Consider the following 144179-nt stretch of genomic DNA (forward strand, 5'->3'; position numbering starts at 1 on the left):
GAGGAAGTGCTGAAGGAGATCATGAAAAGGGGGTGAGAACTGCCCCCTGCAGGAGAAACTGGGAAAGGCTTGGAAGTGAGAACAAATACAGCGTCTTGGAGAAAAATGAGGCACATTAAGGTCCACTTGGGAGGGTTTTAAATATCATGTCAATGAGTTCAGTGTTTTTTCCTGTCGACAATAGGGAGTCACTGAACACTTCTGAGCCAAGGAGAAAGGGATGTCATGCCGAGTGGTGTTTTTGAAGATTAACCGGACAGGGGTTTGTAGGGCGGTTAGAGAGGTTGAGGAAGGAAGCCCAGCAGTCCGGTCACCGAGCAGGGTGGCCCTATCAAGAAAGGAGGAGAGGGACTTCCCTGGTGGTCCAGTGGGTAAGACTCCGTGCTCCCAGTGCAGGGGGCCTGGGTTCGATCCCTGGTCAGGGAGCTCGATCACGTATGCATGCCGCCACTAAGACCTGGCGCAGCCAAAATAAATAAATACATATTTTTTTAAAAAAAGAAAGAAAGGAGGAGACAGTGAGACACAGGTGGGAGGGGAAGTTGCCGAGCACCGCGCAAATGTTCTGCGTGTGCCGGCTCAGGTGACCTTCACACCCACCTGCGAAGGCATTGTTCTTATCTTACACGTGGTGCAAAAGCAGTCCCGGTGCAGTTAGGCAACTTGCTGTGGTCAAACAGCCAGGAAGTGGCGGGGGAGGCGGGGCGTGGCCCCTGAGGATCTATGCGAGAGCGCCTCTACTCTTCACCTTCAGGCAGATCTGCGGGGGGAACACCTGATGTGCCTTTAAAACGTAGTCATTAGCTGAATAAGTGCTTTTTCAGCAAGCGATAATAATTATTTCAATAATCAGGTTCATCATGTGTATTGGGTGCTACACTTATAAGCACTACCAGAGCAGAACTGGTCTCTACCCTTTTCCCACGCACCAGGTAGTTTGACCCAGTCCTCCAGCCTCACTGGATATTCGTAAGTACTCATTGACCGAAAGTCCTGGGGCCACTTGGAAAGTCACTGGAGCGAAGTTATCAGAGTCCACGTGTTTTCACGCATCATTTCAAGAGGTCTCCATCTGGAGGCAGCATGACGCTGGCGTCACCCACAGGCTACAGGCAGTTTTTAATGGACATGTTTGACACCAAACCGGTAGGTGGGGTCTGAGTGGCCATTTTTTAAAATGGTTCAGCTCTGAACTGGTTAATTTTTGCTCGTGCTCAATCACTTTTTTTTTTTTTTTTTTTGCGGTACGCTGGCATCTCACTGTCGTGGCCTCTCCCGTTGCGGAGCACAGGCTCCGGACGCGCAGGCGCAGCGGCCATGGCTCACGGGCCCAGCCGCTCCGCGGCACGTGGGATCCTCCCGGACCGGGGCACGAACCCGCGTCCCCTGCATCGGCAGGCGGACTCTCAACCACTGCGCCACCGGGGAAGCCCGCTCAATAACTTTTAAAAACTAGAATGTGCTCAGGGTTGAAAGACTTTCTCAATATCCCTGCCTCACAACTAAGAAGGCGCAAAGTATTAGAATCCACTGCGTGTCATAACCTTAAGGTGACATTCCGGCCCGACTTCGGAATAAACAGACTTAAAACAGTATTTCACATGAAGAAACAATTCTAGCATGTCCTAAATTTTAAGAGCTTTTAACTTTGCCTTTTTTATCCTCTTGTATTAATGTAGATGGAGCGTGGAAATCATCTTGCGGGAAGAATCCTTTGTGAAACCTTTGTGAAGAATCCTTTGTGGGCTAATGTTTTCTCCTTTTACTCACTATTGTGAAGTGCAATTCTTTACTAGATGATGCTTAATGTTCTGTGTTCGCCTCTCTTAAGGCTCCGTTGAGCATGACAAATGAGTGCGTGATTACTGTTTGGTTTGCACTGAGAAGATAAAACATTAATATATTAAATGTGTATTTTAAGCAAGTTCTTCTGCATGAGGCCTTCAATTGTTTAGCCTTGTTGCCGACACATGTGAGGAGTTGCCCAGTTTCCAACCGATGCTGCCCTTTCCCTACAAGGTGCCGGGTGCCGTCCGGCTTCTCCACAGCCAGATTCTCCATCTGGCTTTCCCAGGAGGTAGAGCCGGTGTCCAGAGCAATCCCATCGTGTGCTCACTTCTCACTCTGAGAACTCCAGAGCGGCGGGGGGTCCCTCACAATTCGGGAGAGTAAGGGGTGCTGCTTTTGAATGGCACACTTCTCTCTAGCATGAGCTCGATCCAACACGTGAAGGACTGCAGAGTCACTTCCTGTCTCATCAACTTGTCATGGCAAGTTTCGAGCTGCAAAACAGCCTGTCCTTTTACCTTCAAAGCTTGAAAGCTCTTGGACCTAAGAAGGAAATAGCTTATTGGGGTTGAAAAAAAGACAATTTGATTTTAGGATGGTTAAACACAGGGTTACTGAAACATTAAAACCAAACCACTTTTAGCCTAATAAGAGATTTGGGCGGTTATCGATCTGCTGGTAACTAACTCATTCATGCCACCCCAAGCCAGGCACCCTTCCACTGGAGGCGTGCAGTGCTGAGGGGTTTACTGGGTGAGGGGAGAGGAAGCTGCCTTAGAGGTTCTGATGAGGCGGGTTAGGAGAGCATGGTTTGGAACAGGCCTGTGAGCCGTGAGACAACCACCACGGGGTCCAAAGCTGTGCACAGATGCACGTGTGCGCGTGAACAGACGCCCCCTCCCCTCCACTCGCACACAGCCTACAAGGCTGTCGGAGTCTGCAAAAGTCACTTGCCTGCAAAGCCAACAGGACTCTCACTAACCACGTGGTCTGGCAGGACTCCGACAGATTAGGTTCGACCATAGTGATTTAAAACCTTATTATTACCGGGTTATTAAATTACTCACTGTGTGACCTTAGACAAAGTACCCAACCTTTCTGAGCCTCAGTTTCTTAATCTATGAAATTGATTAAATAATTCCTTTTAGGCAGGGTTGCTGGTGAGGATTAGCAATAACAGCTGGAACATCCAGCACAGTAAGTGGAACATAGCCAGTGCCCAATACACAGTACTAATTGCTATGACTTTTTTTTTTTTTTTTTTTTTTCAGTACGCGGGCCTCTCACTGTTGTGGCCTCTCCCATTGCGGAGCACAGGCTCCGGACGCGCAGGCGCAGCGGCCATGGCTCACGGGCCCAGCCGCTCCGCGGCACGTGGGATCCTCCCGGACCGGGGCTCGAACCCGCGTCCCCTGCATCGGCAGGCGGACTCTCAACCACTGCGCCACCGGGGAAGCCCTGCTATGACTTTTATTCTTATTTTTAATAGGGGGATGAAGATCAGGGATTTGAGGGAAATGAATGTCAATTGTCCTTTTAAAAGAAATGTTGCAGGGCTAAAGTAGTTGTTCTATAACATGTTGCCCACAGTATCCTTACCAGATCTTTAAGATTGTGACCGTGTGTGTGTGTGTGTGTGTGTGAGAGAGAGAGAGAGAGAGAGAGAGAGAGAGAGATAAAACCTGCTTTAACAGCTATTTTTAAAATTAATTATTTAATTAATTTATTTTTGGCTGCACTGGGTCTTTGTTGCTGCACACGGGCTTTCTCTAGTTGCGGCGAGCGGGGGCTACTCTTTGTTGCGGTGCACGGGCTTCTCACTGCGGTGGCTTCTCTTGTTGTGGAGCACGGGCTCTAGGCGCGTGGGCTCAGTAGTAGCGGCTCGCAGGATCTAGAGTAGAGGCTCAGTAGTTGCAGCACACGGGCTTAGTTGCTCTGCAGTATGTGGGATCTTCCCAGACCAGGGATCGAACCTGTGTCCCCTGAATTGGCAGGCGATTCTTAACCACTGTGCCTCCAGGGAAGTCCAACAGCTATTTTTAAATCTTTTAAAAATGTGTTGAAATTACATGTTTACAGGAAAGCATGGGACTTCTGTTTCTGGTTCTGCAGGTAAGAAGCTTGCAAGTTGCCCCTCTGTCCTAACAAGTAAAAGTTGAACAGACTGAAAACCAACCCTAGGATCCAGTAAGAGAGGGAGGGGACACAGGACAAACCTTGGCCCCCAAGATTTGAAGAGACATCCAGGCAAGTACAGGGAGGGGCAGCTGCCCAGAGCAGACTCAGCGGGAACCAGTGCCGGGAGGAAAACCTCAGCTATGACGGACAAACCCCTAGAGGCTCCGAGAAGACAAGTCTGAGAGCTAAAAACTCCAGGGGGACCCAGTCATAGGGGGCCCACAATCCTATGAGATTTACCTCCAGGAGCTCGGCCAGTTTCCCACAGTAAATATCAGAGAAAAGGCCCCTGCTGCTCCCAGTGGTGGGAGGGGAAAAGGAACTGTGTTGAAATACACCAGACATGTTTCTCTTGGGACTGACACATACACACTATTATACATAAAATAGATAACTAATAAAGACCTATTGTATAGCACAGGGAACTCTACTCAATATTCTGTAATGGCCTATATGGGAAAAGAATGTAAGAAAGGGTGAATATATGTATAGGTATAACTGATTCACTGTGCTGTACACCTGAAACTAACACAACATTATAAATTAACGCTACTCCAGTAAAAATAAAATAAGATAAAAGGAAATACACCGGAGCCCTCTATTCTTCTTAACAAGGCCTGCCATCAGGGGAAACTAGGTAACAAGACCTGCTGGGCTGTGCTCAGAGCCAGACTGACTGGGGAAGGGACACAGTCACCTCCAGCCCACCCTAGCCACCCTGTCCCACCTAAAAGAGGAGAAATAAAAACTGAGAAACACTTGTGACGCTCACAGGCCAGAGGCACAGACTCACCAAAGCACTGTCACCTAATCATAGAATTAGAACACTTCCCCGCCCTTCACACCTCACCGCCACATCCCTGAAGGCCTATTGACGGCAGTTCCTTTTATCCAGCACATCATGTCTAGCTATTAAGAAAAATTACAAGGTCTACCAAAAGGCAAAAATCACAGACAGAGCAAGCATCAGAACCAGACATGGAAAGCACGTTGGAATTATCAGACCAGGAATTTAAAACAACTCTGATTAATATGCTAAGGACTCTAATGGAGAAAGAAGACAGCACACAAGGACAGATGGGCAATGAAAGCAGCGAGACTAAAATCCTAAGAAGGAACCAGAAAGAAAGGCTAGAGATCAAAAGCGCTGTAACAGAAATGAAGAATGTCTTTGATGGGCTTACAGGCAGACCTTATTTTACTGCACTTTGCTTTATTTTGAGTCACAGATACTGCATTTTTTTTTACCAGTTGAAGCAACCCTGCATAGAACAAGTCTATCTGCACTATTTTCCCAACAGCATTTGCTCACTTTTATGTGTCTGTGTCACGTTTTGGTAACTCTCACAATATTTCAAACTTTTTCATTATTATTATATTAGTTAGAGTGCTATGTGATCAGTGATCTTTGATGTTCCTATTGTAACTGTTTTGGGATGCCTCATACCACACCCACAGAAGATGGAGAACTTAATAAATGTGCGCTCTTTCCACCCCCCCCTTTTTTTGGCTGTGCCACATGGCTTGCGGGATCTTAGTTCCCCAAACAGGGATTGAACCCGCACCCTTGGTAGTGAAATCACGGAGTCCTAACCACTGGACCGCCAGGGAATTCCCAATAAATGGGTGTTCTGACTGCTCACCAGGGCCATTACCCTGTCTTTCTCCCTCCCTATTCCTTGAGACACAATATTGAAATTAGGCCAATTAATAACCCTACAATGGCCTTTAAGTGTTCAAGTGAAAGAAAGCATTGAACATCTCTCACTTTAAATCAAAAGCTATAAATGATTAAGCTTAGTGAGGAAGGCATATTGAAAGACTAGATAGGCTGAAAGCTAGGCTTCTTGAGCCAGTTAGCCAAGTTGTGAATAAAAAGGAAAAGTTCTTAAAGGAAAATGAGCATTGGCTTCAATTTAAAGTCACCAGCTACATTAGTCTTTTAACGAGAGTGTCAGCCTGTCCTTTGAAGCTTTGAAGCCAGGCATTGACTTTTCCTCTCCAGCTATGAAAGTCCTAGAAGGCTGTTTAGTGCACGTTGAAAATCTGGATGATAGCACATCTGTTTACAACATGGTTTACTGAATATTTTAAACCCACAGTTGAGACCTACTCCACAGAAGAAGAAGAAAAGAGATTCCTTTCAAAATATTACTGCTCACTGGTGACTGTTGAGAAAAAAACCCACCCATCTGAAATTCTGTACCCTACAAAATTATCCTTCAAAAGTGAAGGAGAAATAAAGACTTTTTCAAACAAACATTCAGGAAATTTATTGTCAGTAGACCTGCAATATATGTCAAAAGAAGTTCTTTCAAGAGAATGAAAAAATATAGGTCAGAAACTCAGATCTATGTAAAGAAAGAAAGAATATCAAAGAAAGAATAAGTGGGGACTTCCTTGGTGGCACAGTGGTTAAGAATCCGCCTGCCGATGCAGGGGACATGGGTTCGAGCCCTGGTCCGAGAAGATCCCACATGCCATGGAGCAACTAAGCCCGTGCAGCACAACTGCTGAGCCTGTGCTCTAGAGCCCACGTGCTACAACCACTGAAGCCCATGTGCCACAACTACTGAAGCCTGCATGCCTAGAGCCTGTGCTCCGCAACAGGAGAAGCCACCGCAATGAGAAGCCCGCGCACCGCCACAAAGAATAGCCCCCGCTTGCCGCTACTAGAGAAAACCCACACGCAGCAACAAAGACCCAACGCAGCCAAAAATAAATAAATAAAAGAATAAGTAAAGGTAAAAAAACAAAAACTTTTCTTTTTCTTATTTTCAATGATATTAGCAAAAACATATTTGATTATGTATACTTATGTATTTGGTAACCTAGGTGAAATAAACCAATATCTTCATAGGTGAAATAGACCAATACCTTCAAAGACACAATTTGTCAAAAAAAAAATGGAAGATATGAATAGGCCTGTATCTATTAAAGAAATTGAATCCGGAATTAAAACCTTCCAACCCAGAAATCACATGCCCAGATGGGTGCACTGGTGAATTCAACTGAACATTTAAGAAAGAAATTATACCAATTTCCTACTATCTATTTCAGAGGATAGAAACGAAGGAAATACCTCTAGCTCATTCTATGAGGCCACTATTATCCTGATACCAAAATCGTACAAAGACACTACAAAGAAAAAAAATTAAAGATCAGTATCTTTCATGAATATAGAAGCAAAAATCCTCAACAAAATATTAGCAAACTGAATCCAAAAAAATGTAAAAAGAGTTATACACCATGACCAAGTGGGATTTATTCCAAGTATGCAAAGCTGGTTCAACATTCAAAAATCCATTAATATAACCCATCACATCAACAGACTGAAAAAGGAGCATGAGAATGTTCTGGAAGAGTTTAAGGCTGGCTCTCACCATTCCCCACCACACTGTCTTGGGATTATTGAAGCCCACCTGTTCCCACAGAAATAGGCAGCAACAGCCCAGTTCTTGGTCGTATCAGCTCCCCCCAACCCAGCTGAGCTGAGGGGCTGATGACCCCAGGACTGGAGCCTGGCAACCGGGGGGCCCTGAGGGTTTACAGGTACAGCTCTGGGCAGTGCCATCGGTGATGGGTGGCTGCGGTGTTTCTGTGGCTCCTGGGGCTTTACTCGGGAGCTTCCCTCCGCTCCCCTTAAGCTCACCGCGGGAGACACACAAGGGCCTCCATCGTGGCTTCTTGGTAACACACGTTAGCAGAGAGGGAAGCGGACACGGTCAGGGAAACAGAGCTCCTAGGCCAAACCACACCTCTGCAGAGAACCACCACTAGATGAAAGACATCAAGCCAACAGCATGCATCCCTGAAGCAGAACTGTTGGGATAAATGGACCAAGGGGTAAGTTAACACAATAAATAAGCTCAAAGAGGTAAGCGAGCATAAAAGTAACGTGAACCGGGAAAAGAAGTTACCGAATAGGAAGCAAGTGCCTGATATACTCAAAGTGGGGCAGGAGGTCATTCCGAGATCCAGCGGAATTCTCGGCACAGCAGATGGAACTCCAGCTCCCTTGTCTACCCCCTGCAGTGAGAGTGAGAGAGGTCACCGGGATACCATTAGCTGCAGCCTTCCTCAGATGTTCAGGGTATCCTCTGCAGACCTTAATCAGTCCCTCACCGCACACCAGCGAGTTGCAGCGCAGACGTGGAGAACAGTGCACTGCACTGTGTAGAGAGCTTATTTCTAAACCACGGGTCTGACTGGGTTATTCTCCAGCTTAAACACGTTTAGTGGCTTTCTGTCATCAGCAGAAAGAGCTCAGAGTGACACATGAAGCTCTTTACATCCTGGCCCCAAGCTACCTCCTGCCATTCTCCTCTAAGCACCTTACGATCTAACAACACCAAGTCTGCATCCCAGATGGCAAAGCGAAGAGGTTCCTTCCAAGCACTGATTCTGCAGATCTGTGATCGCTGCCTGGAACCTCTGGGGAGGAGGAGTGGGAGAGACGGCCGTGGTCCATCGGCGCGTCTGCCAGGGGCTCACGAGGCGGAGAAAGCTTGCCATGCTGCGAATTAAGGAGCCTCTGCCAGAGGTCCTCACACATACCGTGGTTTCTCATAGCTTCACGCCTTACAAAATGCTGTTGCACTCGCCTAGAAGGTTCTTTTGCACGCTATCCACCAATTAAACTCCTACTCATCCTTCTAGACCCCAGCCCCTTGCCAGGAGCCTTAGCAATTTGCTTTCCGTGAGGCCGCAGCTATGATAACGGGCACACGTCACACAGCTGGGAGGTTGTCTCTGGATTCATCTCTCCCAACTGTGAACGCCTGGAGGGCAGGGACCACGTTTCACTCTCCTCTTCGTTCCCTGTGGGATGTGCAGGGCCTGTCACATAGAGACCATTTAATAAATGCTTGACTTACTAATTAAATATGAATGTCTAGCTAGCTAATTAATCATAATGGATAATTGTACATTACTAGAGGGTCTGTCCAGGATGATTCCTTGGAATTCCTGCCTTTTGAGGGAAAGTAAAATTAGTCTAGCCTGGCTGCTCCTAGAGGCAGCTCAGCATCATTTAATTACAGGTCTTGTTAGGCCTCCTCTGAGCACCTGCCTGTCCTCTAGACCGAGGCAGGGGACCCTCAAGGGTCCCCTGGTTTCCACCGCAGAGGCTGCCGGCCTAGCAGTGCCAGCCAGTGTCAAGCAGGGAATGTGTCCGAGATTCAAGGTTTGGTTTTCAAATCTCCTAGACCCCCAAAGAGGACCCTGTTCTGTGGAGGGAGACTTCGCGTTCTTTAACAGGCAAAAGACCCGGGGCTGTCCGACCAGCCACGATGAATGATTTTCAGTATCAAGCTGAGCTTCCTTGAGGGTCGGGGCTCCCTCCAGAGTGAGCACAGAGGTCCTGAGCACCCCTTACTGTCTCGTCACTCACTGCACCCTCCCCCACGCACATCCCCCGGGCTGCTTCGCCCCTGGGGCAGGTGTGTCCTCAACCTGGAATTCTCATCCCAGTCCCGCCCAGCCCACCGTCTACTGGTAAACACCTACTCCCTGGTCTTCTAAAACTCAGGTCACTAGGTTCATTTGTACCATTTTTTTTAGATTCCATATATAAGCGATGTCATATGATATTTGTCTTTCTCTGTCTCACTCACTGCAAGCAGTAGGTCAAATGAACCTACTTACAAAGCAGAAATAGACTCACAGGTGTAGAAGACAAACTTACGGGTACCGGGGAGGGAAGGGAGGGAGGCATAAATTGGGAGGTTGGGACTGACATATACACACTAGTATGTATAAAATAGATACGAGAGATAGAGAAGGACCTCCTGCAGAGCATGAGGAACTCTACGCCATACTCTGTAATGACCTATATGGGAAAAGAATCTAAAAAAGAGTGGATACATGTGTATGTATAACTGATTCGTTTTGCTGGGCAGCGGAAACTAACACAACATCGTAAATCAACTGTTCTCCAGTAAAAGTTAATTTTAAAAAATAACTTAAAAAAAAAACTCAGGTCAGGCATCACCTCGCTGAGGAAGCCTCTCTGATCCCCCGGCCCCCGGCCCCAGGCCCCAGGAAGCACGGACACTCCTTCTTTCAGGCCCTTCTAGCCAAGCCCCTCCCACTCAATAGTGTTATTTGTGGGACTGAGTCTGCAGAGATCCCTGCTGGGAGGCCAGGACAGTTAGGGACAAAGGGACAGGTTCTCCCACCATCACAGGAAACAGTCCCAGGCCAAAGCCTGAGACAGCTACCCCAGCAGCAGGGCAGGCAGGCGGGAGCAGCCGACACAGCCATGGCGGGCTGTGCGGTCCTGCTGGGGCTTAGACCATCAAAGGCGGGCAGGGCCGGGCTTTGGTGTAAGCAGGGAGGGCTGGCACCACTGCGGCTTCAGGCCTCCCCTGGGAATCTGTTTGCCCTCAACGCCGACATGCATCTTTGAAGCGCTTCTTCCTTCCTGCCTCTGCTAGAGAAAGGAAACGAACTTGGAGCACAAGAATATATCGCCAAGTAGGGATTCCCTGGCCGTCCAGTGATTAGGCGTCTGCGCCTTCACTGCTGAGGGCGCGGGTTCAATGGGGACCGAAGATCCCGCAAGCTTGTGCGGCGGGCGTGGCCAAATTAAAAAGACTATATTGCCAAATCAATTAGGAATGCCAAATATACTGCATTCCTTCATTGCAAGGAATGCAAACCTCCTTGGCGGGCTGTAGAGGCCACCTGGGATTGAGGCGAGCTCAACCTGCCTCGCTGAGGGATGGGAGCCCCGCGGGGTGACAACAGCCAGAGGCAGCAGAGAACACGCCCCCCCGCACCCCATCAGAAGAGCTTCGGAGCTGAGATCCTGAGTCAGTTGACATAGGAGGATAAGAATTAAGAGAAAATGGTACCAACTTTTTGTAGGCATTTCTTCCGTGGTGGTTTTTCAAGAACTATCTGCTTCAGGAGTTAATACTGAGCTCAACTTTTTTAGGGGAGAGAACACTTTCCGAAAATTACAGACAGAAAAGCATCTGGAATTCCCCGCCCCTCCCCTAAACCTGGTTTTGATTGTAGCCTGCCCATCCAGGCTGGGCGGCCAGGCACCGTAGGCCCGATGCAAGAGCGCGGCTCCTAGTGTTTTACAGCTGGCTTAGCTTTTAAAGATTAACTTAGAAAAACGGTAAATGCATAGCACTTATTATGTGCTGGCCCCTGTTCTAAAGCCTTCATGTGAGTTATTTATTTAATCTTCTCAACAAGCTTCTCGGGGAGCTATCGTTATGATCTCCGTTTAACACACAAGGAACCTGGGGCTGAAAAGTGCCAGCGGGGCTTCCCTGGTGGCGCAGTGGTTGAGAATCCGCCTGCCGATGCAGGGGACACGGGTTCGTGCCCCGGTCCGGGAAGATCCCACATGCCGCGGACCGGCTGGGCCCGTGAGCCATGGCCGCTGAGCCTGCGCGTCCGGAGCCTGTGCTCCGCAACGGGAGAGGCCACAACAGTGAGAGGCCCGCATATCACAAAAAAAAAAAAAAAAAAGTGCCAGCGACTTGCCCCAGGTCTCCCAGCCAGAGGGAGAGACAGCTGGGCTGAGCAGCCAGGCAGCAGCCGGCCTCCAGGGCGCCCACTTTTAACCACCACACCGCCCCACCTTCAGCATGAAAGCCAGGGTGAGGTGTGCGGGACCCAGACGATGGTCACCGCGTCACGGTGCGGTGACGGAAAGGCTCAACTGGATTTGGGGGCGGCTCTTCCAGGGCGCTGGACGGTCGAGGGAAAGGAACGAGAAGCTGGGGCGTCCGTGGGGCTCTGGTCAACGATGCAATCGCCTGGAATGACTAAGAGCAGCCAGGGGGCCCGTGTGGACGCGTCGGAGGGACAGTCAAGGGTCAGAACTAGAGAGACCCAGAAGACAAGCGAAAGCCAAGATGCATCCGAAAGTGGAGGATAAGAGCGGGAGCCCCCGAGGGCCGAATCCAACACGGACAAGGAAGCAGGAGGTGGGAACCCGTGTGCAGAGGCGGTGAGGGCCCAGCTGGAGCCTCCTGCTGTGCCCGGAGGTCAGCCACCCGAAGGCCACGGGGTCGGGCTGGGCACAAGGAGGAGGTCAGCGTCAGGGGTGTCACATGGTAAGATGACCACAGGTGTTTGGAGTCTGACCGCCGGCGGTGAAAACCGCACCCTAGAGAGATGAACCAGGAGGGACTCGTTGGGAGCACGTGGTCAGGAAACACCTGGCCTGGCCTCTGAAGCCCTCTGGGCGGGGAGGCCACGATTTCGGGCTTCTCCCTAAAAGGCCCCGGGGAAAATCTCCCTTCTGCGGCCACCGACTCACCTGCCGTGGCCTCACTCACGGAGGGTGCTGGTGACGGGCAAACGTGCCACCGTGTCACGTCCTATAAACTTTGGGCAGTAAGCAAATATTAAGCTATAAAACAGGAGCATGGAAATCATTCGCGATGTACCAGTGATCTCATAATGTCACTGTGGAGATTTCCCAAGGAAATAATTTCCTTTCCGAACACCAAGTATCATAATGATACAACCAAGATGGGTTTCTCTTTATTCCTGGCCAGTCTCTCTCAGATTTATGTGCCAGTCCTGAGATGGGACCTCTCACTGCATTTCGGCGCATTACTTAATCGAATGGTACACTGGTTGACCCCAGCACGTCTTAAGGTTGCGGTTATTTATGGATATGGTTTCGCTTGTGAGGTCACTGTGAGGCCTGATCTGCATATGTCTGTCAGGAGAGCTGGGGTGCTATTTGCATAAGAAGCCCTAGATCTCTTGGGAGGGCCCACAAAGAGGACCCCGGCGCTGCTGAAGGGCAGATTCTGCACATTTAGGGACCAGCTACCCAAGGGAAGACTCCAGTCAAGCCCCAAAGGAGAACACTTTGGGAAAGCGGGGTCCCCACCCGACCTCAAGTCCAAAGCGAGCCAGCGGACGCGTGCTCTGCTACCGAGGGCGTCTCAGTGGGCACCGTGCATCATGGCACCGCGAGCGGCCACAGTCTCCCCAGCTCCTCCCAGGTCCTTCCTGGAAAAGGGGGCGTCCTTAGGAGCCACACTGCACTGCAATGGACTTTCACTAAATTTTATGAAAACCGTTTCTTAAGCACCTCCTGGGGCAGGTGGGGCGAGAGGGCAAGACCAGGAGGTGTGATTCCTGCCCTCGAAGTCCCTTAACGGTCCTCTGAGGAAGAGAGACTTGTGCCGTGGAAGCCAGAGCAATGGTTTATCTTATTGCTTTATGTCTTCCTGGCGCCCTGAGCCTTCTGTCATATGTAATGCCCCTCTTTGTCTCTAGTAATTGTCTTTGCTGTGAAGTCTACTTTACCAAATGTCAATATAGCCACTCCTGCTTTTTTTTTTTTTTTTTTTTGCGGTACGCGGGCGTCTCACTGTTGTGGCCTCTCCCGTTGCGGAGCACAGGCTCCGGACGCGCAGGCTCAGCGGCCATGGCTCACGGGCCCAGCCGCTCCGCGGCATGTGGGATCTTCCCGGACCGGGGCACGAACCCGCGTTCCCTGCATCGGCAGGCGGACTCTCAACCACTGCGCCACCAGGGAAGCCCCCTGCTTTTTATTATTATTTGCACGGTATATCTTTTTCTATATTTTTACTTTCAACCTACCCATGTTGTTGTATTTGGAGTTTCTTGTAAACAACATATGTTGGATTTTTTTTTATCCATTCAATGTCTGTCTTTTAATTGGTGCGCTTAGACCATTCACATTTAAGGTAATTGTTGATGTTTCAGGGCTTAAATCTGCTGCTTTATTATTTGTTTTCTGTTTGTTTCTTCTAATTCCACCATTTCTCTTTTTTTACCTTCCTCTGGTTACTTGAGCAGTTTTTAGGGTTCCGTCTTGATATGCTTATAACGTCTTTGAGTATTTTGTTTGGCAGAGTTTTCTCAGTAGTTGCTGTAGACATTACAATATACATATATAATTTATCACAGTCTACTGGTATCAGTGGTACTGGTGCCACTTGGAGTGAAGTATAGAAACCTTATTAGTCCTCTTACCTTCCCCATTTTTAAAAGTTCATTTCCTTAAGTATTTCCTCCTCCACATGAGAAGTAGGATAGTCTACTTACCCCTATTCTTACCCATTCTGAGGTTCTTGTTAAAGCTCCGAGGCTTCTTCTGTTACGTCCTTTATGTCTAGAGAACGTTCTAAAAGGACAGGTTTACTAGCAACAAAATCTCTTCGCTTTTGTCTGAGAATGTCTTTATTTCCCCTTCATTCTTGAAAGATATTTTCAATAGACACAGAATTTGTGGTTGACGGTTCTTTGCTTTCAATACTTGAAAAATGTCGTGCCACTTCCTCCTGGCCACCATGTTTTCAGATGAGAAATCTGCTGTCATTTGATTATTTTCTCCATATAAGTAAAGCCTTGTTTCTCTCTGGCTGCTGTCAAGAATTTTCTTTTTTTTGGTCTTTAGCTTTTAAAAGTTTATTACACGTCTTGCCATAGGTTTCACACCATTTGGGTTCATCCCATTTGCATTTCACTCAGCATCTTGCATCAACAGATTCTTGGCTCAGTCCCACTGGTAACCCTCCCCGCAAAAGTAGGGCACCTACTCCCACTGATCTCCCAGGATCAGTGTGAGCTCAGCTTCCCTCCAGGGTCCCACTGACACCTGGCAGTGGGGAGGTGAAGGGCTGACTCATGCTGTTTTGCTACTGCAGGGGTGGGGCAGAAGCTCAGCTCCTTGCCGGGCCCTGTGGACACAGGGAAGTGGAAGAGGTGAATCAGCCTGCCGCCTAGCCCCATTCTGCTTCCCACACCCCATTCTGTCTCTGATAGCAGAGACAGGAGTGTGAGGCTCAGCTAGCGACTGGACTCCACCGCCACTACCCTGGCAGGGGAATTGGAGCTCTGCCCGCTTCCACTGAGCAGGGCACAGAAGATCAAGTACCCACTTGGTCCCTAGACATCACCCAGACAGAGGATTAGAGCATCACTGCTTCTACCAAGTCAGAGATGGAGGATGAGCCCTCTGCTTAGCTGTACTGAGCAGGGGTAATCAGAGCGCCACCGCCTGCTTCCACAGGGCAGCGGGGTTGTGGCAGAAGACCAGCTCCCTGCTTGGCCCTGCTGAAACTCGAGGGTGGAGGTGTAGTTTTTCCACTGGTGTTTGGCTAGAGCAAGGCGAGTATTGCCAAAAAGGGTTTCTGGTGTTAGGTCACCCCTTTCTCAGTCTTTGGGCTATGGGGAACAGGTTTCTTGAAGATATTTTTGGGGCTTCCCTGGTGGCGCAGTGGTTGAGAGTCCGCCTGCCGATGCAGGGGACGTGGGTTCGTGCCCTGGTCCGGGAAGATCCCACATGCCGCGGAGCGGCTGGCCCCGTGAGCCATGGCCGCTGAGCCTGTGCGTCCGGAGCCTGTGCTCCGCAGCGGGGGGGGGGCCACAGCAGTGAGAGGCCCGCATACCGCAAAAAAAAAAAAAAAAAAAAAAAAAAAAAAAAAAAAAGATATTTTTGGTCTGGGTGGGCCTGTGGGCAATTCCAGGTTGGACGTTTATGTAGAACCCTGTCTGGAATACACTGGAGGCAATAAAGAAACCCCGGGGACCCACCACCGTGATGGTCCTCGAGTCCTGAGGACCCTGGGAAGTCTGCTTGCTTCTTTCTGCCTTTCAGAGCCTTCTTATGCTTTCCTGTTGTGTTATGTCCACAGCCTTTTAGTTGTGAGAGGGAGATGCTGGGAGGAATGCAGCTACTTCATCTTGGCTGGAACTGAAGTCTGACCGTATCTGGCATATGCAGGAGAGATCAGATATGTTCCGAGAGACCCATAGTTTCCCTTGGGGTTCCAGGCAATCTCAGAGTTCCCTCCTGACCAAGTGGAGTGGAGAAGTAGCTGAGAGAAAGAGCCAGTGAGCTTGCCAAAAGGTTACCATGACACGATAGGAAGGTTTTATTGCTTTGAACATGCCTTTCCCACAAATTAACCCTAAGTCATGATCCAGGAACCCCGCACACTGAGCCAGTTTCAAAACATAAACTACAAACTTTATAGAGCACAGCTCACTTTCCTGTGTTGGTCGGATACATTTGGTTGTTATTAATTACTCCGTAGGTGACCCAAGGCACTTAAAACACCACCATGAACACCATAAGTGAGTCAACGTTTCTGGAACCTAAATTCTACCATTTCGTAACTGTGGCTCTTTCAGCCTTGATCTTCAATGGTATTTTATGAAGCCTAACATACACAAGGCACCACGGTTGCATCCAAGCACGAGGGAGTAGCACGTGAGGTTAATGGATATGGGCTTTTACTGGGAACTTGGAGTCAATAAGATGCCCATTGAAAAGGAGGACTTTGATATGCTGCAAGAAATAGTGACTTTTGTCCTCAATTTCTGACATCTCTTTCAACATGACGTTTCTAAACATCTGTTTCTGAAGCAGAGCAGGAAATCTCTAAGCAGCCAGAACTCTTTGGTTGTGTCACATGGCAACTACGGGCTGTATTTTTTTTTAATCCAACCAGGAAATCTTTCTGCTTCCTTTTAGACTAGTTCAAAGCAGAGCATTTAACGGGCATTTATGCGTAGGGAGAGTGTGAGAGGCCACTTTTACAAATGGTGTCATGAGATGAGTCATGGTAAAGGATGTGATTCTGCTTTTGGCAGGTTTATGAATGGAGCTGCTTTATTAGCAAGCTGGGGGCGAGGGGGTGCCGCCTGATATCCTGAGTCAGTCCCACAGAAAAGGAAGGCAAATCGCAAGTGTACTTGTCAGGTACCTCGCTTCTGGGCACCTCTTTGAAGCAAGAGTAACTGTTCTGGCCTTTTGTTTGATTGAATGGCTTTCAGAACTGTGTTTCCAATCTCTATGACAGAAGCTTCTATGGCTTCAGTGGCCGTGGATTACACAGAGACGGGGGTGTGTGTGTGTGCGTGTGTGTGCCTGCACAGTAGGGGGAGGTCAAGGTAGTATTTTTTTCTCGGAGAAATATATGAGGTGCCATATGGTGGAACAACCTGAGAATACCAGGTGTGCCTGCATCGGAATCTAATGTGCTGTTACCATGGAGACCAGAGCTCCCTCAGCTATGCAGGGCCTCTACTTCCCCCATCGGAGGCGCTTACTTGTCTAACAGAAACAGGGGCTCTGACATACAAAAGAAGTAAACCTTGAAGGCAAGCCTTTAGCAATTTCTAATTTTGTTTTTCCTTGATTCTTTCTAAAGAGTTTTCTCCTTCTCTACTCATGGCTGATTTGAGCAAAGGCTTTGTTGAACTAGCAATAATAATAGCGGCATTTATTAAGATGGTGCTTTGTGTTACACATACTCTATCTACCCTCTGGAGTGACTGTTTTATCTATATTTTTACAGAGGAGAAAACCAAGGCTTCAAGAAAATAGGATATTTCCCCAAGTCATAAATCTCATAAACAGCTGTCCGAGTTGGAACTTGAACCCAGATCCATCTGACTTCGGCCTGAGCACTTAACTCCCTGCCAAAGGGCATTGAATTCATTACATCTGGAGCATGTCTTTTCAAAGGATCTCAAGCTTTTTAGTCCTATGAACTAAGAGCTGAGAAGTAAAAGAAAAAGGATGTGAAGTTCCTGAAAGCTTTAGAATAGCCAAGTAATGACCTATTAACGGGAAAAGCCACAACCACATTGAGAACAAATGGCTAAGATTTACTGAGCATGTGTATGTGTCACTCATTCTTTCAGCGAATACATATTGAGACCTACTTTATGCCAAGCATTGTTCTAAGTCCCGTGGATGCAACAGTGAACAAAACTAACGAATCAGACAAAAATCCCTGCCTGTGGGGACTTCGCAGACTCCCCAGTTTGTGTCTGCGTCAGACACTCGGCCATGGGAACTCAGAAGTGGTAAAACATGGTCCTTACCCTGGAGTTTATGATTAAGAAGCCAAGACAGACACACAGATAACCTAACTGTAATGCACTGCGGTAAGTGCTAGACTCCAGAGGGGTATGAAGTTCTGGGAATGGTGGCTACTGGGTGGGCACGGGGCCTTCCAAGGTTCTTCTTGCTAGAGTTAGATGACTAGAGCCCTCAAGAGATCCCAGATCCAGTGACCTGCCTGGAGGTCCTCTGGGACCCTCATGGCCAACTCTTGAGAAACGGGAACCCCTCAGGTGGCACATTCTCATGCAGGCCTTTGTCCTGTAGTGACTTTCCTACCAGGTCTCCCTCACTTGTGTAACAGGCAATTGATAAGTAGAGGATTTTACATCTGTTCCTAACTCACTGCATTTCTTTATATTTCATTTTGCTCATTCTAGCTCTTCCTTCCACCTGAGCTCTTTTTAAACATTGTTTCAATAACCTTGAATATAATCTGTTCTCCCCAGCTTTGGGTCATCTGGAAATTTGATATCTTCACCTTCTCTTAAAACACTTGGAGAACAGGGTCAAGGACAGGCCTAAAGCAAGGTATTAAAGCCTTCTTTGCAGGCCAGCAGAAATCCACTAAATAATACCCTTTGGTGTAGCCGTTTGACCAGCCAAGTACCCACGTAACTATCACTGAGGTTACATCTCTCTACAGTGTCCATAAGGACATCATTGGCGACGTTACCAAATGCCTGGGCAAAGTTCCTCCTTCCATTCCCACAGACACACCACACACACACACACACACACACAGTTGCTTTAAAATTCAAAATGTAAGACGAGAATACCGAATTATCTGGCTCTAGCCATGACAGCAAGTTCAGGCCCGTTGTTTACACTTGGCTTTTGCTGAAATGGTGCCAGACTGTCAAACATAAATGAAAAGTTACCAAACAACTGTCCCACTTTGTTTTATTAATTTTTGAGTAGACAAGCAGTATCGGAGCCACACATAAATGAAGTTCATTGTTAGCATTAAATAAAACAACAAAGTAAATCTAATATATTTTAATGAAATGCACGGCCATGATTGTGCTGTATGGTAATTAAATAGAATTATAAGACATTAACAGCAACTGACATAACTTTCTTACACAGTAGAAAATCCTGGGGGGTGAGAACTGGGTAAAGAAAGATCCTTTAAAAAAAGAAAAAAAATGGGTAGGGGGAAGAAATTAGGGCCATCTAATAAGATCAGGGTTAGGGGTGGGTTTTGCCCTTATTTCAGCCAAGCAATTCCAAAGACTGTGGAGTTTCCAATCCCTGCCCCTGACTAAATTTATAAGCTGGGAATTTGGGCAGGGAGAATAGAGTCTAAGAATATTTGTTCAGTTCTTCTAAGAGAAAAGAAACTAAAGAGTTCTAAAATTCAAAAATCAACTAGAGCTGCTTCTAGGAGTATTGTTAAGATGCTAAAAGGTGAAAGGCAGTGCCTTCCCTCTAGTACAGCAACAAGAGGAAAGCGGGCCTTCCTGTCCAAGAACTTGGTGAGTCAGTTCAAATTATCTAGGAACCCATTAAAAATTCAGGCACCTTGGGGCTTCCCTGGTGGCGCAGTGGTTGAGAATCCGCCTGCCGATGCAGGAGACACGGGTTCGTGCCCGGGTCTGGGAAGATCCCACATGCCGCGGAGCGGCTGGGCCCGTGAGCCATGGCCTCTGAGCCTGTGCGTCGGGAGCCTGTGCTCCGCAACGGGAGAGGCCACAACAGTGAGAGGCCCGCGTACCACAAAAAAAAAAAAAAAAAAAAAAAAAAATTCAGGCACCTAGATCACTCCAAAGCCTACTGATCAAGACCTCAAGGAAGGGGGTTTAGGCATGTGTATTTTTAAAAGTTCCCTAAGTGGTCCTGACAATTTACCCAAGTTGATTATCTAGAACCTTTATGCAGCTAAATTCTGCACCTAAGGGTCATTAGAAATCACAGCCAAAGAGAGAAGACAGACTGGGGAAAGCAAGCTGAAGAAGTAGAAAACCCCAAGGGCTACAATGCCAATGTGTGTCAGAAAATTTAACCAGGTTGCTTCCCTAAGCACGCCTACCACCACTCGGGAAAGGTACTCTGACGGAGACGGTCGAGGGGGAGCTCGTTTTGATGCAGCATCGAGCAGGCCATGTGGGATGTTAAAACATGAGGCTTGAGAAAACCTAAGTGAGGGAACTGAGCACTTGATTTGCGGAGAGAAGATGTTTTAGGAGGTGAGAGGAAGTGGTGAAACAGAAAGAGGCCTTTTCAAAATTTAGTCAGACTGATCTTGCCCCTAGTCTGCAGAAGCCACAGCTTTGGCCGAAGCCGAATTTTCAGTTAACTCCTTCCTCCTCTTTTCCCTTTCACTGCCACAGGCTAAGGGTGGAAACTCTGTGTCCAGGGAGGGGCGCTCTTTCTAGCCCAGAGCACAGCCCACATGAGCCGCTTAACCTCAACTACGCTGGCAGCTCTACAAGAAACTCCGTACTCCTGCGACCTACTTCGTCCAACACACTCACAAATGCAAACAAATATTTAAATTGTGCTGCTCACAGATCTCAGAGATTCTAGAACGTGAAGAGCGATTGTCAACCAAGCTTTGTGCATCGGTAGGTGCTTGCCTGTGAGCTGCCCCTCAGAGGAAGGGACTGCACTGTACACTGAATGAAGGCTTACGGGGGCACATGGGCAGTCAGTCACCCCATTCGCTTTCCTTCTGAATCCTATTTGTGAGCCTCTCATGCCATAGGCACTGTGTCCCTCCGGTAACCAGCCCCTCCCCAAAGTAGAGGCAGCTCCTACTTTGCCTCTTTCTGCTGTGTTCCAATCAGAGGCCTCCCGCACGAGGCTCTTCCAGTAACTTCCGTCTACTCGATCACTTTTTCGTTGGTCCCTGACCTCGGAACTTGAAACCTCTGAAGAGCAGAAGTGGGGTGCTAGGAAAAGCCAGTGGCTAAATAAAGGTTATCCACATTTCCCACAGTCGGCGCCGGGTCTTGCTATGTTTTATCAGCTGAACCCCACGAGAACATTAGGAGCCCATGGGATCCCCAGCGAACGGCTCTCACACAGTCTAACGTCTCCAGTACTGACAGCCATCCACCTACTGTCCCCCCCGCAAAGGCTAAACGTGCTGCATATACAGGTTTTATTTCAAATCAAATCAGCTCAGGGTGCAGACTATTTACAAAACAGAGATGCAGTCTGCCTTGGCAGGAACTGACTTACTACTGTGCTAAACAACTCCTGGTGGTCTGTTGATGATGCCACGTGGTAAACTTAAATCTGTTGCCTCTAATATGAATATGTGGCTGGGGAAAAAATTGATAGAAAATCGCACCAGTTTTCATCCCAAGACCGACCGCTCAGGTTCTGTGCTACCTCTGTCTCCAGAAGGGGTATGATTTCAGCAATGGTAAAAGCATTTTCTTATCCGGTTAGCAAAGCACTGCTTCCCTGAGATTTTTCACAAGTTGATGTTATGAAGAGAGTACTGTTGTGAGGTCTTGCTGTGTGACCTTGGGCAAACCACCTCCCTAGGCCTCAGTTCCTCCACCAGAAAAATAAGAGCATGAGATCTCTAAATGTGGACATTTAGCCCTACAGCCCTACAGCTTTCTGGCCTTCTAATTCTAAACCTTCCAAAAATGGAAATTGAAAACAGAAAGCCAGTTGAACAGCCTGGTCAGCCAGGACGACAAGTGGCTGTGAAGGCAGTTACGCGGGTGGGCACCACCCGTGCGGAGGGCTTTCCTGTTCCCAATCACTGACCCCCTCCCTGGAGGAGGACTGTACATGTCTAGCATCCGCCGTGTGACGCCTCTTGGAGAGAATATTTCCCAGTTCCACTGACAAAACGTTTGGCCATATGACTTGTTTTGACCAGTGGAACGTAACAGACACGATGTATGAGACATCTCGAGAGGAGTTCGAAGAGCCTCTGAGGGCTTCTGAGACCTCCTGCTCTCCTCCCTGTGCCACGAGGACAGGGGCCCCTGGAGGTTTTCGGGATCTCAAGAAGACACCGTGCAGGGAGCAGAATCAGAGCAAAAGCAGAGCTGCGGATGACATGAGGACAGGAAGCCTACCTTTGCTATTGCAGCCACTGAAACGTGGAGGTCATTTCACTCCCTCAGTCTCACCTAGAGAAAGCTGAGCGACCCGCCACGCCACGGGGCACATATGATAAACACCCAAAGGAGGACAAGGATGACCTGGCTAAGGTGTGCTCTTTGCATGAGCGCTCCTGGCGGCGGCCGCCTTGTAACTCGGCACCACGGACACCGGAAATACGCAACCCTCCGACTTCGCAGCACCGGCTGCCTCAGACAGGAACTTGGGGCCGGCCAGACGCCACCGTTACGGTGAGGCCCTCGATTCACTATGCATCTAACTGGGGCTCAATGGGGTAAAGAGGGACCCTGGACTTATCAGCCAGAGGCGCCAGGCCACTCCCTGATGACTGAATTCCCACGTGTCGGCAGCAAACCTTGATCCTATCCCTGAAGCCAAGTCATGCCACCTTTGAAACCTCACAGCGGCTCTCAGTTCAGAGAGGTCATCTCCAGGGGCCAGTCAGTGCTTCTATTGTTTTGTGGTTGTTCATCTGAATGAAAACGCAGTATTTAAAGATTTCGCAAAGAACAAATGGCTTCTCTCGCTCAGTATGAGGGACGCCAGATTCAAGGATCTGCAAGGTCCCGTCCCTTTCAGCTCGGAGACAGATCAGGCTGAAACCATTCCCTAATCTGGACATCACCGTCCCCACCATGTGACAGGCGGATATCGTATCTATTAGTGGCACACATCAACTTTATGCAGCAAATTAGGGCAGAAAAACATAAACTTTCCAAGTGGATTGACATCACAGTCTAGGTGAGATGAACATGGTTATAAGGCAAACCTGCACCTACTTATCAGTCTTTGTTCAGACAGTAATGTGTATGTGACTTTAAGAGAAAAAAAGAGAAAGAGAACTAATTAGATTTACATGTGAACACAGTCAAGATAAAGAACTCAAATCTATTTTTTTTTTTCATTCTTATACAGCGTGAGGGCCATAGCCAAAAGAAATTACTATTAAGTGTGAGTAATGCAAAAGAGATTGTGTGAATTTCAGTTTGAAATGTGTGAAGTTAATATACAACTTTAAATTAAGAAGTGCCTTTTGATTTATAAAGTAGGCTTGATCCACACATGGCAAAAATTCTGTCCCATAAACTACTCCAAGATGGGCTCCCAGGCTGCACGCGGACCTGGAGAAACGGAGGGGAATCTCGTAGCACCGAGAAGACCCTGTGACGGCGGAGCAGTGCCGTCATCCACGGCAGTCACAACCAGAGCACCCGAGGCGCGCTGCTGCGGGGCCGGTACACGCGGGGACTATGGCCGGGCCACCAGCCCTCCTGAGAAGACCGGCAAGTCTCGCGACAACTCCACAACCAGTGCTCAAGATAAGGGACCTTTAAGCTACATAAAAATGAACGGAAATGAAGTTTTGCGTTAACTAAGGCCAGGTCCACAGACTAACATCCAACTTTGCCATTGTCGCACAGTGAATGTTTCTTCGCGTCAGTGTTCTTCACGAGGGCTTTGCTTAACAGGGGTCACGGTGAAGAAAGAGCCTTCTTGCAGGATCCTCATGCCCACTGGGGACGGAGCCCCTCCTGTGTGCGGAGTCCTGCGGGGGAGACGGCGATGACCCCCGCTCCCCGCCCTCCCAGAGCTCACCGCCGAGCGTGTAACAGAACCTGCTCTGGTAAAAGGCAACTAATAACTGTAACACAAGTCAGCAGGAAGACGGCGACCGTCACCGCTACTGGACTAGTATCCCCGCTCTCGCCACGTGGTAAACCCCTCCTCCTGGTTCAGGACGTCAGCGCCTCGGTGCTTCTCCTCCTCCACACGCTCGCCGTGGCTGACGCATCTAGGATTCGGTGATGGTTTGTTTCAGGGCTTTCTCTACCGGGACGAGTTCCTTAAGGCCATGGCTGTGCCTCAAATCTACTGGGCATTCAGTAAGTTAATAAAGTGACTTAAAATGGGTCTAAATAATAGACCTACGTAAATCAATTAATATCTGTATGAGATTCAAATTAGAAAACCTGGAGGAATAAGTCCTGGCGAGACTTTTCCAGGCGCCCTTTGTGCACAATCCCCCAGGGATTACACAGAAAACTTCCTTACCCAGAAAACCTTGGAAAACTCCCCTTTATGGAAACTGAAACCCTCGGACATCATGTAATGCTTTTTCTTTCTGTGAAAAGCAAATGGCACTAACAAACTGCACCTCTGGTCTGTGATTCTTAAGTGAAGTACACGAAGCTCTACCTGTGTGACCTTCTCTAGGACATGTGCACGTTATCAGCAGTAAGGAAAGACAGTGAGACAGTGTGTAGCTTGTAAATTCCATATTTAAAGTGCCTCTTTTTGAGGAATTATGCTTGCTTTTTTTGTTCCTACGGTAAAGAGGGAGAAATTTGAGCCTCAGTCTGCGAATTGAGGCAAGAGTGTTCGAGCTCAGTGCTACTACAACCCGCGTTTGGGTTCACGAAAGGTACTAAAAGCGGTGAGGACAGGACCCTCTCTTCATCCTGCCTCTCTTACCTTTGCAGGAAAAATAGCCTAAGAGCTCTCACAGGCATTTGACGAAACACTTCTGTGTACACGGGTCTACCATGACCACTAGGGAAGCCACGCCAATGCGGGGGTGATTGCAGAATCTCGCCTTTGGTGAAAAGCTGAAAGCAGTGTGGGTACCGCCTAGACACAGCTCAGGCTGTGTGTGTCAGGGAATGAAAGGATAGTGGGACACTTTGGTCTATTTCTGGTGTCCTAAGATTTCTGCTACATCACAATAAAAGTATCGGAGCAAACTCTAGCTCAGGGAAGAGAGCGGTCCCTGACTGTGGCAAATCCAAAGCAGCCATTGCCCCCTTGAGTACAAATGGCGCACTGCCAAGCAAACAGACCCCATGCGCTCTGAGCACAGGGTCAGGAGTCTTCCTCACCACGGCATCTACGTATCTGAGAGGGACTGACAAAGAGCCAGGCTAGGCATCCAGAGCTGCTTTATTTGCAGGAACAAACAAAACCCATATTAAATAAACAGAGCTAACCAGTGATGCGCTGTGAACTGGCTCCGCAGGGGGGCGTGTGGGGGAGGAAAATCCTCACTTGCGCTGTCTGCCGATTTCCACGGTGTAAATACTCTCACCATAGCCAATTTCAAGCTAGCAAGGTTGAAAGACTTGCAACATTTTAAAATATTCAACAATTGGCTCCGAGGGACATCCATGGTGGCGCAGTGGTTAAGAATCCACCTGCCAATGCAGGGATCCCGGGTTCGATCCCTGGTCCGGGAAGATCCCACACGCTGCAGAGCAACAAAGCCCGTGCGCCACAACTACTGAGCCTGCGCTGTAGAGCCCGTGCTCTGCAGCAAGAGAAGCCACGGCAATCAGAAGCCCGCGCACCGCAGCAAAGAGTAGCCGCTGTTCTCCGCAACTAGAGAAAGCCGCGCAGCAACGAAGACCCAACGCAGCCAAAGAAAAAAAAAAAAAAACTTAAAAAAAAAATTGGCTCTGAGAAAGCCTGTGAGGAGCCACCAGACATTTGCAGTTCATGCCAACCTCCCTCACCCAGTCACAGAACACACGGAGACCCCTTCCCTTTGAACACTCAACCTCCTCCCTTCTTGATTCTTCCTTCCAGCCTCTCACCCCTTTGCACTTCCCTGTCAGGAACGAGAGCCTCTGTCCTGCTCTTCGTCCCCCAACAAGCCCACTCACATTTAGCTGACCAGCTCTATCCCTCCGTGAATGAGGACAGGTCGGCAAGCAGCGCCCTCCTTGGGAGCGACAGCTACCTGCACGTCCCCCCAACCAGGACAGGAACCAACGTTCCCAGTGCAGGAAGCAGCGAGCACACCGCCCGGGGCGTGCTTTCCCCACGCAGTGGAGGAACCGTAGTGGACGCGGCCCAGGGATCACTGATACACGAAGAGGAAGAAATGGACGGTGATATATTCATATCATATCCAGAAGTCAGGCATTATTCCAAGTCTGAGGAGAAATGAAAACTCAGGACGGGAATTAAACTTGTCCTAAGTCATTTAAGGACCATCACCTCCAGACCAAGCAGAATCAGGAAAACAATCAGTGGGACTGACAGAGAACTGGAATTCATGGGCAGATGAGGGTCAGGGCGGCAGGCGGGGGAGAGACTCCCGGGCCCTGATCTCGAGGATTTGTTTCCATTGTTCCGTGATTTTGTTGCCGAAAACAGTGAGTTTCTTACTAGAAACTCTAACGTGTGCAATTTAAACTTGAAACCATTTTCCTATTTAAATATCTTCCACACTGCAATTATTCCAAAAATATTGATCAAATGAATGGAGGAAGGAATATATTTATATAAAGAAAATAGGTGGAATTTTGTGTTTTCAGGCTATGTTATTCACAATGCAAATTATGAAACACATATATGCCTGTGTAATACATTATGAAGCGAATTCACAAAGATATAGATTTTAGAGATCTTGGGCAAATTCATCTTGAGAGGAACCCATTTTGTGTTCCAGCTATTACCACGTTTAGGTTAGATTCTCCTCAGCAGTGAACTGTAGTCATTCACATTATAATGTGCACGCAAGTGTTCTTTAGAATAAAATAAAATGTAAACTAATGGTGATTAAAAAAATAATAAAAATCTCCCAAATGAAGAGGTTCAGCGGGTTTTGAAACTATTCATACAAAATGCAACCTTCCAATTAATTTGCAAGAACTGACTGACACCAGGGAGATGCAAATTTAACAGCCAAAGTTAAATGGAAAGTTCTGCATAATTAGTGGCTGTGATTAAAAAGTGAAGCTCATGATTTATAACTGCAGCCAATGATTTATTTCTTCCACTTGCATCTACACACTTTTGTGAGGTAACTTTTTCATCTACAAAAGTCATTAAAACGAAGCCCTAAAATTAACTAAATCGCTGTACCTAGTTAGTCTAGCCCAAGGTATTTTTTAAAAAATGAACCATATTTAATCTCATGGCTCTCGATAAAAATATTATTCATGATTTTTGGAGGGCATTTTGTGCCAATAAGATTATTTCTCATGTTTTCATATTTACAGTCCTTAAATTTTCTGATTTTGTGCATATTTTTATAAATTACATATATTCTGTAGATTATTATCAATAGAGTAAATATAGTGTAATATAGTGTAAACTATCGCATAAAACTCACAAACATCTTACTGATGGGGAGGCATCGTCACAGGAGTTTGTAGAGCACTGTCGCAGGTCACACGAAATGACCAGCACAATCTCGCCCTACACGGCACACGCAGTGAGGTCAAGGGCCGCGACCGACTTTCAGGCCGAGGGCTGTTAGGAGGCGGAAGGGCAGGTAAGCACTGACCGGATTTCTAGAAATACTGCTCTTTAAAAACCACCTTAATAAATGTGTAAGCATATTTCCTTTGTAAAATAAAATAATTATCATATAAAAAGCAAAAGGTAAAAGTCTCCCTTCCTGCAAGAGGTTTTTCATTTTAGTTTGAATAAAGAAAAATTCATGGGCTAAATTTCAAAAGGAATTCATCTATCATAAAAGATTTTTCTAAAATATTAAAAGTTCATGTATAGTGCAAACTAATAAAATACATAAGAAACTGGTATACTTTGAAAAGCACAGAAAAGATGTTTTCATTGTTTAATAATCCCACACTAAAAAAAAAATCAGGGGAAAAATGAGAGTTTTCATTAAGAATAGGAACTAAAGAGGCTGTTTCTTATGATAAGCAAATATGTATTTCATACCATTCCCTAATGAGAACCTAGGAAAATGTGCTTTTCTTTTACCATGAATATTTCTGGATGCAGTTTCTAGCTGCCTTGAGCAAAGTCCATTCTTATGTTGCTATGTTTCTGCAAATCTCTTCCAGAGCCGCTGTGCTGGATGACATTTTGTCCAATTAGTTGTCAGCATATTTCCTTTTACCTTCACTGCAATAACCTTACTTTTTCCAAGAAGATTTCACACCATCAATCCGTTCATTTAAAACTATACAAAAAGCTGTTCTCAAAGACCCACTGCTAGGCAACAGAAACCTGTGAACTAAGTCTCAGGAGAAAAACAGTTCTCTTCGAAGAGAGATGAGAACAGTTACGGTCATTTCACAGTAAATTATTAATTTAATCCAGAATACAATATCATCTTGTTAGAATTTCTAAATAGATGTCAAAACAAAAAAGACAACCTACAAGGACTTAAGCATTTTTATGAGTGTGTACATGTATATCTGAATACGTACAAACATGTATACACATTCAGCACACGACAGATCCCTGATGAACAGCTAATTCTGTTTGCTGTGTTTGATCAACGCATGTCTGTCCCCTGTGCTACAACTCCGGGAGACGGCATGGAACGTTGGTGCACTGGGTTTTCAAGAGAGCACTGTTATTACCAGCTCTTTACAGAGACGTGCTTTGAAAAGACACAAACGAAGCCAGCTCTTACAGTAAAGGCAGAATAACTTGTACTAAATTCAGAACTAGCTTTGATTTTGAAACATGGGCTCTGCATTGTAAACCAAACTAAAACATTTCACACACATTTATCTCTGAGGAAAAAAAGTTTGATTGGGGAAAAGGCTTTTAAAGGCTTACAGATTTCAGGAGAAGGGTTTCCTAAGGCCTTAGAAACCAAGTTGTTCTTAAAAAATAATTTCTATGAGTTAAGCACAAATGAATCATAAACTTATGGACTGAATTCACCTTGAAATACACAAGGGTTTAAAAATTAAAGGAAATACGTTTGGTAAAGTATGTTTGAGAAATGTTATAAAATATATTTCAGAATGTTTGAAAAATAGCTGGAGGTATTTTACAAATCCCAAATGGAGCCTGATTCACCCATCTCTAATTACAACACTAATTACTAACACTATAGTTTAGGATTTATGTTATGGAATACAGCAGTCATACCATGATTAGTCGTTTGTTGAAAGAAGTTATTTAAGATGTGCTGATTGAAAGCATTTTGAACGTTCAGAGCTAAACTCAGCTCTGGGGTAGTTCTTCAAATACGGACACTGAAGCCAGGGCAAGCACACGGGGCTGCTCTCCTGGTAGCTGATGGCGACCATACATACAGCTGAGGACTTTGGAGCTGCCGCCCTCCGTGCAGAACACGGTCAGGAATCTTATTAGTAAAAAATAAACGACTGAGCTCTATATCACTTAAGTTGGTGATTTAAATATGATTCATGGAAACTCTTAGAATGATCAGTTCATTTCATAAAACCGGCCGTGAAAAAGAAATAGCTGTATATCTACACTCTGATATAACATAGGGCAACAATATTCCCAAAGTCATGTTAATCCTACGACACAAGCCATTATTTTTTCCTATTATTATAAACATAAATACTGTAACAGAATATATCACTGTAGTCTACCCAAAAGTCTCCTGGTAAAAAAAAGCGTTACATGAAAGGGATGGTAAAACGGTGATTAATAACCTCAGAAAAATGGGTGAATGTTAACATATTTATTTCAAGACTTGAATACTTTTGCATTTAACGTTGCTGAAAGTAACCTTGGAATATAGCAAAGGACTGGGCTCTGGAACTAGACCGACTTAGGTTTCATTCCTTCTTCTACTTCTGAGGAGCCAAATGACTAGAGCAAATCACTCTATAAGCCTCAGTTTCTTCTTCTACAACAAGAGAATAATAGTAAATGCATCTTAGAACTAATGTGTGGATTAAAGCAATAAAAGTACAGTATCTTGCATACAGTGAACATTATAAATGTTAGCGCCAGTCCTATGATGTTCATTTATCTGATACTTCTTATTCTCAACTATCATCAACTTAGGTGCACCGTCTGTATTGGCACCATGCCGCAGAGGCTTTAAGGTCCTTAATAAATGTTCCCCTGTCTGGCTTGCTTTCTTTATACCTTACCTGCAGCCTCTGTTAAGAACAGAAATGGCTATCAGTCCTCTTTCCCAGTTCAGAGTGTGATCTTGAACACAGATCTTAGAATCTCCCTGGGCACCTTTCCTGCACCTGTGACACGAGGGGACTGGACCAGGTCATCTGCTCCCAGGTTCGGGTCTGCTGGGCCAGGAGCAGCTGACCGTGGAGATACCCAGGCAGGCAGGGAGGAGAGCACGGTGCACCAGTCTCCAGAATCTGAGCCTGGGTTGATGCAATCCGCCAGGTGAGACATGAGCCCACCCTGCCTTTCCACCCATCCATTTGCAAGGCAGCAGCTGCCGCTGGCCAGGCGACGCTTCTGTCCTCCCTCGCCATTTCCACCCGAACTCGTGGCCCCGAGCAGGCCCCCTAACACTCCCGGGTGCTCTGCCGTGAGCCGTCTCAAGGCGGCACTGGCCACACACCTGGCGAAAGTAGGAAGGCCTGAAGGGACGGCCCTAGCCACACATGTGTCCCACCTTTGTCCTTAATCAGTTCTGCACCTCATTCTTTTTCTTCATATCCTTTAAGAGATCAAAACCTCAATGGTGACAGCAAGGAAAAAAGTGGAGCCACGGAATTAAATTGTTGCTAGGTGCGTTCCAGCTATAAATATTATACAACTACACGACAAAATAATGATGCATAAATGTCTACTTCACACTTGGTCTACCTGGAACACTCTGGAACTAAAGATAAAGCTAGAAAGGGCACTGATGCCCTAGATAAATGACACGAACACCAGACCTCCCTATCACTCCTCATCCCCAAATGGCTGTACTCCTAATCTACCCTCAGTTCTAACACGCCTAACAACTGTTTCTTTTCCTTACGTTCACTGAAGACTGCGGGCTGGAAGTTGGAAGAGAAATAAAGGTTGACAGCCTTATAACAGAAGAGTGAAAATGCTACAGAAGCAAACACCAAAACTCAGAGACCACTGAGTGACAAGCAGAAAAGCCCTGCTGTCCCTCCACTAGCTGCTGAGGGTAGCACATCACACGGAGGACTCTGAATCACAAAGCAAAGGTTACGTTCAAATTCTCGACTTCACAAAGTCAGAGAACAAGTGGGATATTGTTTAGAAGGGTTTCAATAAAAACCAATTAAAAATAGATGAGCATATGAAAAGATGTTCACCATCACGTCGTGAGAGAACTGAAAAGTAACACAGCGGTAAGAACCCCCGACCCGCCTATCAGCACGGCACCATCGGAACCGTGGCCAACACCACGTGCCGGAGAGGATGCGCAGCAACGGGGGCCTCGCTCGCCACTGGCGGGAACGCACATGGCGCAGCCGCTCTGAAAGGCGGTCCGGCAGCTTCTCACAAAGCTAAACATACTCTGACCATACATTCCACCAACAGTCCTCTTAGGGATTTACTCAAATGAGTTGAAAACTTACGTCCAAACAAAACCCCGCACAGGCATGTTTACGGCGGTTTTATTCATAAATGCTAAAACCTGGAAGCAACCGGGACGCCCTTCAGAGTAGGTGATGGATAAACAAACTGGCACATCCATGCAATGGAGTATTATTCCACGATGAAAAGCAATGAACTATCAAGGAGATATGGGGAAATATGTATGTGTATAGCTGATTCACTTTGTTATACAGCAGAAACTAACACACCGTTGTAAAGCAACTATACTCCAATAGAGATGTTAAAAAAAAAAAATGGAAACGGGAAAGAAAAAAAAAAAGACACAGTCATGTGGCAAATTCACCTCATGGAACATCCACTTTGCAATGGTGCTACACAAATACGTGTCTTTGTTAAACCAGTTGGAATTAATTGAAAAGCCATTCTTATCTTACCCACATCAACCTTGAAATTACTAGCATAATGCACGGCAAACACAAAACGTCCGGTTCGCAATATGTGATTTTGTAAGAACTGAAACTCCGGAAAAAGTCATCCCTTACGAGTGAGGGATTTGTTACTCCCACTGGCGGCAATAAGTGGACCAGTGACTGCAGATCAAATATGAACCACAAAGAAAACACCGACAAGCCACACTCTAGAAATTTATTACCAAACCACAACCTATGCACAGACACAGCTAAGCTCATGAAGCTAGTGATGTAGCCGCACAAAATGTAAGGAAACGCACATTTAATACATACAATTTGGAAACGTCTTTTTCTTTAAATTAGGTTCAGAATACTGGGAGACAGACACTGAGACAAAAGTCTTAACAGAACACTTACAGCACACAGTGATCTCGCTGGACACTGGCTCCGCACAATGTTAACCGAAGGCGACGCCTGCCGCCCTGCTGCCGTGTGAACAGACATGTCATGTCTCCACCTCTGTGTGTTTCCATGAAGTACTTAGGTCCTTGGACAGGAACAGTTAGGTCCCGAGACTTTTAATGCTGTCACATGAGTTTGTATTTATGAAGCTATGAGAAAACGGGAGGAGGTGTGTTGTGTTTGAAACAGGAGGCCCATCGAGTGAGGAAGCTGTCCCAACAAGGAGGGGAAGACTCACCGAGACGTTCTGTAGAGGCTTCACTTGGAATATATGGCTTTCCCAGAGGAAGAACAACAAATATTTTCAAGTGAAGTTTCAGCGTTAAAAAAAGTGAGTGAGAGAGGAGAGAGAAGGAAGCGCTTAGACGAACACACAGGTATAGCAGATGACGAAATGAATTTCCATATGGTTTCAATTCATTCGCACCTAAAACTACGCCTGTTTGACTGAGGTAGACTCTGGAAGTAACACGTGCAAAGACTCAGGTTTTCCAAAGGGCAATATTTAGTCATTGCAGAGGTTGTAAAACAAAAGTGCATTTTATAATTTTGAACACAAAATCAAATGGGAGTCCTTTCATAGGAGGAAAACCTCCACGTTAATTCCCTACCAAATTTCCATATGTACAGAAACCTACACACTGCTGGTGACAAAGCAGAATCTAGGTTATTTCTATACATATAAAATAAAATCAATCAACAAAGGAGAAAGGTAAAATAAAAAGAATAAATTTGATGACGTTACCTTAATATTTTTCCTGTTTTTATTAACAAGTCATCTGGAAATTGAGATATATTCCCAAAGTTAAAGAGTTGTCTGGAGCCAAAAAACCTAATAAAAATTCAAAGAATTATTGTTAATTTGTGAATGTTTAAAAACATATGTGTTATCTTAGGGACTTTATTTTTAAATATTCATACAGCTTTCACAAGAGAAAACAATATTAAAAGCAAATGTCCTAAAAAATCAAATAAATAAGTACGAAAAGGCTAATTTAAAAGTATAAATAAGTAAACATAGTAATTATTACAGTTTTTAGCTTTTTCTGCAAAAAAAAAAATAATTAGCGGAGATAAGAATAAAAAATTGGGGGCTTAAATATTTGTACTCCCCTAACGCGCCCTCCAACTATAATTCCTACCCTGTTCTATTGTGACAGATTCTCCGATTCACATAAATATTATGTACATCACAAATTAACTGGTATGTAAAAACTACTACACAATCAAAACCATTATGGAACAGAAGATACAAAACAAATGTGCAAAGAAGGATTACTATTGTTTCTTCACATGGTTAAAGTGGCCCTTTCTTGGAAAAGGCCAGCAATTATCCTTAACATTTTATGCCTATCACACAGGAAATGCCCTGAGGTAACTTATCATTCACAAGAGAAAAGGAGGAGTGGGAATCTGCTATTATGCCTAAAGATTCAGTAATCAAGACAACACAGAAGGAGCCAAAGCCCACATAACAAGCAATACCTGCCTCATCCTGCACTCTACCTCAAGGTTGGTAGGGGGTAAGGAAAGTGAAACAGAACTGCATCACCTGGCCCACGATTCTCATCAGGGATACGGCAGTGTATACAGAAACTTCCAAGGAGGGAATTCAGACAAACTCAAGCTGTTCAAAATCTACAGTATCAATACTTTCTGTTTCAAAAGAGTCAGGCTACACGTAGCGAAGTGAAAGAGTGACACTTATATTGAAAAATCTGGGCTGTATACACACATTTTTTTCCTGATGTAGGTGTATGTTTTTTTACGGTAGATTCACCAGACACTTGCTTGCTCACTTTTTGAGTAATTAGTGATTTCAGCCTATTTTTGGACAGTCAAATAAATATCACATCATAAAAACTGCAGTCTCTGGAGCCCAAACGAAACCCCCAGCTGGGCAGCTGGACCACAACAGGTTACCTCTTCCAAGCTGTCTTGGCGTTTGGGGTGCTAGAGGTCCAAGCCCAAAGTGTGTTTGGTCATTCTGGAATGCCCACACTGCTGCTGACTGAAGGTAAAGTCTGTGATGCCATCGTCTATTTTCTACGTGGATTCCTGGAAGGTTTCAGCCTACATGAGAGAGCCATTTGTCTGGCACGTTCCATTAATATTAATTTCCTTGTAAAGATGAAGGAATCGTGCAAGCAAAATGTTTGCAACAAACATGTAACATGTTTACATGTTTGCCATAATTGCATCTGTATGTGTTTACAATAAACATGTAGCTTGGGAAAGGACAAAAATTGTTCATGAAAATGGCCAGGATCTATAATAATAGGTCTGTTGTTCAAGCAAATGGATACCACTTCCAGTTTTAAAGCAAATTTAAAGAGAGAAAAACGTTTATATGTTATCTTTCCAAAGCAGCAGGCAGGTTACTGTGCCTTCCACTTATAAACGGAAGTCGTTTCATCAGTTGGAGCCAGAAGCTAGACGGTGTGAGTACAGGAAGTGCCCAGTCGGTACTGCACTGCCCGGTCCAACTCTGTGGCCACGGGGCGCCCACCCGAGGGACAGGTGCACAGTAAGCAACCAACATGAGCCTACTGACCTGGAGGACTATCTGATCAGACACGTGACATCGGACACAAGTGTAGAAAACTTAGTCCCCACACCACTGTGTTGAGGAACCCCAAACACTCGGGTTTTCAGATGAATTAAAGGAGCCACATCTTTCTAATTCGCTAATACAACAGAAAAAAATAAAATAAAACACAAAAATTCTCTCATTCTGGGTAAGGCAACACAGCCTTGCAATAAAGACATGTACATACCATGTGCGGGAAAGGTTGGACAGAACGCCCTGGGGAATCTCCTCAGGGTCCTTTAAGGGGTTAATACATAGAAAGCATTCACCACCCACTAACAGAGCAAAATGAGAAACAAGGGAAACAAAAAAGCACACCGGACTGACTTAACACAATAAAGATAAGCTCCTAGGAGGCTTGGGTCTCCAAATACTGCTCAACTGCTAGCTTTTAAAAAATCAAAATTACCATGTTATTATTATGCATGAAGAATTCAGAAAAAAATTGAAATGTAAGCCAAGACAAATAACACGAAATCTAGAAAAATTGTCTGACTAATCAACTAGACTATGCAAACAAGTTCTGGCAATCGAAACACTAAGGTTTTAATGACTGCCCCTAGGACTTCAGGAAAAAAATAACTTACTGGACGGTAATAGTCTGCAAGATTACCTTACTGGAATTATTTATTTCTTTATTTTAAAAGTTCATGAGTAAAAGGAAAGTTCTCTCATTTCAACTTTTAAGATGAACTAAATCGATTAAAATAAAATCATGATATCTCATGATTTTAACTCTTGTAAATCTATGCCTCAGAGGAAAAGGGGGGTAATTTAAAGCATTAGATGAATACTGTGGTATATAGCTCTAAGTAGGGGGAAGAAATCTCGTAAGGAAGCTGCTAAGAGTTTATCTTTAACTGTCAAAAAAGCTGTATGTTATTTTTGGTTTTAAACTAGTAGTTGCTGTCCAAAATTGAAAATTCAGGATATCATCAAACACAAATTTTTTAAAGCTTGACTATTAAAGCAGAGGTTGCCCAATCAAAATAGGATAAATGTAATTTTTAGAAACTAACACTAGGCTACTCTACTTCTGACTAGATACATGGCCTCTCCTTTTCTGGCCTCCTCCTACAGTCTAATTCCTGCTGAAAAGAATGGTCATGCCGTATTTCTAACCTAATCTTAGCGTGCATACAAGCACTCAACCTAGACAAGGAGTGATTCTGAAATGTTCATTGTTCATTATGCACGATGTTATTTTGTTAATAAACAAGCTGTCTCGAAAATCATAAATATTTTGCTTTGTTTGTTTTGCATTAGCCACAAGAGAGTGGACTTGTTTAGAATACCAAAGCATTTATTTAGAATATGAAAGGCAAATTCAGCAAAAAACAATGTTTGAGCTGAGAAAAGTCAAGGGTTTATCTGTTGAACATATTGAAAGAAAAGTGAAAACAAACTCAGAAGTCTAGAATGAAAAAGAGCATCTTAGGCAAACATGATGTTCTTTCCACCCTTCCAATATGAAATACTGCCAGCAAAAAAAATACTGAAGACCGGAGAAGCCACTTGGCAAACGGATTCAAAAACCACAAAGCATGAGGCTATTCCCCCATAAAGCTCGATAAGTGATTAAATAGCTAGTAGAGGGAATGGTGAGGGAAGGGAAGGGAAAATTCAAACTATATAATAGACTCTCACAGTAGTAGGTGAATTCTAAAGGTTTAACTAGCGGATTCATTATTTAGTCCAAAACCATAATTCTTAACAACAAATAATAGATCTGACACAAACCCAGTTTTGATGTTAAAAGCCAACAGATATAGGTCCCTCATGTTCAGAGCAAAGAATAGAAAAAACTAAAAAACAATGAACGCTAGTGAGAAACAGAGCTCCTTCTACATTTTCTGTAAACAAGTTTCTGTGACAGCACACTGGTCGCTTTCTTCAGTTCCCGATACTCTGGTCAGGGTGTGCAACTATAATGCATGGATATGTGGATATCAGGTTCTCTAGGTAAGCTTTTCTTACTTCTCAAGTACATGTATGTTCTTTGTGTTTTAAATTTTTTCTTTAAGAGAAAATCTCTCCAATGTAAAGTTCCAAACCTGTTTAAATTGCTGGAAATTTCTTCACATTTTATAAACAAAAATACCAGAAATGAAAGAGCTGACAGAAATTCAAGCAGATCCAAATTCAACCATCCACTTTTCATATTTCTCCAAGTCTGCAGCAGAGACAGACTTAGCGATTTTCTTCAGAGCCAATTCAAAGTCTCCTTTGGTAACAGGCATCTGAAGTTCCTCTTTAGAAAGTGCACGGATCTCTTCTGGACTTAGGCCATTGATTCGCCGTCTCATTGCCATTAAAGAGGCATCCCTAAAAATATACCAAAATCAGTGAATACTTATTGTTGCAAATGTTTTAAACATATTCCGTTGTGATAATGTTAAAGGAAAACATTCAAAAGATCATTGTATATGTTTTTACCATGCTGCTCAGAAGTTTCTACTTCAGAGACATCCTGAGGGCTCAGGAAAGGTTAAAACAGGATGCAAAGGACTTAAACATAAAAAGGACTGTAATGCATCCTAAAAGTCTAGGTTGGGCTCAGATGGTACTGAATTTTCTTTTCCCCACTTGCTCCTCAAAGACAGCCCAGAAGTCTAGGAAACTGAAGGAGAATCATGAAATACTGCATTGCATGCTTGGAAATAAACATACGCCTAATGTGAAGATAACTCAAATCTTATACCAGTTTGTCTACAACCTGATCAGAGGAGGTAAAGCCAGGAACCTCTCTCTCTCTGGAGCATGAATATATCTAAATATAGTGGATGTGGAATTCCCTACATGGAATATCTGTGGGCAAGTGAAGAGAGAAAATCTGGCTTCTCTGGATCCTATTTTCAGCTTATTCTGATCACTTGTAAATAATCACGCAGGTTAGGGAGAAGCGTACAACTACCGCTCACGAGAAAGCTGTTAGGCAGCCAAGCCAACCCAAACTTCACATTTCTATACATTTTACGGTGGTAATAGTAGAAGCTATTGTGAGCTTACTGAGCGCTACTAAACTGACACGCGTACAGGACAAATACTCGTAGAAAAACTGAGTAACACAGATGTTATGGTTTTAAAGAAAGGCTACTGATGTCAATTGAAGTATTGTTAGGGAAGTTAAGTACTAAAAACAAATCCTCTTCACTGAGTGATGTGAATTGTCTAAAAGTTATGATGTCACGAAATTGAAAGGGAAATTTATTTATGTGTATATATATATATACACACATACATATACATAAAATTGATCACCTTTGTTCATCTGCGTGTAGTAAAATAATGCCAACCAGAGCAAAATGATGTTATTTTATGTTGATGCAGCTAGTCTCCAATTTAGGGCTAAATTAAACCTTAGGTTGTCAAAATCATTTATTACCAAGTTAGGCAAAACAATTTCTTAAAAAGCAAAGGCTATAAAAGGTGAACTACAGTTGACCCTTGAAAAACACGGGGCTCAGGGGTGCAGACCCTTGGCACAGTTGAAAAGCCGGGAATAACTTATAGTCAGCCCTCTGAACGAGCGATTCCTCCTTATCCACAATTCCAGATTCAACCAACCGCAGATCCTGTAGTACTACGGTATATATTTAAGTGAAAAAAATCCACACGGTTCAAACCTTCATCGTTCAAGGGTCAACTGCACACTGACTTTAAGACAAGTCCTCCTGATGAAAAAAAAAAAAAAAAAATACCTGCAAACATTAGTTATATCAGCACCAGAATAGCCCTCAATCTTCTCTGCTATATCTTCCAGCTGAATATCAGGATCCAGTTCAACCTCACGAAGATTGATTTTCAGAAGCTCAGTTCTTCCTTTTGCTGTTAGAAGATTTTTTGTTGTTGTTATTATGAGATGTTTTACTTTACAAATCATTTTGACAAGAAATCACCTATTTAACATTCAGGAAAAGAAAGAGTCTAATGCAAAGAAAAGTCAACAACTGTGAGTCCACTAATATTACTAATTCACTGCATGACTAGTGGAATCATTTAACTTCCTGGGTGCCTTGGCTGTAATAACTAATAATTGAAACAAAACTCAGAGCTTTCCTAACAGATTGTGAAGATGCTTGCTATGAGAACAAAGGGTCTGAGATCCTTTATGGAAAATAAAAACATTAGTATTCAAGCACCAGCAATGCTTTTGTAAAAAAAAATATTTAGCCTAGCTTTAGGAAACTAGATTGCATGGAGTGTAACTCCTATGAGTGACTTTGCTCACCTTTTAGGATGACATAGGAAAAGATTTCCAGAACTCTAATCAGTATTTTATAAAAATCCAGTTTTCTTTTCCTAGCCATCAGCAACTGGCACAAAATGCTTATTAATACATTTTTTACTTGGAGAGCTGGCCCACAGACATTTGCTGTTCCAATATGATTGAAATGTGTATCGAGTAAGCTGAAACAAACAGAATTTTTTAATAACCAATCTTGCTTGCTGTTTCACCATCAGTTTTTGTGACAAATCTGCTTAATATAGCACACTAAGATGATGCAAAATTAGCTTGGATCCGGCTCTCTACGATTTCCTGATATACAAAATGAAATTTAATTTTCCCAATTTTTATCTTGAAAATTTTTAAATCTTCAGGTAAAAAAAAAATAGTGAACAATTCATTTACCTCTTCTCTAGATTCACCAATTGTCAACATTTTGCCGTTATCACTGCCTTGCCCTCTCCTCTCCTCCCCACCCTCGTTTATGAACTGAGGGCTAGCTACAGGCAACACAGCACTCTACCTTGAATTCTTCAGCATGTATCTCCTAAGAACAAAGGTATCCATACAATCATCACACTTAACAGGAAATTTAACATCGGTACATTCGTATCATCTAATACACAATCCAGATTAAAATGTCCGCATTTGTCCCAGGCCTTTATTACTTTCTTAAAAACCATTACACATTACATTAAAGTTATTGTCTCTCTTTAGTCTTCTTCAAACAGTTCCCCAGTGTTACTTTGTTTTGTCTTTCATGACATTGACAATTCCCCCCCAAATGATCTTACAGAGTTAAGGCATTCCAATGAAGACCCCAACAGGTCTGTTTGTGGAACCTGACAGGCAGATATGAAAATGTTAATGGAAAGAACCAAGAATAATCAAGCCACTCTGGAAGAACAAGAGCAAGGCAGGAGGAACTGCTCTACTACAAAGCAATAGGATTCAAATCTGTCTAACACTCTTGCAGAGAGAGACAAGCAGATCCGTGACACAGAATGGAGAGTCTAGGAGCAGAGCAGAGCAGAGCATACACTATAGACACCTGCTTTGTGACACGGGGGGCGCGGGGCAGTGGAAGAAAGGAGGGTCTTTTCAATAAACGATGCCAGAACTGACCACTCACAGAGAAAATGGGATGGCGTCATCCTCACCGTACATAAAAATCAGTGCCAGATATATTACTGATCTAAACATAAGATGCAAAATTATAAGCATTTTAGAAGATAAAACAGGAATCTATCTTAATGACCTCACAGTAAATATTCTTAAGACACATTAAAAAATCGACTACAAGGAAAAAGACGGATAAACTGACCACATTAAAATTAGGCATGTCTATTCATCAAAAGACACTGTAAAACAGTGAAAACACACAATCTACAGAGTTTGAGAAAATATTTACACCAGATTTAACAAAAAACTTATATCTAGAATATTTAAGGACTTCCTACAAATCAGTAAAAGTTGGACCACCTAATAGAAAAATGGACAAAAAACTTGAACAAATATACCACAAAATCAAAATGGCCAATCAATAAAGGAAAAGATGTTCAAATTCTTTAATAATATAGGAAACACAAATTAAACCGCAATAAGCACTGCACACCAAAAGGCTGGTACGCATTTAAAAGTCTGACAATACCAAGTGATAGAAAAATGTGAAACAAGGGGAACTCTCGTACATGGCTGGGAGGAGTGTAAACGGAAGCAAGCACTCTGGAAGACAGACTGGATTTATGCACTGATGTTTCAGCTACGCAACGTGGCCTAGCAATTCACTCCGTGGCCTAGCAATTCACTCCGAGGATGGAATGCTCCACCCTGGCCTAAAGACACTTAGGCACTTGCACCATTATACACGTAGAAGAATGTTCATAGCAGTATAATAGCCTAAAACTGGAAATAATCGTTAACGTCCATCAAAAAATACGATGGATCATTGTGGCATAATCACATAATGGATGTTATGGGCTGAACTGTGTCCCCCGCTAAATTCTTATGTTGCAGCTCTAACCTCTCCGATACCTCAGAATGTGACTGTATTTGGAGACAGGACCTTTAAAAAGGTAATTAAGGTAAAATGAGTCAGATGGGTGGGCCTTAATCCAATATGACTGGTATCTTTACAAGAAAACCAGGACACAGAGACACACAACATGAGGAAAGACCGCATGAGGACATTAAAAGAAAATGGCCACCTACAACCTAAGGAAAGAGGCCCTAGAAGGAAACCAATCCTGCCAATACCTTCATCTTGGACCTGCAGCCTACAGAACTGTGAGAAAATAAGTTTCCCTCGTCTAAGTCACCCAGTCTGTGGGTGTGCTGTGTTACGGCAGCCCTAGCAAACTGCTACAATGGAACGGCACACCGCCACGAACGCGAGCTGCCTCTACGTGTCACAACACGGATCAATCTTAAAAACACACTGAGCAAAATCTGCAAAAGCTACAAATGAACACAACTAACGTGATTCATTTACGTAAAGTTTAAAAGGAGGTAAAACCGTGTTGCGGGGGAGACACATTACTAGGTGATAAAACTATAAGGAAACACAATAAATTATTCCCATAAAAGGAGGGGCCGTGGTCACCGGCAGAAGCAAGAAGGGAGTCGTGCCGGGAAGGAACATACAGGGGAGCGTCGAGGTCTGACACGGCTCCACTTCCTGTCCCAGCAGGTGGCTCGATGGCTGTTTGCTTTGCCAATTATTGGATAAACTGTACACTCTAGCAGATTTTTTTGTATCTGAGTTATATTTCACACGCGCACGCGCACACGCACACACGCACCTGAAACCTGAAGTAAGACGGGGCAAAGCAACGCAAAGAGCAGCCAGAGTGAAAAGAGAGGCAGCGAGGAGGCAGGATCTGCGCGTGACTAGAAAATTGCGACCCCCAGAATCCCTTTGCCTCGGGAGCTCCTATCCTGGAGCATCTTCAGCCACAGGCCCCGCCTGCAGTGGGCAGGGGCACCCACAGGTGGTGCGGGCCCAGGAAGTCCTCGGCTCAGGTGGTCCGCCAGAGGGGTGTGGGAAGGAAGATGGGGAAGGGAGGGAGCTCGCAGGGCCGCTGCCGCACGAGGTGCTGGTGCGCCGCAGGCGGCAGGGGAAGCTCCAAGTTCAGCCCGAGAGCTCCACACACGGCAGGTGGACGTCAGTCAACGAACATCCCTTTGCTCTCTCAGTTCCCATGTGAGAACACCCCTGTATTTGCAAATCAAAACGTTCTACTGTGGCCTGCCCTGAGAACGTAAAGCATCCAGTTTAACAGAACGCATTCGCCCCCGGAAACAAAGTTCCTGACAGTCAACTTAAATGAACTCTGGAGCATAAACCTGCTCATAAGCGAGGGCCTGCTGGGACTGAAGCTTAGTAGGAAGCATCCTCCTCTCCCCTAGTAACTACGATTTGGGAAAGATCACTTTTAACACCGGCTGTATCAATGATTTGTTAGAGGATTCTAAGCAGGATTTATCTTCTCTATAAAACCGAATAAATGATATGTAATAAGCTTGTGAAAGGATTTAACGAGGGGTTAATGTGCTAACAACAGTATAAAGAACTGCCAATGCTACATAACCAAGTTAATACCCATTTGAAATTTAAATAAACACTGTTCGATGGACCACACAACTTCTTCTTGAGTACCGGAGGCAGCCCAGCACGACAGATAAGGAATGTGTGCTCTGGGGCCAGATGGCCGGGGCACACATCCCTGCTCTGCTGCACTGGGCAGCAGACCTAACTGCTTGGGGCCTCAGTTTCTCATAAGTAAAGATAAGAACAGAATCTACCTCACAAGCCTGATGTGAGGGTTAAATGAGCTAATACACGTAAAGCCCGGTCCACAGGCAGCGCTCAGTAAATGGCGGTTGCCCCATCACACACACCACCTTCAGTCAATCAACAAACAGGATTAGAGGGAGACAGAGAGAAGCCAGATCCCTTCTATTAAGGACCACCTGGGGGATAGATAACACAGAGGAAACACCCAGGGGAGTGAAGTCCATACAGGGAGAGAGACTAGGGCAAAGAAGACTTCACAGAATTGGTATGCTTTCATGTCGACTTTGAAAAATCAATAAAATTTAAATACAAAGGAAGAGAGCACCGTAAATTATGACATGGAAGTAGGAAGCAGCACGAATGAAAAAAAAGTTAAATAGAAAAATACAACACAGTATTAAGAAATGCAAATAGACACAAATAGGATAGATAAGGTATGAACTTATAGTTTTTAAAAAAAGTACTCTGACCCTGATGTGATAGGAAATAAGAATCACTCAGAGTCTATGAGACTCTGTGACGCCGTGGCGGTTTAGGGAGGTTAGCCTAAAAGCAAAACATAAGTAAACGAAGGGGTCTGGAGAAAGGAGTTCATTAGGCTGAGCAGTGGTTGCTACCATAATTCAGATGCATAAAGTAAGAAGAGACTTGGTGTAAGGCCAAGCTCCACCTCTCCCTGTTATCTGACTTCTTCTACCTGTTGACTATGGCAGATTGTATTTACCAACATGGTGCGACAGCCTCTCCCTCCACGCGCGCTTCTACAATGTGGCCTTCCACTCCTCCACCCAGAGGCAGTCTGATTCCCCTCCTCTTGAAAATGGGTGGGCTTGTAAATGCTTCAACCCAGAGTACAGCAGAGGTGACACTACGTGACCCCCAAGGCTAGGTCATTAGAAGCAATGCACCTTCCACCTTTTCCAGTGGAACAATCACGCCTGGGGCCCTGAGCTACCACGTATGAAATGTGACAAGCTGAAGTCACCATGCCTGAGGAAGCCCAGGCCACATGGAATAACCCCAAGTAACACAGGGGTGGCTCCAGAAAGACAGTCCCACCTGAGGGCCCAGGCCTCAGCCACCAGGCATGTGAGTGAAGACACTCCAGATGACGTCAGGCTCCAGGTGTGGAGTCACCCTCAGCTGCTGATCTTCCAGTTGTGACCCAGACATCATGGAACAGACACAAACCAACCCTGTGGTGCCCTATCCGAATTCCTCATCCCACAATCTGTGAGCAAAATAAGACTGTTTGGAATGGTATGTTAAACAGCAAGAGTAACTGATACACTGTCTTCCCATCAAGTTCTAATTGCCTCGCAATCTTAAAGAAATCTGCATATTTCTTTATGTAAATTACATAACTTACAATATGCCTTTTTGGGTGGCTTTCCTTGTTTTATCTATTTTCATTCTTACACTTCTTGCCTTTTGCAACTAAAAATTGCTTTTCATGGTTGCTTTTGTTCATAAAATGTCCTTCAATTTTTTTACTTTAATATAATCTACTTTTCTTTCCATTAATTTTACCCTAGATTTCCAAATCATTCTTTCAGTTCTCTCATCTCTCCAAATTTTCTTTATAGCTCTGTCTCTTCCAGACCCTTTGATCCCACCAGATGCTCCAGCCACAACAGCTGTCCATTCACTTTCAAGCAACCATGCCTTTGTTTCTGTCCTTCTCTATGGAAATTCAGCAAAAATGCAACTTCCTCCATGAAGTCTCCCCTAAGCACCTCAGTCAGAATTTACTATTCCACGTTTCCACCCCAAAAATACTATGGGCAACTCCAGTATCACATGCTCCCTTGTTTCCCTGCAGTTAGGGTAGCTGTATGCCCCCATCCAACCACACGGTGAGTTCTCTAAGGACAAAGATTGTACACCTTATACTCCCACAGTACCTAATAAATGTCTTTCAGATAGCAAAGAGCTAAATAAACACCTGTGAAATTAATTAACACAGATAAAAGAAGAAGTTAGAAAGGGTGGAGTTCTAATTATGATTATTTGTTTGGGAGCCCTTTAGGAGAAGTTCTATGGTCATGAGGTACACACATTCAGACTAGTAATGAGCAAAGAGAAGCACCTAAAAGTCATTACCTATAATGACTATTACCTTTACCATTACCTATAACATAACCTTTTCATAAAGGAAAACAAGTTTAGAAAAAAATCCCCAAAGTCAGCCAGGTCTATGTTCTTCTCCAATATTTCAAAGAAAGCTGAATTCCTACCTTTGTACCATAAAGTATATCTTTCTCCCCAACCCAAGCTTTCCTCAGCAGTTTATAAAATTCCTATCATCAATTATTTTTCTAACTATATTTTTTCTGTCTGTTATAGTGAAATAAAGTTCAAAGTACAACAGCTCAAATGATGTCAATTCAAGTAGTAAAGCTTTTATTTTCCCCATCAGTATTAATTTTTTATTTATAATCATTGTACACAATAGCAAAATTAAAAGATTTCATATAAATATACTAGGTGTCATACACATATTTTGTTTAGAAAGCAAGGAAGAAGAGAAAAAAGGGGGAAAGAGAAAGGGAAATTTATTAAATCGGAAGTGATAATAAACCACTCAAATTTCAAATCTTCATGTGACTAATATAAAAGCAAGCCACACGCTAAGGAGCTGCTTCTGGGAGTAGTAATATTTCAGGACAGTTTGAATCACTTCCATTATTGCTTTAAATAAGCTTATGATTTTGTAAGCTCAATTAGTAAGTTAAACATTATTTTAAGAACATTTTTTGTTTAAGTAATGATATTATTAGAATTAATAGAATATGTAGTAGCAGGCAGTAAAGACAATACAAGATGTAATCTGTGAACTAGAAATCTACCGATTATTTATATACACCCTTGAGATCTAGTTGCAAAAGTGAGTAAGGAACATATTACAATAATTAAGTTTCAAAAGTCACAGGTGAGGCTATGACTTCCGGCCATCATTAAAAAAAAATGGGGGCTTCCCTGGTGGCACAGTGGTTGGGAGTCCGCCTGCCGATGCAGGGGACACGGGTTCATGCCCCAGTCCAGGAGGATCCCACATGCCGCGGAGCGGCTGGGCCCGTGAGCCATGGCCGCTGAGCCTGAACATCCGGAGCCTTGCTCCGCAATAGGAGAGGCCACAGCACTGAGAGGCCCACATACAGCAAAAAAAATAATAATAATAAAATAAAAAAGTATCAGACTTACCTTCTATGGTAAACAACTATTAAAATATAATAGGCAACTGTTTTCATGCATTAGCCAACAGACAGTAAAGAAATGCAAAGTGACTTTTTAAGTTCTGCCCATATTTGAGTGCCTGCCAGAACAAATCTCAACACCGCATAAAAGAAAACAACATAATCCAGACTCTCTAAAATGTAGAGCATACAATAAAAATTACTGAATGTGTGAAGAAACAGAAAAATGTGACCCATAAACAAAAAATTTTTTAAATAGCAAATAGAAACAGATGTTCCACATGTTAGAATTAGCTGACAAAAACTATAAAGTAGTATATTAATTACCTATTTCAGAACAGCATATTATACTAAAACTTAGTGGCCTAAAACAACAAGTTATTACCCTCACGGTTTCTGTGCATCAGGAGTTTGGGAGCAGTCTAGCTAGAAAATTCTAGTTTAGGGTCTGTGATGGTTAATTTTATGTGTCAACACGGATGGGCCACAGTGCCCAGATATCTGTTCAAACATTATTCTAGATGTTTCTGTGAAGGTGTTTTTGGATGAGATTAATATTTAAGTTGCTGGACTCTGAGCACAGCAGACTGTGCTCCATAGTGTGGGTGGGACTCAATCTATCAGCTGAAGGCCTAAACAGAACAAAAGAGGTCCCCAGAGCAAGAGGGAATTCTGTCAGCAGATGGCCTTCAGATAAAAAGGTTTAATCCTTTTTATGATCTAGCCTTGGAAGTCATATGGCATCACTTCTGCCATATTCTTTTCCTTAGAAGCAAATCACTAGGTCCAATCCATTTTCAAGAGGAGGGGAATTAAGCTCCACCTTTTGGAGAGAAATATCTCAAAGAATTAAAGGAAAATATACACAAAATCAATGATCAGATGAGGAATTCCAGCAAAGCAACAGAAACTATAAAAAAAATACAGAAATGCTAGATTTGCAAAATGTCAATACATCTGAAATGAAAAATTCACTGGACAGGATTAAAAGCAGATTGGCGATGGCAGAAGAAAACACTGTCAGTGAACATGAAGACAAGTGAACAGAAACTACCAACCTGAGGAACAGAAAGAAAAAAGATTGAAAAAAAATTTAACAGAGTCCCGGTGATCTGTGCAACAATATCAGAAAGTCCAACACACATGCAGGATAAATAAAAGGAAAACCCCACAGAGGTACATCATAGTCAAACTGCTGAAAAACAATGATAAATAGAATATCTAAAAAATCAACTGTAGAGGACAAACACTCAAGAAAATACCAGCTTGTTTTCTATAGTTAAACATATACTCACAGGTATTTATGCAAGAGAAATGAAAACATATGTCTACACAAAGAACTGAACATGAATGTTTATAGCAACTTTACTTATAACAGTCCCAAACTAGAAATTACCTATATATCCATCAATAAGAGAATAGATAATCTGTGGTACGGTCATATAACAGAATACTATTCACCAATAAAAAACAATAACATCGATGAATCTCAAAATAATCATGCTGAGTGAAAAAAGCCAGTCACAAAATAATACATACTGTATGATCCTATTTATGTGAAATTCAAAATAATCTATAGTGACAAAAATCAGATCAGTGGTTGCCTGAGGTGGGAAGTGTTTGGGGGAGAGAAGAATGGACTGCAAAGGGGCACAAGAAATCCTTTCAGGATGAAAGATATGCTCTGCATCTTGATTGTGGTGTGTTTCATGGCTGTATGCAATTGTCAAACTCATCAAATTTTATGTGGATAAAGCTTATTATATATAAATTATTCCTCAATAAAACTGAATTTAAAAAAATAACCAGAGTTTTCCTGGTGGTGCAGTGGTTGAGAGTTCGCCTGCCGATGCAGGGGACACGGGTTCGTGCCCCAGTCCTGGACGTTCCCACATGCTGCAGAGCGGCTAGGCCCGTGAGCCATGACCGCTGAGCCTGCGCGTCTGGAGCCTGTGCTCCACAACAGGAGAGGCCACAACAGTGAGAGGCCCGCGTACCGCCAAAAAAAAATAAAAAATAAAAAATAAAAAATAACCAGAGGGAAAAAGATATATTATATACAATGATAGAAATGGCAGCTGACCTCACATGAAAACAACAATGGAGGCCAGAAGATTACAGAATGATATCTTTATAAGCACTGAGAGAAAAAAACCAAAACAAAATCAAACAGAAAGCCCTCTTCCAACCCAGAATTATTTATCAGTCAAAAACAGCCTTCAGAAATAAGAGTGAAATAAAGACATTTCAGAAAACAAAAACTGAATCTGATGCTAGCAGACCTTAACTACTAAATGAAGTTCTTTAGACAAATGAGAGACAGACCCAGCTGGAAACTTGAACCTTAACAGGAAAGCAGAGCAGTGGATGAAATATGTAGGTAAATAGAAAAGACTACTATTTGTGCTCCTCTTAATTTAAGTTTGAACTGACAATTTAAGCCCCATGATATGTTTGGATTTACAATGTATGCAGATGGAAAATACACCACAAAATAGCACGAAGGCTGGGGGAGGCAAATGGTTCTTACATTTTACATGAAGTGGTACAATATTAGCTCTACAGTGACTGTAATAAGTTACAGATGCATATTGTAAATCCCTAGAGTAACTGCTAAAAAATATACAGTTAAGTATAGCTAAAAGCTAATAAGGAAATTTAAATGGATACTAAAAAATAGTCAACTATTAAAAGAAATTAAGAAAGGAGGTAGAGAGTAACAAACAAACAAAAGGGACAAACAGCAAAATGGCAGACTTAAACATTAGCTTATCAACAATTACATTATATTTCAATGGACAAAATATTCCAATTAAAAAGCAAAGATAAACTATACAAATAGTAAGATCCAATTATATGCTGTCTACAAGAACTGCACTGCAAATACAAACACATACAAGGTGAAAATTAAAGGAAGGAAGCAGATAAATCATGCAAACAGTAGCAAAAGAAAGATTGTGAGGCTATATTAATATCAAAGTAAACATCAAGTCAAAGGATTTAATCAGAGATGAAGAGATGTTTCATAAAGGTAGAAGGATCAAGAAGATATAATGCTAACTGTTTATGTACCTAATGACAGAACTTCAAACTGCATGAAGCAAAAATTTACAGAATTAAAGTGAAAAATAAACAAATTCACAATCATACTTAAAGAGTTTAACCACCCGCTCTCAATAATTGATAGAAAAAATCAGAGCAAAAAATCATTAAGGATCTAGAAGATTTAAACAATACTATCACAACAACTTGATCTAACTGACATTTATGGAATGTTGTCTCAACAAGTACAGAATAAATATTCTATTCAACTGCAGCTGAAACATTCAGCAAGATACACTATATGCTGAATCATAAAATCTCAACAAAATTCAAAAATTGACATCTTACAGAGTAGTTCCTAATTATAGTGGAATTAAATTAGAAATCAACAACAAGACATCTAGAAAATCCTCAAATATTTGGATACTAAACCACGTACTTCTTTTTTTTTTTTTCAGCCTTGCCTCACAGCTTGTGAGATCTTAGCTCCCCAACCAAGGACTGAACCTGGGCCCTCAGCAGTGAGAGGACGGAATCCTAACCACTGGACCACCAGGGAATTCCCTAAACCACATACTTCTAAATAACTCAAGAGTCAAAGAAAAAATGAAAAAGGAAAGTTTTTAAATATTTCTAATTGAACAGTAAAGAAAATATAACAAAATTTGTGGGATGAAGCCAAAGCAGTGCTTTAAGAGAAATACAACCTTCAATGTTTATATTAAAAAAAAAAGAAGAAAGGTTTAAAATCAACAGTCTAAGTTTCTAACTTCATAAAAAAAGAGAAAATTAAACTCAGGAGTATAAGGGAGAAATGAGAAGAGATAAAATCAATGAAATACAAAACAGAACATTAACAAAGCAAGAAGTTGGTTCTTTGAAAAGATTAACAACACTGATAAATGTCTAGCAAGAATGATCAAGAACAACAGGGATAAAACACAAATTACCTCTTCTAGGAATGAAAATTGAGCCATTATTATAGATCATACAGACGAAACAGAAAGTAAGGTGTGTGGATTTGTACTGTGTCCACTTCAGTGAAGCTAGAATTTCACTTCTCAGAATTCTCTTCATTACATAGTTCTGGGTTAGTGGGGACCACATCAGTCATTATGGATGAGATGTGAAAGGCAGAACTGAAGTCAACTCAGAAAGTTAGTTCAGGGCATGAAGAGCATTCGCAGCTGAGGCCTATTGTCTAAAGTTGTAACTCTTAGAGGCAATGAGAGCCCAGTGTGGGTTCCAGTCTATCCCTAGGAGTTCCAGCTCATCCCCACAGGTTACACTTTGTTCTTGTTTCCACCATTTCATCTTCTCTTCCTACTGCCCTCCCTACTGACTTCAGGCTCCAGAACCAGACATGAAATCAACAGGCTCACATAAACCATTTAGTCAGCTTCCATGTTTGTATTAGGTCAAATCCCAATAAACCTGACAACCTAGAGGAAAGGGACACATTTTTTGAAAAACACAAACTACCAAAGCCTATGCAATGAAAAATACATAATACCCTGACAGGATAACCCTATATCTAATTTTTTTTAAATCAGTGGAACAGAACAGAGAATTCAGAAATAGACCCACACATATGCAGCAAAATAATTTTCAACAAAGGTGCCGAAGTAATTCAATGGAAAAATAAAACTCCTTTTAACAAGTGATGCTAGAACAACTTAATATACATATGAAAAAAATGAAACTCAACCCCCAATTGACACATATACAAAAAATTAATTCAATATGGATCACAGATCTAACTCTAATTTCTAAAGGAAAATATAGGAGAAAACCTTTGACCTCTTGTGGTAAGCAAAGATTTCTTAAGATACAAAAAGCACTATCCATAAAAGAAAAACCTGACAAGAGGACTTAATCAAAATTAACACGTCTGCTTATCAAAAGACACCATAAAGAAAATTGAAAGGCAAACCACAAACTGAAAGAAAATATGGCATTTCACACTTACTAGAATGACTAAAATTAAAATACTGGCGATACCAAATGTTGGCAAAAATGTGGAATATTGGAATTCTCATTCATTGATGGTGAGAGCATAAAATGGTACAACCACTTAGGAAAATGGTTTGAGCATTATAAAGTTAAACACATACCTACCCTATGATCCACCTATTCTCTTCTTATCTATATTACCCAAAAGAATTGAAAACATTCATCTATAAAAAGATCTATACAAAAATATTTATAGCTTCATTCATAATAGCCAAAAGCTAGAAATAGCTCAAATGTCCATCAAAAAGAGAATAAACAAATTGTCACGTAATCACCCCACAAATAAACTACTGATACATGTAACCACATGGATGAATCTCAGAAACATTATGTTGTGTGGAAGTAGCCAGACGCACAAGAGTACATATGTCATGATTCCATTTATATGAAGTTTAATAATAGGTAAAACTAATCTATGGTGTTAAAAATCAGGAAGGTGAATGACTGTTAGGGGTTTGAATCAACTGGTAGGGGCACAGAGAAACTTTCTGAGGTGAAAGAAATGTCCACGTCTTGAGTAGGGTATTGATTAAACAAGAGTATTCATTTGTCAAAACTCATCAAACTATACACTTAAGATTTGTACATTTCACACTGTATGTAAATTTTATCTCAATATAAAAAGAAAAAACTCACTTATGAAAATGTCAACATTCATCAACAGAATGAAATAGTTTTTCAAGCAGCGTACCTCAAAAAAGATCCCAAGAGAATTTTATTTTTGATCACTGAAGTTTTTTTCATTATAAAAATTTTTTAAATTTTCACATTCTTATCAACATACTTTGTTTTTTGTAGTACAGGGACAAAAACTTGTATCACGTAAGTTTTAATGAAGACTCAAGTTTAAAAGTGAAACTTAGGGACTTCCCTTGGTGGCGCAGTGGTTAAGAATCCGCCTGACAATGCAAGGGACATGGGGTTCGATCCCTGGTCGGGGAAGATCCCACGTGCTGTGGAGCAGCTAAGCCCGTGCACCACACTACTGAGCCTGCACTTTAGAGCCCATGAGCCACAACTACTGAGCCCGCATGCCACAACTACTGAACCCACACACCACAACTACTAAAGCCTGTGCGCTCTAGGGCCCACGTGCCACAACTACTGAGCCCGTGTGCTGCAACTAATGAAGTCCACACACCTAGAGCCTGTGCTCCGCAACGAGAGAAGCCACCACAATGAGAAGCCCGCACACCACGACGAAGAGTAGCCCCCGCTTGCCACAACTAGAGAAAGCCTGTGCGCAGCAACTTAGACCCAATGCAGCCAAAAAAAATTAATTAAAAATAAATAAATAAATAAAAGTAAAACTTAGATGTCCTATCAACTTACTAACACAACCACTCCTCTGAATGTAAGAAACTTCAGCAGAGTACTGCGGCCTCTGTTTCCATAAATAACAAATGGGTTTTGTGATGCTATAAACTCCTTTAAGCAGAATGCCAAGGGAATAAAGACTTACAGAAATAGAAAAATGTAATAGAGAGTAAAAGAAAGATCAAAATATAGTAAAAGGAAGGCATCATACCTGTTGGGAGAGGTATATATATCCTTTTTTCTAATCTCCTTCGCAATGCTTCATCAATGTCCCATGGGAAATTAGTAGCAGCCAATACCATAACCATTTTGGAAGGATCGTCATTCTCTAAAGCTCCTCCAACTCCTATATACAGTAAGGGGGAAAAGAAGAGTGTTTTTCTTACAGTCCTTTATTCTTTCATTCAACTAACATTTCTATGCATCAGCCACAGGCTTGGTGGTAGCCTCAGTGACGAACACGATGCAGTTCTTCTGACCTCTGGATGGTGTCCGAACCAGACAAATTGACAGACAACTACAGAACAAATACAACACAGTCACTCCTTTCTCTCATACTATACTTTAACAGAAATGAAGACAGTCAACTCATTGAAGGAAGGAACTCCTGGTACTACATTAGTTTATGTATCTTACAGTGCCTGGTACTGTATGCAACACACGTTTTAAGTATTCAGTTAGTATCTATGGTTGATGGATAACCACAGCTATTTTAAAACAATGCACTGTGGAGATATATATATATATATATATATATATATATAGTTTTTTTTAACACACTTTATGTTTTCTCATAATTTGCTTAAATAATCTCCTATTCACCATACAACTACCAGAGTGATATATCTCTAAAAAGCAGCTCTGGGCCCATCACTCTCTTCCTCCAATGGCTCCCCAAAGCCTTTTCTTCTTTGTCTGAATAACTTCTACCAATATTTCAAAGCCTAAGTCGGCTATTCCCTTCTATGACTCCCTTAGTCCGGGTGGTACCTCTCGTACTGTGTTTTCACTACACCCAGAGTTTAGTTCTACCACAGAACTCATAATGTATTGTAATTGTCTGTGAGGTGCATGCGTCTCAACTAGATCAGTGGTTCTCAAACATTTTGGTCCCAGAATCCTTTTTATACCCTTAAAGACTAGTGAGCTCCAAAGAGCTTTTGTGTGCAAGTAGTATATCAACATTTATTATTAAAAATTAAAAATGAGACTTGTGAGAGAATGAAAGTGAAAAAGGTAAATAACATCTTGATATTACTATGAAGATAGTTTGGCCTTTGCACACCTTTTAAAAGAGTCTTAAAGACCGCTGGGACCCCTAGCCACATCTCTAGAGGCTTTGATCTAAATAGTAAGTTCCCTGAAGTCCACAACGGTCCTTTTCTTTGTAGCCTCAGAACCTGAGACGGTGCAAGTAAGCAGTAGATGCTTCCTGAGCGCATATGAACAAATGTACAAATGCGCGGATGAACAACTGATTACAAATAAAACACTCAGGCTGCCTTCCAGTCCAGTCGTTGAGAATTTCCAAAGTATGCATCTACACAAAATTCAAAAAGGAGCCAAAACAGTTTAGAGACAGTAATTAAATATCAATTACCATCCATCTGAATGAGTAGCTCAGACTTGACCCTGCGACTTGCCTCATGCTCATCAGAGGTTCCTCTTCGACTGCAGATAGAATCTATCTCATCAATGAAGATGGTGGTGGGGGCATAAAACCTAGCCTTTGTGAAAATAGTTTAAAGAAATCATTTAGTGACCTCCTGAAATAATCTGAAGTTTTTAAAAGACATTTCCTCCGACTAAAACGATGGTGAAAAAGAGCAGAAGTTTCTCACTGCTTTAATGCCATCACTTGCTTATAGACAGAGGTTAAATTAATCAGTCATATCAGAAACAGGACAATTTCTAAACGTAAAAGATAAGTAATATGGTGAAGTCAGGCGACAAATACACGAGGATTCACGATACTACTCTTTCTACCTTTGTGTTTGAAAATTTCCACAATACAAAAAGTTTCTAAAGATAAATCACCGATCCATCCTCAAATACGCAATCTTAAGTAGCTACTGCAAACTACTTTGAAAAAGGAACAAACTTTAATGATAGATCAATTTCTAACTGATTTTCAAAATATATGTTAAAATATACTTCTGCTCACCAGCTCATTAGAGATCCAGAAATATCAGTAAAACCACACACATTTCCAAAGTCTCTTCTACCCTCACTGGACGGGATGCCAAAGGGCTTTTACCTCAGAGAGGAAGGTACCCTGAAGACACACCAACCACTCCACAAAAGCCACCGCCCCGTGTCTTATTAGTGTGTCAAGAACTGTGAAACTACAAGTACACTTGCCCTTTCTTAAAAAGATCCCTGGGCGAACGGATCTAGATTAAAGGGATACCATGTGCCTACACAAACAGTGCTTTGAAACCCGAATATACCATCACTCACCATTTCAAACAACAGACGAACTAACTTCTCAGATTCCCCTCTGTATTTCGACGTCAGCGTGGAAGAGGAGACGTTGAAGAATGTTGTGCCACACTCGGTGGCGACGGCTTTAGCCAGCATGGTCTTACCGGTGCCTGGGGGCCCGGCCATCAGCACACCCTGAAATTCCAAAGGACACACAAAATGATTTACCAGATTAAAGTGCTTTCTTATAAAATATCAGCAACTATTACTGTACACGAAACTCTTCCCACCAAAAGATAAGCTCAACTGTCACAGTAAAATCATGGTGCATTTGGCACGAATATCATTTCATAGACAGAAAAAACAAAAATGAAGAATGATTTCACAAAATGTCTCAAATCAGAGGTACTCAGAGATGGGCTAACAAAGGGCCTAGACAACAAGGAATCTCCTGGTACATTTAGAAAGAACCCACCGATTTTACTGAACCTGGCAGAAGACAAATGTGTATGGTCTTGAGCACCGCTTAAGAGTGACTGCTCTGTTGAAGCAATGAAAATAAGATGCCGTTTTCTACCACATGGAGCAGAATTATATATCCCTCGCCCTCCTACAGTACAAAACCTATCTTCAACAACACACTTACAATATACACTTTTAATCAGAAATAAAGATCCATTCATCAGTTAATAAATAAGGTAGCTAAAATCTAGTGGTGAGTCAAACATAATCAAATTAGCTAGCCTTTTATCAGTTTGACTGTGCTAGGCAGTTAAGAGTGTAATAAAATAGTGTTAGTAATGAAAAAGCCACTAAATGTAACATAGACTAAATTTTAATTACTTCTCACCTTTGAAACAAACAGAAAAATGTTCCATAAAAATAAATCAATGAGGGGTAAAAATTATCCAAGAACACCAACCCTCTAGTCTTGAAGACTAACGGATTTTTAAATACTTATTATTTTCTTCTAACACTTTTCATGAGAGTTCAGATATATAGTTAACACTACATTTCTTTTGCATAATAGTTCGTGATCTTAAGAGGAATTTGGAGCCATCTGTTAATTTAATTCAATAAGCTTTTGGGGATTTAAACTTTGAAAACTATGTGCATATCAAAGTTTCATACACTCTAAATTCAGAAACCGTCCAAATGCTCCTCTAGCTATAGAATTTTGATACCTAGGACAACCAGGGATCACCAGGATTTGAAACACTAGTTTTACAAGAAAAATTTTTGCTTTGCAAGAAGCCTTTACACATGAGACTGATACTTTGAAAACTGTAAAGACAACTAATGGTATTGGCACAGCTATAGAAAGGTTCCTATTTCTCTTTCCACCATCCCCTCCCAATGCCCTCTCGGTTCCCGTAATGCCATTAATGCGGTCATGTCCAGCAGGAGATAATTTCCAGGGTTAGCATCTGTGCGCAGACACAGCTCATAGATATAGTACAGCGTTTATAAATTTCCCCTCCTCATGACATTACTCTGTCCATTATCTCCTCTATTTCCTGTATCTCTTCCTCTGCTGGCTCTATTTATTTTAAAAATAAAATCCTTCACTTGACCCTACAAATCCTCTGGCTACTATCTACCTCCTCCTTCCCCTTCCCAGCCAACCTTCTTAAAGAAATGGTTTATGTTTACTATTTGTTCTTCACAAGCTACAGTCTGACTTCTGCCTCTACTCCTTCACTAAAAATACCTAATTTACTAATCCAATGGTCACTTTCCTTTCCTTTTCTGTTTTGAGTTTTAGCGTATTTTTTTTTTGGCTGCACCACTGCACAGTATGCAGGATCCTAGTTCCCTGACCAGGGATCGAACCCGCACCCACTGATTGGAAGCACGGAGTCTTAACCGCTGGATCTCCAGGGAAGTCCCACCCAACGGTCACTTTTCAACTCACAGCTCCTTTCCCGCTCTCTGACCTCTGATGGTGCCGACAGCTGGTGTTCATTCCCTTCTCCCTGAAACCCTTTCTCCCTAGGTTGGTTCTATGACACTGTTCTTTCCTGACGCTCCTCCGACTCGTGACCATCTTCAGCGGCTCTCAGGTCTCCTCTTCCCCCTACCCTTTATATTCCCAAAGCAATTCTAAATCTTTTGCTCTTTTGAAAACCTTTATAAAACTCCTTGAACCATTTCATCCATACCCAAATGATCAACCACCACTTACATCTCACAATTTTAATTTAAATTTAAACTCTAGCCCGAGCTCCAGATCTCTATTTCCAACTACCCACTGAGTTTTCACCTAAATATATTTTGCTTCTATTTAAACCTGCTCCTCTCCTCCATTTCCTATTTAATGAGGAATTTGGCTGGCCCTTTTCCCTAGTTCCTGGGAGGCACACTCTAAACCCTTGGAATTTCCCAAGTGATAGAAGTGTCTTTGTTGTTCATGTTGGGCCCTGAAATTTTAGGCTAATAAGGTGGTTCATTGTGGGTTTCTGTATAGATTATGCTAATGAGTTGACTCAGGATGGGGGCTGGACTTGCCCAAAAACCCAACCATGTGATTAGCAGGCTGGGGCTTTGAGCCATGTGATATCAACCAGACCTCTGGGGAGAGAAGGGAGACGGGAGATTGAGACATATGGGCAACAATTCAATCAATTATGACTATGCAATGAAACCCCAGTAAAAACTCTGGACACTGAAGCCTGAGTGAGCTTCCCTGTTGGCAGTACTGTACGTACTGTCACACATCCATGCGCTAGGAGGGTAAAGCATCCCACTTGCAAGGGAAAGGACAACAGAAGCTACACTTTTCAGCATCCTCCCAGATCTCACCCTATGCATTTCTTCCTTTGGCTAGTTCTTTTTGTGTGTGTGTGTGTGTGTGTGTGTGTGTGTGTGTGTGTGTGGTACGCGGGCCTCTCACTGTTGTGGCCTCTCCCATTGCGGAGCGCAGGCTCCGGACGCACAGGCTCAGTGGCCATGGCTCACGGGCCCAGCCGCTCTGCGGCATGTGGGATCTTCCCGGACCGGGGCACGAACCTGTGTCCCCTGCATCTGCAGGAGGATTCTCAACCACTGCGCCACCAGGGAAGCCCCCTTTGGCTAGTTCTGATTTGCCTCCTTTTGCTATAACAAAAGCTATAATCGGAAGTACAATGCTTTCCTGAGTTCTGTGAGTCATTCTAGAGAATTATCAAACCTGAGGGTGCAGTGAAAACCCCCAAATTTGCAGCCAGCTGTCAGAGTGAGGGTGGCCTGGGGACCCCCAAATTTGTGGTTGGCATCTGAAGTGAGGGCAGCCTTGTGGAAAACTAACCTCAACCTGTGAAGTCTGGCCCCATTTGGGGTAGCTGGTATCCGAGCAACTGCAGACTCCTTCAGTTCAAGCCTGGAATCTAAGAGTCATACAACTTGTTCCTCCCCCTCCCCCTATAAACCACCACGTCATAATGTTATCACTTATACCTTTTAAATATCTCTCACAAATCCACTCATTCTTCATTGGCCAAATAACGAATGCCTTTGTTCCGGTCCTCATCGTTTGGCTAGACTATTGCAACAGCCTCCTGACCAGACTCCTCTCTGTACCCATCTTTGCCCATCTCCAACCCAGCCAGCACACGGCTGCCACGGTGATCGTCATACATTTGCAAATTACCCTCTTGCTAAAAGTTCACAGGGCTCGTCAAGATACATAGGTTATACCTACCATTCCAGCTGTTTTAAATCTCCTTTAAATACCTATTTTATCAAGGCCTTATTATCTCTTTTAAACCTTGTTTCTAAAGTTATCATAAAGGGGAAATTTATGGTAATATGGTCTCCAAATTAGGTAAATCTGTAACAAACAGTCTATAAAAGTTTTTAAGTTGTGAGAGGCAATCAAAATGCCATGGGTGTTCCAAGCCATTTATGTAAACACACAATTTCTCCTCCTCTCTACTTTCAGGCACATCAAACAAGGAAGAGGTATTGTGAAGGTAAAAGACCTTCCCAGCTAATTCAGAAGGGCAAAGTTAAGATCATGCTTTTATTTCACTCTACCAGTCAGAGTAAAGAAAGACTCTGCCTACGGCTAAGACCCAAAAAAGTTCCAGGCAGCAGCTGTTGGAAGGGTTTTTAATATGCTACAATGAAAACACTGAACTTAGGAGGAACTAGTGCTGGGCAAGCTAGAAAGATATAAACATTCTGATCACATCTGAGAATTACACCAAGCCTAGATGAAGTGATCAAACTAATTACTTACTGAGGAATATGCCGGCTTTTAAAAAGATAATTTATTTGATCAAACACTTATTCTATGACTGTGCACTATTACTATTTAATTTGCTTGCTAACTTTTTACCTACAAAAACAGACATCTAGAAAATTCTTAAAACTCATCTCTAGCTCAGCGCCCCTGAGGGAAGTGACTTTAAAGACTATAGTTCCGACACTCCAGGCCCCTCTCCTGCCAGGCAGAGGCACCATATTGCAACTACAAACCCAAATCCAGGTATCTGAGGTATGCCCAACCTCCCCCCAACCTTTACAAACGGTGTTAATAAATACACAAAGAAACGACAGTGCTGGCTTTCTTTAGCATGCAAGCAGCAGTTTTATACCTATATTATTTCAATAAATTCTCACCTTCCATGGCCTTCTAATCCCTTTGAAAAAGTCAGGCATCCACATGGGAAGGACAACAGCTTCCCTTAGCAACTTCTTAGCTTCTTCCAGATCTGCTATGTCATCCCTTTGTAAGAAGAGCAAAGCTTCATGCTTATTCAGGGACACCTTTGATTTATGATCAATACTAATTCTTTAAATTTTTTTAAATTACGAAATTTTTCTTACATTAAGAACATTATTCTAATTGTGACGGTATAAAATGATCAGTGAAAACATACTGCAACTATAAATTAGGACATGTTATTCAATTAACGACCTTTGTCAGTTATGTCAACATCAAATTAGTATGAAAATGTCTTGGTTATATTCTGGAAGAAGAACTGTCCCACCAATTCTGCACACTCATATTACGGATGAAGTCATAATCGGGAGATGAATGGATAACAAGACAAGACTCACACCAAGCCAACCTACAATTCGTTTTCTCCACTACTGTAATTCAAGAACTTAACAGACTAACCAATGAATGCTAGGATTCCTAGAGACGATGTCTCTCTCAAGGGCTTCCACCAGATCCTTATCATATGCAGCACCATCAAATTTTGGAATTTCACCATCACTTGCACCGTCTTGCATATTTTTCCTTCCCTGGGGACAGGTACAAAAAAATGCTGATCAATAACAAGATAATTTTAATTAACATCATTAAGCTTTCAAAATATTGCAATGTAACCATTTTAAATGGCTTACTATTTTTTTTTAATACTGTTTGCTAATTACCCAAATGCCATCCTCCCCTATTTAATTCATCAGAAAGAGATGAACTGGCCACCTTTATTAGACACTTCAAATTTATATTCTCCTTTTTTTTTTTTTTTTGCGGTACGCGGGCCTCTCACTGTTGCGGCCTCTCCCGTTGCGGAGCACGGGCTCTGGACGCGCAGGCTCAGCGGCCATGGCTCACGGGCCCAGCCGCTCCGCGGCACGTGGGATCCTCCCGGACCCGGGCACGAACCCGCGTCCCCCGCATCGGCAGGCGGACTCTCAACCGCTGCGCCACCAGGGAAGCCCCAAATTTACATTCTTGAGGGGACAATTGCACGTAAGACTGAAACGAGCTGGATACCTCTAAAGTTGTGGATGCAAGGGATTTCTACCACCACTAAAAAACACTTGAGTGTTAACACAGAGGAAGAAAAGAAATCAATTGAAAACCTACTGCATGGCAAGAAATCTCACATATATTATCTCACTTAATACAACTACCCTACAAGGTAGGTATTATAATCCTATTTTTACAGAGAAGGAACTGGGACTCAGAAAGTTAAGTAACTTAAGTTCACAATTATTAAATGTCAGAGTACAGATTTTAACTCAGATCTTCCTGACTCCCCAGATCCACGCTTTTTCACAGCATCAAACCACCTCATGCCTGGCTGAGTCAGCTTAAAGCTTAAAAGCAGATTATGGCAGAGAGGGATAAATTAGGAGGATGGGATTAGCACACACACACTACTATATATAAAATAGGTAACCAGCAAGGACCTACTGTATAGCACTATATAGTACTATACTCAATATTTTGTAATAACCTATAAGGAAAAAGAATCTGAATATATATATATATATATATATATATATATATATATATATATATATATATATAAAATGTGTATAACTGAATCACGGTGCTGTACACCTGAAACTAATACAACATTGTAAAACAACTATACTGCATTAAAAAAAAAAAAAAAGACTAGGTTATATACAGCAGAACTATCCTCCTAAGCAGCCAAGAAAGAGGCTGCAGATGAGGAAAGAGGTGGGACTCTGAACTGCATCTTACAAAGCCTTTCCCCTGTCACTGTAAGTACCCACTCGGGGTTGAGGGTTTCTTCCTAGTAAGGTCCTTGGGCCACATCATAAAGTCACTGTAATGACAATGATAAAAGGACCTTTTAAAATAGTATCATTAGGACCATTAAAGCAATACACGTTAGCCCAAATTCTTTACTTAATAATATAGTAGCTTTAAAAAAGAATTATATGCTATGGTTTCTATGGAGTTCTGCCAAGATTTACTCGGCTCTGAAGAGCTTTAAATGAAACATGCTCAGCTGCCAGATAGTTCAACCACTGGAACTACTTCAGCAGACAGAGCCAAGCACCTCCCCAGAGCTTCAGCTCCACAGTTACTGTTAATGTAAAAATGAAAGGAAATACGGTCCAAAAATGAGTCAGTTTCCTAAGCTCCAATCTGAAGAGAGAGAACAGGATGAACCTCTCCTACCACACTCCATCTGAGATAAACCATAAACTAGATCCTAAGTGCTGAGAGAGGCCTAAATGGCTCCCTTTGGGCAAACACTCTAGCTCTTTAAGCCACTAGGTAAATGACCAAACAGTTCTCTGGTGATTTGACCCCAAAATGAATAATTTATTGTCCCTGGGTAGCATGGCAACAGTATTAAGCTAAGTTTTCTGAAAGATTCTTGTATTTCAGATGACAGATCCCAATACTGACACTTAAAAGGAATAAATTTCTGGCATGCCTACACAACAAAAATAACATCAACAAATTTAAAATAAACACGGCCTAGAATCACATTTTATAATAATGATAGGCCAAGGCTAGTCACATTCAAACAAATCACTGGGAACACTATGTAATCATTTTAAAACTCTTCTAGAAATAAATCAACCAAAGAATGCAACAGACACTGATATATCTGGGACTTAACAAGCTTTGATATGACACTGTAACTTTATTTTACTTATTTATTTTTGGCTGCGTTGGGTCTTCACTGCTGTGCATGGGCTTTCTCTAGTTGCGGCTAGCGGGGGCTACTCTTCATTGCAATGCACGGGCTTCTCACTGCAGTGGCTTCTCTTGTTGCGGAGCATCGGCTCTAGGCACGTGGGCTTCAGCAGCTGTGGCACGCGGGCTCAGTAGTTGTGGCACGCGGGCTCAGTAGTTGTGGCTCACGGGCTCAGTAGTTGTGGCACACGGGCTTAGTCGCTCCTTGGCATGTGGGATCTTCCTGGCCCAGGGATCAAACCCGTATCCCCTGCATTGGCAGACAGATTCTTTTTGGTTGTTGTTGTGGGTAGGAGTTTATTAATTAATTAATTTATTTTTGCTGTGTTGGGTCTTCGTTTCTGTGCACGGGCTTTCTCTAGTTGTGGCGAGCAGGAGCCCCTCTTCATCGCGGCATGCAGGCCTCTCACTATCGCGGCCTCTCTTGTTGCGGAGCACAGGCTCCAGACGCGCAGGCTTAGTAGTTGTGGCTCACGGGCCCAGCTGCTCTGCGGCATGTGGGATCCTCCCAGACCAGGGCTCAAACCCATGTCCCCTGCATTAGCAGTCAGATTCTCAACCACTGAGCCACCAGGGAAGCCCCAACAAACTTTTTGATATGGGTAATTCAGACACTCGTAAAAAGAAGCTGAAATACTTTTTGCTTTAATGAGAAAAAGTATGGGCCCGTGAGCCGTGGCCGCTGAGCCTGCACGTCCGGAGCCTGTGCTCTGCAACGGGAGAGGCCACAACAGTGAGAGGCCCGCGTACCACAAAAAAAAAAAAAAAAAAAAAAAAAAAAAAAAAAAAAAAAGTTCGTTTATGATCTTTCATTAGTATTCTATTTGAGGAAGATGAGGCTAAAATTAGTGACCAACTCAATATTATAGAGTCAATTAATGACACAGATTGGCCTAAAATGCAAATAATAGTTTTTATATTGCACTGTGTGCCATCTAAGAGAAACATGCTCAGTTACTAGCTCTGGGTCTCACATTTTAAGAAAAATGTTGACAAATAACTTATACCGAGAGAAGCGTGATAAAGGATTCAAAACCTATGTCATATGGAGGAGGATCAGGTCCCCTAGAGACGGTTAAGCTGAAGAAGAAAATGTTAACAGGGCAACACAACCAGCTGGCCCCCTTACCTGTGTGCGCTCTATCTCGCTCCAAAGGAAAGAGCCAGAACCCGTGCAAAGTGACAGAAGAGGTAAGTTTCAGATCGACAAAGGAAAGAATTTTCTAACAATGAGTCCATCCATCAAGGGAGTCATCTCTCTTGTAGGTAGTGAGCTACCTGACGTTAGAATCACTGGCTAATTAGTAATAGAAACCACCGGCCCCCAATCAACGGATGTCTGAGCTGAATTATAGCTGACCTTTGGTTCTTTGGGTAAAGCCACTGCCTCTCACGTGCCCACTTATTCATCTGTTTCCTGAGTTCAACAGCCCAAGGCAAGTGTAAAATTGCTTGGAAATCTCATTGTTTCTTTCTTTTTTTTTTTTTTACATGATCTTTATTCTCTATCAAACCTGTGTTAGTCCCCCACTGCCATGTTACCTTTACAGCTAGCACTCGTTTACAGCTTGCTATATGCCACTGTTCTAAGCACCTCACATCACAATCTTAAACGTCTTATGAGTTAGGTACTCGTATTATTTCTACCTCATAGATGAGGAAACTGAGGCACCAAGAGCTTGGGTAAATTGTCCAAGGACACACAGCTAGATCCTAGGCAGTCTGGCTCCAGAACCAGTGCTTTCAACCGCTTTGGCGTAAGGCTGCACTCTTTGGGCTACTCCTACCCCAGCGTGAGAAGCAAACACAGGAAAAGTTAGACAAGATCTCTAAAGTGATATTTTAGAGATAAGACTTTATTATTTACAAGGGAAAGTACGTTGATGAATGCAAAATGCTTACTAATTTCAGTGTCATGCCTCGCATTGGAGTGTTAATACAAAATACATTTAAGTTGAAATAACGAATCCATAGCATTCTGCTTACTTATCAATAAATGCATTCTTGCAGCAATATTTATGAATACTAACTCTGTACCAGGCACTGTTCTAGGTACGGGGAAATAGCAGTGATCCAAGCAGACAAAACTCCTGCCCTCAGAGGCATACACTCACTCACATTAGGGGACACACTATACAAACAAGTAAAACACAGTAAAACATTTAGGGACAGAACAGCAAGTAACTACTTTACTATAATCTAATGCAATAAAATTAAAAATAATAAAAACAAAGCAAAAACCAACACTATTAATCAGCTGCCATGAGAGAAAAAAATTTGTGGAGTGATTTAATATCCAAAGGACAGAACAGGATATTTCTTAAAAACAAGTCACTGATAATACGAATGGCCAATAAACATAAGAAAGAACTTTTAACCTCAGAAGTTATCAGATAAGCACACAATACATGGTAGATATGCTGGTAAAATCACAACGAGATTCACCCACAAGAGAGAGACAATATCAAGTGCTGGTGAGGATGTGGAGCAACTAGAACTTTCGTCCTCTGCAGGCAGATGTGGAAACTGGTATAATCACTTCGGAAAACTATTTGGTGTTACCTACTAAAGTTTAACATATGCATATCCTATGGCCCATCAATTCCACTCCTAGGTATATGCTCACTAGAAAGGTATATATGCTCACACATATACCAAAGGATAAGTACAAAACTATACAAGTAGCATTATTAATAACAGTTTCAAACTGAAAGCAATCCAAAAATTCACTAATAGTAAAACAGATTCAACTGTGGTATAATACTCTATATTAATGAAAATAAACAAACTCCAGATATATGCAACAGGATGGCGAAATCTCACCAACATATGTTGAGCAAAAAAAGCCAGACAAAAAAAGAATACTTACTGTACGTAAAGTTTAAAAAAAGGTATAACTAATTTATGGTATTAGAAATCAGAATAGTTGTTATCTTTGGAAACAAAGTGGCAGAATAGTGGTTACTTTTGAGAAAGAAGTGTCAGGGATCAGAAGGGATCCTGAGTATGGCTTCTGAGGTGCTAAATGTTCTATTCTTGACCCCTGAGTGATAGTTACATGGATTACATGGTAGTTACAGAGGTTAAATGCATTCAGCCGAAGCGGACTCTTACTGGTTTGTAAGAGCCAATTATTAAATTTTCAGGTATTTTTCTATAAAAAATAGCCATTGATAAAAATTAAATTACACAAACAGAATAAATTATATTAAAAACAAAAGTGGTAATTACTCAAAACTCCTCACTTCTAACTATTTAACTATTACCTATGCACTTAAGGTTACTTAAGTCTACTGTGTCTACACTATAGAATGGTAGGCTACTACCCATCTTATCTTGACTCTGAGTTCACTGACCTCATGTTGGTAGCTTGAAATCCATCACAGTGAAAGTATTTATACCAGAGAAACCAGCAAATGCTACAAAGCAGGGCTTGATTTCTTGTTTTGTTAACTGTCTAGACTTAAAGTAATGGGGAAAATATTACATTTAAAAGTGTGCCATTTCTATAGTTGTTACAATGTAAATAGCACAAAAAATGAAGGAAATAATTTTCCAGTATTTGAAAACCATGATCTGATTCATCAAAGTTGCTCAGGTGATTGATCAATGAGTGAAGTTCCCACATATGTTTCTGTTGTTTCACTTTCATCTGACTCATTAATAAAAACAAAATATCAACCAATATCCTAACAGAACTACATTCCTAATCATCTGTCAACTGCAACCATAGGTACCTACACTTGCAAGAGTTAAGCAAAAAGCAGCAAAGGCATTCTGTGAGGGTCCATTGGTTCTATAAAGTTTACACTAAAGAGTACTGTATATCTTATTATTTGTAAATTATATGCTGCACATCCTTTATATCAGATTTATAATAAATTTGTGTGTGAATATGTACGTGTTTATATACACATACACTTTTTTTTTTTTTTTTTGCGGTACACGGGCCTCTCACTGTTGTGGCCTCTCCCGTTGCGGAGCACAGGCTCCGGACGCGCAGGCTCAGCGGCCACGGCTCACGGGCCCAGCCGCTCTGCGGCACGTGGGATCTTCCCGGACCGGGGCACGAACCCGTGTCCCCTGCATCGGCAGGCGGACTCGCAACCACTGCGCCACCAGGGAAGCCCCACATACACTTTTTTCTTCTTCAGAAAACTAGTTATTAAACATTTACCAGTACACTGCTGGTTAGATGATCACCATTCATCAAATATAACCTTATAACGTATACACTTTTCTTCAATAAAAAGATTTTTTTAAAAGTCACTGTTCACTTGTATAACCACCGATCAAAGGTTCTCAAAAGAATACTCCAACCCAGTTTATACTGCCTCTCCATATCAGACATCCCTACATTTAATCAGAGAAGGAAAATATTCAAAAAATGGCCATTTGTTATAATTCAATGAAATGAAGTCCTTTAAGTTTAAAAGCTTTAAATTAAGTCTCTGAAGATGATTTATCATACTTTAATCTGAATTCTATCTAAAAGCACATATAGCTTTAATCATGAGATCATAATGGAAGCACTGCTCATTTCACTAAGAGTTAATTAACCATAAAGCCATAGTCTTATAAATACTTGAGAATCAGAATTTTATTAATTAAATTTATTTTTGGTTTATAATATAAAAACATCTATTCTGCTACCTAATATTTTACTTTTAAAGTATCCTTTTTAAATTAAAAAATGCATTTGTTATTTCTATGCATATTTCTACACTGACTCCAGACTTAGATAGTAAAATAAAAATAACCATTTTTCTCACGTACATTCAAATAATACTAAAAAATATGGCTGTAAAGGTTAATTTATTCATCTGATTCCCTCTCATCAGTAACAATCAACTTGAGGCCAGGAGTCACATATTAAAGTTTGCCTTCCTAGTACCTAGAAGAATGACTAACACAAAGTATGCACTTAATAAAGGTACATTAAGTAAATGGCGTAACAAACTGGCCTCATGATGACTCCGTACCTCAGGGAAGAAACTGCAAGGCTTGAATAACAGATCACAGTACACAGTGACTGTTATTTATTGAAAAATAGCATATTTTTTTTTTTTTTTTTTTTTGTGGTATGCGGGCCTCTCACTGTTGTGGCCTCTCCCGTTGCGGAGCACAGGCTCCGGACGCGCAGGCTCAGCGGCCATGGCTCACGGGCTTAGTTGCTCCGCGGCATGTGGGATCTTCCCGGACCGGGACACGAACCCGTGTCTCCTGCATCGGCAGGCGGACTCTCAACCACTGCGCCACCAGGGAAGCCCCGAAAAATAGCATTTTTAAGATTGGACCTAACTTGAAGCCTGTCAGCAGTTTAAAAAAAAAAGAAGAAAAAGATTTAATCACTCTCAGAGAGTGAACTGGTACTCTTAAAAGAAATAGATATTTGTGATACATTAAAATAAGGCAGCAAGCATTTTCAAATAAGAGGCTGCACAGCATAATGGTTAAAAGCTCAGGTATTAGAGTTCAAATCCTAGTTCCACTACCTACTTGCAGTTGTAACTTCAGTATCTCAATTTCTTCATACACAGTACGGGGGAAATAACACTGAGTTCACAGGAATTTGTAGGGAGGACTGGTTCAGGTTAAGAATGCTCAAGGCAGAGTGAGACCTGTTGCTACGGCTTTTATTACCAGCTGCTTCCTCATACAGTTCACAAGACTAAACTAAGAACCCAAAGATACTGAGAGCCTTAAGCAAAACATGTAATTTCTCCTGTCCTCTCCTTTTTTAACATCTATAAAGTTAAGTGGCTAGAGCAGAAAAGCAGCTTTCAAACTTTTGACCATGACACAAAGTAATAAATTCATCTTAGATCATGAGCTAGTGTATACAAACATATGACTAAATTTTTACATACTTATATAACAAATTTTTTTCTCAGAATAATACTGTCCTTATAATGGGCAATGCAGTCTGAATTTTCTAGTCTATTTCTTTCTTTTTTTTTTAAGCTGGTTGCAACACACAAAACTGATTTAAAAAACCAACACCACTGAGGACCCTTCAGTACTCATTTCAATAGCAATGGATCTCTGTCAGTTTCATCTAAACTATCACCGCTTCCAGTGAGTTTAAGGACTCCAGTATTCTAATGAATATCTATCTGAGTGCTTACGAAGATCATAACTGAACCAAGCACACCTTTCAAATTCTAATGAAGCTTCTATGAGTTTTTTTAAAATTGTAATCCCTTTTGTTTCCAGAGTGACTCAGAAAGTCTCTTTTATCTTCAAAGAACTGTTCTTTTTCTTTTATTAAAGGGCTTATTTCCCAGTGACATTCTGAGTACTTACCTGTGAATGAAGAACAACTAAGATTTAGAAAATTATTTGGAACTTTTTAAGTAAGACAATTTACAATATCCAGAGAAATTTATCTGACATTCAACAAAAGCTGCCTGGCTGTTCTGTTCTTTGCTTAAGAATCACATTTAAAAATCAACATTTTTTAAATTTTTCTGGAACTCTTTTCAAATCCAACCAGACTTTTAATCTAGTTTGATAGGGATACTACATAATATGAAAAATACTAAAATAAAGAGGAAAAAGATCTGTGATTCACAAAGCTCCATTCCTTACTCTATGACTTTGGATAAGATACTTTAGCTTTTTCTCAGTTTCTTCATTTGTAAAAATGGGGATAAAATGACTGCCTACTACTTGGGACTATTTCATAAATTATTGTGTAATCACTCCAAATGGTACCTAGCAGGGAAGCATCCAATAAACCATGACCAAGATTCTTCTCTTGTGTTATGTGAAGTTAAGATAAAGACTGAAAGTTCCTTACCTGGTTCTAAAAGTTTACCTAAAAGCTACTAGCAGCGTGATGGGTGGACTTCAGCCACTACTTTATTCTATAAAATGCAAACCAAGATTAGCAGCACAAAAATGAAGGACAGAGGAAGAAACAAAGATGACATATAAGATACCGATTTTTAAGTATCCATTATGCGGCTTTTGATAATGGGGAGAACCAGTTCAATTTCATCAGCAGGAAAATTTATTTATTTATTAGTACCCCTCACTAATCCCAAAAGGATCCGAAATGGAATCACTTACTGTTTTATGACATAATAGCTCGAACAAATTACAAACATTAAAAAAATCTAATTCATTTTCAGTGTCCTAGTGAAGTAGAGAGAATACGTCTTTGGCTCTATCTCCTGAATAGAAATACTCAGAAAACATCAGCTTTATTCCATTATGGTCTAAAAAACCACAAGGTGTAGGAAGTTGGTCTGTGTAGTCCTTACCACTGACTGAAATCATATATAGTAAAATTATTCAAATATAGTATGTAATTTTTAAGGATAACCACTTGCTATTAGTTATAAGCTGTATTTTCACGATAAATATCACAGCATAAATGTGATGATATATAGAGCCCCTAGCTAGGAAAATAAAACTTCTTTGTGGCAATTCAATAACATCCTCATTCATTTATGACATCATAAAGGAAACAGGAAATGCTATCACTAAAAATTTATTTTTGTCTTTTCATTAAAATTAAGGCTAAGAGAAATGTCAGGTCATCCTGGCTCCTTACTCTGAAAAATTATTTTCAGCACACCTTCCTAAAGTCCATTTTAAGGACAGCACAGAATTTCTACCCAGTATTATGTTTATTCACCAATTTCCCAGAAAAAGTAAATGTACATACTGAACCCTAACCAAAGGAAATTTTCTCATTAAGAAAAAAAATCTTGTTTTACTCTAAAATTTAAAGATAAATCAAAGTTTAAAACATTTTTACCAATAATAAAGCGTATCTATCATCTTATTCTGTGAACACTGTAGACACATCTACTTCCTTATAAATCTTTCCCCTACAATTATGTTTTCATTTTAATTCAGAATACTAGTTAAAATATTTTTTAAGTTTTAAAACTTTATTTTGAATATTTCTATAAAAGCTCAGGACTTCCCTGGTAGTCCAGTGGTTAGGACTCTGCACTTCCATTTCAGGGGGCACGGGCTTGATCCCTGGTCAGGGAACTAAAATCTGGCCAAAAAAAGACTCCATTTTAGAGGACAGACAGCAGAAGCAAGAAGAACTACAATCCTGCAGCCTGTGGAACAAAAAGCACATTCACAGAAAGATAGACAAGATGAAAAGGCAGAGAGCTATGGTACCAGATGAAGGAAAAAGATAAAACCCCAGAAAAGCAGCTAAATGAAGTGGAGATAGGCAACCTTCCAGAAAAAGAATTCAAAATAATGATAGTGAAGATGGTCCAGGACCTTGGAAACAGAATGGAGGCAAAGATGGAGAAGATGCAAGAAATGTTTAACACAGACCTAAGAATTAAAGAACAAACAAACAGAGATGAACAGTACAATAAATGAAATGAAAACTACACTAGAAGGGATCAATAGCAGAATAACTGACGCAGAAGAACGGATAAGTGACCTGGAAGACAGAATGGTGGGATTCACTGCTGTGGAACAGAATAAAGAAAAAAGAATGAAACGAAATGAAGACAGCCTAAGAGACCTCTGGGACAACATTAAACGCAACAACATTCACATTATAGGGGTCCCAGAAGGAGAAGAGAGACAGAAAGGACCTGAGAAAATATTTGAAGAGATTATAGTTGAAAACTTCCCTAACATGGGAAAGGAAATAGCCACCCAAGTCCAGGAAGCACAGCAAGTCCCATACAGGATAAACCCAAGGAGAAACACGCGGAGACACATAGTAATCAAATTGGCAAAAATTAAAGACAAAGAAAAATTATTGAAAGCAGCAAGGGAAAAATGACAAATAACATACAAGGGAACTCCCATAAGGTTTACAGGTGATTTCTCAGCTGAAACTCTACAAGCCAGAAGGGAGTGGCATGATATACTTAAAGTGATGAAAGGGAAGAACCTACAACCAAGATTACTCTACCCAGCGAGGATCTCATTCAGATTCGATGGAGAAATCAAAAGCTTTAGAGACAAGCAAAGGCTAAGAGAATTCAGCACCACCAAACCAGCTCTACAACAAATGCTAAAGGAACTTCTCTAAGTGGGAGACACAAGAGAAGAAAAGGACCTACAAAAACAAACCCAAAACAATTAAGAAAATGGTCACAGGAACAAACATATCGATAATTACCTTAAATGTGAATGGATTACTTGAGGATATGGGGAGGGGGAAGGGTAAGCTGTGACGATGTGAGAGAGTGGCAGGGACATATACACAGTACCAAATGTAAATTAGATAGCTAGTGGGAAGCTGCAGCATAGCACAGGGAGTTCACCTCTGTGCTTTGTGACCACCTAGAGGGGTGGGATAGGGAGGGTGGGAGGGAGGGTGACACAAGAGGGAAGAGTTATGGGAACATATGTATATGTATAACTGATTCACCTTGTTGTAAAGGAGAAACTAACACACTATTGTAAAACAGTTATACTCAAATAAAAATGTTTTAAAAAAATGTGAATGGATTAAATGCTCCAACCAAAAGACACAGGCTTGCTAAATGGATACAAAAACAAGATCCATATATATGCTGTCTACAAGAGACCCACTTCAGACCTAGGGACACATACAGACTGAAAGTGAGGGGATGGAAAAAGATATTCCATGCAAATAGAAATCTAAAGAAAGTTGGAGTAGCAATACTCATATGAGATAAAATAGACTTTAAAATAAAGAATGTTAAAAGAGACAAAGAAGGACACTACATAATGATCAAGGGATAATTCCAAGAAGAAGATATAACAATTATAAATATGTATGCACCCAACACAGGAGCACCTCAATACATAAAGCAACTGTTGACAGGTATAAAAGAGGAAATCAGCAGTAACACAGTAATAGTGGGGGACCTTAACACCTCACTTACACCAATGGACAGACCATCCAAAATGAAAATAAATAAGGAAACAGAAGCTTTAAATGATACAATAGACCAGATAGATTTAATTGATACTTATAGGATATTCCATCCAAAAACAGCAGATTACACTTTCTTCTCAAGTGCACATGGAACATTCTCCAGGATAGATCACATCCTGGGTCAGAAATCAAGCCTCAGTAAATTTAAGAAAACTGAAATCATATCAAGCATCTTTTCTGACCACAATGCTATGAGATTAGAAATGAATTACAGGGAAAAAAATGTAAAAAACACATACACATGGAGGCTAAACACTACGTTACTAAATAACCAAGAGATCACTGAAGAAATCAAAGAGGAAATCAAAAAATACCTAGAGACAAATGACAATGAAAACACGATGATCCAAAACCTATGGGATGCAGCAAAAGCAGTTCTAAGAGGGAAGTTTATAGTCATACAAGCCTACCTCAAGAAACAAGAAAAATCTCAAATAAACAATCTAACCTTACACCTAAGGGAACTAGAGAAAGAAGAACAAACAAAACCCAAAGTTAGCAGAAGGAAAGAAATCATAAAGACCAGAGCAGAAATAAATGAAATAGAAACAAAGAAAACAATAGCAAAGATCAATAAAACTAAAAGCTGGTTCTTTGAGAAGATAAACAAAATTGATAAACCATTAGCCAGACTCATCAAGAAAAAGAGGGAGAAGACTCAAATCAATAAAATCAGAAATGAAAAAGGAGAAGTTACAACAGACACCGCAGAAATACAAAGCATCCTAAAGACTACTACAAGCAACTAATGGAGAATAAAATGGACAACCTGGAAGAAATGGACAAATTCTTAGAAAGGGATAACCTTCCAAGACTGAACCAAGAAGAAATAGAAAATACGAACAGACCAATCACAAGTAATGAAATTGAAACTGTGATTAAAAATCTTCCAACAAACAAAAATCCAGGACCAGATGGCTTCACAGGTGAATTCTATCAAACATTTAGAGAAGAGCTAACACCCATCCTTCTCAAACTCTTCCAAAAAATTGCAGAGGAAGGGACACTCCCAAACTCATTCTATGAGGCCACCATCACCCTGATACCAAAACCAGACAAAGATACTACAAAAAAAGAAAATTATAGACCAATATCACTGATGAATATAGATGCAAAAATCCTCAACAAAATACTAGCAAACAGAATCCAACAACACATTAAAAGGATCATACACCACCATCAAGTGGCATTTATCCCCGGGATGCAAGGATTCTTCAATATACATAGATCAACCAATGTGATATACCATATTAACAAATTGAAGAATAAAAACCATATGATCACCTCAATAGATGCAGAAAAGGCTTTTGACAAAATTCAACACCCATTTATGATAAAAACTCTCCAGAAAGTGGGCATAGAGGGAACCTACCTCAACATAATAAAGGCCATATATGACAAACCCACAGCAAACATAATTCTCAATGGTGAAAAACTGAAAGCATTTCCTCTAATATCAGGAATGAGACAAGGATGTCCACTCTCACCACTATTATTCAACATAGTTTTGGAAGTCCTAGCCACAGCAATCAGAGAAGCAAAAGAAATAAAAGGAATACAAATTGGAAAAGAAGAAGTAAAACTGTCAATGTTTGCAGATTACATGATACTATACATACAGAATCCTAAAAATGCCACCAGAAAACTACTAGAGCTAATCAATGAATTTGGTAAAGTTGCAGGATACAAAACTCTTGCATTCTCATACACTAATGATGAAAAATCTGAAAGAGAAATTATGGAAACACTCCCATTTACCATTGCAACAAAAAGAATAAAATACCTAGGAATAAACCTACCTAGGGACACAAAAGACCTGTATGCAGAAAACTATAAGACACTGATGAAAGAAATTAAAGATGATACCAACAGATGGAGAGATATACCATGTTCTTGGATTGGAAAAATCAATATTGTAAAAATGACTATACTACCCAAAGCAATCTACAGATTCAATGCAATCCCTATCAAATTACAAACGGAATTTTTTACGGAACTAGAACAAATCATCTCAAATTTTGTATGGAGACACAAAAGACCCCGAATAGCCAAAGCAGTCTTAAGGGGAAAAATCGGAGCTGGAGGAATCAGACTTCCTGACTTCAAACTATACTAACAAAGCTACAGTAATCAAGACAATATGGTACTGGCACAAAAACAGAAATATAGATCAATGGAACAAGACAGAAAGCCCAGAGATAAACCCACACACCTATGGTCAACTAATCCATGACAAAAGAGGCAAAGATATACAATGGAGAAAAGACAGTCTCTTCAATAAGTGGTGCTGGGAAAACTGGACAGCTACATGTAAAAGAATGAAATTAGAACACTCCCTAATACCATACATAAAAATAAACTCAAAATGGATTAAAGACCTAAATGTAAGACCAGACACTATAAAACTCTTAGAGGAAAACATAGGAAGAACATTCTTTGACATAAATCACAGCAAGATCTTTTCTGATCCACCTCCTAGAGTAATGGAAATAAAAATAAAAATAAACCAATGGGACCTAATGAAACTTCAAAGCTTTTGCACAGCAAAGGAAACCATAAACAAGAGGAAAAGACCACCCTCAGAATGGGAGAAAATATTCACAAACACATCAATGGACAAAGGATTAATCTCCAAAATATATAAACAGTTCATGCAGCTCAATATTAAAGAAACAAACAACCCAATCAAAAAATGGGCAGAAGACCTAAATAGACATATCTCCAAAGAACACACACAGATGGCCAAGAGGCATGTGAAAAGCTGCTCAACATCACTAATTATTAGAGAAATGCAAATCAAAACTATAAGGAGGTATCACCTCACACCAGTTAGAATGGGCATCATCAGAAAATCTACAAACAACAAATGCTGGAGAGGGTGTGGAGAAAAGGGAACGCTCTTGCACTGCTGGTGGGAATGTAAATTGATACAGCTACTATGGAGAACAGTAGGGAGGTTCCTTAAAAAACTAAAAATAGAATTACCATATGATCCAGCAATCCCACTACTGGGCATATACCCAGAGAAAAACCATAATTCAAAAAGAGTCATACACCCCAATGTTCACTGCAGCACTATTTACAGTAGCCAGGTCATGGAAGCAACCTAAATGCCCATCGACAGACGAATGGATAAAGAAGTTGTGGTACATATATACAATGGAATATTTCTCAGCCATAAAAAGGAACGAAATTAGGTCATTTGTTGAGACGTGGATGGATTCAGAGACTGTCAAACAGAGTGAAGTAAGTCAGAAAGAGAAAAACAAATATCGTATATTAACGCATGTATGTGGAACCTAGAAAAATGGTACAGATGAACCAGTTCGCAGGGCAGAAGTTGAGACACAGATGTAGAGAGCAAACGTATGGACACCAAGGCGAGTAAGCCGCAGGGGGGTGGGAAAAAAAAAAGTCAAACTACCTCCTCATCCTCCTCTATGTAAGTAAACATGGACCTACTATTTAAGATTCAAAATTATTTCCTATTTAATTTTGTCATTTTTTATCTTTAATTATTAAAATTGTGATGAAATTTAATACAATTTTGAAATTCAAAAAAAAAGCTCCATTTCACTTAAGATTTCTGTGTGTGTGTGTATTAAGAAATATATACACCTCTGAGGTTACTGACATTGCAGAATGGCCTTCAAAACGCAAAGACTGCATAGGTTTTTGATTCAAAGTTTTTAAAAAAATCTCTTCCATGTCAAAACCAGGGTCCTCTAAAAAGCCCACTAAAAGTATAATAAGCAACAAACGTCACGGGCTTAAAGTGAGTGGGTTACAAAGAGGTAGTCTTGCCTTGTCATCTCTCCCTCTTGCTCTACAATCCTTGTCCCTACTTGTAGAGGGTTTTTCACTCTTTGATATAGGATGTGCTCGGCCTGCAGGTCCCCGGGCTCCTCCTCCTGGCATTTCTTTCCTCAGAGGTCTTACTTCTCGATTGGGACGCCTTATCTGAGGTGGAGCTCTGACAAAAAAAAATAAATACATAAAATTAAAGTTAATCAAAGGCAAAAGTATTTCAAAACTACCTTAGTCAATAAAACTATTAAGTCAATAAGCCCACAAGGTCAATTTTTCCCCCTTTTGCCAATTCATGGCCACACTATTAGGTCAGTCTTTTAAGTGCTTTTCTGTAAAGTACACTGGTTGATAGAAACATTAAATACATATAAATGACACATACATACAGCAGCAATTATTTTGTCAAAAATAACATTCACCAATAGAGGGCAATACAGACTATTTCCATCTAATAATCTTAATAGTGTAACAGAAAATCAATTCCTTTATTCATTACTGTCCTAAGCCAAATAAGTAACTTTAAAAAAAATTATTAAAAGCTGAAAGAACAAGAATTCAAAATATATTTATTTGCATAGCTTCCTAGTTTATCCTTTACAACCAAAATGATTTTCTCTGCTTCCATGTTGGAATAAACCATTTCATTCATCAAATTACAAACAGCAGGGCTTAATGAAATCTTCTTAATTTATGTGCAAAGTTTATGTGTAAAAATATTACTCATGCTTTGAGGGTGTCAAAAATCACAGGATCATTCAAATTACACAGGCCTCCAAATGTGAATCAAGAATTTTGATAACTATATGTGGCAAAGGATGTTAATTCTATTTATGGTGGTGATCATTTTGCAATACACACAAATATTGAATCATTATGTTGTACACCTGAAACTAATGTAATATAATGTCAATTATACAGCATTTCTTAAAAAGAATTTTGGTAAATACCTAAATATAACTATGCTTACAAAGTGGCATATTTTGTCTCATGTAATGTGAAACAACATGTCTCTGTCAAATAGTGAAATTATGGGGCTTCTCAGAACAGTATTTATTTGCCTCTCTCTGGGTGTTGGGGGAGACTCCATCACTTTGTGTCTAAGCTCTTAGTTCTTCTTCCCTGAACTGTCTCTGCCTCTGTTTTCCTACCTTTACTCTCTTTACAGCTCTGTCTGTATTTGCAGCCCTTCCCATCCCATATGTGTGTTCCTTTTCCACCCATGTGCCAAAATCTATTCTTATCCCTTTTCCAGCTTCATGCTTTTAATTCATCTAATTCATCACCGAGTTTCTCTTCCTGGTATCAGAAAAGGTTTCACATGTGTATAACTCAATGAACTCAGCAAAACAGGAAAATGGGTGAAAAGCCAGGAAGGTGGAAGACTCAAGGTAAAAAATAGTTAACATATTGCGGCATCTTCAGACTACTGGAATTAGACCACTACATGAAAGTGCTGAGGATGAGAGAGGCTGGTGAAAAGTGTATGTCTTTCTACTAGGTTACCATACACTGACATCTGAATCCTTGGAGTCCAATCCAGTTGAACAGTTATTTACTGAACACCCACACCCGTTAGGAGGTATGTATCCTCTACTGTGCTAGGCCCTTGGAGGAGACAAAGATGAATAAGCAATCTTGTGGGGGAGAAAATCCACAGGAAAGGAACTTGAAAATCGTGTATAGTGAACTAGTTATAAGGCATTCTCAAATTTAAAGGTATTATTCGGTTTTTGGTTCTAGCGCATTATTAGTCTTTTAAGTATTCTGTCAATAAGGTAAAAATGTAATGAGACTGGTAAAGAATAAAAAACTAAAAATGTTATGTTGCTCTATTCCTAGTATTTCATTGCAACCATTGTTTTTTTGAATGAATTTCTGTTTTGTTTTGATGAAGAGGTGTAAAGTAGTAGAGCAGAACTTTACTGTTATATATATATATATATATATATATCTGTGTATGTATAATGTCTTTCCTGATTCCTGGCCAAAGACAATAAAAAGCGGCTGACAATCTCTTCCACACAGAACACATGTCAAGTCTGCCCTTCTGTTAGCAGCTGCGCCTATTTAAATAGTCTGTCATTGTTTGTGGTCCTGCTTTCTGGAGGCACAGCCAGCCCGAAGCTGTTGCTCGCCACCAGCAAGCCCATCCCTTACAGCTGCGCCGCCAGGCTGCTCAGTGGCCTCGCTGAGGGGGGGTGAACTGTAGGGACTCTGGAGACATTTCTTGGGCCTCCTCGGCTTGTGCTTTCCCACCTCAGCCTGCGACTAGCGGTCACCGAGGGGTCGGGCTTGTAGTCCGCTCTGCACACACACCCAGTTCAGTAAAGCTGTGCTGCGAGAATTATGTCGGAGCTCGTACATAGGCTGCACTCCAAGTGTTTGCTGCTGCTGACCTTGTCCTGCCGCTCGATATTCTGACGGGCTCATAAGCGGTCTGAATGAAACTGCTCAAGAGGCCAGATGTGGCATTTGTGGCAAGTCCCATGTCTCACAGAAAGTGTGCCTGTGCTTTACGGGACTTCAGTTCCGTCTCACTGCAGTTTGATATTACACTCGAAACAGACTCTGTCAGCTTCCCAAAGGGCATCCTTGACTCTGTTCTGTACTTCTTCCTCCAATAGGGCATCACTGCCCAATGGCATGCTTCAATTTAAGGACTCAGTGACAGCTTCCAGGCTGTAAAAAATAAGTCTCAGGGCTTCTTTTACTGGTCTCTTTTTAAAAGGAGACTTTATTAGTAGGGTTGCACAGCACCGTCAGCCTCTGCCCCAATGGTCAAGCACAGGCTGACACCCTGCTGGCTTACAGCATTTCAAATATAGAGAATACATGGAAATCTGCAGATAAAAGAGTAGCATGTCCACACTGAGCTCAGTTCTCCTACTGGAGGATATTTCCCCGCAGGAATGGGAAGAAAGATGCCTTACCCTATCATATGCAAATAAGCATGACTTCCTCCAAAAGCCAATACTCCCTTTCTAAGCAATATTAAATATCAATGTTATATGTAAATGTTCTTACAGCACTGCTTGTAATAGTAAACACCTGGAAACAACACAAAGGTCCGGTATCAGAATAGATGCATACATTATTATACATTCACATAATGGGATACTGTATTCACGTGAACATGAATTACAGCCACACGCAATAATAATAGATCAATCTCAGGACCACAATGTTGAGTGAAAAAGTAAGTTCAAAGAACACATACAGGGCTTCCCTGGTGGCGCAGTTGTTAAGAATCCGCCTGCCAATGCAGGGGACACGGGTTCAAGCCCTGGTCCGTGAAGATCCCACATGCCACGGAGCAACTAAGCCCGTGCACCACAACTACTGAGCCTGCGCTCTAGAGCCCGCGAGCCACAACTATTGAGCCCATGTGCCATAACTACTGAAGCCCACGTGCCTAGAGCCCGTGCTCCGCAACAAGAGAAGCCACCGCAATGAGAAGCCCGCGCACCGCAACAAAGAGTAGTCCCTGCTCGCCACAACTAGAGAAAGCCCGCTCTCAGCAACGAAGACCCAACGCAGCCAAAAATAAATAAATAAAATAAGTAAATTTATAAATAAATAATAAACTTAAAAAAAATTTTTAAAAAGAACACATACAGTATGATTCTAAGCGAAACAAGATACTGTGTGGAGATTAAAATGTATGTGCTAAAAGTATAAAGAAAGGCAAAGGAATGACATGCCCCAAATCCAGGACAGTGGCTAACTCTGAAAGAGGAGGGAAGGGAACAGGATGCAGAGGAGCTCATAGGGGGCCTTCAAGGTAACGCTAATGTTCTTTATCTTAAACTCCATGGTGGGTACATAGATCCTACTGTATTATAACTCCTTATTCCTTACATAAATTTTATTATTCATGTTATTTACTTGGTAGTTAACAAACTTTAAATATGATGAATATAACAACACCACTAATTAAATTATTTGAGCACCTAAAAAAATGAAATTATAGGGTTGCTACAAAGTTTTTGGCATGTTCTAGAAACACACATGTGGTAGTGATGTGGGCTCAGAGTACACATCCTCAGTTGAACCTACTGTATTACTGCCTGGCAAATCTCCATAAAAGATTGGGCAACAGAAATAGAACTGTCTGTCAGACAGCACCACTCATCCAGGGTTCCAGAAGTCAAAGGGAAAGAGACCTCTTCTGAAGATGCCTTCATTCCACACCATATTTAGAAACAGGGTCAAAGATACTATCACAATTTTCTCCAACTGCTATACAGGCACCTTCTTAAGATTCTCATCTATTCAGCTCTTTCTATTTCTTCTAGCTTTCTGTTTCATGATTATTCAAAATTCTTTGGTTATATCTGTTTGTTCATACATTGTTAGAATTCTAGTATAAGAATAAGAAATTTGGAACAGGTCCTGTATATGCCCAAGAACATAAACCAAATTACTGAAACTTCTGGAAAAGGAAGAAAAATCATCTTACTTTGCTATGACATTAATCTATATGAACTAAACGGGAAAACATACCTCTCCACAGCTAATGAAAAAAAACACAAGTTCCAAGTAGTTCATACTGATACTTTTACTATAAGGGCTTGGAGTCAATCCATGAGACTTTGAGTCCAAGAGAAATTATTTGGTAAGAAATCAGGAGGCAAGAAAACAAAGCTTAAACAGAAATTAGAGAACTTATTATTTGAAATTAATGATTAAGAATTTTAATGTCCATTCTCATCAAATATATGACTGCTATTTTCTCAAATCAGAAAATATATGTTTATCTAATAAGGACAGGAACGATACTGGCTGTTGACATAAAAACGCTGCAAGCACTATTCCTCCCTTCACAGAGAAACAGCATGGTGATCCGGCGTTAGCATTAGATTTAGAATCCTAAACCCTGGGTGCCTTCCTACTCCCAGGTCCACCAATTACTAATTATATGAGGGTATCACTTAACATCTACAAGCCTCATATTCTTCCTCTGTAAATGAGGATGATTCCTACCTAACAGAATTTTTTAAATCTATTTTTCATTGAGGTCTACCATATATTCAGTAAAATATACATATATTAGGTATACAACTCAATAAATTTTGGTACTGTATACCCACCAGTAGAACAAAGAGCATTTCCCAACACCCCAGCAAGTGTTTTTCATGGCCCCCGTTAGTAAATATCAGCTGCTAAAGGTAACCACTATTTTGACCTTACTATCATAGATTAGGTTTGCCTGTTCTAGTTTCATAAAATGGAATCCTACAGTACATGCTCTTTCAACACTACCTGTGAAATTCATCCATGTTCCTGTATATAGCCGTTTATCTTTCTTCACTGCTGTGGAGCATTCTACTGCATAAATATACAACTTATCAATTCTGTAAATGGACACCTGAGCTGTTTTCTGTTTGAGGTTTATTATTAAAGCCTCTATGAATATGGGAATTATCCTCATGGTGTAAAGAGAAGCGTTCGTTTCTTGGGGATCTGTACCCAGGAGCAGAATAGCTGCATCATAAAGTGTATGTAAGATTAGCTTTAGTAAATATAGCCAACGGCATTCCGGAGTAGTGATGCCATTCTACGCTCCCATCAGCCATGTACGAGAGCGCCAGCTGTCCCATCCTAGTCCTTCCGAGGGGTGTGTAATGGTGTCTCATTGTGGTTCTACCTTGCCTTTCTTGAATGGCTACAGATGTTAAACACCTTTTCAACAAGATGCTTATTAGCCATGTGAATACCTTCTTTTGTACAGTATCTGTTCCAGTCTTTAGTCCTTTTTTTTTCAACTGGGTTGCCTGACTTTTTCTTATTGATTTATTGATCGTTGTTCTTTATATATTCTGGATGCGAGTCCTTTGTCATACATATGCATTGCAAACATCTTCTACCAGTATATGGCTTTCCTTTCTTTTTTTACTGCCTTTCTACCAGTATATGGCTTGTCTTAATGGAGTATCTCTTGATGAAAAGAAGTTCATAATTTTAGAATTCTGACTTACTGATCTTTTCTCTTTAATGCTTTATTGTCCAGTTTAATAAATCTTTGCTACCCCAAGAAGATGATAATATCCCTTCCATGTTTTCTTCTGGAAGTTTCATTTTATTACTTTTTTACATTTTAGGTGGTGATCTATTTCAAATTAGTTTTTCGATATGATATGAGGTAAGGGGTCAAGATTTTCCTCACCACACGGACATTCAATTTTAACCCAGAAGTATTTACTGACAAGACCCACCTTTCCCTACTGAATTGCAGTGGTGCCTCTTCATAAATCAAGTGACTCCATAGAATTTAACCTTTAATAAGTTCCAGTTCTAAAAAGAACTTTAGAAATTTTAGTTATTTGCTATCAGAAAATCATAAACAAATATTTTAGTATGATATATTCCAGAGTCTGTTCAAAATACTAATTTTTCAACAAATATCTGAACATTTGATGAATGCAAGATACCACGCTAGGTAACAGAAAAGGCTTTTTGTATACTGGGTTAAGTCTTCCCTCACTATCTAATAAGCAAATCAATCACACTCAAAAACACATGGAGGGCTTCCCTGGTGGCGCAGTGGTTGAGAATCCGCCTGCCAATGCAGGGGACACGGGTTCTTGCCCCGGTCCGGGAAGATCCCACGTGCCGCAGAGCGGCTGGGCCCGTGAGTCATGGCCGCTGAAACATGGAGTACTACAAGCCATGTTGATACGAGCTGTTTTATATCCTCAAGGGTACTTTTTGTGCAAAAAGTCTCTTCAAAGGTTTACTTTGATTTTTTAAATATTCAATTTATTAAAGTTAAAACTGCAAAAATTCAGTTAGTCCTTAAAACTTTTAGATTCACTTACAAATCTTTTTCTATGTACAAGAGTAGAAGATTTTAGAAGTCACTTTTAAGAGGCTTTTGAATAATGCTTGATGCCATTTACAAACCTGGCTAATTAAATGCCACTAAAATTTTTAACATATGTTTATAAATGTAATATATTTTATTTCCTTCTTAGTTCTTCAATTGTCTTACTTAACAAAGCATAACTTACATATACTTTCATAAACTTATTTATAAGTTAAACTTATAAATGAGGTAAGCCTAATTTCTCCTAAATGTTCCCCAAAAGTATTTAACATAAATTTTCATGTAAAATCACAGATCTAAATTATTCCATAATACACTTAAAATTGGAATTGCATGTTTATCACCCTCATTAGCCACATTGTCTTAAGTTACAAGTACATAAAAATAATAAATAAACATGGACATATCCCTTAACAAAAAATACTACTATTACAGTTTTGAGTCTCTTAGACATTTCTACTCTTAATTCTAAATGTTACTGGAGTTGAAAGAGACAATTATCCAAGTTAACCAAGGTAATATTTAGCCAAAAATTTCCGCTGGTATGAGACCTGGAGCTGCAGACATACTTCTCACAACAAATATTATACAGTCCCATTTAATATCACGGGGCCTGCCCTCTTAGCGTTTTGATGTTACCCACAACTAGGTATTTCAGCAAGAACAGGGGCGAGATTCTTGTCAGAGACTCTGATGGGACATGCTAATCCTTATTTAAAGTTGCTAAGCCAGTCGTTCTATCACTTCTAAGGTAGGGGAAGGGGACGATAACATTACTGATTATTTCGTCTAATGGTAGAATGCCACTACTCCCAGGCAGGTTGTTTATTTGATTTTACCTTTTGCTCTTCTTTGGATCTAAAGATAGGCCCTTGCCTTTTCCATTGAACTCTAAAGACCTTTGAACTTGAAAAACTTAAAATATTTAATTTATCTTATGTCTAACTCTAAAGACCTTGAAACTAGATGGACAATGGCATTCTTTCAGAGTATAGGGACGTACATGACTTTTACAGATTATATTAAAATACTATCAGTTGAACTTTAAATACCTCATAGTTCTTTGTCTAGTTTATAGTCAAGTTCTGAAAATATTCTACTGATTTTCAAAACACTGGAATACAAAAAAATACGATATAGTCCATGCATTCAAGAAGCTTATGGTTTAGCTAAAAATATATACATATTTTATGTATTATACTGGACATCCCTTTCTATCCACATATAAGTCCTGCAACTAAAGCCTCGCTGAAGAAGAGTTCCCAACTAAACTATAAATAAAAGTCCTCAAAAACAACAAACTGGAGGATAAGACCCTCAAGAATTTATGATAAATATACAGATACAGTTTATCTCTAATGAACTGAATTTTCTATCTTTCAGTTTTATTTTCTGTAACATAAAAAAAAATTCTGGATAAAATGTAACAAATATCCTGTTTATACACAGGTGATCTTACCAGAAGATAAGAGAAATACCTGACAGCCAAAAAATAAATAAAATACAGCTGATGGCATGGCAGTCCCTGAGGGTTTCCAGGTCTTAGCTACCTAAGGGCTTGAGATTTAATGAGTACAAAGTGAGGCCTGAGACAAGGCCTGAGGCCTACAAATGTCAAAGCTGAACTGAGACTGGCAAGTGAAGCCAGGACTCTCAAAGGGCAGACTTTAAACACACACACAGAAGAAACAAGTACGCCTGTCTGTCTCAGCCTATGTTCTATCCGTGTGGAGTGAGGTACACGTCTCCCCTGGGGACAGTAACCAGGGCCTGCACCCATGTGGTTGGGGATTTCGTTTTATACTCCCTTAAGTGAAGAAATTTACCTAAAAGTGGTCCAGGCAGGTGATGTCCTGAAGGCACCTAGCTGAACCCAACACAGACCCTCTGAGGAGTGACATCCCCCTAAACAAGCCACATGTTAGAATGACTCAGACCTTGCAGGGACATTCTCAACTTTACCACCAACAAGAGCCATCAGAAATAACCAAAAAGATAAGGCTCCAAATAACTTCTGATAATAGAACTATCCGTTATAAACTATAAAAATAAATGGTTAAAAGCATCAAAAAGAATTTGAAACAAAAGAAACACAAGTCTTAAGTAGTGCTAAATAAAAATAAATCCATATTCAGATAATCTGTAGTGAAACTATTTAACACCAAGACAAAAAATAAAAGCATGAAACAATGAGAGAGAAAAGAGAAGTTATCTACAAACGACAATTAGACTGCCCATGCAAGCCAGAGGGCCCAACCCTCCTATATCACTAACGCCATCTGCAAAGCATAGAGAGAGAGTGGGGCGGCGGCGTATAAGGAGCAGAAGTGAATACAGAACGAGCAGAGGGGCAGCGCCAGGGAACAACAAGAGGAGGAGATAAGAGAAGAAGGGGCCGAGGTTAGGGGAAAAAAAAAAGAGGAAGGCAAAAAGAATAGTACCGTGTAACAGAAGCCAAAAGAAGAGGCGCATTCCAAAGAAGAAAGATGGTAAATAATATCAACTGTTACAAGAGTTAAACACCTCAACTCTTGAGAATTTGGCATTCCATTTTAAATTAGGAAGCTGTCTTCAAGAAGTCAGTCCCATACTGCAATGAATACAGATCCAGGATTTCTACTCATTAAGGAAAGAGGCGCAGTGAAAGGCACACAGGGAGAGTACACGTCACAGCAGTTTGCCAGAGGAAAGAAGAAGGGAGAAAACAGTGGTAAGGTGCAGCAAGGCAAAGACTTCTTTCAAGAAAAACAAAACTGATGTGTTATGATTTCTTTCTGACTTACCACTATCTTGTTCCCATTCCTTAGTTTATCTCTAATGAATTAAAATTTCTATCTTTCAGTTGTCTCTTCTGTAACATAAAAAAACGACAGAAATACCAAGTTTTTAGGCACTCATTGTAATCAATACCTAGAATTCCAAAATAAGATTTCAAATGAATGACTGTTGAGTTCTGCAAAATAAGACAAATGCTTCCTAGAAAACTTACATAAAAGAAATAAAATAGCCAAATGGAATGGACGTCCCCTCTTGGGACACTTTAGGTGACAATTTAAACCCTGGAAAACACCTGCACCTCGCCCTCACTCTCAGATGATCTTGCTTGCTTTTTTTCTCTCATCGAAATAATCAGGAGAGAACTTCCACAAGCGCTCACCTCCACACCCGCCCACTTCTCTGCGTCCACAGCCTTTATAACAAACTGCCTTCCCTCCAGCTACTCTGAATCAGCTATGCTGCGCCCACTCCACCTGTGCACTGGATTCTGCCTCCTCCTGTCTACTCAGGGACACTGCTCCAGGAGTGCCCCCTTCTCCCAGCCATCGTCAAGCTTCCCCTTTCTGCTGCAGCATTCTCATCAGCATACACAAGTCTCTGAAGCAACAAAAAACTTTGATCCCACTTCCCCAACTACCTCTCAATTTCTATGCCCCCCTTTGCAACAAGACTCGCTGGAAGAACTGCACGCATTCACTGTTTTCAATTCCTCTCCTCCCATTCTCTGAACCCACTTCATTATTCTCCACCGTTCCACCAAAACCACGCATCATGGTCACCAGTGAGCTCCACGTTGCTAAATCCAATCCAATTCTCAATCCTGACCTTACTTAACCTACATGCAGCATTTGATAAAGTTGCTTAGAATCTTTAAGCTTCAATTTCTTCTAAAAAAAAAAAACAGGGATGATATTAATAGTACCTATTTTAGAGGGTGGTTGTGAAGATCAAGAAAAAACCATGTAGAGAGTTTATTAGCATAGTACCTGGGTTCACAGTTAAAAACTACTCAATAAATGTCAATGATTATAGTTAATCAGCACCGCTACCTAATTCTTCCCAAAGTCTAAATATAGAGTCCATCCCACACTCCAGAAACAGAATTCTGGAAGACAATATGACTCCAGAACGTTTAGAAATGAGTATAATCTCAACCTGCCAATCGTACTCAGCAATAACCTACTCTACCATATGAAGAATGACCTTAAAATTTCTTTCTTAAAATTCCATACTTGCTGATGATTCCTAAGTAACTACTACTAATCCCAATCTCTCTTAAACTCTGGGTCTCATTTCCAATTCCTATTCAACAGCTTCATCTAGATATTTAATTACCTGCTCCAATTCTCATTCTCTTATCTCATTAATCACCAAATCTAGTCCACTCTACCTCAGTAATGGCTCTCACACCCATTTTACAAGACTGTAAGCTCAGGAAGGCAGGGACTGTGTCTGTTTCTGCATCCCACCGTATCCCACCATAGTACTGGCACCCAGCTTAGTACTTGGTATACAATGGGTGCCAGCATCCTAGGTTAAGCTTCCCAGAATGTCTGGATTATTTTTCTGATGGTTTCTTGAGGCCAAGGTCTGTGCTGTTTTTTTTTTATTATTATTATTACCTTTATACTTTCCACAGGGCCAAAAATAAAGTTGAGTATATGATGAATGCTCATAAAATATATGTTGGGTAGAGCAATAATAGTGTTTTTCTTCCTAAGACTTTAAAACAATTTTACAAAACAATCTCATCATGATGTACCTTTTACAGAGGTGAAAAATGAGGCACAGAGAAGTGAAATTAACTTGGACGACCACTCAGTTAGTGGTGGAACTGATACAAAAGCTTGCTTTCCTACCTCCCAATCCCAGGAAAATTTCCCAGAGCCTGGGTGAGATACCAGTAAGGATGAGATGGCAGTTCACTATCTATCGGTACTTGACCTTGGCCTTAACTGATCTTTTTCCAGTGCAAACTGGGATATAATATGCGAGCAGTTACTTAATCTATTAAGGTACCCAAAGAAAACATAAAGCAACAATTTTAATACCAAGTCGACAAGAATTTCCTCTTTGCTGAAATGTTAAATAGCACAAATTTGATAAAAATCAATCATCCTGGGCTTCCCTGGTGGCGCAGTGGTTGAGAATCCGCCTGCCGATGCAGGAGACACGGGTTCGTGCCCTGGTCCGGGAAGATCCCACATGCCGCGGAGCAACTGAGCCCGTGAGCCATGGCCGCTGGGCCTGCACGTCCGGAGCCTGTGCTCCGCAACGGGAGAGGCCACAACAGTGAGAGGCCCGCATACCGAAAAAAAAAAAAAAAAAAAAAAAAAATCAATCATCCTATCTATCTGTATGCAGAAACACTCTATGCCATTTCCCTTGGTTCCAGATGAAATAACGTTAGAGAGCCTATCAGAGTTCTCTTTTTCAACCTGTATGGAATAAGCCAAATGATTATTTTCAGGCCTGTGTAACCTGTTGCTACTGCCATTATCTCCCAAAAGATGTAACTTTAAAAGACCTAACACATTTATTTTTTAAGTTGAATAAAGAATACTTTATTGAACATAATCTATGTCAAATACTGTTCCAATACAGAAAATCTTAGTTTCATGGCCTCAGGTCTCACCAGGAGAGATCATTTTTAAATGGCCTCATTAAAGAGAATGTGCTTAATAAACTTACATGGAAAATATTATAAAATAATTTAATTAATACAAGATACCTTTTAACTTAGGACACTAAGAATGATCTGGAGGCTTCATCTCTTTGGAGTTTAATTTTCATGTTGCCAGAACCTCCCATTATAATCCTACTTTTGTAGCTCCATTTCCTCATACTTAAGGCAATAAATCTAATTCACTTTAAAAGGTTGTTCTGATTTATCCAAGCAGCTGCTGGTAAACAGGATCATGATTAAACCCAGAGGACACATGACATATAAGGTATAACTTCGAACAATGTGGCAAACCACCACCGAAAACCACCAGTGGTAACAGACATCACCTCACTGTGCCGTAACGGGGAGAGAGGAGAAGGTTTGTGTTAAAGTCCATGAGGTGAAGAGGCAGACCCACAAGCAGGGCTACCAAATTAGTGGCTAACAATAAACCCAACAGACGCGTCCCGGAAACATTTTGTACAAAACAAGGTAAATTATACTTTCCAACTGGCCTACACTGCAATTTCAGTGTGGTATTCTCACAGAGAAATTTTTAAAATTACATTATTTATTTCATCAAGCATTTTCAGCTTCTTTATTCTCCTCTTTATTCTCACCTCTAACAAGAATTTAATCAAGTGGTTAACAGAACTATATATTATATATTAGGATATATAGATAAATATCAAAACAGACCCATAGATACCACCAAGTATGTGTAGCAAAGTAACATGGCAGAGTGGATATAAATAAGACTCCTGAAGTTGAGGAGATCTGGGTTCAAATCCTGGCTCTGCCACTTTCTTGTTCAGATGACTTTGGGAAAATAACAAACTTTGTAAGCTTCAGTATCCTCAGCTGTAAATGACAGCTTCATACGATCTATTCATAACTATAGATCAGCAATAGTAATATGGATACACAATACAAGTAGCTACTTCAGAGGATCACTGTAGGTTTAAATAAGATAGTGCTTGTAAAACATAAACTGACGGATAACTAGTTATCATGCTCTTCCTAAAAATGATTGCCCACTTCATGAGACTTGGACATTTTAAAAACCATATTCTCTCTGCCAGAGTTATTCAAAATGTTTCAGAAAACTAACGATTTATATAGAATGTACAGGAAGGAAAAAAAATTCCTTAAGGAATTTTACAAATGAGGCTATGTCATTTTAAAAATTCTGTTAGTCTCTTGCTATTTATCTGAAAGAACGCTGTAGTCTTTTATTTCAGAGTTGATGATTCACTTTACTTATTACATGCCAGCTACTGTCCTAAACATTCCATTTTCTTAATTAATTCCATGAGGTAGACATCCCCATTTTACAGACAGTGAAGTTAATGTTTAGAGGTTAAATAACTTGCACAAGGTCATAAAGCAAAGAGGTGTCAGAAGTAGAATTCAAACTCAGATCTCGTGGGCTTGTCAACTGTCTTCCCATTACACCAAGTATACCTAAGGACTATATACTTTTCACTATCTCTAGGTGGAAATTTTATTACTTTTGTTTTATATGACCTGTAGAAGAAACAAAATTATAAAAAGAAAAAATTATACAATTTTAACCTCCCATAACTTTTAACTCTAAACTTACAATCTTAATATTTGCTTATTCTATCAGCTCATGTACACATTCTGTGCTACAAGCCTGTGTAAAGTTTACTTCATTAAGATCTGCCTTACATAGGTATCACTATGATGTTATTACTTGGTGAAGGATCTGTGGATTTGCTTATGTAAAGATTTTATTTTTAAAGTTAAAAACTGCTAATCCCATGATACTACTCAAGGTATTAAACAGAACTGCTTCACTAGTAGAACCTTGTGGAGTCGTTGGGTGTTTTTCCATTGTTGTTGATGATATATGTGGAAATGGGAATCTTTTTTCCCCAGGCAATATACAGTCTTAGATTTGCTTTTATTAAGGATTTCTGATCCACAGAGGAAAAAAAAAAATACACACAATAGTTACACACAAGGGAAACTTTTTTGAAAATTTAGTATGGAGGAAGGAGGTTTAGAGAAACATATTCTGGTCCATTCATCTTTCACTTTCATTGAGAATAACGATTCAAACACAAGTATAAAAATAAGTCAGATCTGTGCTATGGGCAGTTAAAGGAGGCCAAAGAAAAAGAAATAATTGCGCTGGTGTTTCTCTAATGAGGAGATGTTTTCAGGAAAGTGTTCATCAATGGGAAAAAGCCAGCCACACTTTCTATTCAGTCTGAGCCACAGATATTAGATATTAGAGCTATTATCTGTGGCCACTGCCTTCTGAAATACATCATGGTGCTCTAGCAATTACGAACAGGTACTTCCTATACTGAAAGTTATTCCCAGGACCAGATGGCTTCACTGGAGAATTCTACCAAACATTTAAAAAAGAATTAATTCCAATCCTTCTTAAACTCTTCCAAAAAACTGAGGAAGAGGGAACACTTCCAAACTCATTTTATGAAGCCAGCATTACTCTGATACCAAAGCCAGATAAGGACACGATGAGAAAAGAAAACTATAGACCAATATCCTCAATGAATACGGAGGCAAAAATTCTCAACAGAATATTAGCAAACCAAATTCAATATTAGCAAACCAAATTCAAATACAACATCACCAAGTAGAATTTATCCTTGGGATGCCAGGGTAGTGCAACATATACAAATCAATAAATATGATACACCACATCAACAGAATAAAAGATAAAAATCATACGATCATCTTGATAGACGAAGAAAAGCATTTGACAAAATACGACATCCTTTCATGATAAAAACCCTCAACAAATTGAAGGAACATACCTCAGCATGATAAAGGCCATATACGACAACAGCTAACATTATACTCAACAGTGAAAAATTGAAAGTTTCTCTTCTTGAACAGCAACAAGATAAGAATGCCCACACTCTCATCACTCTTATTCAGCATATTACTGGAAGTCCTAACTAGAGTAATTAGGCAAAACAAAGAAATAAAAGGCATCCGAATTGGAAAGGAATAAGCAAAATTGTCCTTATTTGCAAATGGTATGATCTTATATATAGAAAACCTTAAAGACTCAACCAAAAAACTATTGGAAACTAATCTATGAATTCACTAAAGTTGCAGGATATAAGATCAACATACAAAAATCAGTGGTGCCTCTACACATTAACAAGAAAACATCTGAAAAAGAAACAAAATTATCCCATTCACATTGGCATGAAAAACAATAAAGTACTTAGGAATAAATTTAACCAAGTGAAAGACCTGTGCAATGAAAACTACCAGACTTTAATGAAAGAAATTGAAGAAAATACAAACAAATGGAAAGATATCCTACATTTATGGATCAGAAGTTTAATAGTGTTAAAATATCCATATTACCCAAAGCCATCTACAGATTCAACACAATCCATGTCAAACTTCCAATGGCATTTTTCACAGAACTAGAAAGAAGAATCCTAAGATTTGTATGGAAACACAAAAGACCAAAAATAGCCACAGCAAGCATGAGAAAGAAGAACAAAGCCAGAGGCATCACACTTCCTGATTTCAAACTATAATATTGATACAAAACTATAGTAATTAAAACAGTATAAAAACAGACACATAGACCAGTGGAACAGAATAGAGAGCTCAGAAATAACCCCCTGCATTTATAGTCAACTATCATGTGACAAGGGAGCCAAGAACACTCAATGGGGGAGAGGATAATCTCTTCAACAAATCCTGTTGAGAAAACTGGATAACCACAGCGGAAAAAATGAAATTGAACCTTTATCTTACGCCACTCACAAAAAATGAACTCGAAATGGATTTAAAAGACTTAAAACATAAGGCCCGATACTGCAAAACCCTAGAAGAAAACACAGGATGGAAGCTCCTTGATATTGGTCTTGGCAATGATCTTTTTAGATGACACCAAAAGCAAAGCAACAAAAGCAAAAATCAACAAGTGGGACTAAATCAAATTAAAAAGCTCCTGCATAGCAAAAGAAGCAATAAAAATAAATAAAACGGCAACCTACCAAATGGGAGAAAATATTTGCAAACCATAAATCAGATAGGGGGTTAATATCCAAAATGTTAAGTAAATATACGTAAAGAACGCATACAATTCAATAACAACAACAACCCAATTAAAAAATGGGGAGAGGAACTAAACAGACACTTTTCCAAAGAAGACATCCAAATGACCAACATGTACATGAAACAATGCTAAACATTAACTAATCATCAGGGAAATGCAAATCAAAACGACAATGAGATATTAGCTCACATCTGTTGGAATGACTATTATCAAGAAGACAAGGGATAAGGGTTGGCAAGGATGTGGAAAGAAGGGAATCCTTGTGCACTGTTGGTGGGAATGAACATTGGTTCAGCCACTATATGGAAAAGAGTATTAAGGTTCCTCCAAAAATTAAAAATAGAACTCCCAGACCATCCAGCAATTCCACTCCCAGGTATATAACCGAAAGAAGTAAAAACAGGATACTGAAGAGATACGTGCATTCCCACACTCTCTGCAGCTTTATTTACAATAGCCAAGATATGAAAACAATGTAAGTGACCGCTAACAGATGAATGGATAAAGATGATGTGGTACACATATAGTACAAGGGAATATTATTCAGCCATGACAAAGAAGGAAATCCTGCCATCTGCAACAACATGGGTAAACCTTGAAGGCATTATGCTAAGTGAGGTAAGTCAGACGAAGAAGGACTAATGCATGTTACTTACACGTGGAATCTGAAAAAGCCAAACTTGTAAAAACAGCGAGTTGAAGGGTCGTTACCAGGGGCTGGGAGATGGGGGTGGGGGCAGGGAGTCGGGAAGACGGTGTTTAACGGTACACGCTTGCAACCAGTAGTTAAATAAGTCCTAGAAATCTAATGCACAGCATAGCGATTAAACAATACAATACTGCATCACATACTTCAGAGTCATAGCTAAGACACTATACCTTAATGCCCCCCAGAAAAAGAAATGATAACTATGTGATGTGATAGAGGTGTTAGCTAAGGCTACTGTGATAATCCTATCACAATATATAAATATATCAAATCAACAGAGTGTACACCTTAAACTTACACAATGCTATGTCAATTATATCTAAAATAAAAATAGTGTCAGCTTTTAGCTGTAAACTAGAAATGTATTTCTAAATTAATGACTTTCAGGAAAAAACAAGGTATTTATTATACATACATAAAATTTTCAAGTCTGATCCATCAAAATGCCATTATATTTACTTTGGAACTTCCTATGACTCTTGAAACAGTGCTTTTTGAGGGGTAACAGTCACCTTAATCCAAAACACCTGAGGGTGGCTACATCTGAGGAAAGCACTATATTATTATAGACCTTAGAAAAGAATCATCATCTGGTGTTTTTATAATGGGAATCATAAAATTATCTCTAACTCAGTGGAAAAAATCCTGAAGGAATAAATTAACTACTTTTCACAGTTCTTTAAATGCTTTTAGGAAATTTTAAGAGATCAACAAGCTAAATACATGATCACAGCTACTAACCAAAGGGATATTTATTTTCTATGATGCAACACTCCGGCCACAATATACCACTTCACAAAAATGGGGACTGAAAGCCAGAAAGACCTGAGCTCAGCTCCTGGTCTAGCCTAACTTACAGGTCAAGGTCTCCCAGACCTCCGTTTCTTTACTTGTGGAATTAATGAAGTTACTCATTCAATGTTGGCTGAACGCCTACTATGTGCCAAACACTGGGTGAGCAGTGGACGTTTGCTATTTGTTATTTGTTTTGAGTAAATAAAACCATGGTCCTTGCCCTTGCAAAACTCCTAATCTTGTCAAGAGACAAAGAAACACAATAAAACTAGGATGAACCAGGATGTTAGGCGGGGGGAACCAGAAAAGGCTGCAGAGAAGACAAACAGTTTAGCTGAGACTCGGAGAATGAATATGAGTTGCTTAGATGGGGATTACGGTTATTCCTTGAGGAAGAACAGACTATGCAAAGACAGGAAGACAGCAAAGAAGAAGAAGAGAGAGGTTTGATGCAGATGATGGACAGACAGAGCATCGAGGAGATAAACTTCAAGCCTTGTTGCCACACTAGGGAATTGGCCCCTCCACCGTTAGGGAAAGGTTAGGTTCCTTCAACACTGAGATTCAGGAGACTGGCTGTATGCCCAACCAGATGAATCCAATTTGTCCACCATTTCATCTAAAGTTGTTAGTCTTTCAAAGCAAAAAAGCTCTGATGCTGACATTATGAAATCTAAAAGAATTCGCTTAACTGATAAATTTATCAGTTAAACTAAAATTTAGGACTAGCAGTAGATTTCTATTGTTTTGATTACAGTAGTAAAACATTCCCAAAGCAAGATATATGACAAAAGATATACTTCTGTTCTTTATCAAATACAAACCCTGTAAGCACACGTGTGAAAATTATAAATAGGTATTAAATTTACATGCCCCCCCAAACAGTTTTTCATACTTTGTTCAAATAAAGCTTTACTCTCTTCACTCTGAATGTCAATTAACTATAGAAGTACCTAAAGAGAATATAAAGTCCCATTTACCTGTGTTCTGCAGGTACAGGGGGCGGCCAAACAGCAGGATCTCTAAATGGTTCACCTTGACAGGACACAGGGAAATCTGGGGGCTTGTCGATTTTAAAACTTTCCAAAGTGCTGACAATACTTTTAACTTGTTCATATTCTTCCAATAATTCCTGCCGAACCTTAAAAAAATAGCCTTTATGCTACAAAGTATTTATATAAATTGCAAATAACAAATTTCTATAGAATTCTAGTTTTCTTAATGTTGTTCAAAGTATGCAAAATGAGTAATTAAAACATAGTTTAAAAATTATTTAAAGTTACATAGGAGGCCAGGAATTGGTTTGAAGACATACGTGTAATATTTATCTTTTCTTAGTGCAAGTCGTTATATATCTTTCATGAAGAAATTCTTTCTACCAAAGAATGTGATGACCATTAAGACAATTTAAAATAAGCAACTAAGTTAGTAAGAAGTTAACCATTCTCAGAAATCTATAATGTTATGCTAAATACTTTTAATATATTTCTAAATAGCTTCCTCAAAAATTGTCAGCCAAAATGCTGGTAGGAAATCAGCGTTTCCTGTCCCCAATATCACAAAATATGAAATGCCTGTCGTGAGCATCTGAAAGCCTGAAGTGGTGTAATACCGATACTAAGAATTACCCATTTCCAATTTAAATTCTGCCTCACCGAAGTCTGAATTCTTTTCGCCGGGTTTAAAATCTTTCAAGTCCTGGCTAAAGTTTATTTTGAGCTCAAAGGCAAGATTTTCCCCATATTTCAAAAACTTCACTGAGCACCAACTATGTGGAAATTCTCACGTTTTCAAACTTTGAGCCCAAACTAATTTTCAAAGACAAGCAGATAATAGATTGAAAATTACATTTCTAAATTAATTTTAACCATTTTAATTTTCTTAACCAGAAAGCACACTTTACTATAAAGCGGAGCATAAGAAACTTTCCCTTAACTTTATCTCAAATAGTATATAGAAAGGAACATATAAAGGAGTCACAGAACCCAAGAAAAATCTAAATTCAACTAATATATGCAATTACATGTTACACTTAGAGAAATGAAATTTCAGAACCTAATGGAAAGAAACATAGTAGAAGTACCAGAACAGAAATGGTCACTATTTAACACAATTAAGAACAGGTCAAAAATATTTCCATGCTAGATTAAAAAACAACTCTTGCCTGGGGATAGGATGCAGGATAGAACACAACTAAAAATTTAAACTTGAGTTAAAGGGAGTGTATTGTTCTCACTCAACATAATTTGGTTAACACTTAAGTTGGAAAATAAGCCAAATTTACCCTGAAAACTTAGTAAAACATCAATTTCTGACCAGTGGAAAACTTAAAAGAAACACTTGAAAGGCATTAGCACATAAATGAAACTTCAAAGAAATGCCTGACTTTGTACTTTTAATTTTAAAAGGATTTTAAGTTTTAAGAGTAAGTGGGGAAATTCTAATTCAAGTTTTTATTAACTGTAATATTATATAACCAAGTTGTATAGTCAAGAGACACAGCAAATATATTAGTGTTTTTTATTAGATTACTGACTCCTTTGTATTTGTAAGGAGTCTTTCAAAAGAAGAGAAAATCTTCTTAAAGGAAAAGTTTTATGAAATGGGTCAAAATTACATGTAAAATGAAAGGGGAAAGGGCAAGTAGAAATATCTTATTTCAAAAATTTGTAATCACACACAATTAGTCAACTGATCAGGAAAAAGAATTAAAAGTAGATTCAATTTGAATTAAATATCTTCAAAATATGTCTCATAAAATATATTATCAAAAGTATATAAAATATTAACTGGGAAAGACAGAAAATTATTCAGAGTACATTTTAAATATATTTCAGTGTTCAGACAAATAAGAGCTATTTACAAAAATCTCAAACTAATTTTCTAATCCTTACCTTTCAAGTATAACAGACCACTGCCCTCATTCACTGAATACTTGAACGTGATCTTACCTGCTGCCATTTGCCTTTGACAGCTGGGTCTCTGACTGACTGGCAATGTCTCTGAATCTGCTGTATCACCCCCTGGTAATATACCATTGATGAGTCATAATTTCCAAGAAGTGCATATTCTCTTCCTTTCTTTGCATTGTCACAAATCTCAGCCAAATTCATCTTTCAGAGACCTAAACATAAAATAAGACTTTTTATTAAGTTTTCAGTACTGACTTTAAAGCATTTCTTATTATGATTTAAAAGATCTGCTTAAAACTACTTTGAAAGTCAAAATGGTTCTCTCATTCTTTGAGGTTATCTGAATGCATCTTATAATATTGAACAAAATTCCCAATTTTGGAAATACAAAGGAGATCACAAAAGAACACACAAAGAGATAATAAGGAGACAAATTACACAGCTCTGAACTATAGATTTATGTTACAGGTACATAAATTAGACACTAGTTCTCCGTGCTCATTTATAATCACTACAAGCTGCAACAATAGTAAAGATGAACTTTCTTTCTTTTAGTCAACTTATTCCTGACAATGTAAAAATAAATATATGAATATCTCACATTTTCCAATGACATCAGTTAAAACGGCAGAAACTATTTTCTCACTAAAACTATTTGGCCCCAAGAACAGAAAGTTAAGGAACTTTTTGACTTAAGGAACACATTTTAAAAGAACAGCCTATGTCCATGCGTCGTTTATATACATTTAATTGTTCCATACAATTTAAATCTAAGCAAAAACCTGTGAATTAAACTACCTGAGCTCTTTTTGCTCCTCATCTTGTAACCTTCTATGACCTTGTCATTTGTAGCTTTTTGTCTGTGCAAATAACTATCATTAATCTTTCCCCTTCTATAAGATGCTAGGAAGAAATACCATCAGAACCTCTGGTTTCCACCAAAGCCCTCCAGCCCAGTAATTCTGGCTTTTCTTCCAGGCTTCTCTGAAGTCTCCCAAGATCATCGAAGGCTTCTAAGCAAAGTTGCTTTCCACCAAACACTACGGAGTAGGAAGTCCAGAGATACAGGAGAATGACATCTTGGGAAAGAGTCCAAATTGACCTACTCTTATTTCCTGGAACAGTAAACCAATGAATACACTTGGTAGAGAAAAATCAAAATATTTCTCCATGCCTTCCTGAGGGAATCAAATTTTGGTGTGGGTAGCTTGGCCCTTCCTCTCTTACTTCTTATCTGTTCTTAAGGGGCTCAAAAACTCTTCCTCAAAATTAACTGCCTCTCCTCTTGTTCTAGTCACTTCAGCTGACTCCAGTACATTTTTGAGAATAAAATTGTTTCCTTTATGTGTTTTGGCATATTATTTGCCCCTTCTCCAGGCATAGGTTCCTTGAAGGCAGCATCTAGGTTACTTGTGAATCACACTGCAGCAAACAGTACACTACTTTTACACAGTGAGAAATTGCAACATTCAGTAGATCTACCCACAGAAAATAGGACAACCACGGAAAGCCTCCTCTTCAAATTAGAACAATTCTTCAAATTAGTCATTGTGAGACAAACGCATTAATTCTGCTAATATGTACAGGCACACAAATATGCAGACTGAAAATATCTCGATGTAAAGCAGGGGTCAGCAAACTTTTTCTGTAAAGGGCCAGAGAGTAAATATTTTTAGCTTTGAGGGGCAATGGGCAAAATCGAGGATATTATGCAAGTACTTATATGATGAGACAAAAAAGTCCACAATTTTTATCGACAAAATTCAAAATATTATAGTAGTAATAGTTGAGTACAACTTTTTGCAAAACAGGTCTACTAATAAGAATGGAACTCTTGGGCTTCCCTGGTGGCGCAGTGGTTGGGAGTCCGCCTGCCGATGCAGGGGACGCGGGTTCGTGCCCCGGTCCGGGAGGATCCCACGTGCCACGGAGCGGCTGGGCCCGTGAGCCGTGGCCGCTGAGCCTGCGCGTCCGGAGCCTGTGCTCCGCAACGGGAGAGGCCACAACAGTGAGAGGCCCGCGTACCACAAAAAAAAAAAAAGACTGGAACTCTTTTGTGGGGGGGCATTTCATGTAGGTCGGATTCAAAGTTACCGCTCCCTGTCATCAAAATCAATTGCAAATGTTCATATGTTAATGCTGCTCTTTAATAAGACTCACGCATCTCATGTTTAAAGTGTCTTTTCACCCAGATAGGTACTGTCACATAATGATATCAAATCACAAGCATATGATTTCATCCAGCATATTCACTGTTTGGAAAGCATTTAAAGATTTTATTCTTCTCTTGATATGTCTTTTAGCGTGTCATTACATTGCATGTTAATCACTTCCAATTGAAGGGTAAGTGGAAGTATCTCAATTACACAGTTAAATGGATTTCATAATATGGAAATTTCCTTTGCACTTGCATCAAAGTAGTTTGAGCTCAAAAAAATATACCGAAAATCTGGGTGGGAATGGAGATCTCACTTCTTTGCTTTAACTTTTGACAGCAAGGAAAGCTATATAAAATAGCTTGGTATTACTTGTCATTCAAACATTAGTTGGCATTGAAATAACTTTTAGTTTTGCATATAAGCACTGTTTGGTCCTGTAATTTTCAGTTGATTCATAAAGAAACATTATCAAGTCTGCAGCCAAACTGATTTCCAAAGCCATTCAGTGTTCAGTAATAGTGGGTGAGAGCAGTTCCTCTCATTCAGAAAAATTTCAAATCGGCTCTTAGCTCAAATGATTACAATAGAACTTTACCACTACAAGCCACCAAACTGCTGTGTGGCAGGGGCAAGTCTATTTCTGACAAAAATTCATGGAACTGACAATGGCTAAGTCCTCAAGAGCAACACTCGAGTCTTAAGACACTAATGGTTCCTTACTACATGACAGACTCAAATATTCTCTGCAAAACACCTGCTGATAAAAAAAAAGGTGAAGGGCTTCCCTGGTGGCACAGTGGTTAAGAATCCGCCTGCCAATGCAGGGGACACAGGTTCGAGCCCTGGTCCGGGAAGATCCCACATGGCACAGAGCAACTAAGCCTGTGCGCCACAACTACTGAGCCTGCACTCTAGAGCCCGCGAGCAACAACTACTGAGCCAGCGTGCTACAACTACTGAAGCCCGTGCACCTACAGCCCGTGCTCTGCAACAAGAGAAGCCACCGCAATGAGAAGCCCGTGCGCCGCAACCAAGAGTAGCCCCTGCTCACCGCAACTAGAGAAAGCCCATGCACAGCAACAAAGACCCAACACAGCCAAAAAAAAATAAAATAAAAATAAATAAATTTTTAAAAAACAGTGAAGAGCCAACAACTTTAACCATGCTACATTTTCACAGCTTTGTAAATTTGTTCACCTAAGCCTTTTTTCTGTTCTACACATATTTTTTGCCACCCCGAGTTTCAACACACCTTAACAATTCCACTTCAGGTTGTACAGAATTCGTGTTTTCTCAACTTTTTATAAGTATTCCTGTCTGTAGCTATTCCACAAACACTATTCATTAAATGTAATTTTTCAGTAACTTCAAACTCAGCATTGACTGCTCAAATAAACACTTAAGCTGTTTTGGTAACATCTGTCAATTCATCAAGAGCCAAGGAAAACCAATCAAAATCATTTGCCTTGTTTTTTTAAATTGATTATTGATGTCCTCAACCTTTCCAGCAACTGTTCTCACCAGAAGGCTAACAGTCAAAAGCAAGTTTATTTTCTCCAGACACATTTCTTTGGTTGCTACAATCAAACAAGATTTACTTAAATTACCATTGGTAAATGACTTCCTTGTTTGGCCAACAAAGGAGACACTCAAAACTTACTCTGGGTGCAGCCTGATTTTCGTTTTTTAATTTTGTGAAGAAATTCTGCTTAAAAAGATATTCCTTTTTAAGTTTTCTAAGTTCTCTAACCACTGCTTTCCTATGAATTGGGAATACCATGATGAGTGATTAGTCTGGTAATGTCAGTGTAAACTGTATGTCTTTAGCACAGCTATAGTGTCATTGCATAATAATCACAATGCTTTGTCATTTAGTTCGATATTCTACACTCCACTGTGCTTTAAAAGTATAAATATGTCAAGTCCATTTTTCTCATCTTTTCTTGTTTTGACATGATGGGAAGCCGCTGACAATAAATGAAGTAAAATGTCACAGTTCAATGATATGCAAGGCACGTGAAACACTGTGATTACAGTGCACACCAAGCAGCAGTGCAAAGCAATGAGAACATCACAAAGTCTCTACTCCAACTACTGAACTCTGCACAAAAGTAGCCATAAACAATATGTAAACAAACGAGTGTGGTTGTGTTCCAATAAAATTTAATTTGCAGACACTGATATCTGAATTTCATTTATTTTCACGTCACAGAACACTATTCTTCTTTTGACTTCTTTAACCATTAAAAAAAATGAAAATAACATTCTTAGTTCATGGGCCATACAAAAATAAGGAGCAGACTGAATTTGGCCCCCAGACTATAGTTTGCCAACTCCTGCTTTCAGCTTGTCTTAAGAATCTACGAAAATAACCACATATTAACCCAAAAGAAGTAGAAGGAAGAACATAATAAGGTTAAGAGCAAAAACCAATAAAATAGAACAGGAAAAAAAAAAGAAATTTCCATGTAGCCAAAAGCTGGTTCTTTGGAAAGATCATTAAAAATGATTAAACCTTGAGCTTCCCTGGTGGCACAGTGGTTGAGAGTCCGCCTGCCGATGCAGGGGATGCAGGTTCGCGACCCAGTCCGGGAGGATCCCACGTGCCGCGGAGCGGTTGGGCCCGTGAGCCGTGGCCGCTGAGCCTGCGCGTCCGGAGCCTGTGCTCCGCAACAGGAGAGGCCACAGCAGAGAGAGGCCCGCGTACCGCCAAAAAAAAAAAAAGATTAAACCTCTAGTATCACTGACCAAGAAAGTAAGAGAGAAAACACAAATTACCAAAATCAGAAATGATGGAGGGGTTATCACTACAAACTTTAGAGCTATTAAAAGGCAAAAGAGGGCTTAATTAAATGGACAAATTCTGAGAGTCACAACATACCAAAGCTATTTCTCAAGAAGAAACAGAGTAATTAATCTGAATAGTCCTCTGTCAATCAATGAAATTCAATTTGTAATTTAAAATCTTTCCACCAAAAAAAAACCCCCAAAAATAAAACAAACAAACAAAAAACCCAAAACACTCCAAATCCAAAAGGTTTCACAAGTGAATTCTCTCAAGTACTCAGGGAAAAAATAAACCAATTCCAAACAAACTCTCTCAGAAAAAGGAAGAGGTGGAAAAACCTCTAACTCATATTTTAAGGCCAGCTTTACCTTGATACCAAAACCAGACATTATAAGAAAAGAAATTTACCTACCAGTATCCCTCGGGAACACAGATACAAAAATATTTAAATTTTAGCTAATCAAATCCAGTATATAAAAACGATAACACATTATGACCAAGTGGGGTTTATACCAAAAATTCAAGGTGGTTTCTATTAAAAAACCAATCAATATAATGTTAAGGACTAGAAATGAAACATATGATCATCTGAATAGCTGCAGAAAATGTACCAGACAAAATTCAACACCATTAATGGTAAGAACTCTCAGCAAACTGACAATAGAATTTCCTCAACCTAGTAAAGCGGATCTATGAAATACCTGCAGCTAACATCATATTTATTGTGAAAAAACTGAATGCTCTCTCCCAAGATCAAGAAAGAACAAGGTCAGTATATTTCCTCTCACCCCGTCTATTCAACGTTAGAACTAGAGGTTCTAACCAGTGCAACTAGCCAAGAAAAAAATAAAAGGAATAAAGATTAGAAAAGAAGAAGTAAAACTGCTTTTATTCAAGTACAACACAATTGTTAATGGAGAAAATCCTAGGGAATCTATAATAACTACTAGAACTAATAAGTTAGTTTTGTAAAGCTTCAGAATACAAGGTCAATATTCAAAAATCAATTGTATTTCTATATATTAACAATAAACAGTTGAAAACTAAAATCAAAACAATGAAATCATTCAAAAATATTAAATATTTAAGGGATAAATTTAACAAAACATATGCAAGATTTGGACACTGAGAAAGTAAAGATGACCTAAGTTAATAGAAATACATACGCGTGTATGTGCACGTGCATTTATGAACTGAAACTCTCAATAATGGTAAGATGTCAATTCCGTGGAAAGTGACCACAGACTCAATGAAATCTCAATGAAATCCCAATCAAAATCCCAGCAGCTTTTCTTGTAAAAATCTACAAGCTGATTCTAAAGCTTAGATGGAAATACAAAGGACATAAAGTAGTCAAAACAGTTTCAAAAAATAGTAAAGTAGGACAACTTATATTGATTCCAAGATTTGTTATAAAATTACCGGAATCAAGACAGTGTGGGATTGGCATAAAGATAGACACACAGACCAATGGAACAAATTACAGAGTCCAGAAAGATCCATACATATATGGCAAATTAATTTTTGACAAAGTTGTAAAGGCAAGTCAATGAAAAAAAAGTTTTTTCCAAAAAAAGCGTGCTGAAACAACTAGATATCCATATGGGGGGGGGGGGAAACCTGAATCTCAACTCTTACCTCACATCATAAAAATTAACTCAAAATGAATGACTGATGTAAATGTAAGAGTTAAAACTACAAAACTTCTAGAAGACAACCCAACAACCTAAGATTGTTGAGGTTTTTTTGCACTGGTCCCCCAAACCCCAGTTCCCACAGGGCAACACATAATGGGCCAAGTGATACCAGCAAATGCAGGAGACTGCATTACAGGAGAAGAATCCTAAATTTAGGGAACCCAAATCAATTATATTGAACACCATGCATGCCTACCCTTTGTTCCAAATGAAGATAATATCTTTCTTTCAAGGCTATAAGGAAGCCTAACCTTTGATCTGGAGGAAGACACTCCATCTACCTTCCAAGGCTGTTCAACTTGGTTTCTCAATTCATCTTGGGGAGTCCCTTTGTCTCTTCTATTCTGAATCATTTTTTTTGTCTATCACGTGCCTTTCTTTCTGGTTTTACTCCCTTACCTTTACGGAACACATTTTCTATAGATGGGGGGTAAAGTTTCTGAGATCGTGCATGCCCGAAAGAAAACTCCTTTATTCTACCCTCACACGTCAGTAATAGTTTGGCTGGCTATTGAATCCTCACTTGCAAATAATTTTCCTTCGAAAATTTAAAGGCATTGCTCTATTACCTTCTAAGTTTCAAGATTAAGTTGAGGAAACGGAAGTCATTCAAATTCCTGATTCCTTATATATCATCTGTCTTTTCCCCTTTCTGAAAATTTGCAGGATTTTTTTAAACAAAAGTTTTCTAAAACTGTTGATGATATGCTTTGATATGGGTCTATCTGGGATTCTTTCAATCTAGAAATTACTATCTTTCAATTTTAGGAAAATTGCTCAATTAGTTCACTGATGATTTCTTTCCATTTTTTCTCTCTTTCTAAAACACCGTTTATTTAGCTATTGGACTTTCTAGATTGGTCCTCTAATTTTCTTATCTTTTCTCTCCTATTTTCCATCTCTTTGTCCTTTTGCTCTACTTTTTCGAGATTTTCTCAACTTTATATTCTAACCCCTCTCTAGAGTATTTTTCTCCTTTTGCATTTTATTATTGAAGTATATAACATAGAGGTACACAAGTCTTCAGTGAATTTTAACATCGGTTACAGCCAGGTAACACCCACATCAAGATACGGAACATCTCCATACCCCATAGGTTCCACGTCTCCTCACAGTGAGCGCTTCTCGTCTAGGGCAATTACTATTCTGACTTCCGTTACCATTGAGTTTTGCCTGTGTTTTTAAAATAAGCTTTATTGAGGTATAATTTTTATGCAATGAAGTGCATTAATTTCAAGAGTACAATTTGATTTCTTTTGAAAAATGTATACAACTGCATACATCCATCTGTTCACTAATCACTAAAGATTTGTCTTTTCTGGAATGTGACATAAATAGAATGATACAGTATCTATTCTTCTTTCATGTAGAATAATACTTTCGGGATTCAACCATGCTGTTCATATAGCAGTAATTTAATGCTTTTATTGTTGAGTAGTATCTCATTATGTGGATATATCAAATTTGTTTATTCACTCACCAGTTTTCCATATGGCACTTCACAGAAATAAACACAAAAGTATAGGATCCATCCTTGACCAAGGCTTCACAGTATTTCCACTGAGGTTACAACCAAAATTTCAAGGTACAAGAAATACAATCCATCAGGAGGGTGAGTCAAATGCTTCAACATATAGCTGAATCAGTGCTACTATCAAAAGCACTTGATAATCTAATAGTTACTATAAAATAAGTACATCTAAAAACATAGGGTCATTTCAAAAGGAATAGGCACATGTGAAAAAGAATCAGAAAGAACTTCTAGCATTAAAAAATATAGTCACTGAAGTGAAAAACTCAATGGACTGAGAAAATAGCAGATTCGGCACAGATGAAAGGGGAACCCAGAAACCAGAGCACAGAGCTACAGAAACTGCCCAGAATGCAGCATAGAGAGATAGAATAAGTAAGCAAAGATAAGAAATGCAGAGAGAAGAAAGATACGATCCATCATATGTCTATTATGAATTTTAGAAGGAAAAAAGGAGAGAGCAATATCCAATATGTAATGGCTAAAAAATTTCCAATATCTATAGAGGACAGTAACTCTCTGTTTCAAAATAAATAAAAATAAATCCACATCTAGAGACAATGTAGTAAAACTGAAGAACCTAAAAGCAATAGGGAGAAATGATATATTATCAACAAAGGAAAAATAATATATTGACAGCTAACTTTTCAAAAAGAATGCTGGAAGCCCGGAGGCAGCAGAATAGTATGTTGCATGTGCTGGGGGTGGGAGCCGCCAACCTAGAATCGCATATCAAGCTAAACTCTTCAAGTGTGAAGGCAACAGAAAAATTTCAGACAGAAAAACCCGGGTAGGGATCCAGGCACCACAAATTTTCAGTTGTGACCTCAGGCAAATCATGTAATTTCTCACTTCTACATCTATAAAAGAGGCAGAAGAGTAGTTCTCACCATATGGTTATTGTAAAAATTAAGTGTGATAATACATTAGCAACACTCCTAGCGTATGATGACACCGAATCAACGTAAACTATTTTACTCCACACTCAACATTAAAGCAGAGGTTTGGAGCAGCTAATTTTTCCTCAAAAATAACAGTAAATCAATGGATCCAGTTTTCATTATAAATTCCTAGAAGCTATACCACAACTTGAATTACTTTTAACCATAAACTTGAAATATAAGAGGGTTTTTAAAAATCTCCTTTAGTTTAAATTAGAAGAGTTTCTAGGACTTTTAAACGGCCAGGTTACATGTAAAGGAGGCATGAAATATTTTAGCAATGTCACACACTTGACAAAACTTCTCTTATTGAGGTATAATTTATCATGTATTCAAAAATGAATCAGCATCTTCTTGCAACATTTGCTACTGAACTGACCCAGTCATGTTGCCCTGTACAGAACGATCCAAGTAATATCTTCAAGGAGAGTTCTATTCTCAGAATGAAAAGAAGAGCTCAGTTCAAGTTCACGCTCAGACCAAGAAGAAAAAAATATTGTTTCACTTGGTTCTAGATAATTACGACTTGTCTCTTTCATGACTCAGATCTAAACATAACAAATAAACCCCTGGTTCCCAGCTCTCTCTCCAGCTGCACCTCCAACCACAGCCTTCCCACCATCCTACACAAAACACACGCACACGCGCGCACGCACACACGTGCACACACAGCTTTCTCCCCCAACATACTTGGATTTTTATCTTATAAGACTAAGACATACATTTGGGAAAACTAATAACTAGTTTATTTTCAAAACCCAAAATTGCTTAGGATGTCACTAATAATTCTTTTTTAAATTAAAACATGGTATTTATAATTCTTTTGTCTCCACAGTAATGGTTTTTAAATAGGAAAGAAAACATTTTTTTCAAACTAATTTTTAATGTGAGTGATATCTATCCAATTCAGTTATAATACATGTGAGGCTTAAGAAAAAAGTCTGCTTTAAACTATTTTTATTCTTACACTTCTGTATTTCTCTCATATTGCTCCCTTTCCTTCCACGAGCTCTAAATTCCTGAAAGTAGATATTTATTCTAGAAACACTAAAGCAGCCTCAACCATAGCAATGTGAACAAAATAACACTAGTTAGAAGAGTGGTAGCAAAACAACAAATTGAGTTTAACTTTCAGCATTTTGTACCACACTGAATTCAACCAATGTCCAGGCTCCACGTATTTTTTTAATGTTTATCCAAATCACCAAATACCAGTTTATTTCATGCAATGACTGCTATAAATACAAGCAATCAAACAAACATATAACCACAACTTCTCAAATTACTGCATCTTGAAGTGTGTTTTAATAGCAATAAATTAACCTACTATGGGAATACTAGTCACCAAAATAGTTAACCTTCAAAGTCACGATACCTCCCATCTCTTTATGTGGGGTTATATTCTCAAGGGCTGTAGCTTGCCATGAATAATGGAGAACATGACTTAATCATATACCCAAAGATAAGACAAAAATATCTGTAGCATTGAAGCTTTTTCATTTGTTTCCTCACCTGAGCTCACTTCACAAATACTTGAGAAACAGAAAACAACTGTCTGTGCAACATGAGAGAATCTAGATAGAGAATTCGAACAGCTTAAATGTTTCTCAGAAGTAACCATTACAATAATTTCTGCCCATGTACTAAATTCCACTGACGTTGTTAAAACATTAAAAAAGATAGAAAATGTTTATCATCCACCACTGTCTCAAAATGGCAACTTAAATTATAAATTTTATCTTAAGTGCATAAATACCCATTTAGTATGAAAATAATAGTAAGAACATTTACTGAATGCTTACTCCACATCAAGCAGTGTGATAAAAATGGCTTTCTAGACATCTAGTGGAGATTAAACAACGCACCTTGGAAAATTACTGCATTTTTTTTTAACTATTCTCAATCTACACCATAAATTTATCTAGCAAATGCCTGTATATGCCTGACTTTTACTAGGTATTCTAAGGCATAGTTTCACTAGGTCTAGATTATCGAGGAGACAAAATGTTTAAAATAATGCTGAGTACATTAAAATATATACATATTTTCATTTACAAATAGATGCTCAAATATTATTGAAATCATAATATGGATCAGTCCAAAAATGAGATGAGTCGGAGAATCAAAGAATTTTGGAGCTGTTGGGATCTCAAACCTTGTATTGGAACTCACTGTTTCTTTGAAGACGAAACTAAGGCAAAGACATTGTTACTATTAATGGTCTATATAAAATAACATTTTATAGCACTTCAGGAAGCTTCATTTAAAAGAATAATTGATGAATCTTTTTATATAGATCAAATTATCATTTTGTAATGTAACTACTACCTGATCTACCTGCTTAACATGGTCAAGTAAAGTCACAGAACATGGCTTTTTGTCAAAGAGAACTGACAATCCTGCCATGTTGTTGGTAAGGAAGGGGGAGAAGGGGAAGAGAGAGGCCTTCTGTTATGGAGCACTTCAGGTTTACCTCCGTTAAACTGTCTAATCTTCCCCAAAACCTTACAGATCGTATTAACATCTTTTTTGAGTGGGGCGCAGTTCTGGAAACATGCGCACGATCACATGGAAAATGAGCTGTAGTTCCGGAAGTGAACAACAGATCTATCTGACCCCTCCCACCGCACCACACTCAGGAAATGATCCTTGGAGAAATGTTCTCTGTAAAAGAATATCACTGTACATGTTGAGAAAATAAAGTATTGATCCAAAAGATCTGTAAGGGCCTTTCTAGTGTTAGTGTGATATTTATACAAATAGACAGCAATTATCAGTTAAAATGAATAAATCCCAAGTTACTGAGGAATGTTCCAATCGTAAGTTCTGGGCCTGAATTCTCTTCTCTTCAGGAACACATTAGGATATTGGTTTCCTCAATATTTTAAGCTTCCCCTTAGTAAACCAATCAAATTTTAAGGAGAAAAAAAAATTACACCACCTGGTGTTCTGCTGTCATCTAATCGATGAAACGATTCTTATTTGTCCCAGCTCAGGTCCCCTTCCATAGTGGCTATTTCAAATCTCCACTATTCTCCTTTCCTAACCCCAGTCTCATCTCTCATCAATTGACCTTTACTTCTATCCACCTCTTAAGGGCCATAAGCTTTGACCTTTCACCTTTTACCACCCAACCTATAACTACCTGTATCTACTCGCATCTCTTCCTTTTTCAGAGCTTCTCCCCTCCTATGAACACTAGCATGCTGCCTAGTAACACAGCTCGAACTTAGCTGCTGCTTATGAAACGTACCAACTTCATTCTAGCCTAATTCTTCCACCCTGCTCATGCCATACTTTCCTACTTTCTCAGGGACCTCGATCAGCTCTCTCCTCACTCTTCATCGCCTACACTGTCACACCTTTCCTCTTTATTGGCTCTTTCCTTAATAGCTTGTCATCAATCTTTTAAAAAAAAAACAACCTACAAGCCTCTTTTAGTTTGCATCAACTCTTTTTCTTCACAGTCAAGCTTCTTTAAAAAGAAGTGTGACTGGAAATTTTATGTTAAGGAAGTACTGTTGAATTTTTTAAGTAGGTAATACTACAGTTCTTTTTTTTTTTTAAAGAATCCTTAACTTTCAAAGATACATAATGAAATAATTACAAAGATATGATATCTGAGTCTAGCTTTAAAATAATCCATGGGACTTGCCTGGTGGTACAGTGGTTAAGAATCCGCCTGCCAATGCAGGGGACACCGTTCGAGCCCTGGTCCGGGAAGATCCCACATGCCGCGGAGCAACTAAGCCCGTGCGCCACAACTACTGAGCCGGCGCTCTAGAGCCTGCTAGCCACAACTGCTGAACCTCGTGTACCTAGAGCCCGTGCTCCGCAACAAGAGAAGCCACAGCAATGAGAAGCCCACGCACCACAACGAAGAGTAGTAGCCCCTGCTCAATGCAACTAGAGAAAGCCCGCGTGCAGCAACGAAGACCCAACGCAGCCCAAAGTAAAAATTAATTAATTAAAAAAGAAATAAATAAGATAATCCAACTGCGGGCAGAGATTATATATGAAACAAAATTGGTCATGAGTTCATTCTCCAGGCTAGATGATGGCTACATGGGGCTCATTATTCTGTTTTCTTTTGTATATGTATTAATGCAGAAACGTTTTTTTCAAGTAGCCTATGCCCACATCCCTCGTCTTCATTTCTGCAAAGTTTAGAAATGATGTGCAGTCACCAAATCCATTGGACACACTTCAATCTTTGCCTCACTCACCCTCTCCGAGGCACCTGGACCACTCCCTCCCTGCTTCCTACTTTCCTCTCCTTGACGCTCTCTGCGGTTCTTCTCCTTGCTCTCTGCCTCCTGACCTCTCAGCCTCATCTGTGGGCCCCCACTTCCTTTCAAACACACCCCACTCTCCCCAGAAACTCAACCCCCCTGTAAATGCTGCTGTTTCCCAAGAGTTCCACATCCAAACCTCTTCTTTTTTCATAGCTACACATTCCTCCTGTGTGAGCTGGTCCATTCTCTCCTATAACTACGTATCTACACATAAACCTCTACCTCTGAGCTCTGTCCTGAACTCGGGATACACATGCCTCCTTACCTGAATATCCTACAGGAACCTGGAACAAATACTCAAAAGTAAACTGATTTATCTTTATCTTTTGCCCCGATAAAAACCTGCTCCTCCTCATCTCAATCAGTGGTTTCACTATCCCCATCAGTCATCCTAGCCAGAAAACTAATCATTTGCCTTAGGATTCCAAATCTTTCTAGCCCCCAATATCCAAACTCTTATTAAGTCATATCAATTTTACCTCTTAAATACCCCTGCAATCCATCTCTTTCCATAACTCCGACTGCTTACTTTAGGCTCTTTTCATTTCTTTACTGGACTTTAAAAAAAATTTTTTTCCCTAAAACTGGTTTTCCTATCACCACTCTCCTGGATCCATTCTCCACACTGGAGCCGGAGGTCTTTCTAAAATACAAGCCCAATAAATGGCACTACTCCATCAGAAATTCTTCAACAGTCACCCCATGTGGAGGAAAACATCTAAACGCTTTGTCATGGTACCAAGTACTTCGAGATCTGGTCTCCCCCACTACATTGCAAGTATTCTGGGATTTAGTCATCAGAATGACCTAGGGTTCCGCAAACACAAAGCACTCCAATTTTTCCTTTGCTTTTGTTATGCCATTTGCCTAGAATGACTTTTCTCAGCCTCTCTGCAGTAAAAGCTTAAGCAACTTTCCTAACACAAGTCAAATGTCACATCATCCTGGAGGCTTCTCCTAATCTCCCTGGACAGAATCAGGATCTTTCTTCCAAAGGGTGTGGAGAATGGCATCAGTGGTTTAGATCATGACTGAGATGAGTTAGACCCACTTGGGCTGAAATCCCAGGTTCACACCTTATCAGCTATGACTTTGGGCAAGGGCTCTAAAGCTGTTTCCTCATCTCTAGATAACAGCAGCAACTTCACAGGATTGCTGTGAGGATTAAATAAGGGGTTGCATGCAAAATACGCCAGAGAGTACCTCCCACAGAGTAAGTATGCAATACACGTCACTGTGATATTACCACGTATTCCCACTCGAGGCTCACAGCTACTTGCACCTCTCTCCCACGCTACTGTGATGACACGAATGTGTGCCCACGCAGGATACAGACTATATTCTATCATCTCCTAATTCCCACCACCTGGTATATATATTGCCTGGCACATAACAGGTCCTTAACAAATCTTGAGTGAATGAACAAATCTTGAATGAATAAATATTTCAAATCCTTATACCGTATACCATAAGGTCTTGATTTTTTTCTAGTGGTCTTACTAAACCTACTTTTTAACCTCCTCCTATGAAAGTGCTATGTTAAGTATAGTTTACAGAGGCCAACTTCATTTAATGGAAATAAAAGGAATTTTATAGTGGCCTTATGTTGTTTTCTTGGTTTAAAACACACACACATAAAATAAGCCCACAATACATCAATAATTTTCCAACATATCACTGTAAAATGCCAAATTTCTAGGATGGTATTCTACCTATCGAAAAATGTTAAAGGGTAGACAAGGCAGGTTTTCTAAATCTGTGTCGGCTTCCTTACCGCCAGGGCCTGAGCAAACTTCAGGCGCTAAGGTGTATTCCAGAGCATTAAAAAAAAAGAAAGAAAGAAAGAACATGGCGCTTTTCATTCTGAAAAATGGTCCTGAGAAATTCTGAAAAATGTTATAAAAAAGAAAATAATTATTACTACCCACTGCTAAAAAAAAATGAAATAAAAAGACAAGTCTGTATTTCAAAAACATTAGTGATTTAAAGTTGAACTGAGCTTTCAAACAGAATCAAAATATGTGTCGGCAGTGTTCAGGCTAGTAGGCGGGGGTGGATCTTGACCCTCAATAAATAAAATGCAAAACGCAAAACAGTAAAAATATCAGATACTACCATATAACAGCATGGTATCTTTTCTCTACTTCTACACTTAACCTTTAAACATTAATGCCCTTTGAGTAATTATTAATCAATGGGTTCAATTAATGCAAACGCCTCCTAACTACTTCAGAACAAATCTGATCAAATACCTAGAAATAAAGAAGGGAATCAGGGAAAAGGAGAACCCCCTGTTAAAATAGTTTTTCGGGTCTCCCATCAAACGTGTGCCATACATACGGTTCTGCACCGAGAGGCAGCAAACCTGGGGGGGAGAGGCGCCGAAGGCCCGAGGCCCTGCAGCCTGGGCGGCCGCTCCTCCCAGAGACTACGCGGGGCGGTGGCCGGGCCGGGGTGGGGCCAGTGCTGCAACCGGGGCGGGCCAAATGGCGGGGCGGAAAGCCCGAGTCTCACCTCCACTTCCCCTTCCCAGCGCTCAGAACCCAATTCCGCGACCACCCCAGAGCCCCCCTCAACACAAAGAGAAAGATTGTTTCTCTCCGCTCGGCTCAAAGTTTATCGGTCTTTCCCAGCTGTCGGGGACGCCGGGCTTTGTAGTTCTCCCGTCCAGGCCGCCCCGCCAAGGCCGCGAGCCCAAGGAGCCGCTGAACTACAATCCCCATCATGCCATGCGCGCCCACGGCTCTCCCCGTCCCGCACGGCACGCACTGCCTCACCCGCCGCGCACGGCTCCCGCCTCTCCCGCGGCGGGAGCAGGGGTGGGGCTGTCAAGCCGGGTACCCCAGCCCCGGCTCTGTAGCTGGCGCCCGTCTCCTTCGGATTCATTACCTAAGTGCCGCAGATCGACAGACCGTTTTGCTGCGGTCCAGGTGGGGTGGGGGTGGGGCATAGGCCGCCGCCGCCGCGGAGTCCGTTAGTTCGCGACGTGCGTGTAGAGGCGGCGGCGGCGGCGTACGGTTGCCATGGCAGCGGTGGGCCTGTAGGGCGTGGGGCTCGAAGTCAGCTCTGGGGAGGAGCCTGGGAACCCACCCAGGTGCCGGGGCAGGGAGGCACTAGGGTGCGCCTAGGAGCGGAGGGAGACGGTGGCATTGAGGAGGACGGGTGACGATGGCATTGAGGAGGACGGGTGACGAATTGAACTCCAGTGCTGCCGATGAGCCCAGCGCGGCTGCGTCCAATCCCCGTGGCAGGACGCGTGTCCGTTCTCTCGGCGAGCGCATCGAGCCTGCTCTATTCTGACAGGATGCCTGTGGCGTCAGAGGAAGGAGCGGCGCCAGGCTCCTAAAAGGTCGCTGGTCCAGCTGTTCCCTCGCCGCCTATCCCGGCATCCCCGCGGGCCCTGCCTCGAGGCATGTTTGGAACCTAAGCCACCTCTTTTGGGTTTTTTCACCAGTAAGACCGAATTTGCAACCTCTCACACCTCCTTTCTGCCGTTTTCTGTGTAGGATAGAAACGAATCATTTAGTGAAGTGTAATGCATGCGGCCTTTAGGATTATTCGGGAGGCTTGAGAATTTGTAAATGGCATTGATTTCACTTGAACGTTGATCTATGATATTTCTTAAACAATCGTATGTGGGCTGGCCATGACCCGTCTCCGAGATGCCGTGAGTCTAAAACCCACTTCTTCGTTCACGCCCTGCCGCTACACTGGGTGGCTGATAACCAGGGACAACTTAATTGGTCTGATGCTCAACGTTTTAATCTGCAAAATGGAGATAAGAGCCGTTTCACAGTGCTCGTGAGAAACGAAAGCACTGATGCTGATGAAGCATTCTAAAACAAAGCCTGGCATTCAACAGTAACTTTAAAATATTAGTTCCTTGATCCATCGTGATAAGAGCCAGAAGGGTGGGCGCCTGGAGGTGAGGGTGTGCTTTGACTGAAGAGGGAATTTTTCTGTAGTGATAGAAAAGCTCTGTATCTTGCTTAGATTTGGGTTCCAAGGGTATATACATTTGTCAGAACTCATGAAATGCTACGCTTGAGATGTGTACATTTCACTGTAGGTAAATTTACCTCAAAAAAAGAACATTAAAATAGCAGCTATTATTATCATTAGAGCTGTAGACTCTAATAGAGACCACAGACATATTCTAGGTCCAATCCCCAGAATATGCAGGTGAGGAAAGTGAGGCCTACAGATTTAAGTAGATGGAGGAGGAAGGAGGCATTACTGACTCCTGTCATTTTCTAGTAATAAAAGCCTCTTGAGAATTTATGATTGAAAATAGCAAGCTGCTGTGTGTCCTCAGTTTTCAGGCGGGGTCACCTTGTCCATAGAGATTTTGTGGAAGGCCAGTGTTCTCCCCAAGACCGCATATTCCTTGGGGGCTTAGAATTTCAGGGTCACTTCCGGCTCTGAGCTCTTGTTTTCTCTAAACAGACTGCCTCACATCTCACCTCCTACAACGCTTTTTTCTCCTGCTGAGACACAATGTGGAAAGCAGACGCTTTTCTTTGGTTGTTCGTATAGCAGACTCTTCTGAAGGTTTGGAACAACCAAAGCGTTCTGAATGAAAGATTCAAATAACCTACAATTGTAATTCCCTGCTCTTAAAAGTCCTTCAGTATCCCAGTGGCCTTGGTATCCACCGACCCCCATCCTCTTTTAGTATGAACCGCAGCTCCCCACCCTCTAACATCTCTGTGGTCCCATCCCTCCCCTCCTCTTTTCTCTCCTTATATAGTACTTTTACTTATCTCTGTCTCCGAATCTATACTTAGGGTCACCAAAGGATTTTCCTACACACACAAAAGTGCCTTGCCAAGAGAAACTGTAATGCCAGCTATTAAAATAATTGTCTTCACCCCAGAATATTTCTGCATATTCTATTTTATTCAGCCCACAGTATAGTTACTCAATAAGTAAGCAGCTTATGCACATGACGTGTTTAGGCTACCTACAGAGTGGATTCAATTATGAAAACTATTTAGTATACGTGAGGAAGCAGCTGACAGTAGCTAGAATCTGATGTCCAAGAGAAAGAAAAGAAACCACCAAAGTCTTTGTGATCACAGCTTATATTGTGCAGAAGAAATGATAGCATTGAAACAAGAAAAGCCAGAACGAAACCTGAGCATGAAGCAATCACAGAAGCAACACCCGGACCTGTCGCTTCTAGCAATTTGGTCACAACTGTGCATATCTTTTAAGGCTATAAATAGACTCTCCCTTACTCCTGGGGAAGATGATACCGATCAGCTCCAGCTGAACACACGTTTAGTCAGGGTGACAGGTTCACCTGATCCATTGATCCTTCGCCTGGTTTCCTGTGTTCACAGTTACTTGCATTTGCAAAACAGCTGGCTGGGGTCGCAGTGCAGCCTACAACCATGAAGAGGTCTCCAAATGCAAGGTCCCAACGCATAACCCTCCTTGTTTTCTGAAGTTGGGATCCCAGAGCCTCCGTGCAGCAGGACAAGCCCCTTGAGAGCAGATGACAGCAGCAAAAGGAAACAGCTGCTTTGCAGGAAGCTGAAGGAGGGCAGTCACGCACAGGAAGAACCACGAGCCACTGAAGCACAGCCTTAAAAAACAGCGTGGCTCTGGACGGCTGGGAAACTACGCGGACTGCCTGTAAACTTTAGCTGGGTGTTTTCACTGGATACTTTCTACCAGTTCAAGTGATAGTTAAACACACTGTGCCAATTCAAAAGATGGGGCTGAAAGTAATAACAGATTAAGGTCCCGAGATAGACAATATGGTCAAGAGCCACCGCCCTCATTAAAGAGACCTTGTGGGAATTCCCTGGCGGTCCAGTGGTGAGGACTCAGTGCTTTCACTGCTGTGGCCCGGGTTCTATCCGTGGTCAGGGAACTAAGATCCCACAAGCCACAAGACAGCCAAAAAAAAAAAAAAAAAGAGAGAGAGAGAGAGACTTGTCGCTTCTGGTTCAAAACCAGAAGTTTTCCCTCAGTTCTCAGTCCCCTGGCCTTGGTAGCCTTTGAGTTTACCGACCTCCCGCCTTTGTGCTCCGCGACCTTGGCTCTCTTCAAAGCATCGTCACTGCATTCTTCACCAGCTCTTCTACCTGCTCCTTAAACGTGGGGATGGTTCCCAGCGTTCAGTCCATAGACCCTGTCCATGTGCAAGGCTTCAACTCGGCCCCGGGCAACGCGCAGATTTCCCTCACTGGTTCTGGCCCCCAGGTCCCAGCGCTGCACCAAGCACGCAGGGGCTTGTTCTATTGTTCCTGATGTTTTCTTCGCCTGGAATGCTCCCCCCTCCACTAAATTCTACCTATTCCATCAAAACTAACTCCGGCCTTTACATGAAAATTTTCCAGATCATTCCTGCTCACAACCCTACTATCCTGCCCTGTACTCACCATATTTCCCACCCATATCACCCACCTGACAACTAACCATACTGCCTCGTGCCAGATCATGTATTGATTACTCATTGGCTTTTGTCTTTTCTCCTCACTGGATTTCAAGCTCCTCTGATGTGCATTTCCGGGTATTCCCCAAAACATCTTTATAACACCTTTGCTGTAAAAAGGACACAAATATTTTTGATTGGTGGTTCCTTAGCTTTTCTCCTTAGTGCAACCTCCTCTCTGGTGGTCCTCCCCCTTCTAGTACTATACAGGGCACTTGCAGCCTCTTTAATACATCCTGAATCCTGTGGAAAGGTGGGGCCGCCCATATGTATTCAGGGGAGAGGTACCTTGGGAGAAAATGCCCTTAAGACTTTTGGTGTGGAAGGAGTTCAGGAGATAAGTGGCACTGAGGCCAATGTGCAAAGCCACCATTACCCTTGAAGGTGTCCTAGAGCAGAATTTAGCAGGTCCCATCAGCTTTTTAATATGTCAAATGTGCTAGGCTAAGGTAGAGTCGGGTAAGATGAAATAGAATAGAAAGCAATTGAAAATTAAATGCAGACTGTATCTCATGTCCCAGCAAAGCGTAGTGAGGCAGTTACTGAGCTACAGTCTTTCGGCTTCAAACCTACCCTCTACTGTTTTGAGTTGCTGGTGCTGGAGCTGCACAAACCACACTTCTCCTTTGTCATCTGGCTACCGGGGGCCCTGGAGGCAGAGCATGTGCTGGAGGAAAGGGAAGGGACTTGCTCCTCGCCGGCGGCTCACCGCCCCTGCCAGCATCACCCCCCTCCATGGCCCTCTAGCCTGGTAGTGGTGTTTCCTGTCTCCAGCTTCTTACTGCTCTTCCAGAACCAGCCTCATCCCGCCTCTTCTCCCTCTACCCCCAACTTAGCCCCATCAGCCAGGCAGCGCCCCGTTCAGAAGTCGGGGCCCCAGCTCCATGGCGCCTCTCCTCGAAGCTGCTGAGTTCTGGGTGGTGGTCCAGTGGTCCCTGGTGGCCCAGTGGTTAGGACTCTGAGCTCTCACTGCCAAGGTCCTGGGTTCAATCCCTGGTCAGGGAACTAAAATTCCACGAGCTGCACGGCACGGCCAAAAAAAAAAAAAAAAAGCTGCTGGGTTCTGATAACCACAGCCTCCTCTCTGCTCTGATCTCCAGCTCCCAAGGCAGTAGCTGCTTCTTGCAGCTAATCTGTTCAGTCCTCCAACAACTGTTTAGCCAATTCCCTACGTTAAATTCTCTCTGTTGAAACACACTCTGGTTTCTTTTTTCCTGACTGGTGGACCCTGACCAACATGGATCATGAAGTAAAATATATTTCCTACTGTGAATGTCGGTGGAGAAGAGTCAAGAACACTACCTTAGAGGAGTCAGGGCTCTTAAATAAACAAGCAGGTGTCCTGCATGTCGAGGGACCAGTCCTGACAGGTAGAGGTGCTCTGCATTTCAGGTCTGCGAAGAGCAAAGACCCAGCTCCTCCACAGAAGCTGTCTCTGTTGGACCCCAGGCCTAGTCTGGCCCCTGAGCCTCACTGCCAGTGAGCCTGAAGTGTTCTCCCAGTGCTTGGCCTGAACCCCAAGCTTCGTCTGGAATCTGACCTCTCTCAGAATGTGGAAACTCAGCTTTTTCACTTGCTACCCTTGTCTTCCTCATTGGCAAGTGGGAGGAAGCAAATAGCTAATGATGCAAAAAGCCGGGAAGTGGTACCAGAGACCTCATAAAGTGAACTGGAATTTGGTGAATGGAAGGGAAGGATTAAAAACATTTTCAGGGCAGCAATTTTGTCTCTCTGATGCTGTCTTTTCTTAAAGGTGATGGAGGAGATAATAGAAGGAAATGAAGAAACTCGTACCTGTGTTTCTGTCTTATCCAGCCAAAATGAGGCTTTGCTCTGTTTTATTCACAAACTGTACTTCTGCTTCAGTGCTCCCATTAGAAGTGAGACTTTCTTTAAAGACCAGAACTATTTTAGACCAGCCTCACTTAATCACATATTCCTAATGAAAAGAACTGCTCCCGATTTTAGGGATTCAGAATATTTCCTGTGTGTGCCAAAATAAACGCAGGACCTCTTGGCAGTAGCCTATGGGGATTCTCCTTGCTTGTGAGTCTGTATTTCTTTATGCTAATTTAGAAATATGAACAGAAAACTCAGGATTCAAGGTGGTTAAGTGGATTTGTAGCACTCTGGAGTGTTGTGGGTACGTAACTCAATGAATGAACCCACAGTCCCCTGTGACAGCTGGAGTCATGGAATTTCTTTGAGCACTGCAGTAAGTCATCGTGAATACTCTGCAAGGTGCTAGTACATTCGCAATGCTTCTTTCCCCTAACTATTGTAGGACCTTGTATTTAGTAGAAAGATACATAACCAAATGTGCATTACTCGAAAATGTTGGCAAGAGTTACTTCGTTTGTGACAAGCAGAATATCTTCTAGCGAATTGAAAAGCACGTCACCTTCTGATTCAGCCACTGAAGCATGTTACGATGTAGGTGGCGTGTCACAGGGGAAAAGCAGCTTGTGATCAGGTTTTCTATTCTTAGAAGGCAGTCTTGTGGCAAGCAACCCCAGCCATGAAACATTGCAGGTCTGAATGAAAAGCGGAACAGTGCAGCTGGGATCCCCTTCCTCCCTCCCGTTGCAAGAAAATACAAGCCACTCTAGAGGGACCCTCCCATTCCTGGAATACCTCTTTTCCCCCCCCTGGTTTCCTGTGTCCTGTTCTATTGTGACTATAGAACGGAGAATGATGGGGTTGGGGGGCGCAGATTCCATTTCCTTTGCTGGCTCTTGTTTTTCTGCTACATTTTAGGTCTTCTTTGTGATTTATGTGCATAAATGCTACGACATCATAAATATTGGCTGCATGAATCATTCCTAAATGGTTAACCACTCAAGCAAAGCGTTCATCATCCCATCTCTCCTTGGTATTCTCTGCTTGTATTCATCAGGCTGCCGCTTTCCTTTCTCAAATCTCACCTCAGATTTCATGTTTCCAGAAAACCCTCACTAAGAGCTGTGATAAAGAATTCGAACAGCCCTTACTCAGCCTCATCTCTGTCCCTTCCCCCCCCAACTCACGGGTTAGCTGTTCTCGCTCTCTGAAAGTGAAGTTACAATGACATGAAGTAGGACAGCAATTACACAAGTTTTGTAAAGCGTCTTCTTGATCTGTGCCAGGATTTACAGCCTCGTGGCCAATAAGCATTTCAGTTTTGTTTTGTTTAACATGTAAAACGTACATGAAAAGCATAGAGTTGCATAACAACAACACCTGGTACCCACCACATCCTGATTTGGATTTTGATTATTTTTCAGATGCATGTTTTTTACTATTACTCTATCTTTATGTTGTAAGCATTCTATAATATTGTTTTATGTGTTTTCAAGCTTTATATAAATGTTATACTATGCTTTCTTGAGATTGCCTTTTTCTGTTCAAAGTTGTGTTTCTGAGGTTGATCCATGTTTATAAACATAAAGTTAGTTCATTCATTTTATTTTATTTGTGTATTATTTCTGGCTGCGTTGGGTCTTTGTTGCTGCGCACAGGCTTTCTCTAGTTGCGGCAAGGAGGAGCTACTCTTCGTTGTGGTGTGCGGGTGTCTCGTGGTGGCTTCTCTTGTTGCGGAGCACGGGCTCTAGGCGCACAGGCTTCAGTAGTTGTGGCTCGTGGGCTCTAGAGCACAGGCTCAGTAGTTGGGGTGCACGGGCTTAGCTGCTCCGTGGCATGTGGGAGCTTCCCGGACCAGGGCTTGAACCCATGTCCCCTGCACTGGCAGGCATATTCTTAACCACTGCGCCACCAGGGAGGCCCAGTTCATTCATTTTAATTGCTGTAACAATATAATACAGTTCGTCCATTTTCTATTGATGGATATTTAGGTCGTTTTCAACCTTGATGTCTTCAGGCATTCAGGCTGCTATAACGAAAAACCATAGACTGGATGGCATATAAACAACAGAAATTTATTTTTCACAGTTCTGGAAGCCAGGAACCAGCAGATTCGGTGTGAGATTTCTAGTCATGGACAGCTGTCTTCTTGCTGTGTCCTCACGTGGCAGATGGGGAGAGGGAGCCCTCTGGAGTCTCTTTTAAAAGGGCACTAATCCCATTCAGGAGGGCTCCATCCTCATGACCTAATCACCTCCCAAACACCCCACCTCTAAATACATACCATTACATTGGGGGTTAGGACTTCAACATATGAATGGGGAAGGCGGGACAGAAACATTCAGTCTATAGCAGTCCACCCTTGGCCCTCTAAAATTTATGTTGTACTCACATGTCAACTCAAAAGTGTAAAGTCCAAAATCTCCGCCAAATACCATCTAACTCAGATATGGGTGAGACTCAAGGTAAGATTTATCCTGAGGCAAATTCTCCAGCTGTGAGCCTGTGAAAGCAAACGTGCCTTGTGCTTCCAAAACGCAAAGTGGTAGGATGGGCACAGGACAGATATTCCCAGTCCAAAGAGGAGAAATGGGAAAGAAGAAAGCAGAGACAGGTCCCACCCCTGTGGCTCCATGGCTTGTTGGTCCCATCCTCTGAAACCTAGCTGGAGGCAGCCATGCCCCCAGGGCTCCTACACTCTTTGGGCAGTAGGGATGCTGCCAAAGTTTGCTGCCCGAGCCGCACCTGGGGCAGCCGCGGAGCATCCTGCCTGAGTGCAGGGTGCAGACATGTGATGTAAAGCAGTGCTGACGGCTATCTCTGAGCTCCTGAGAGTGTCAGCGGCCCCTCCTACTCTCTGCCGCCCTGAACACAGGCCTGTGATGGAAGTGGCAGCCCTGACAATCTCTGAATCACCCTGGGGGAAAGGAGGGTTATTCTTCCGTTGTCTTGGAGAAGACCTCCTGGCTTCCATGGAGATGGCGGATCCATACCCACCTCCTTATGGAATGCTCGCTTGGCCCCACCCTGAGTGTCCTCTCCCAAAGAGCCCTTCTCATTCTTTTCAATATGGACGCTCTGAGAATTTTACAAATCTTTAAGTTCTGTTTCCTTTTTTTCGTAACAATTTCGTCTTTAAGTCGTTTCTCTCTTTTCACATTTTACCCTAAATAGTCAGGAAGAATCAGGCTACTTCTGCAACTCTTTGCTTAGAAACTGCTTCAGCTAAATATCCAACTTCATTGCTTGCAAGTTCTAACTTCCACAAAACGTTAGAACATGAACACAATTCAGTTCTTTGCCACTTTATAAAAAGTACGGCCTTTCCTCTATTGTGCAATAAAATGTTCCTCATTTCCAGCTAAGACTTCATCAGAATGGCTTTTTCCATCTCTTCTCTGTTTCTACAACATTCCGTTCAGGATTACTTAAGAGGATTGAGGCTTTCTCTGTGGCTCTCGTCAGAATCGCCCCTAATGGTCTGTTCATGGCAATGTTGGCTTTGTCTAGCAGGAACCTCAAAACTCTTCAAGCCTCTACCCATCACCCAGTGCCAAAGCCGCTTCCACATTTTTGAGTATTTATTACTGCACCACCCCACTCCTGGGACTTCACTGATACTAAAGATTGTACAATGAATATTCTTGGATCTTACCTTGTGCATATGTATAAAAGCTTTTTAGGGTTTATGTCAAGAAGTAGAATAATGGATGGTAAAGCATGTTCATCTTCCATTTTCTGAGACTTTACCCATTATTCCCTAAAGTGGTTATTCCATTTACAGTCACAAGTGCAAAAGAATTCCTGCTTCACCATATCTTGGAATTATCCAGCATTTTTATTTTGCTGGTCTAATGAGCATGGAAGTATGAAGGTGTATTGGGGTTTGAAATGGTTGTCTCTGTATGAGTGTTGCTGGTCAGGAATATGAGGCTGAAACCAAGGAAGCAGAGGAAGTCAAATATAAATTAGACAGTGTATTATCTATTGCTGCATAATGAATTACCTCAATCTTATGGGCTCAGAATAGCACACATTTATTATCACACTTTCTGTGGGTCAGAAGTCCAGGGACAATTTAGCTGGGTTCTCAGCTTCAGGGTGTCTCCCAAGACTATAATCGAGGTGTTGGCCAGAGCTCAGGTCTCATCTGAAAGCTTAACTGGGGAAGGACCCAGTTCCAAGCTCACCTCGTTGTTGGCAGGATTGAGCTCTTTGCAGGCAGTTGGACTGGGGGCCTTAGTTACTTGCTGGCTGTTGGCCAGAAGATGCCTTCAGTTCTCTGCCCTCTGAGCCTCTTCATGGGGCAACTCATAACATGCCAATTTGCTTCAACAAAGCCAGCGAAAGTAAGACTTGCTAACAAAATGCAAGTCAGTATCTTAAGTGATCTATTCGTGGAAAGATCATTTTTGGCATATTCTATTGGTTAGAGGCAAATCACAGATCCCACCCATACTGTAGGGGAGGGGATTACCCAGAAATGTGATACCAAGAGGTGGGGATCATTACAGGTCATCTTAGGCTCCGTCTGCCACAGGCAGGTATAACGGTTAAGGATATTGGTTAGCCTACCATTACAGACCCAAACAACAGTGAGCTAAACAAGACTAGAGCTTTATTTCTCTCTAATTTAGAAGTCTGGATAGGCAGTATAGGGCTGGTATGGCAGCTCCATAATCATCAGGGAACCATGCTCCTTCTGTCTCACTGATCTGCCATTCACAACATGTGGCTCCTACCTCATTATACAAGATAGCTGCTCCAGCACCTGCCATTGTGCTGCATTCCAACCACTCAAATCCATTCTACATACTGTAGCCAGAATAACTGTAGCACAGTTGTGCTAAAATGCAAACCTAATCATGTTGCTCCTCTGGGTAAAAACCTTTCAGTGGCACTTCCAGCCTACAACAGAATATCTCAAACATTTTTTTTTACCTGTACTCAGTACAGGCATACATTTTTATGGACACACACACACACACACACACACACACACACACTTATAACTGAAACATAAGTTTCATGCAACAAAACTCACCCTTGCTACATATCACAGTCTCTGATAGTCCCTGTTCTATTTCATTTATATTTAATTCATAAACTACTAAGGAATGTGGGAAAACACTGGCCTACAGGATATCCAGGGTGCACGGTGAGCCGGTTGTGCTTGCTTTTGCTTGCTCTCTGCACTCCAGCCTCCTCATGCTCCCCTGACCTCTGTGCCTATATGACTCCTATACAGGTGCCTATAATCACCTCTCCTCCCAGCTATCCATCTCACCTCCCAGCCCCTCTGGCTCTTGCAGAACCGGCTTAGGCATTTCCTCTGGAACCCATTTCCTGGCCCCCGGTCCCGTGTGCCTCCCACCATCACACACTTACGCTGATTCTAGTCATCTGTTCACGCTCTGCTTCCCCACGAAACAAGCAGTTCCTTACAAATGGGAACCATGTCTTTATGGCTGTTTAGCCCCCACTCCTGTATACTGCCTGACATCAGTCTGCTCCGATCAGTTCTGCAAGCCCGGCTGGTAAATCAGTGAACAAAGCAGACCAAAAACATATGCAGACGATCCTGGAAAGAATGAAGTATTGTCAGGTAACAACTTATAATTTGCTAGTTAATTTTAAGTCCCAAGTGCAGGAAAACAGCACTATAAATAATAACCTGACCTCTCTCAAACCACTGCTTTTTCCCTGTAGGTAATAATAACAGCAGCAGTTTACATTTGTACTGACTTTTATAGTCTATGGGAAGCTGTTCGATCCCAGAGCGGCATTGTGAGGTAGGTCCACGTAGAATCCCCATTTTATAGAAGAATAAAAAGAGAGTTCACACAACCACACACAGTCACACAGTGAGTGAATAACTAGAACTGTGTGGGATTCTAAGTCATAATACGACCACTCGTGACAAGGGAACAGAAATCAGAAACCTGGATTCTAACCCCAGCGCCGCTAGCTACTTAGCTGTGTGATCCTGGACGTGTCATTCAGCCTTTCTGAACTTAATTTCCTCACCTGTAAAAGAGGTGCATAATAATACCTTCCTCGGCTGCCTCACAGGGTCCTTATGAGGACAAAGCTGGTGGTATGTTGAACGTGCTTGATAACTGGGAGGGCGTTCCACAGATGTCCGGTCTCAGCAAACTTTTCTAACAAAATAAGGAGAGTAATACTTGTTATCATCTTTTTACTTTGACAGGGCCTTTCATTGCAGCCTTTTGATAATTTTGCGGCATATTATTACCAATACAACACCCCCGTTGCTACCATCTCTACAGGTATGCCGGCAACTGGCCAATGAGGGAGGAGGAAGCTTCTTTCTTCTAGAATGAAGTTACAGCAGTGTCACCTGGAGAAATTTAAATATACAGGCGTCTAGGCCTCAGACTGCGGCCAATTAAATTTTAATCTGGGGGTGGGCAGGAACTGGGCATCAGGAGTTTTTAAAGTTCCTCAAGAGGACTGACACGTCCACACTGCTCTATGTAAAATGGATAACCGACAGGGACCTACTGTAGAGCACAGGGAACTCTGCTCAGTATTATGCAACCACCTAGATGGGAAAAGAATTGAAAAAAGAGTAGATACATGTATATGTATAACTGAATCACTTTGCTGTACACCTGAAACTATCACAATATTGTTAATCAACTATACTTCAATATAAAATAAAAAGTCAAAATAAAAAAAGAGAGTTCCCCAAGAGATTCTAATTTGCTGCTGAGCTTGGGACCCACCACTGTAGAGACTACAGACCTGTCTACTTGTTCCAGAGATAGAAGCGCATAACCTGAGGATGTCTGAGGTCACTTGGGAAAGCGATCCAGAAGTTGGACCTCGGACCTCAAAGATCCTAAAGTCCCACCATCACATATGCAGCAGACCTCGTTTCTGAACTGGCACCTCTGGAGGAAAGCATGGGCAATGTGTGTGGTGGGAAAGATGCTAAACACACGGGAGAAGGCTGAACAGTGCAGAGTACACTTCCTCATCACTGTTCCTCTATTAAGTTCTGCTTCCCAGTAACTTACTGCTTCCACAGTGACTTCCCTCCATCATAAGGACTGGAAAAGTGAATACATTTATTTTAAAAAAAGAAATCTCAGAAAATAAGCAAATATTCTACAAGTGGCCAATCCTATAATTTTTCCCACCAATAATAAGGAAATACTCATGTGTTATTTAATGTTAACTTCTTCCCCTCAATTCCAATGCACTTGCAAATTAACATGTTCTGTATGTTTCATTTTAGAGTTAACCAAATAAGCATAAAATCACAAGTGTCATATATTTCATATCTATTAAAAGTATTTAGTTTCTAGTAAAAACACAGGTTTAGCTGTTTGGTTTAAATTTCTTAAAGAAATTTCCATTATTGGAAGAAAATATCCAGCAAAAAGCCAGGGTATTACTATATTTAGAACTTTGCCTTTGTGTCTTCATAGGAGACAAAGTAACACTTTCTCAACTACTCACTTCTGAATTCCCTTCTCATACCAGAAATGGAGAAACAAAGTAAATAAAATGATTTGATTTTTCAGGATCCCCCTTTAGATGTGGGCACCAGATTATTATACTTTTAAGGGTGGGGGGGACTTCCCTACCCTTAAATTGGCCCCATTAGAAACTATCTCAGGCTGAGTTACATTGTCTCATTTGATCACTTCTCTTACAAGACTTGAAACAATTTGGTTGGAGTAAACTCCTCTTACAAAACCTGGAGATTTAAATACTGAAGAGATTTATCTCTCATCTGAGAAGAGTTTATGGTCCAGAGCAATGGCCTGGAGACAAATACTCCAGCCTCCTTGACCCCACAAAAGCAGTAATTAGGCAGCACTTTATCGTGATGCAGTGAGGGTGCAAAAGATGGAGCAGGGCTACTCTCTGGGGTTTAGGAATGAAACTGGCTTCCTGGAGAGTCAACAGAAGAAATCAGGCAACCTAAAAATATTTAAAGAGCTAGGACGCCCAGGGGAGAATTTCCAACTGTTGAAGTGAAAAAGATTAGCATTTGCTAAGTCCGAAAAGGAGATTTTTAATGAAAAACTCAGCAAAGTGCAGACTTCTATGACATCTTTTAAAAAAAATAATAATAATTAAGATCATACCTATCATATACAGAGTAATCAGAGACTTTATATTTTCTCTGCAATGACCTAAGGAAAAGAATCTAAAAATAGACTCTACAGATAATGAGCTGTTCTTTCTCCAGAGTTCGTTAGAATCCAACACCTTTATCATACAGGCGGTACCCTTCCATCTCACCATCTCTCAGGCATAAATCTTGACATGGTCAAGATCTCTTCCTCTGGCCTCTAATTACAATTCTGCTTCTTTTTCCTCAACATTGTCTACATTTTATATGCTCCTCATATGAATGAGATGCATTGTGTGTTGTGGTTAAACTCTTGGGCACCAGGCCCAGCTGCTTGGACCAAACTCTCTGACCTTGGCAATGACTTCCCCACTTTGTGCTTTGGTTTCCTTGGCTGTAAAATGGGAATAACAGCCTCAGTGTGTTGTCAGGAGAATTAAAGCAGTTATGCCATGGAAAAAGTCTTGGGAAAGTGTCCGACACACAGTCAGAACTCAATAAATATTTACTATTGTTACCACCACACTTTGCATTTCCTTAGTGCTTACAAGAAATATTTAAGATATATATATATATTTTAAAGATGCATGGTCTAACAAAGGATTGTTTTCCGATTCTTGGATTTGCTTGCATTGAAAGTCTCAACACACCATTGAATTACACATTTAGAGGATTTTTTTTTTTTTTTTTTACATATAATCCTAAAGCCCAGGAAGTAAGTATTCTATAATGTGGTCCCTGATCTCAACCTGTTTATACTGGTTATTTAAGAAAGAGAATATAGGCTCATGAAACGCTCATTAAAAATCAAAAGCAGCTCGTGACTGTGTATAAAGAGAGTAGTTCAGACCATAACAGCTACAAAAGTACGGAAGAGAAAGAATTCGGAGGGTGCGAAGTGTTCACTGTATGCATAAAGTTGGCAGAAAATGGCATGTGGAGCACAGAGCACAGGTGAGGAAGATGATGTTCCAACAGGAGGGACGCCAGGAAGATGAGGGCAAGCGAGCGGGACCAGCCACCTGAAACAGACGGCCTGTGCTTAGAATAAGGTGAGATGGGTTGACAAAGCCACTCCAGGTACAGGCTGCATGGCTGAGGGCTTCAAATGCCAGACCGAAGCGTTTGATTTCGCCCCAAGAGCTCCTGAAATTGTGTTAGTTGGGAAGTGGCATAAACACAGTTACATGCCAGGCAGGTTAATGTGGGGAGAGACCAGAAGCGAGCAGAAACGCTGGATGGCTTTTAATAATAATTTAAACATGAGGTGACGAGGTCCTGGACCGAGGTGGGGACCTTGGGAACAGAAAGGGACCCTCATGAAAGGCACGACTGCCCCCCTCACTTCATTCTCGCAGCCAAAGTGTTCCCTATACTGTGTTACCTGAGCCCACCAGGTGCCCCCAGGAAACACGTCCAACACCCCGGTGGCCCCTCTCGTCCTGATTCTCATCTGCTCCCTCTTGCCCTTTTGTCGTACGTGTGTGTCACGTAGATTCCAGACAGTAAGATAAAATCACATGCCTCTTGCTCCCTCTGAAGGCCAGATAGTATTTCCCAATTGTGTAGGGTTTTTTGTTTGTTTGATTGTTTTTTGCGGTATGCGGGCCTCTCACTGTCGTGGCCTCTCCCGTCGCGGAGCACAGGCTCCGGACGCGCAGGCTCAGCGGCCATGGCTCACGGGCCCAGCCGCTCCGCGGCACGTGGGATCCTCCCGGACCGGGGCACGAACCCGCGTTCCCTGCATCGGCAGGCGGACTCTCAACCACTGCGCCACCAGGGAAGCCCTGTGTAGGGTTTTAAAATTATTTTTTATTTGAACTGGTGAATAATTTTAAATTAACAAGTCATTAGTAAGTTAGTAGTTTAAAGGGTAGAAGAGTGTGTACTTTAAATGGATGTAGTTTATTGTACCTAAATTATTCCTCGATAAAGTTGATAAGGGACTTCCCTGGTGGCGCAGTGGTTAAGCATCCGCCTGCCGATGCAGGGGACACGAGTTCGAGCCCTGGTCGGGGACAATCCCATGCTCGGCCACCACCACCCACGAGCGTGTCTCCTCCTCACAAGACGAACAAGGATCTTAGAGTATTCTTTGTATCTCCCGCAGCTCTTAACACACAACCTCGTACAGAGACACTTAGTAAACATCCATCGAGAGAAGTAATGTTTCCTATACTCACTATTTTCCTTTTATGTATATAAAAGGAAAATAGTGCAATGCTCATAATGTCTCTTTTTCAGAGAGACTCTGAGTTTTTCTTAGATTCTCCGCCTGTTTTTCAAGCACAAATGGATTCACGAGAGACTCTGAGTTTTTCTTAGATTCTCAGCCTGTTTTTCAAGCACAAATGGATTCACAACTGTGTCAGTCATATTCTCCAACTTGTGCACGCACCAAACACACCCCACCCGTCACTTCACAAACAGAAATCTCCTCTATGATTGTGTCTGCTGGGGGGCAACAGGCAGTGGTTGGTGCTTTTAACTTTCTTTGGAGGGAGGGCTAGCTATGATAGCTTCAGTTCTCTGAAAAAGGAATCCAAAACAGTAAAACAGGCTGAATGTTTTCCTCCAGTAGAAGAAAAGAAAGCAAACCCTACTACAGGTAAACTGAAATCTTCAAATAGACCCATGATGCATCGCTGAGACGTTCTTGAGATAATGGCTTTAGTTAGACTGGGGCCACAAATCTTTACATTTCTTCTTTCGCCTGGCAGGACTAATGAGATTTTATGGCGGGCAAACTGTTTATCCCTTGGGTGACATCGGCAAGAACAACTATATCTTCATCAATCAAGAGTTTTCTGCACTGCAGCTTCCTTCCCCACAAAAGACTGCCCCAGCCGAGATCACAACGTTTACTACACCTAAGAACTTCATTTCTTCGTGTAAACGCTCCACCCTTCCCCCTGTGTTGGCTGGATCTACTCATTCCTTCCTACAGTCACGTTATTCCATAAAAGGGGCTGTCGGAAGAAATGGATAAAAGCAAAGAGAAGAAAAGAAAGTTTCGTAAGGGACCTGGGAAGAGATGCAGGGCTGACAGCTGTGCATCTGGAATATGATATGCACTCCATGGGCCATTAGGAAGAGAGCTGCCTGTGGTACCATCACGCTAAACAGGCAGGGCAGGCTCTGCTCCCGTCAGCGGTGTGTGGGGATAAGAGGAGGGTGGCTGTTCCTCCAGCCTGGGACAAGGATGGGGCCGCTCTTTACAGGCTCCATGTTGCCCACGAGAGGCTGCAGTGTCTTTCCTCAGCACTTCAGTAGCACGAACTCACGTATTTGACAACTGCCCTCATACACTCCTATGATGACATGTCCATTCTCCCTTTGGAAAGAGTCCCCAGTTCTCAGACCAAAGAGATCTGGAGAAATGGCTCAACAAAAGTCAGTGAACAGCCTCTAGGTCTGGGTAAGATGGAGTAAGTTCCCTCTCTCTACCCTGGCTCACCCACTGAATTCCAGGACAGAATGCAGGGGGCAGCTATCTGAGGACCAAGCCGGTTGATGGGGAGAGAAAACATGAATTCATAGCACCATCAGCTGTCTGCGGATCCAGCATTTTCCCCCTGGAATTCCCTGGAAGGGACACAAGGCAGCCTGAAGCCCGGAAGTGGGCATCGGCGTGGACCGCGGACACTCCAGCAGAAACCTTCCGGTTCAGCCTCCAGGTGTGAGAACGAGTCTTCTGGCCGTGTAGACAGCACTGTAAGTTCACAGCCTCGGGAGCTGCCTGCGTGGAATCTGAAACCGGCCCCTGTACAGAGAGGGCAGGGAGAGACCGAGGAAAGAAGCAGACTCCTCCGGATTGGTAGGTGGCAGGTTTAATAAGCAAGGGCACTTACGTAAGATGCTCACCTTGAGCGGCCGCAAGACAAACGGATCACCGTACCCCGCCCGCCGGAATCTTAAAAGATTATAAGAAGCTCCACCTGGGTCCAGTCACGTATACCGTCCAGATGGTCTCAACAACACCTGACTCCCAAGGCTGTGTCCTCGGAACAGCTCCCACTGCGGGAATGTTGAGCGGAATGTGTGTTCAGGGGAGGGGAGGGGGTTAGGAGCCTCTGCCTGCCCCGGTCCAGCTCGTGGGTCAACTGGAGGTCGCATCCTCTCCATCACCTCCTCTGACAAGCATGGAAGGCACACAGCATGGAGGATGCTGGGAAAGGGGACACTTCCGCTCCAGTTAAAGGAGGGGTGGTCCCAAGAGCACGGTTTTCCCTCTCTCAGTGTCCTCACCATTTTGGCCCGGGACATGGGCAGAGTCACAGGAACTGCACAGGAGAACAGGGAAAATAAAAGCCCCAAATTCTGGGCTCACCGCCACGCCACGCGTGCTTGGATTTGATCACCAACAGCGTAACAAAGACTCGGAACTGAACTAACAGATACGTCACCATCTAGGTCCCAGCCTGACCATGAGACGGTGGGCATTCAGGAGAAATGTGAGAAGCACTGCGAATCCTTTGAAAGCGGGACTGACATTAGAACCACTACCCACAGGGGTCTGGTCGGAACTTGCAGACCGAGCCCACCTGTGTCGATTGTCTGCTTAAAACAACAACAACAACAACAACAACAACATTCTCTACCCGATTTAAACAAGACCCAGTATCTCATAATACTCAAAATGTTTGTGATACGATCCAAAACTATTTGGCCTAGGAACCAGGAAAATCTCAACTCACATGGGAAAATGCAACCAATGGATATCAGTGCCGAGATGATACAGATGCGAAAGTGATCTGACAAAGACTTTAAAGCAACAATTATAAAAATGCTCCAAGAACTAAAAACAAATACTCTAGAAAGCCTCAGCAAAAAAAAAATAGGAGATGAACCAAATAGATATTTTAGAACTGAAAATACATTAACAAAAATGTAAAATTCACTGAATGGGTTAAAAAACAGAATAGAGATAACAGAGGGAAAAGTTGATCAACTTGAAGATTGAGCAATAGAAATTATCCAATCTTAACAAGAGAGAATGAATATATATATATATTTATATATATATATACACACATAGGTATAACTGAATCAGTTTACTGTACACGTTACCTGAAACTAACATAACACTGTAAATCAACTATATTTCGATAAAAAGATTTTTTAAAAGACAGGAAAAAAAAAAAAGAAAAAACTGAAAAGAAAGAGGGCATGAAGATTGAAAACAAAAATGAACAGAGCTTCAGAGTCCTATGGAATAATTCCAAAAAGTCTAATATTTGTGGCATTAGAGTCCCAGAGGATAGGGAAAGGAGTATGATGTGGAAAAATAGATGAAAAATACAGACTGAAAACTTCCTAAATTTATCAAAAGGCATAACCAATAGATTCCAGAATCTCAGCAGACCCCAAACAGGATAAACCCAAGAAATCCATGCCCAGACACATCATAATTAAACTGCTGAAATAGCACTCAGAGAAAAACAACATAGTATGTTGGAACAACAGTTGAACAACTGGAATTCTCAACTGAAACAACTAGAGGAGAGAAAGTAGTTGAACAACAGTGTTTATGTGCAGAGAGAAAAAAACATAAAACTGTCATCCTGGAATCCTATATTCTAAGAACATATCCTTCAGCAATGAAGGTGAAATGAAAACCTTCTCAGGTGAATGAAAAACAAGAGAATTCATCAGAAGCAGACTTGCTCTGTAAGAACTGCTGAAGGGCTAAAGAAAGATCTTCAGACAAAATCACCCTGTGTGAAAGAAGCCAGACTCAAAAGGTACGTACTATAATGATATCATGTATATGATGCTCTCAAAGAGATAAAGCCATGGTGATGGAGACTCGATCAGTGGTTGCTAGGAGTCAGGGGTGGGATAAGGGTGTGAGTAAATGGGATAGCAGGAGAGAATTTGGGAAGGACCAGGCTGTCTATAGCCTGACTGTGATGGTGGTTATAAAGATCTCTACATGCAGTAAAACGCATGGAACTCTGCAGACACATACATACAAAGTCAATACTGCTCCATATTAATTTCTTTTAAAAAGTCAACAAACAGAGATGTTGCTCCTTAAGAACCCCCTGGTCCCCTTACTCACCTTTAGTGGCCATTGAGAAATACAACTGCTAACTTTCTAAGCACAATACATTTCACAAAAAGGGCAGGCTCGGTCGACATTTTCACACACTCCCACGCATGACAGAGGGGGGATATTTGACTTTAACATTAAATGCAGGGACTTCCCTGGTGGTCCAGTGGTTAAGGCTCTGCGCTTCCACTGCAGGCGGCACGGATTCGACCCCTGGTCGGGGAACGAAGATCCCACGTGCCAAGCGGTGCAGTCAAAAAAAACCCATTAGGGCTTCCCTGGTGGCGCAGTGGTTGAGAATCCGCCTGCCGATGCAGGAGACACGGGTTCGTGCCCTGGTCCGGGAAGATCCCACATGCCGCGGAGCAACTAAGCCCGTGAGCCATGGCCGCTGAGCCTGTGCGTCCGGAGCCTGTGCTCCGCAACGGGAGAGGCCACAACAGTGAGAGGCCCGCATACCGCAAAAAAAAAAAAAAAAACCATTAAATGCAAAGAGGCAGATAAGTCATTAATGGCTCTGATTTCATCTTTCCGACATTAATTGGACATTAATTTCATTAACTGGACATTAATTTCATCTTTCCAACATTAATTGGAGATCTTTGCTTAAGAACCAATCGTTGTGAGACATTTGGGGAAATTGGCACATGGGTTGTGTCTTAGAAAACATTAGAGAATTACTGTTAATTTTGTTCAATATGTTCATGATAGTCTGGCTATGAAAGAAAATGGAGAAACAGAGAGAAGTATTTAGGGTTGAAAGAGAAGGAAGAGGAAGAGGAGGGGAAGGAGGAGGAGGAAAGAAAGAGAGAAATATGAAGCAAATATAGGAAAATGTTGATAACTTAAATTGGGGGAAAAGAACATGAGGTTCTTTATATGATATGTCTACTTTTGTGTAAGTTTGAAAGTCTTCATTAAGAAGTGTTTTTAAAATTTTATCAATGAACGTTTACTGAATGCCTACAACAGGGGTTAAGTGGTTGCCTGCTATCAGGGGTACATCCAAGTTTTGTGAGGCTCGAAGCTCTGACAATTTGGAGACCCCTCTTTAAGAAAAAGCATGGGGCTTCCCTGGTGGCGCAGTGGTTGAGAGTCTGCCTGCCGATGCAGGGGACACGGGTTCATGCCCCGGTCCAGAAATATCCCACATGCCGCGGAGCAGCCGGGCCCGTGAGCCACGGCCGCTGAGCCTGCGCGTCCGGAGCCTGTGCTCCGCAATGGGAGAGGCCACAGCAGTGAGAGGCCCGCGTACCGCAAAAAAAAAAAAAAAGCATGAACACAAAATTCTCTTGGAAGGGCCTGTGTGGTGAGAGGTCTGAAAATGGATTTCATCAGCTTCATGGTAAATCTACCTCTGTCTGCCATGTGTTTGGGCTGGCTGGCCCAGTGATTTTTCTTCTTTTAGCCTTTTTCCCCCCTCTTTTTATTATGAACATTTCCAATGAAGCAAAAATTAGAGCAATGAAGACAAGGATCTTTATGCACCTACCATCCTGTGTCTACAACCATCAGTCCTTGGCGAGGATCAGTTCATCCACCCGCCTCCACACACACTGTGTTATTTTGAAGCAAATCTCTAGCATCATTTTATCCCTAAAACATTTCAGTATGCATCTCTAAAGGACAAGGGTTCTTTCAGAAACATAACCACAATATCATTACCTGGAAAATAATAATTCCCTAAGCAAGTCAGTGTTCAAATCTCTCTAATTGTCTCAAATATTTTTTTACAGGGTGTTTGAATCAGGAACCATATAAAGTGTATTGCAACTGGTTGATAAGAGTCTACCTTAGTCTATAGGTTTGCCCTCCCAATGTTTTACTTTCCTTGCAATTTCTGTTGCAGAAACGGAGTCATTTTGTCCTGTAGGGCTTCCCACAGTCTGCATCTTGCTAACTGCATCCCTGTGGTATCATGTCACGTGTTCCCCTATCTCCTTTCTTTCCTGTAAATTGGTAGTTGTATCTAGAAGCTTGATCAGATTCCGGTTTGACTTTCTGACAAGAATTCTTCTTGGGTGAGTGCTTCTATAGGAAGGCACCAGACAAACTGTGTTTCTTTCAGTCCGGTTAGTAGCCACTTGATCTAATGTTTGGTTTGGATTTAAGCACGAGCCCCTTTGGGCAGGTGGTGGGTACCAGCCAGCGCGCTGCTCCTTTTTACCCCAGGCCCGCTTCACACTTCACAGTTTACCTGGCTTCGCTCTCAAAGGCCCTGAGCTTTTGGGGGGGCTTAGGGCGGCGACTGCAGCGGACAAAGACAAACGAGGAGCAGGCCTTGTACTAAAGGAGTTTACGGTGTGGTTGTCATGAGCACAGGAAAGTAACAATAAGAGAAGCGTCATAAAGTGGTACAAATAGCTCCTGCAGCGCTCCCGCTGGCGGGCACGGGGGAGTCACGTGCCAGGTAAGGGCTGTGACCCAGACACTGGCTTCTCTCACCGAAACAGAATGCTGTGCTGATGACAGCTCTGTAGTCCCAGATACAAGTTGGCATCCCCCCCCCCCTCCCCGGGCTTCCTTTGCAAACCGTCCTATCCATCCTTCTCCACGGTTCTAGGGGCCAAAGGACTCGCGGCCGGGTTTCTGACTCCCTCTTCGTTACCTGTCACGTGCTGCCTTGTGGCACGACTACCGTTACAACATATTTTCCAACCGTGAAGAAAGGGAAGAAGAGATCAACCATCACCGGCTGCGGGGAATGTAGGAAGGAGAATGTCTATTGCACGTCTACTCCCGGGCGGGCACGGAGTGTTTTTCTCCGTTACGCGTATCTAATACGCACCTGAGAGGTCAGCGTCTGTGGCGAATGCTACTAGCTACTTACCCAGGATCTGCATTCGCCTTCTTCCTTTCTAACAGAATCCCAGTTTTATTCACGACGTGCCCGCTACCACTTGCTCACTAAGATGCCCTCGTAGCTGGGGGTGACCGTGTGGACGGATGCTGACCACTGGGTCCCAGCTGGAAGTCAGCTGGGGATTCCTGAGACAGTTGGGGGGGGGGCTGCCCTTTCTTCCTTTCCCTCCTGCACCTTCCTGCCTGCGATGGAGAGTTTAGTGGGAGGTAGAGCAGCCACCTCGTAGCTGTGAGGAGACGGACGGGAGGACGAAAGCCTCACACCGAGGGTCGCGCAGCAGGAAGAAAAAAGCGACCGACCTTCCGGGTGTCACCAACCCGCCCCCAAATGCCTGCCTCTGGAATTCCTGAGAAGTGTGAGAAAAAGAAAGCTTTACTTGGTTAAGCCACCAGGGTCAGCCTTCTGTTACAAACAGCCCGAAGGTAATCTATCTGACAGTTGTTATTATTATGATACTTTGACTTAGTATTAAGGTACTAACCTTCACATAGGTAAAGGTGCTTTGTGACCCCCTAGAGGGGTGGGATAGGGAGGGAGGGAGGGAGACGCAAGAGGGAGGAGATAGGGGGACATATGTATCTGGAGTCTCTGCCATTCTTCCTTCAGCACCGGGCCATCCTGCCCTCCTGCCACTCAGTCGGACCCTAGGTTTCTGGCAGTGAGGACCCTGGTCCTTTCTTTCCAGGCCAGTATTCCTGAAAATAGACCAACGGCAGCTTCTGCAAATCCCTTCTCCCCTCAATTGCCTCCCCTACTGGACTTTACCACACTGCCCACGTTCTGCCACTGGAGCAAAATCAGAACATCCCCGGGGAAAACAGAGCTCTCTTGCCCAGTGATTCCCCACAAGGCGTTCCACAAAACCCTAGTCTCAAGCGAAGTTACTATGTACTACTGGATGTACTTAAGACCACGACGTACAACCTTTCACATTTTAACGTCTCTGAAATCAGGGTGTTTGTTATAATCGCTGTGCCACACAATCATCATTGACCGTTTTTCTCTTTAATATCTCTGAGCTCGTAATGCATCTGGTAGGCACTGGTGTCTTAATTTTGGAATATGGTACTTGAACATAAAAAGGTTCCATGGTCAGATAAGTTTGGGGAACTTATTAGTAATGAATAAACTAATTCAAACTAAAGTTTTGAATGCAGACCTTCTCAGAGCCTTTAATATGCTAAAGCGCATCTCAAGAGATTTGCTAAGGTTATGTGGGCATGAAATTCTCTCTCTTTTTTTTTTTTTTTTTTGAGCACCTTATAGTGCTAGTGTTATATGGAACACAAATTTTAAAACACTGCATTAAGCCATTATATTCTGGATTAATTGATCAGATTTGCCAACCAACTCTCCTCCAGCAGAGAATTCTGTGAAAGTTGGTCAGAAAATATGTAATATGTAAACTGTGAAACTGTCAAGTCTGAAGCATGGCCCTTTAATGGGAGGGTCCAAGACCTCACAGAGGCACCATTCACCTGAGTCAGTCACTGGAAAACAGCAGGTATCTTTTGGAGACACTGTCGGAAAGTAGGGGCTGCAATAATGCTAAGCGTTACCTACTTGACTCTTTTTATTGGCAGTCAAGCCTGTTTGCCCTCATCCAGTCCAGAGAGACAACAGTGTGATTAGAGTCACAACTCTTTAATGCCTGGGGACTGTGTCCGATTCCCAGAACCTTAGGACAACATCCTTGGTCTCAGAGATACATAGAATCCCAATGTGGCCCCTGCAACGCTGACACCTCAGTGCTGTAATGCTGAAGACCCAAAACATATATAATTCTGAGTACTTTTAAAATTCCCCAGGTAATTCCAGTATGCAAACACAATCGAGGGCCATACTTTCACGGAAGGCACTGACTTGAATAAACAGAGTTTAACTCTAACAGCTGGTGAAAGATGTATTTAGCTGTTGCAGTAATCTAAGCCCTCGGCGATCACGGCAAAAAGGATGGTGGAAATAGAAACGGGAGATGGAGGCAAGAAATATTTCAGAAAAAGAATCCGCAGGGAGGGGCTTAAAAATAACTCTGATTCTGAGAATATTGAAAGAATATCGTACCACTGAAAAGCACAGGACAGTGATGGGAGGGGTGGGGAGGTCCAGGGTTTTGGAGAGATCATTGCTTGAGTTTACACGTGGAGCTGCAGTTTTTAGAATGAGATCCAAGAGGAGATGTCCAGGAGGCAGTTGGAGATGGGGACTAGGTCGCAGAGGGCAGATTATAAACTTTGAAGTCATTTGTGCCCGGGCAATGTTTGAAGCCTTAGGAGTTTAAAGATAACCTTTCCCACAGTGTGATCCTGTTTAGGTGAGCACAAGTGCATAACTGCTGGGAGTCAGTGTGAAAGACTTGAAGTTCAAGTTCAAGTTCAATGCTGCCAACAAGCTGTGTAGCCTTACACAAGATCCTCTGCCTTCCGAGCCTCAGTTTCCTTAACTGGAAAACAGGAACAACCATACCAACCTCTCTGGGCTGTTGCAAATATTAAACAAGGAAATCTTTGTAAAGTGCTTGGCATAATGCCTGGTGCAGAGTATGACCTTGAGCCTTGCTAGGTCTCTCTGATTCCCCTGGTCCCACCTCATGCAAAGCCCACGCAGGTCACGATACAAGTCCACTTCTCTTCAGTGTCAAGAGTCAGTTCAGGGCTTCCCTGGTGGCGCAGTGGTTGAGAATCTGCTTGCTGATGCAGGGGACGTGGGTTCGTGCCCCGGTCCGGGAGGATCCCACATGCCGCGGAGCGGCTGGGCCCGTGAGTCATGGCCGCTGCGCCTGCGTGTCCGGAGCCTGTGGTCCGCAACGGGAGAGGCCACAACAGTGAGAGGCCCGCGTATAAAAAAAAAAAGAAAAGTCAGTTCAGCAGCAACAAGCAATCAATTTGCACTGGCCTCAATGGTATGTGAAGATCAATGCTCGGCAGGCCAATTTAATTTTCTTCCATGATAGGCCATGTAGATAAGGAATGAGCAGGAGATGTAATCTCTCTGTGCTGAAGTATGACCTTAGATTCCATTGCCAATGACTTTTCATCAATGAGGTAGAAAGAAATGACTCTTTTCTCTCTTAAGAGCTGAATAACATCACCCAAGAAGTGGCTTATCGATGACTCAGCCTCAACCTGGAAGCAGCCTGCGTGATCTCACTCATGTCAGAGCTGGAGCTCATGCTGAATATCTCTATCTGTACCCCAGTGATGTAACTGAGAACTTCCTAATTAAGATCACAGATGGCACCAAGTTGTGAGGCATTAGTAAAAAGGCAGCAACAGGAGTCAGAATAGCATTAACCGAACAAAGAGTTCATAGAGGGTGAGGTTCAACAGAAACAAGTGTAACATTTTTTTTAAACAACCTATGCAGACAAAAAGAAGGATATCTATTGACTAATTCACCAGATCATCACTTGTTTCTCCCGGAGCTGGAGCAAGGTAAGCAAGGATGCCCAAGGGTGGCCGGGGTGCCTGTGTGCTCCCGATGTGTTTAACACATAACAGAGAAGAAAGGAGAAGACAGAAGGAAAGGGAAGGCGAGGCAGGATGAGAAAGAGACAGGGAGTGGATGATTCTAGTTAACTGCAATTCTCATTCGCTTACAGAGTGAATACATAATTTGTGGAGCACGTGGTGTGTGCAGGCCCTGCATCCGGTGCCGGGCACGGAGCGGCGAACAAGACCTTCAGAATTCTGCCCTCGTGCCTCCTTCTCCCCCCGCCTGACTTCTAAATGCTGATGGGCCTGTCATGAGTCCCGACACCGCTTCTTTCTCTCCGCACTCACCCCCTTGGCGATGTCGTCCGCTACCCAGGCTTTCCGCACCATCTGCCTGCTGGTGACTCACAAATCCGGACCTCCATCCCAGACGCAGGTGGCCAGGAGTCTAACTGTCCTCTCAACGGATCACCACCTGATGCATGGGAAGCGGAGTCTCGAGGCTTCCTTCTCCCTGCCCGAAGCTTTCCTTCCGCACTCCTCCCCTACTCCACACTCGGCAGCAAACAGCCGACGCAGAGGAGCTGTCCTTGACTCCTGCACCCCCTGTCCTGTGGGTTTTCATTCTTCAGAATGAGGGTTAGACCCCACCGCTGAAAAGCAGCAAGTCCTGATAACCTCAGTCTAAAGACGATGGCAAACAGCTGGGCAGACGCCTCCCCACTTCCTGGTCTGGGCCCCCCACTCCCAGCCCCGAGGTCAGCCCGGCAGCCTGGGGAAGGAGCCGCAGCGTTCGGGCTGGGCTGTGTCTCCGGAGCGGCAGCGGCAGGGCCGACGAGGGCAGGTTAGCAGGGGGGAAGCAAGGAGAGCGATCCCCAGGTGACGTGGGGAGCTCTGAGACAGAGGTCAGTAAACTTCCTCTGTGAAGGGCCAGGTGAAATACTGTAGGATTTGCTGCGCACACAGTGGTCTCTGTCACAGCCGCCCAACACGGCCATTTCAGTGACAGCAGCCACAGCGTAATGAGTGAGATACACATGAAGGAGCAAGGCTGTGTTCTAATCAAGCTATTTATGGACACAAATTTCCATTTCCTATGATTTTCACACATCACAAAATAGTATTCTTCTTCTGTTTTGTTTTTTTTTTTTTTTTTTTTTGCGGTACGCGGGCCTCTCACTGCTGTGGCCTCTCCCATTGCGGAGCACAGGCTCCCGACGCGCAGGCTCAGCGGCCATGGCTCACAGGCCCAGCCGCCTCCCGGACCGGGGCACGAACCCGCGTCCCCTGCATCGGCAGGCGGACTCTCGACCACTGCGCCACCAGGGAAGCCCTTTTCTTTTGATTTTTCCCCAACCACTTCAAAGTTTAAAACAAACAAATAGAAAAAAAACCCTTATCTCACAGGCTACGTGAAAACAGGCAGCGGGCCGGTTGTGGGCCCTGGTCTGTAGTTTGCCAACCCTTAATCCAAGAGCGTCTTGCAGACTCTGGTGCGCCTGGTAACCGGTAGACACCTGATGAGCCCCAGGGCTTCCCGCCCAGACCACAGAGGAGCACAGCGCAGCGGGGAGTGTGTCCTCTGGAGGCTGAGGACACACGTGGCGTAAGGCAAGGGCCTGCAGAGGACACACGTGGCGTAAGGCAAGGGCCTGCAGAGGACACACGTGGCGTAAGGCAAGGGCCTGCAGAGGACACACGTGGCGTAAGGCAAGGGCCTGCTTCCTCACTGCGGCTCTGAAGGCAGGACCCTTGGGGAAGCTGCCCTGGCCCCAGGAGGAACAGGACTGATTTGTACTTGTAACTCTCTCTCAAAGAAAAACCCCCCTCTCTTAAACTCCAGCTGTCTCTGCAGTAAATGTCAACTGTAGCAACACGGCTGCAGGTGATTTATGGGAGCTTCTGCACAGAATTTTGCAATTGAAAACTTTCCACTCTTGTTGGGGTAACAAAAAAAAAGAAGAAGTTATCCAGATGAAAACAAGGTTGAGTACTGATACCAGTTAACAAGGGAGGCTGTCCTTGACTCCGGCATCCCCTGTCCTGTTGGTTTTAATTCTTCAGAATGAGGGTTATCCCGGGATCTTTAAAACTGATCAACAACCATCTGTTTTGGAGGTTTCAGGAGAGCCCAGCCTGCCTTTAGGGGCTGGGGGGATAACCTCTCCGAGTTTCCTCCATCTCCATAATTCCAGGGTACAAAAGGAGACAGATGCCCACAGGGAAGAGTGGTTAGAAAGAGTAGCTCTTCTTTCCTTTTCTCCAGCAACAGAAACAGTGAAGATTAACTCCCCAAATCCCTGTGTAACACTGAATACCCAGCAAAAGAAGTTTCCTTTGAAATTGCATCTGTCTGCATAAGAGGTCCACAAAGCCTGTATTTTAATGCTGAAATAACTCCAGTTATTTGAGCTGCTGTTACTGCTGAAAGATTTTTGAAGAGGAAGAAGAAAAAGGGTTCTCAAGATGACAAGGAATTTGTCGGAAAGGATTCAGTACAAACAAGGTGCTGATTTTTTTTCCCTACAGAAGGGGTGGGTACAGTTGAGAAATTGTCCCCGTCCCTGAAGAGAGACAGATGGACCTTTTCAGGTCACAGATTTCTCTGCATCAGGTGGCCACTGAGTCTCTCGGCTGAGTGTCTGTAAGTCAGGCCGTTCTCTCTCCGCCTTCTGAGTTTTCCCTGGTGCTAGAGATGCTGCAAATCCAGATGTGATCGGCGAACGGTCTTGACGTCACAGAGAGCAAAATGCAGCACTGCTTGCTCTTCTGGGGCTGATTTCAAACCACCGCATTAACAAGAGCCGGCACTGAGTACCCCCCCACCCCAAATTAGACTGTATAATCCATTTTTCTAAAATAACGCAGGGATAGATACTATGTAAGATTTTCTGAAATTCCTTTCTGTCCATCACCTTTTCATGATCAATTTTGCTGCCGCGGGACACAGCAGAAGGTTGGCAGTTTTGTGGTATTTTTTTATACCATGTCATCATTGGTCAAAGTGTCCAGATAAATCCCTTAACAGGGAGGCTGTAGAGACACTGCTAAGTTAGCTCCATAACCATCCAGCTGAGATAAGAGTCTGCACTCACTCACTCCCTTCTGTCCTGGACAGAATCGTGTGGTTTACATTTGCCAGAAATAGATGTGCAAATATTTTCTCTTGGCTGGACTTCCTTCTCTCTATTGTAGTATCAATAATTATGGAAAGATGGATACAGAAGAAGAGCAGCATCGCTTCTGATAATCACCACCCCTCATCAAGCACCTACCGCAGACCTGCCTCCAGAATACAGCCTCCCCTCTCCTCTCCCAACATCTGCACAAGCAGGCATTATTCATCCGTTTTTACAGCTACGTAAACTAACCTGCAGGAAGTTAACTCGTCTGGGCTCATATTTCTGGTATGAAGTGGAGCCTGGCTTCCCGCCGAGCTCTGTTGGCCAGCAGCGCCTCGCTCTTTCCAATACTCAGCAAAGCCTCCCTGAGCAACGTATTTGATTGACTCAGCACTTTCCATGACTGTCCCTCTAGCACATTCACTTACCTCTTTCCATGAACCTCTTCCCACCTCTTTCAAAATTGTTACTTTTCCTTGTAATCGCACAACGATGGCTTTAAAGAAAAATTCCAAACGTGGGCTACCGCTCTCTCTCACAACTATTTTCAGTTTCTATGCTCTCTTCTAGTCTTCGCCTACATGGACTTAACTAGTTTTAAGTCCTAAATCGTTTTAAACACTAAAAATGTATAACCTTCTTTTGCATTTAACATTATATCATGAATACATTCCCATGTTTCTACATAGTTGTTATAATTGCTAATTTAACAACTGCATAATATTCCATCAAGTTGATAGACCCCAATTTCTTAAGCCATTTCTCAAACCATTTCTCCTCTGTTGAGGTGTTTATAATGTTTCCCTACTATAAGTAATGTTACAATAAACGTTTTTCAAGTATATACCCTTTTTCCTTTCAGTGAGATTTTTCTTTAGGCTAAATTCCCAAAAGTATAATTACCAGACCAAAGGGTTTGAATATTTTATGTTTGGCTGTCTTTCTTACATCCGGAATGCATACGTATGGGTTCCAGCATTCCCCTCCTCATCTTGTAAGCATGATCGGGGAGAGACGTTCAGTCCGTTGCTTCATTTCCCTCACACTTGACGAGGCATCGGGCTGGAGCGGGGCCTGCTTGTACTCACAGATGCGGACAATTTCGGAATGTAAGCAAGTTAGACTTCTCCCGAAATCCTTGTGTTACCCATTCAGATACCAGGCCAGAAAGAAAAAAATCGTTGCTCAGTGCTGGCAAGGGTATGAAGAATTAGACACATGAATAAACTATAAAGTGGTCGACCTCTCTGGAAGGCAATTTGGCAATCTGTAGGAAAAGCTCTAAAAATGTATATGTGTTTAAGCCAACCATTCTACTTTAATAATTTAATCCCACAGGGGAAAAGTCAAGGAGAGGTACAAATATTTAGCTACAAACATATTCCTTATAGCATTTCGTATTAAGAGCAAAAGTAGAAACACATTTATGTCCGACAAAAAGAACTGGCTTAAAACGTTATGGTATCTGTATAATGGAGTGCTATGCAGTCATTTTAGATTATAATTGTAGGGACTTCCCTGGCAGTCCAGTGGTAAAGAATCCACCTTCCAATGCAGGGGACGCAGTTTCCATCCCTGGTCAGGAAACTAAGATCCCACACGCCGTGGGGCAACTGAGCCCGGGTGCCTCAACTAGAGAGCCCACATGCCACAAACTACAGAGCACACGTGGTCTGGAGCTCATGTGCCACGACCAGAGAGAGAAAAACCCATGCGCCACAACTAGAGAGAAGCCCACGCACCGCAACAAAAGATCCTCCACGCCTCCATGAAGATCCCGCCTGCCGCAACTAAGACCTGATGCAGCCATAAAAATAAATAAGTGAAAATAAATAAATTCCCTTTCTTTAAAAAAAATATATAATTGTAGATGACCTAATAGGTTAATGACATAAACACAGGTTCACAATATATTTAATGAAAAAATGAGTCACAACCTAATATATTCTTATTATATATTATTATATATTCTTACTTGTGTAAAATGCATTTGTGTAAAATGCACTTATTATATTCTCTATTTGTGTAAAATGTATAGAGATAGAGATAGTTATAGAAATGCTTCAATTATTAACAGCATTTATTGGATATACCTGCATATTGGAATTATGGGTGCTTAATGGTCTTGCTTTAAAAAAATTTTTATACCACATATATGATTGCTTTTGTAATAAGAAATAAAGTTTATTTTTTCTTATTTATACCCATTTCTAAAGCCTACTTGTGCAGAAAAATTCTTTTCATACTCCTCCCAGTTGGGACAGGGACAAGAAGAACCATCTGTGTCATCCTGTAGATTCTGGGTGTACTGCCTCATCCGCACGTCCAAGCAACCGGGGGGTAACAAAGGTGTAACAATGACATCAAAGGA

The 144179-nt window shown here is 41.7% G+C and overlaps 1 protein-coding gene across 15 annotated transcripts; it reads right to left on the bottom strand.

Moving 5' to 3' along the window:
• Positions 1–31799: 31799 nt before the first annotated feature.
• Positions 31800–113198, bottom strand: KATNAL1 (katanin catalytic subunit A1 like 1). Of its 15 annotated transcripts, none has more exons than XR_010837117.1 (13): positions 112718–112912; positions 96569–96741; positions 94598–94758; positions 85373–85440; positions 75758–75926; positions 59752–59879; positions 59250–59355; positions 54684–54842; positions 53824–53950; positions 52435–52569; positions 38332–38458; positions 36685–36955; positions 31800–32872 (listed from the first exon to the last, which is right to left on the bottom strand). XR_010837117.1 is itself a non-coding variant. In XM_067016207.1 (13 exons), the coding sequence occupies exons 4-13, from the start codon at positions 96728–96730 to the stop codon at positions 36757–36759; spliced, it is 1473 nt and encodes a 490-aa protein (XP_066872308.1). In that variant the 5' UTR covers positions 96731–96741; positions 104263–104346; positions 104654–104733; positions 112281–112365; the 3' UTR covers positions 32926–36756. The 15 variants fall into 15 exon arrangements, 10 of the variants coding, with proteins under 10 accessions (XP_066872308.1, XP_066872313.1, XP_066872307.1 ...); XR_010837115.1 differs by lacking the exons at positions 85373–85440; positions 112718–112912 and adding exons at positions 111715–111826; positions 112281–112369; XM_067016207.1 differs by lacking the exons at positions 31800–32872; positions 85373–85440; positions 112718–112912 and adding exons at positions 104263–104346; positions 104654–104733; positions 112281–112365 and having other exon boundaries at positions 32926–36955.
• Positions 113199–144179: the final 30981 nt, after the last annotated feature.

The sequence above is a fragment of the Kogia breviceps genome, chromosome 16 (genome assembly GCF_026419965.1).
Source record: "Kogia breviceps isolate mKogBre1 chromosome 16, mKogBre1 haplotype 1, whole genome shotgun sequence".
NCBI classification, from domain to species: domain Eukaryota; kingdom Metazoa; phylum Chordata; class Mammalia; order Artiodactyla; family Physeteridae; genus Kogia; species Kogia breviceps.

What these genes read in the sequence shown, in the direction of transcription:
- KATNAL1 (XM_059041806.2), bottom strand. Translation starts at nt 96,730, where the DNA reads ATGAATTTGGCTGAGATTTGTGACAATGCAAAGAAAGGAAGAGAATAT. An exon ending in CCTGTACCTGCAGAACACAG is followed by an intron (nt 75,927 to 94,597) that starts GTAAATGGGACT and finishes TTTTTTTGTCAG; the next exon opens with AGCTCCACCTCAGATAAGGC. An exon ending in GCTACTCATTCAGATGGATG is followed by an intron (nt 52,570 to 53,823) that starts GTAATTGATATT and finishes TACTGTATATAG; the next exon opens with GAGTTGGAGGAGCTTTAGAG.